This window comes from Salvia splendens, chromosome 12 (genome assembly GCF_004379255.2).
Source record: "Salvia splendens isolate huo1 chromosome 12, SspV2, whole genome shotgun sequence".
NCBI lineage: Eukaryota > Viridiplantae > Streptophyta > Magnoliopsida > Lamiales > Lamiaceae > Salvia > Salvia splendens.
In genome coordinates this window covers 33594970-33737580 of record NC_056043.1, presented here as the reverse complement: position 1 = coordinate 33737580, position 142611 = coordinate 33594970, and the positions used below count along the sequence as shown (strand labels likewise).

The following is a 142611-nucleotide window of genomic DNA, read 5'->3' as shown; positions in this document are numbered from 1 at the left end:
AACTTTTCATTTGATTTAATTATTTTATAATGATAAAGAGTTAGAATATTTTTAGTTAGGTGTTTCAATCCTAAAATGAGTATAAATAATGTAATTTAAAATATTCAATTGATTTAATTATTTTAAATAATTAATTTAATTAGGTATTTTGTTATTGATTTATATTATGAATGATGTATGTATAAAACACTAAAAAGAAAGAAGAAAAAGAAGAGAAAAGAAAAAAAGAAAGAAGAAAAAAGAGGAAACATAAACTAATGAGAAAAAAAGAAAGAAGAAAGGAAGATAAAATACTAAAAAGAAAGAAGAATAAACTAAAGAAGAAAAAAAGAAATAAGAAAGGAAGAAAAAAAATCACATATTTAGTTCTATTTAATTGAAATTTCTAAAAATATCCTTCATAACAAAAAAATCACATGTTTGGTACCTAGTATTATTTTTGTCATGGGATATCAAAAACGATATAAAATAAAGATCAGGTACCATTTATGTGCAAAAGTGAAAGATCAGGTACTATTTATGTAGTTCACTCTAAAGAAAAATGCAACATATTCATGCCAAGTCCAGACATATCCTTCCCTCCACAAAACCATTGCACTTTACAAACTCAATCCGTACTTATATATTAATCCCACAATCTCTTATACAAATCAAGTCATTTTATCCACCAAAAAAACAAACAAAAACATCCTTAAAAAGCCATGACCAAGTTACTGATGTTCCTTTCCTTTCTTGTTTTGCTTCTTGTTCCCCTTTCAAGTGCTGGCCAAGATCTCTCCGATACATTTGAGATTTTTGCCAAGCTCCACGACACGGACATGGGAGATGAAGAAGGACAAGACGACTCGTTGGAGGTCATAGATCTCCCATCTTGGCATAGTCACCATAGCAACAAAAATCTTATAAATGTGGAGGGATTTGGTGCTGTTGGAGATGGTGCAGCTGACGATACTCAGGTCTTATACATACAATCAAGTTTTAAGACAAAATATGGCTTCAAGTTCTTGATCGGTCTCATGTTGTTTCTGTCCATATTAGGCCTTCACCGATGCATGGAAACAAGCTTGTTCCACTCCAAAATCAGTTTTCTTGGTCCCTGAAGGGCATCGCTACTTGGTGAATGCAAAAAGATTCCGAGGGCCTTGTGTAGACAAGATTGTGATCCAGGTATAGTCTTTGTCTTGGATCAAAACCCGGTATTGGGAAGGTTAGTCTTTCAACGACTCGTGCTTGCAGATCGATGGGACCATCGTTGCACCAGATGATCCAAATAGCTGGGATCCCAAGAATCCAAGAACTTGGCTGGTTTTCAACAATCTAACCAAGGTTTATTTCCAAGGGAAAGGTGTCATAGATGGCTCAGGCACTAAATGGTGGGCAGCTTCTTGCAAGAAAAACAAGTCCAATGTAAAAAAAATTCCATCTTGATTCAAACAATCATGTCCTAATCCCAACCAACTTATTCACTTTGATCTACTAACCAACATTGATTTCTTGTTCTTATTTCTGACTCTATTATCTGTCCTCAGCCTTGCAAGAGTGCACCAACGGTGATGCTAACTCGCCCACTAAGCTCGCCTACTATGTATGATCATAGAATCGAATAATGACGTGGAATGTCTCAATTTTCAGGCCCTCACAATAGACTCAAGCTCAGCTGTGAGAGTGAAGGGAATCACAGTTCAGAATGGGCAGCAGATGAATTTTGTCATCGGACGTTCGGACTCTGTTCGTGTCATAGATGTCAAAGTATCTGCCCCAGAGGACAGCCCCAATACAGATGGGATACATATCACTGAATCAACAAATGTAGTTCTTCCAAACTGCAAAATTGGAACATGTTCTTGGATTTCCTCACTTTTTCAAGAAATTTACTTCTCCCATGAATCTTGAATTGTGTGTTTACTTCAAACATGTGTGGATTATAGGAGATGATTGCATATCAATTGTCAATGCTAGCTCCAACATCAAGATGAAGAACATCTTTTGTGGACCTGGCCATGGAATTAGGTAATATACTCTCCAAAATAGTTTAAATCCATTTTTCAATGGACTAGCTTACTAGAAACTGCACTGCGCCAGCATTGGAAGCCTTGGCAAGGACAACACCACCGGCATTGTTGAGAGCGTTGTCGTGGACAAGGCCTTCCTCCGAGGCACGACCAATGGCCTCAGAATCAAGACTTGGCAGGTAACTTATAATACTTCCTTTGACAACAAAATGCAGATCAGTTTAGTAAGACACTTTTCCCTTGAGCATCAAGCTGGGGAGAAATGGAGAACCATTATCAATCCTTCCTTACTGAAAAGACCTTATAATAATACTTTTTGCTATCCGAAGTGCCTATATATGCCCTGTTGCTGTTGCAGGGAGGCTCCGGCTATGTGCGTGCAGTGCGCTACCAAGACGTCAGAATGGAAGACGTTACCAACCCGATCATCATAGACCAATTCTACTGTGACTCGCCAAAAAGTTTCCAAAACCAGGTACACTTTCACCACTAGAACTGTCAATCCATCGGGCTTTTAAGGTAACAATGTACTGCCCCGATCTTTTGATACCTCTAACCAACACGTGCACACACACTATACGACCTAACAACCTCATTTCTTGTGTCATCAGACGTCAGCAGTCAACATAACCCAAATAATGTATCGAAATATAACCGGGACATCAACAAGCCAAAAGGCCATGAAGTTTGCTTGCAGTGACACAATCCCTTGCACTCACATCATCCTCAACAACATCAACTTGCAGAGGAGCGACGGCACGTCGAGACCTACTGCAATTCCGCAGCCGGAATTGGGTACGGCTCCATAAATCCCTCAGCAGAATGCCTCTCCTCTTCAGATAAGGATGCTAATATAGTTCAGCTTAATACACAACACACAGTTCATACAGAGCTTTGAATCAAATCAAATACATCTTAATTATTTTTTATACTATGTAGAACAATATAGTATGAGCAATGGTTTGGAATGTGCCATGATTCTTGGATTGTATAATGAAAATAGAGTGTGGTACATCTTAGAATAGATAGTAAGAAGCATATTTTCTAAGATCATCAAAGATTGTATACATGTAATGTTACAATGCATTACATTGTACTCCATTTTCATGACTCTACATTCTGCAATACAGGTGCAAAATCCTCAATTTTTCTACTTAAGAAAAAATCAGTAGGATTGAGAACAATCCACTTGAACCAATTAATATTTCAAGTCGGACAAAATGGAAATAGCATACTTGAGTCCTGACCACAAAATCTTGGACAAAAAGATATTACGAGTTGGATATTTCTTGATGCACTATTGTTTGTTACTCCCTCCGTCCCAAGGAAGATGACCCCTTCCTTGGTTGCACGGGATTTTATGCAACTTTATTTTGTGTGCTAAGTGGAGAGAATGAAGTAAGAGAGAGGGGTAAAGTAGCGATAAAAGGTGTTTCCATTTTTAGTAATGGATTGGTATGCCATGACCATTGAATATTTTCTCATTGATTGGGACAAACTAAAAAGGAAAGTAGGTCATCTCGGTGGGACGGAGGACTTATTAGTGGGAGTTAGATACAAATGGGTTTGTAGGTTTTTGACTAGATGATGTGGGTTGTTATTGAGGAATATATTGTAAAGGAAATTATCCTTGTGAGACAGATTGTATTTTCACTCGTGGAAATTCTTCTAGGGTGCATCAACTTGATGCACAAACCAGAAGTTAAAAATTAATCCAGAAGAATAGCTCCCGGGATAATTAAATCCAGCTCCCTATTAAAAATTGACTTAAATACACTTTGCAATATATGACTAGAGATAATTAAGACAAAATAAGGATCACTATTAAACAGTTAACTAAACATCAGCAAACTAACAACTCCACTAGCATTGTTCAGGAAATTCCCTCAAGATGTCAATTCAACACGAAACTCTATCACAATCGAAAATATAACAAAACGACTGAAAATGAGCTGCCTCCGAAATATACAGAAACCCTCAAATTAGATAGAGGGAAAATATAATACTCACGGAAAAAAAGGAGGCCGGAGACGGCGCCGGCGAGCGAGGAATAAACGAAACGACGGAAGCCTAAATCGAGGAAGGCATCCCATTTCGCAGGTATCTCCGCTTTCCTTTCGTCCGCCATTTCATATTATCGATCAGAAAATTCCCCGTAATTTCTCTTGTTCAATTAGTAAATCTCAAAGTCTAATCTATAGCTTGGCTATTATTATAAGTCGGCCCAGTACGTTTGCTCAGCCCATAATAATGGTCTAACTATATCTTTAAAATAAAGCCCAATAAGTTTTACTACTATATTAATTTCCCTTTTTACTGCAAATTAATAATTTAAATAGATAAATAGATGCTACAGTGGTCCAATCCCATTAACATATCATTATTATGCTACCATCATTAGGCCACCATTTTTCTACACCAAACTGACATTTGACCAAACGCTATGACTTTACTTTAACCTTTTGTTTTCAAAATAATTATTTCATTTATATAATCATGGTTATTACTTAAATAAATGAACAAAGATAGCTATAATGGCATTGTGAAACATTGAAGTCTAATGATTATACACAACTTTTGAGTTGTCCTATCTTTTACTAAGTGAGTTGTCCTATCTTTTACTTACTGTAAGTCTATGTGACATGTATATATTTTTCAGTTGCAATATTAATCTGCAAATTTAATGAATACCATATAGAATTGGTGTGAAATGCAAAAAATGTTACTCCCTCCGTCCCACATAATTTGGGACATTTTGATCGGGCACGGGTTTTAAGAAATATAATGAAAAGTGAGTTGAAAAAAGTTAGTGGAATGTGGGTCCTACTTTTATATATTAGTTTTATAATTAAATGTGAGTATGAATGAGTTAGTGGAATGTGGGGTCCACTACTAAAAATGGTAAAAGTGAAATGGGTCAAATTATGTGGGACGGCCCAAAATGGAAAATTGGGTCAAATTATGTGGGACGGAGGGAGTAGTTCATTTTATTGTCTTATTTCAAACAATATCACATTTATTTTTCCCGTACCTATTTTTTTAGTCCTTGTTCTTTAAATTTAATGTTTATATTTACTGTACCTAATTTATGTACTCCCTTCGTCCCATTTAAGATGGTCACATTCTTGAGTGACACAAGATTTTAGAAAGAGTTGTTGGGTGGAATAAAGTTATGAGGAAGAAGGTAGTTAAATATTTTAATAAGGAGAGAGGATATTATTTTCAAAATTAGAAAGTGATCATCTTTATTGGGAAAAGCAATAAAAGAAAAGTTGCTACAGAGGGAGTAATTATTTTTAAAAATTTAATGTTACACTTATGTGATCAAAATGTTTAGTGGAGTAGGATTCATATAGGGTATGTTATTTTTAAAATACTCTTTGTCTAAACCCTAGTACATTTTTTAATATTGTGATAAATATTACTTCATCTATTCCCGAAAAGTGTGAACTCTTTTCTTATTAGGCCGTCTCTAAATAGTATGGACTTTCTAATTGTGAAATAGTAGTTAAATTACACATACATATACACATCATTTTATTTACAACTTATATCATTACACTACATTACACTACACTATTAGTGATGTGTAGCTCATTCTCCACTAACACTATTTACACTACCATTTATCTCTCTCTTACTTAACCAATTATACACTAAAACTCGAGTAGAGTCAAATATTGTCTTATTTCCTTTTTCATCCGCTCACCATTAAATATCTCATTTCACTTTACCGGAGAGAGGGATTCATTTTCAGGAATAGACGAAGGAGTAGTATTAAAATTTACAATAACGAATATAGAGGGTTTAAAATTCACTTTATTTACAATAATGATTCATCTCCTTCAATCGCCGGCTTCTGTCAGTATATTCAAACAAGAGTGATGAAAGTACGCTACTCTTGGCTTAGTCCCATCAATTCCAATCCACTACAAAAAAAAGTGCATAAATCCACGGGTTAATCACCTCAGGTCAAAAAGTGCAAATCGCAGAGAGCGACTCCACCTCACATATCGCCATGGCAGAAAGCGAACCTCCACCGCCTCCCGCCGCCCACTACCCGCCGGAGCACTCAGAAAAGCCACCACCATTGGAAGACCCATCAGCTTCGTCGGCGGCGGAGGACAATAAAGGGGAAATCTTGAAAGAAACGGTTACTATAATTCAAAAAGAATCCCCTTTGGAAACTACTCTCTCTCAACCGCTATCAGCTGCTTTAGCATTGCCCCAAGCAACGGAAAAGGGGAAAGTCCCAGAATCTCTCGTTTCTTTCAAGGAAGAAAGCAACAAAATTTCGGATCTTTCTCTCGATGAGCGGAGAGCCCTCGACGAGTTCAAGCTTCTAGTTCAAGAATCTCTTAAACGTCGAGTCTTTTTGGAGGGTTTGGCTTCAGACAGCGAGAAATCAAGTGAGGAGGTATCAATATGGGGTGTGCCGTTGCTGAGAGATGAGAGGAGTGATGTTGTTCTGCTTAAATTTCTGCGAGCTCGTGATTTTGATGTGAGGGATGCTTATGTTATGTTGAGCAACACAATCAAATGGAGAAGGGACTTTAGAGTTGATCAACTGTTGAAGGAGGATTTGGGGGATGATCTTGAGAAAGTTGTTTATATGCACGGCCATGATAAGGAGGGGCACCCGGTTTGTTACAATGTTTATGGTGAGTTTCAGAATGAAGAACTTTACATGAAGATTTTTGCAGATGAGGAGAAGAGGTGGAGGTTTTTGAGATGGAGGATTCAGTTTCTTGAAGCAAGTATTAGGAAGTTGGATTTTAGTCCTGGTGGGATCAACACTATCTTTCAAGTTAGTGATCTCAAGAACTCGCCTGGCCTCGGGAAGACTGAGCTTCGGATTGCTACTAAACAGGCCTTGCAGATTCTTCAAGATAACTATCCTGAGTTTGTAGCAAAGCAGGTAGATTCTGGTTGTTGATTTATGTGTTATTGATGCATGTTTTTGGATAATTTGATATTGTGTGATATGCATGATTTGTGTAAACTAGAGCTGAAATGTCATTGCTTGAACAAGGATAAATCTTATGGTTATCTCCTTTAAGAAATCTTAGATCATTATGTAAATAGATATAGTGTTGGAGGAGATGTATCGATATCTATGTTTTTTATCATTGTATAGATACTTAGAAAAGTGACAAAATGTGATGGTAGTTTTTCCATGGTTGTAGGTTTTCATCAATGTTCCTTGGTGGTATCTTGCTTTCTACAGAATGATCAGTCCCTTCTTGACTCAGAGGACAAAGAGCAAATTCATATTTGCTGGCCAGACAAGGACTGCTCCTACTCTTTTCAAGTTTGTAAAATGATTATTTCACTATTGAGATAAAACGGTTGTGTTTGATAATGTTTTAATGATGAGGTTCTGCTGAAACAGGTACATTTTACCAGAGCAAATGCCAACTCAATACGGTGGGCTTAGTGTGGATCTCTGTGAATGCAACCCGGAATTCTCCATGGACGATCCAGTCACTGAGATCACTGTGAAACCGGCAACCAAGCAAATCGTGGAGATTATTGTGCATGAGGTCTGCTTGCAGTTGTGTTCCACATGTCAGAGATAACCTGGCATTGTTGAGTTTATGACTCAAAGATAATCATATATTGGGATTTATTTGATTTTGCAGAAATGCAGCCTTGTGTGGGAGATTCGTGTGGTGGGATGGGAAGTGAGTTACAGTGCTGAATTTGTACCACAGCGTGGTTACACGGTGCTGATACAAAAGAGCACGAAGATGGCTGCAAACGACGTGCCAGTTGTGCACGACAATTTCAATGTTTCTGAGCTTGGCAAGATATTGCTTACCATCGACAACCCAACTTCCAAGAAGAAGAAGCTGCTGTATCGATTCAAAGTTGCTCCCTACGTCCACCAATCTTGAAGAAAAGAGCAAATTCATTCTTGGATTCACTCTTTCTTGATGCATTTTTATCATATTCAAATTGCTTCCCCGTTTTGTTCTTTGATACAATGCTGGAAATTTGGTTTTCATTTTGGCGATTGTGCGCGCGGTTGAGGAGGAGGAGACGTAGATTTCATATAACTCCTATAAAAAGGTAAAAAGTTCAAATATGGAATGTTTTTATTTGTTTCATGTTGTATGTGAAACATGTATTCTTGACGCTTGTTATACATAGATTTGCGTGTCTTTTTAATTGCTGGTTTGGTAGTCATGTCTCTTTATCACTTTTTTATGAATTGCAATCAATAAAATTATTGTAATACTATGTGAAATAGACAACTAATCTCAGAGTTTTATGTCGTGCAAATACTGTTTATATGAGTAAAGTTATAGATATAGAATTTCGCTAAATAAATTAATGGCCTACATTGTAAAGGAAAAAAGTTGTGGACGTCTTGGGCTTTTTGGGCCACTCACACATCCAAGCCCATTGGGCTGTTGACTGATAACCGACGGAGGTGGTGGGCCGGTGGCATCATAAGAAATGTGTTGTGTTCAGTTAACCGGTTATCCAACCATTCGATCATTATAGCGGTAAATCGAAAAATTGATTGAGTAATCGATTTATCTCATAGCAAAAAGAATTTAGTATTAATAAAATTTAATTTGTAAAAAAGTTTAACAACATTCCACACATAAAATGAATCAAACTGTGATCTTCTTATATACAATCGAAAAAAAAATATTACCAAATTATATATATGGATATTGGTCCTTAAAGCTATAAACTTTGGTCAAAGTTTGATGTTTTCTACAAACATTAAAATTGGTCTAGAATATCACAAACTTTGCAGATTGTTTGGTATTTCTCACGACATGTCTATCATTATATTTGACTAACTTACGATGTTTTTTTTTATCATACTTAACCAAATTAAATCAATGTGGTTTTCTACGTAATTTTTTATCCTGTATGTTATGAACTTAAAAAGTGGTTTAAAATATCACAAAACATATCACGGTTGTCCACATAAAATAAGATTTTGATGAAAATGTCTTATTTGGGTCAGTTTGGAAAATACCCAACAAAATGCAAAGTTTGTGATATTATAAGCCAATTTTAAAGTTCGTAAGAAATATCAAATTTTGACCAAAGTTTATGATTTTAGAGACCAATATCCCTTATATACTAGTGGTATATTATTGTAAAGATATGTGTTAAATACTACTAGCCAATTCTAATAAAGTACTCCCTCCGTCCCAAAGTAGATGCCACACTTGGGGATTGATACAGGATTTTAGGAGATATTGTTATGTGTGTTAAGTGGAAAGAGAAAATAATATATTTACATTAATGTGAGAGAATTTTTTCAAAAAAAGAAATGTGACATCTTTTGTGGGATAAACTAAAAAGAAAAGTGTGACCTATATTATGAGAAGAGGAATAAATAATACTACTTGGTGTACCGTATATAATTAAGAAAATTAACGAATCGATACTTGGAAAAAATAAAATAAGAAATTAAACGTATAGAAAATGGAATTGTAGAGCGAATGACTCATCAACTTCTACTGAGAGCCAAAGTCACACTGGTGAGAGCCATAAACCCAGATTTGCTCTGCTTTTCTCCGCCACACTCGGAAAATCGCAGCTTCAATCAAATGGCGGCATAAACCGAGCTCTTTCTCACAAGACAATACGATCAATTGGTGAGATCTGACTCAATTTCCGTTGAAACCAGCTGAGAGATATACCCGAATCGCCCCATTTCTGTGATTTCCAGTCCGACGAGTTTTTCGATTCAGATCCGGCAAACCTTGTCGAAAAAGAATCGATGATGTCAGACGTCCGATCATTCTCCGCTCTCATCATCTTCCTTGCGTTCGTCGCCTCTCCTGTTTTCGGCAAGGTGAGGAATTTGTGATTTTATTCTGGTTTTGCTTCTGAATTGCTCGTCTTACGTGGATCTTGTTCACAGTCTTCTTATCCATGTTATAATTTGGTTTATGTTCGATGCGTGTGTTTGATTACTGGTTCCTGCTTTCTACTTGTCTGCTATTAGTGATTTAGATTGGGAGACGAGGGTTTTGTTTATCTTTGTTAGTTGAGGGTAATGAGAGGGAAGAAAAGCAGTTATATGGAGTAATTTTCTATATTCAAGTGAATACCAGCATTTTGGGTTTTTCTTTTCCCCCATGCTATAGTAATAAGTTTTCATCTTGCCTTTCAATTACCAAAAGTTCTTAAAAATTGAAGCCGCGAAATAAAGTTTTTAAATAATAAAGCATTACTCTGTAGTAGCAAAGAATATGATTGGCACTAAATGCACCAGTTTTATTTTCGTATATGCGCCAAATTGCTCAACCATTCATGGCTGTTCATTTAAGTATGTAGTAACATATCAATTAGTTTCTATGAAATTAAGATAATTTGGATAAGTTTTGTGTCTTGTGAGCACAAAGGATTGATGGCATTATGCATTTTATGGCTGACATGTTTTCAATTAATCTGTAGTACAAAGCTGATGATCCTGTCACCCTATGGGTGAACAAGGTTGGCCCATATAACAACCCCCAGGAGACCTATAACTATTATAGCCTCCCGTTTTGCCGCACGTCCAAAACTGCTGCACACAAGTGGGGTGGGCTTGGTGAGGTTCTTGGAGGGAATGAACTTATCGATAGCCAAATTGACATAAAGTTTAAGAGTAATAGCTCGTTTCTGATTTTGATTTCCCTACTCTTTTCATTTCCTACAACTTCGGGCGAAATATATAACCAATGTTTCTGCAGAGGATGTTGGCAAGACTGTAATTTGTGAAATTGAACTAGATGCTGCAAAAGTTAAACAGTTCAAGGATGCCATTGACAATTCTTATTGGTTTGAGTTTTTTATGGGTAAGTCCATCTTGTTCTTCCTTTCCAGTTTCCACCACTGCTTAATAAGCTTGATAGATATCTCTTAACTGGATTGTTGTTCCTTTTTAACTGGTGTTTTCTTGCATGCCTTTGGTGGTTTCGTATCATCAGATGATCTGCCGTTATGGGGTATGTTTTTTGTCTGTATACAGTAGTATAACTCTTGTGGAAATGTATATAACTTTAATGGAACTGCTAAATGTTTTGCGAAGGTTTTATTGGTGAGGTTCTTCCGGATAAAAATCGTGATAACAAGCATGTGCTCTTTACCCACAAAAGTCTTGTAATTAACTACAATGGAAATCAGGTTGGCCTAAAAGAGAGGTTTTTTACAATGTGATTATTCATTCAAACAAGATATGTTAGCTTGCTCAATCTGAACTGGAATTTGCACTGCTAGGTTATTCATGTCAACCTCACTCAAGAAAACCCTAAGTCACTTGAAGAGGGGAGAACACTGGATATGACTTACTCGGTCAAATGGACTCCAACTAACACCACATTTGCACGTCGTTTTGATGTATATCTGGATTACCCCTTTTTTGAGCACCAGGTACATGCTCGTATATCTATCAAGTTTTATGTGCCCCTGTTCTTGTATTTGGAACAATTCTTTATATATGCTGGAAAAGAGGAGTTACCTTTCAATAGTTGGCACAATATTAGTTGTGTGCTTATTTCTCAGTCAGCTCATCCATGCATTTTCACTTTGCAGATCCATTGGTTTTCTGTCTTCAATTCTTTCATGATGGTGATATTCCTCACTGGCTTGGTGTCTATGATACTAATGCGCACACTGCGCAATGATTATGCGAAATATGCTCGGGAAGACGATGATCTTGAGACTCTGGTAATGAACTCTGAATTTTATCTTTCTTTCCAAACCTTATTGCCTATTGTTGCTTGTATGTTGTGTATTGGGCTTTTGTGTGTTATGTTTCTTGGAGCTTGTATTTATAAAAAGTATGTTGAAGAGTTTTCCTAATAGAATGACTTCTGTGTTTTCAAGCTTGCTTATACCTTATAATTGAACTCTCTTTTTTGTTTAATTTTTTTTATTATAGGAACGGGATGTAAGTGAAGAATCCGGTTGGAAACTTGTCCATGGTGATGTGTTTCGGCCTCCCCAAAATTTGGCTCTACTCACTGCTGTTGTCGGCACTGGTGCTCAACTAGCAACGCTTGTTCTGCTTGTCATCATTTTAGCTATTGTTGGAATGTTGTACATAGGGTATGCTGGAGCCTCTTTAAGATGCCAATTTGGTTTCTACATTGAAAAAAAAGCTTGGAGTTATCCTTTTTTCCTATATTAAACTTTTGTGCATCCTTTTCCAAAGGAAATTTTACTCTTTCTGATCTTTGAAACTTCTGCTACAGCTACAGAAGCCTAATTTCCTATTACCATTTGTGTGCCTTCTTTCAGCATATTTTGTAACTCCACCCCTTGCATCTATTTCTACTACCAAGTGAAAGGTTTTCTCGTAGTTCTGATGTGCTGTGTTTATCTTCACGGTTTTTCAATCTTAATTGTTTGATACTTATACCTGATCTGATTTTATGACCCAGGAGAGGAGCTATTGTAACTACCTTTATTGTATGTTATGCTTTTACCTCATTTATAGCTGGTTATGTGAGCGGTGGCATGTATTCACGTCATGGGGGTAGGTGGCATTCTGCTCTATTTTAACAAAGCCTACAATGTCTTTTACTCGATTCTTTTCTGATTGTACAGTTTACACTAGTCATAAACACACTATATTGTATCATTGTATGCTTTACTGGTCTGCCTATTAGTTTTTTATTCTGTTAAATCTTGTTAGGTAAGAAGTGGATAACATCAATGATCCTCACAGCATCACTTTTCCCATTCCTGTGCTTTGGGATTGGCTTCATCTTAAACACAATTGCTATATTTTATGGGTCTCTAGCTGCCATTCCCTTTGGTACCATGGTGGTTGTTTTTGTCATATGGGCTTTTATTTCTTTCCCGTTGGCTCTGCTTGGCACTGTTGTTGGAAGAAACTGGAGTGGTGCGCCAAACAATCCTTGCCGAGTAAAAACCATTCCTCGTCCGATACCTGAGAAGAAATGGTATCTGACTCCAGCAGTTATCTCTCTCATGGGAGGTCTGCTCCCTTTCGGAAGCATTTTTATCGAAATGTATTTCGTCTTCACTTCCTTCTGGAATTACAAGGTACAGTTAATTTTAATTGAAATATGATGAGCTCGTCTCTTTTGTTTGAATATATATTTGGAAGCAAGTATGTGGCTGCCAGATGTTTTATTTGGTAGACTATGTTAATGACCTACATTGTATCTAGATGTGACGGGTTTCTTCTACAGGCTACTTAATTTATTAGCTTAACATGGTTATTTTCCCATCTGTCCAAATAGTCAGTGGTCTCATATTCATGTGGTTTTCTTGTTTACAGGTTTACTATGTATATGGTTTCATGCTTCTCGTCTTTGTAATTCTGATTATTGTCACCATTTGCGTGACAATCGTGGGTACATATTTCTTACTGAATGCTGAGAACTACCACTGGCAGTGGACTTCGTTCTTCTCTGCAGCTTCCACCGCTCTATATGTATACTCCTATTCTATATACTATTATCACGTCAAGACTAAGATGTCTGGCTTCTTCCAGACCAGCTTTTATTTTGGATACACTCTGATGTTCTGTCTCGGCTTGGGAATCCTCTGTGGTAAGTTTGCCCGTCTTTAGACTCGGCATAAATGAGAAAATGGACAAAAATAACACGATTTACTCGAATTTCAGGTGCCGTTGGATACCTGGGCTCCAACTTGTTTGTGAGGAGAATTTACAGGAATATCAAATGTGACTAATTCTAGACTATACAGAATTTGTTATTGATAAGTTAAAAGGCGAATGGGGAGAGATAATGGAATGGACAAGCTCTGCAGCATCCTTTTTGTAGTGATGAAATGAATTGATTTGGGATTTTGGACTGTTGATTACTAAACTCCATTTTGGTTTCTCCCATTACATCAACATCTTTGTAGCTTGTAAAAATCTTGCCTCTTAGGCATTTGTGACGTCTCTCTATTTTCATGCTATGTAGACATTTCACTCTGCCAAAATTAGTTATTTAGTGTTTGTAGGGATTTGGATTCAAGAGTCATTCACCATTATATAATCAAGATTTTGCAAACTTGACAATTCCCCTCTATCTTCCTTTATTACAAGAACTGTGCAGCAGATTTTGGATATAAAACGGCTGGACTGCAACAAACTGCACGAAATCAAACTTGAGGCAATGCCCTAAACTCGGCAACATAAATCACCTGATATCTTGCTACGATTCAAGCTCAATTCAGCTAAGATCGTAGCTCGATTCACAATCACTACACCACCAACACCACGACCAGCACAAATCACAGTAAAACACAGTAATGCAACGTGATAAACACCGAGAGTAGATTAATAACCAGATCTCATGAGCAATGCGATGAATTGAAATAACAAGGAATGAAAATGATCACGAGAAAGATAAATGCTATGGATCTCGGATCCCTTAGCCCAATGCTCAATCACACAACTAACATTTTGAAGGCGAGAGTGGTCCCCCTTTAAATACTTCCCACTCCTGCTGCTCTCACTCCAATTCCCTCCTCCTCCCTTCACATAACTCTCGTACTCCCTCTTCATGCACCAGTCCAGACGATACACGTGGCTTCTTATTTCCATCTGCCATGATTCTTATTATACTCTACGCCACGTTGCATGCAATGCATGAGTCATGCATGGGTGTGCATGCAACAATACTCCCCTCTTAAAGTTCCTTGTCCTCAAGGAACCAAGGGATGAGTTAGAGCCATGAAATGAGCATATTTGCTCAACCTATCAACCACCACGAATATCACGTTCTTCCCTTGGGACATGGGTAAAGCTTGCGCAAAGTCCATAATAATGTAACCGAACAGAGAAGCTTGTAGGGGCAATGGTTGGCGAAGACCAGCTGGGGGCGAATTCTCTACTTTAAATTGTTGACAAGTTACACACAACCTCACAAACTCTCGGACCTCCCTCATCATACCCGACCAATATATAAGTGATGATATCCTCTTGTAAGTTGCCATGGCCCCAGGGTGACCAGCTGATTCATGGAACAAGGATAGTATTTGTGCCTTCAACTGCAGATCATTTCCCACAATAAGCTTCCCACACCCCCTTAACTTCCCATTCTGCCAGCTAAATCTAGGATGATAAATCGGTTCTTGCTGCTTCTCAAGTTAATTTTCTGAACTTGTTGATCTTTCTCCCATGATGACTTGATTTTAGCAATGAGTTCCAAGGGAATAATGTATGATGTGAGAGCATGAATCATCACCTCAGGTGCTCTTGAAAGTGCATCAGCTACAGAATTCTTAGATCACATCCTATATTTGATCTCATAGTCAAAATGCATCAATTTGGACATCCAAGCTTGCAGTGTAGGTGTTGTCAGTTTTTGATCCATAAGATACTTCAGACTTTGATGATCAGTTTGATCACAACTTCTTGCATTTAGATAATGATACCATTTCTTGACAGCCAAAGATTGCCAATAACTCTATCTCATACACAAATAGAATCTGGTATTTTGGTATAGAACCTTGCCGATATAAGCAATAGGATTACTCTCCTGCATCAGTACTGCTCCTATGCCCACTCCTGAGGCATCAGTTTACACTACAAACTCCTTAGAAAAATCGGCTAAAGCTAGGACAGGAGTTGAGCTCATAACTATTTTTAACTTTTCAAATGCTATCTATGCTGCTTCTGTCCATTCAAACACAGGCTTTTTGATTATTTTTATGAGAGGTTTTGCTATAGCACCATACCCTTGCACAAATCTCCTATAATATCCAGTCAAACCCAAGAAACTTCTCACTTGCTTAATAGTTTTATGCTGCGGCTAAAGTCTATCTGCATCAATCTTGCCATTATCTGTAGCAACTCCCTTTTCAGATATAATGTGACCCAAGTATTCCACCTCTCTGCCTCCAAACAAACGTTAGGACCTCTTGGCCAACAATGAATGTTTTTAAATCAATTCCAGTACCACTCTCAAGTGCTCAAGATGATCCTCTTGGCTCTTGCCGTATACAATATATCATCAAAGAAACTAAGATGAATTTTCTCAAGTGATCTTTGAATACTGTATTCATCAAAGTTTGAAACGTAGCAGGGGCATTTGTCAAGCCAAAGGGCATGACTAAGAACTCATAATATCCCTTATGGCTCTTGAAGGCAGTCTTATGCACTTCTCCCGGTGCCATTCTTACTTGCCAGTAGCCTGACCTAAGGTCGATTTTAGTAAACCAACTAGTTGTTCCAATTTCATCCAGTAGCTCTTCTATAACCGGTATGTGGTATTTATCCTTCATAGTGATAGAATTGAGGGCCATATAATCCACACACATCCTCCAATTGTTATCTTTTTTCTTAACCAACACTATTGGGCTATCAAGAGCTCTTACTATTTCTAATAACTCCACTCTCCAGGATCTCTTTGATCATTGCTTCAATAGCGTCTTTTTGATGTGCTGCATATTAACAAGTTATGTCTTCTCCTTGAGAATAATTCTCATGGAGCTTCGATAGCAGCTAGGTCTAGAGGGAAGTTATGAGCATTACATTCATTCATACCTTCCATACCAAGGTTAGCATAAGTTTCCAAAAATTGAAGATACAGCTCATGAAATCGAATTTCAATTCTTTTTGGAAAGATATCAATTGGTAGAACCCTCAATAAAGGAAAGAAAACGGTGCCTCCGCTTGAGCCTCCAAAGATAAGGGTACATACCTTTCGTTCAACTTCCAGTTCCTATCCTATTGCTAATAGATTTACTCCAAAATAGCATACATAGATTATTTGCTTTTAGTAATAAATTGCTTTAAGTTTGGTCCTTCATGCTGATGACATCCATTGTAAATGTTTCTATCCTAGAATAGTAGTTCTCATTTTGGTTTCATTGCTGAAGAAACGAGAGAAGCCTAGGCAACTGCAAGGCTTAGGTGGATCATTGGATCTCGAGGTGGAGAATCTTTTGGAAGACTCAGTTATGTGTAGGTCACGAGCAAAACGTGGTTGTGCTACTCATCCTCGCAGCATTGCTGAAAGGGTACTCAAGTAATCCATTTTCTTATTTCCGTTCATATTATTTGTGGCACTGATTTGGTAATGCCTTTGGCCAACTAGTTCCCCTTTTAACTTTATAATCAGGAGAGAAGAACACTGCAAGAACTTGTCCCTAATATGGATAAGGTGAATATCATAAGCCTTTAACTTCATATACCCTTCTATTCTGATTGGTCATAACGTAAAAAGGGAAACATACGATATGCTGCATAAATGAGTCATGACTTTCCATCAGTTCGTGCCCAGGTATTTCCTCCCTTTTGTGTGTACTCAGATAGGTAATCACAAAAAATATTTATTTGATATCAGGTTTGAAATAAGCAAAACTAATTATGGCATTGTTGTGGAAATGAGATATACAAATCTTGTCAGGCGAAATTACAATGGAATAAAACAAGGAAATTACACGGAAAATAACTGAACAAAATTACATGGAAAACTCGTGGAAAGTGGTAAGCCGAGTCGAGAAGTCATCTTTTCGCAAGACGAGATACGTCCCGGTAGTGCTCTCGGTTTGACGTGTCGTCCCCAAAGATAAAACGGTTTCGTCTCTGAAGTAGTAGCACCGCTAGCAACAGAGCTCCGGCGAACGGGAGTAAGGCGGGGACAAAGCTTCGACGGGGAAGATTATGCAGAGAGGGAGAGAGCGTGTATGCAAGATGCTTATGTATATTCTATGTAGAATGCAATGGATGCATGCCTATTTATAGGCCAAGTCCACCCATTGGACATTGATGGAGTCAACAGTCATTATGTGTGCCATGATGCTTGACTGTAACCGCCGGGGGTTACTGACTGGTGCACTAGCCATTGGGAGCTGAAGAGACACGACGCACCTGGACACACTATGGACCGTCGGGGACCTTTTGTCTCCCGTTATGGGTCGGGGTCCAGCGGGGACCTTTTGTCTCCCGTTATGCGTCGGGAACATGACGTGGACCAGGACCACCATGAGTCGGGGTTCGTCGGGGATAGCGTGGAGTTTGGGGTTGTCTAAAAAGAACAAGCGCGGCTCGAACCACGCTCAACGACCAGCTCCAAAGAACAGCACAAGGCACAAGGCACCAGGTGTGCGGGCGGGCGGCGCGCGCGCGTGTGGGCTCTGTCACCCGTCTTATTCCACGATAATTATTACACATGATAATTCATCTGATTAAATACTTCATCAAAGAAGTTTATCATCCCCGATATGGGATAATTAACACCTTGTTAATTAATCCCTTAGTCTTTTCACATAGCTCATTTCTAGCTTTATTATGACCAACTTTAATATTATTATTCTCGCTTACCGGCGTCGGTTTGAGAAAATGAATATACTATGACGTCATCTAATTTGGAAAGTTTTTTGTCTTAGTTAATGAATTTACTATTAGTAATGAAATTAATTGTCTGTTTTTCATATTATTTTTTTGTAGTTTCTTTAGACACCGTATGCAGATTGTATCTTGCCCGAATTACTGCATTGATCGACCTGCATTCCTTCTGTGCCGACACTTATTTGTTCGACACCTGTGCTGGTCATTTGTCGAGGCACACGAGGCTGGGCGCGTTTGCCGACAATTAACCGATACCAGCGTATTCCTCATTATTGTGATAGGATGCTACATAATGCCGGACATCTATGTAAAAGTCACCGCCATGGAGGAATGGCGCCGATTGGGCTAATGTACATAAGTTCTTCATTGATGAATGAGACTTGCGCCACGACAGGTTCCAAGCAACTTTTGACCACGCAACGGCGACCCTGGATGGTCGCATTAATCCGGGCTATATGGCATGATACAATAGGATCACCGTGTCGATTCATATCTATTCTCATCGCATCACAGATCATTGCTACCAATTCAGAATAGGAAACACATGAATTTAATATGATGGAGCTCCTCGCACGAGGTGGTTCATAACCAATACCCATATGTGGTAGTTGAACTACTCTACCACCCCAATACAAACTCACAAATACTTGCATGATTTCTGCATCAAAAACATTTAAAACAACAACAATTATGAACATTTTTCCTACAAGCCCTAATTTTATAAATTGGGTAAAACTAACAAATGAAAGCAAAATAAACATGAATAATGATGAATGTAGCTAAATTGCTGAACAAATTACCGGATCTTGTAGAGATAACGTTGGAAATCGCCGGAAACCCGAGTGAGGAAATGAAAGTGTAGTCTGTGCTCTGGTTCTGCCTTCTGTGTGTTAAAAGCTGACTGAAAACGCATAAGGGTTATGCGTCATTCGGGTAAGACGCATAATTCTTATGCGTCTTTAAACGACGCATAACCCTTGTGCGTGATTAATGAAAGACGCATAAGGGTTGTGCGTTTCATTAATAACGACGCATAACTCTTATGCGTCACTCCTCCATTTGGAATAAATCTAATCTCCTTCATTAAAATGTAATTCCATTAGTAATCTAGAACAAAATAGAAAAGTCTCGGTTTCTAGTTCTAATTACAAGCTCATTTTTATATTACTAACATTCGTGACAAGTATATATAAATCACATTGAGCATAAACTATATTTAATCTTAAAATGCACATTTGTTCAAGCCCTATATAAACAGCAAGATCTCTATCTCTTTCTATACAGTTTGAACAAAGACCCTCCAAACTCTCTTACCCTTTCACAAATATATTCCCATATCCAACCAACAGTTTCATAATAGCATCTCCAATAGCAATAGGTCAGTCATAGCTTAGCCACAAACTCCTTCTGCCATATCATCAGCACTAAAAACTCATTCTGCCACATCATCAGGACAAGCAATAGGCTAGCCATAGGCTAGCCACAATAAACAAAATTATAAAAAATAAATAATTAACACTGACACAAAATATAGAATTAAATTTACGACACAAATACGGGAAAATTCAATATAATAGTTAATTAAAAAAAAACATTAATTAAAAAAATTACATAATTAAAAAAAAGGTAGATAAAAAAATTACATAATTAAAAAAAACTAAACCGTGCAGTCTCCAAGCCCACAACTCTTCAATTAAATCCTTTTGGAGTCGAATATGAGCATCCACTTGCCGCATGTCGGCATGTGCTTGGAGGCGGCCGGCTTCATCGTGAGGTACCCCGCTTCGTACGTTGGGGGCGGCCACGCCGTGACTTGGACCGGCTTCATTATCGTCGTTGGCCCAACTAGTCAGTTGTACACCTTCATCTTCGACAATCATGTTGTGCATGATAATACAGACGTACATTACATAAATTAAATAAAAGAAATGGGTTGGCCGATCGCTCGCCGATCGGGAGCCTGCAATGGCGGCCAGCCGACAAGCGAGCGGGCCGACAAGCGCCCGAAAATCGGCGTTTTGTGGATGCTCTAAACATGGAGACAGGAGTAGAAATTGAAGGTAAGAAAATTGCACCAAAAGGGCATTTTGTGGTGTATGTGGGCAACGAAATCTCAAGATTTGTTCTTCCCGTCTCTTTCTTGAAAAAACCATTGTTTAAAGAGCTTCTAGACAAGGCCGCCGAGGAATATGGATTTCATCACGCGGCTGGACTCACTCTTCCCTGCGACGAAACCTCATTCCGATCTCTAATCTGGGATTTGTCCATCTAGACGTATATGGAGCGTCTCATGATCATTTGAATACAGCACTCGAACAAGAGAGTATCTTTATCTAGTGTATAATTATTGACTCGCGCCGATGGGATTTTTTTTATAAAAATCTCACACGTGTATGTTCAGCTACTGATATTTAATAACTAATAAAGTCCACATGCCATAATGACCAACTTCCCTATGGTTTCTAGTCATTGAATGTGTCAATTACTCATTTATACAAATCTATGTTCAGGAAGTCAACAATTACTAAACACACCAGCAGCTAACAAGGTACTAGCATTAGTTCTTAATTAGATCAATCTATAGTACAGAAATTACAGCAGTTTCTAAGTTCTCAATAATGCAAATCAGCAACCTCAAGGCCCTTGAGGATTCTATATGGAGCTACTCATTTTCAGATTCAACTGTCAAAAATAAAGTGCTGAGCAGCACAAGAAATATAGACTTTAGCAAGAAGATTGGTATGCATATCAAGATGCAAACATCATGTATGAGGATAGAAGAAAAATGGCATTGTATTTGGGACAGATCCAAGAAATATTATTGCCACAAAGAAGTGAATCCCAGAAAGTGAGAAAGTGAAATGTTGATAGAAGGGAAATCAGCATTGTAGCATTGTAGTTGGAACAAATCAAAGCAAGTAGACGACATATAAAGACAGTGAATGCAAAAGACTGTTAAATTCTTTCAGTCAGTGTATCCTCGGTGTTTGCTTCTTCCTACACAAGGCTCAAATGTCAATTATTGCCACAAATGCAGATATCAACAAGAAAAATTACGCTGAGGAAGTCTTCTTTTGCTGAAAGACTACTGCATAAACTGGGACTACAACACCAATGCTAAATGCAGTGAAGACAGCAATGCTCATTTTCAGTGCCTGATGATTCATCCTGTCCAAGTTGTACATGTGCTTTGCATGTAGATAGAAAGGCTCATCATGGCCATGGCCTCCTCACATCTTCTTTACACTAGTTGAGTGAATGCCCCTGTTCCCTGTGAATAAACAACGAATTTTACTTTTTCATTAGTCACACCCAGAGAACAAATCTACAATATCCAATACTGAAATAATTATACTTAAACTAAATTTACAATTTACACATACAATATACTATTAACTAAGAAAAGATTAGCACAAAATGGAGACTAATTACCTAGTATTTTCTCAGTGCAAAATACAGCTTTATGACATTAGAGAAAAGATATAAAAACTTTAATGATCATTTCAATAATAAAATCTATTGTTTAAGCTCTTTTATAGATACAAAACATTAACATAATGAGAAAAAGATCTGATAAGACAAGAGAAACCAGAAGACATATATGATACAAAAGACTCCCAACCTCCAATAACTATGTTCCAAATTTCTATTCATTCATACATTCACTAAAAGTAAAATATAGTTAAGACGCATGCATTTTGTAAGTTGTATAGCCATTTTTTAGGATCAGTTCAAAGGAAAAAGACCCACATTCTTTAGATTATCCAGGATAACAGTAAAAAACATTGAACAGACCATACAAAGTTTATTAAAAGTCAAGTAATTTATAGCTAAGAGATTCTCTAATAAGGAACATCTGTCTGTTACTCAGCCAAGATTTCGATGAGAAAAACAAAGGTAACAAATATAACACAGATGCTCCAGGTAAATATTGAGAAAAGAAAGGCAGATACCTTTGGCAATCAGTAATGATACAAAATTCACAAAGGTACAGAATAATATGAGCAATGCAACAGAAAGTTCATCACCACTTCGACAAAACATTTTTGGTTGTGTCAATAAATGGATAAAACAAAGCCACGTCCCCTAACACGATAGTGTAATGTGTTGATGATATATGAAAAGCTAATATGTCAGAATGCACATTTTTGTTGATTTATGCACAAAGTAACTGACAATTTAGTCCCAGGTGAAGTAAATCAGTATACATTATAGCATTATCAACATAAGCTACTGAAAGAGCACATAAATAGTTACCATTACTATCACACAAAGAAGTATGTGCAGCTGAATCAGCACAGTTTTTTCATTTTTTATAGCTACGGAATAATCCAGAAAAATTAAAATAAATAACACAACTAGTTAAAAAGGTGTAAGCTCCAGTTTCTGACACCGAGATGAACGCGTCAATCAATAAAACGTAAAATCCAAACGGAACAAGATATAATTTAAAGATAACGAAAAAAAACGTAAAACGGATTCGCATAATCACCAAAACTACACACATTGTACCAGAAACAAAGAAAAAGATCTACGAAAAAGAGAATGATAGAAAGAAATGGTATACCTGATTTGGGCATAATTGCCGAATTCATAACCTTGGAAGCACAAGATCTCAATCCGCCGTTCATCGCCATTATCGAGCAATTCCGATTTCGTTGAGCTCAATTCGTATACAGGATTCTAGCAAAACGACGAATCTGGAACAAGGGTTTGTGATTTTAGAAGACTGATTTGTGATTTTAAGCGTTCGAATTGCACTTGTGGAAATTGTCGAGCTTCATTTCCTGGGCTTTTAAAAACTATTATGGGCTGAAGCTGAACCAATAGTTTTGGACAAATAAATCACAATGAAAATTAAATATGATTTCACTCATTTTCACTAATTTAAAAAGTTCACTTCTTTAATTTGAATTTGTTTTACTTAATCTACTGAAATAACGTTATTTAATGCGGAGAATGTGTGATGATAACTCTTATTTAACAATCTAGTGTCACTATGCAGTTGTTTGGCTCCCTTGGCACTTTTACAATGTTAATCTGTTAACAAACAAACTTATAATACTAGAATGTGCTGAGTACTATAGTGTCATATCACTGCATATAATAATACCATAGCATTGAACCAAACAATGAACTATTAAGAAAACATGAGTGAGACATGATAACACATTTTATGAATTAGTACTAATAATTTCAAAATTCGAAATACAGCTTATATAACCAAGGGTACGTACCACTTAACTAACGGAGAGAGCATCAAACTTCACCCCAAAAAAAGGAAGTGGGAACAAAGGATTGAGAGATACATTCTTCTCAAATTCCAAAAGTCAGCTTCCTAAAAAGAAAGCAACCTACAATCCACAAAATCACAACTCTCAACAATCTCTAGAGAGCTGTTAGCTAACAGGTTTACTAGACATCTATTCTTTTTACATGAGGATAAAACTAAAACAGTCACTTTCTACTTAGGCATAAACGACATAGCTTTCCTAAAATCAACAGCTGAGCCTGGGAAAGGCTGCTGTCCGCGCATCCAGAGATTTCCATTGTGGGGCAACAGCACCGAAGGTTGGTTGCTCGTTCGTGTGTCTTGTCCTATGACTGAATCGGAAACTTCTTTCTTTTTCTTGACAAACTCGAAGAACTCAGCAACTTGGCGAGCATATCTTTCAGATGAAAAATAATGTACATAATAAATTTTGAGGTTAACTCAAATGTGATCAGATAAAGAAATGCATCAGAGCTTGCTTTAGATTAGATTAATCTATTATACTAGAATCTTATTGAGATAGATAAAAACCATTGAGTGTTTGAATGAGATCAGCAATAAAAACTGTCTAGAAATGGGGGAAGTCCAAACTTAACATACTCATGCTTAGCTTCTATGTCTCTGCTGAAATCGATGTCTGGTTCACAGTCGAGAACCAAAGCAGGAACCTGCTTCGTAACAAAAGGCAAAACACAGATGGGAAAAAATGACGAAAAAAATAGCCTGGAATAATTTTGCAAGTGCAATGATGGGTGGTACCTTTTGGATGCTCGAATGCATATGATCACCGTGCAAATAAAAGACACGGTCTTTGATGTGGGGATGTAAAGACCAATCATCATTCTTGGGAAGTTGACTCACTGATAGAACTCCATGGTTGCCACTCTCAAAGGGGAAAAGCCAGCTTTCATGCTTCTCATGCAAATCCCTCAGGTAGTCCAGAGAGACTCCGCCTTCCTCTGCTCTCTTACGGAGCATCATGCGCTTGTGGCAAGTATCAGGGCTTGCTCTTAGGTAGATGAATCCATCAGGTATGAGTCCGGGCAAACTTGAAACGACAGGATCAAACCATGAATCGTAAATGCTAATTTCCATCTCATTCATCCACTTTGCCTCATGAACAGCTCTCACAAAGACCTAAATTAAGAAAATCGATCAAGAAGATATGCAAAGCTGATTCAATATTAGTGAACAACCAAAAGGTTTCTCAATATTAAGTTCACACATTAGACAAATATCTTGGTTTTCGCATAAGAATATGGATTGTTTAATAAAAGCACGATCAAACACAATATTTCTAAAAAAGCTCAGGAGATAGAGATCCCATGTTGTCATCATGCTAAAAAAGAGAGGAACTTATTCGTTTACCATTCTGTCACTGAAGACACTCCGTTCCATAAGCCTAAGGGCTATATAACACCGATACGCCACCCTGTTGCCGTATCACGTATCGGATACGTATCCGATACCGATACGCGACGGATACACCGTCGATACGTATCCTGGGCGTATCCGCGAGCTGGGCCGTATTGGGCCGGGAAACCTCAGATTCGATACGTATCCTTCGGCGTATCCGCGAGCTGGGCCGTATTGGGCCTTCATCCTCCTCTATCTGCAAAGATCTGAGGTTCTCCTCTTCGAAATCAACGTCCATCTCTGTCGAAGAACTTCGCAACTTTCAATTTACGAACTTCAATCCGATTTGGGAACAAAATTGACAGTTAATCGGATATGATGAAGAAGAAGAAGAAGAAGAAGAAGAAGAAGAAGAAGAAGAAGAAGAAGAAAGGGGAGGCGCCGCTATTGCCTCAACTAGGGATTGAAGAAAATTGGAAATGGGAGAATGAATTGGGCAAGAAGTAGTCACGATGGAAAAGGAGTATATTTGGGGCTCATTTTTTGGGCCAATTTATTACTCCATTAACTTTGTCTAATTTTGTAACTATAAATAAATATTTTGATCAATATTATTGGTAATATGGATAAGTATAACCAAAAAATCGATGTGGTGTAATCGACCATAAAAGAAATTGACTTTAGCTTTTAATATTTTGTAATTTTATTATTTTTATTTGTATAATAACATTAGAATATCTATTTTGTAATTTATTATGCACTATTATTATTTATTAAAAAAATAGTTAAAACGTATCCGCGTATCGGGTTGTTTGGGAAAGAGCCGTATCCGCGTATCCGTATCCTTCGGATACTGATACGCGTATCCGTATCCGTGCCGCATAGCCTAAGGGGCTTCATACCGCCACATGATTCTCTCTCTTGCATAACTCTTGTTACAAACACGTAGTTCTGGAAAGTATACGCATATCTCTCCGGTTCAGCATAAAAGGCATCTAATATGTTGAAGTGGTCGGGACCAACATTCTGCCACTTGTCAACTGGTTCGGGAACAATCTCCACAAGATCTCTAAGCTCAAGGGTTTCATTAGCTATTCTCTGCAAGAATGTAGTCTTTCCCACGCTGATATTTCCTTCAACACATAAGGTGATCCGATTCTTTTGACTAGGCTTAATACTTTCCTTGAGCTCTTCATCCACACTCTCCTTGATAAATATAGTTATGCTCTCAGCATGGTTCTTGTGTATGATCCCAACCGAACTCTGTAAGAACTCCACCATCTTCTCACTAGATTTACCAAAAAACTGCATCATAACAAGAGCATGTTATTTAGTATAACCAGCTACCTTACAAAAGTTCGATTTATACACCTCAGTTCAGCTATTCAAATATTTTGCCATACTCAAAACACACAATGAAAACACATACTAATAATCTAGCAAAGTAACACATTTTGCTACAATGGAGTGTTAAACTCTTTCTTAAATTTCAGCAACACACTGAACCAACCAAAATAAAACTTGAATTGAATAGTGACCTGATTAAGCCAAAAACAGAAATATACCTTATCTTTATATAGCTGTTTGAGCTGCGCTACACCCTCAAACCCTTTTTCCACAAGCTTCCTCGAATTCCTTGGACCGACTCCGGGAATAGTGAGCAAATCAGGGCTCCCAGGAACCACCGCGCCACTGCCCCCATTCTTCCTCCTTTGTAAGCGCTTCTCCTCCGAAAGCGCGAATTCGCCGCCCTTACTCGGATTCCCGGCTAGGGTTGCGAACCACGCTGCCCTGTGGGACCCGCCTCCCAATCCACTATGCCTACTGCTCTCCTTCAATACCACCCACGCCCTCAGCGGCGCCGCATTGGTGCTGCTGTTGTTGATGGCGCAGCTGCAGGGGCGCAATTTCGTCAATTTGAGGCCACGCACCGCTGCAGACGAAAACGGATTTGTCGGCTGGCCGAGACACGACATTTTCCTGGCGGCGCCGGTGAACCGTAGAGAGAGAAAGCTGGAGGCGGAGACGGGTAGAGAGATAGGAGTGTTGTTATTGCCGAATGAAATTGGGGCAGCAGCGGGCGTTCTGCGCAAAAGCTTCTGCATCACTCTTGTGCATCTCAGACTGAATCCAAATTGTGGATACGACGAGCTTTGTATGTATATCTCTTATTGAATGTAGAAGGTGTTATGAGTGTAGTGAGAAAGAGAGAGGGAGAGTGAAGAAATTTTGTGCTTTGGGTTTGGCTGTTGAAATGGTTTTGGCGGAGAAGAGAAATAGAGGTTGAGGGTTTAGGGTTGGGTACAGTCGTTTTTTGTGTAATCATTTAAATAAGGATTATTCTATTTGTCATAGTACATCTAAAATTCTCCATTTTGTCTAACACAATAACGATGAATATACGTTCGCGAGTGATCCATTGTTAATTAATTAACAATAGTAAATTAAGATCAAATTTTAGCTATTAGATTATAAGATCTAAGTAGTGAAATAAAGCCACTTGGATTATATTTTAAATTAAAAAATTTACTATTAAATAAAGTTAAACGGTATTTAATGTAAATTCTCTCTCATCAAAATCATCTTAAAACTTTAAATTTACGTAACTCTCTCGATTTGAATTATTTTTTCGCAAAAAATATATCAAATTAAAGATAATTTTATAAGGATTCCAACGAGATCTCAATTGCATATGTTCCGACGATGTTCGGGTGATGAAATTTGATAAATTATATTTCAATTTTCGTACGTGTTGATAATCAGATTTTATCAATAAATGCAAAAAAAAAACTCAATAAAACTGTGTTGATATTTTCTTGTACTTGTGTTGATATTCTCATGTCATATTGTTGTTATTTGTAATACACTATGTTGATATAAAAAAAACACTCACGAAAATTATCATATGATAACATAATGACGGTATTACCATTTTGTTGATATTTTATCTACTATTTGTTGAAACTTTTGAACTTTAATCTCATCCACTCATTTTAAAATTTAAGGGTGTAGATTTAGTCTTAGTCTTGAATTATGATGTTATAAGCATGGATTATGGTGTTATAAGCATTAGAAGATGACCCCAATATAGATAAAATAATATGGAAAACCGATATGATATGAAACTGGATCATTTATACAAACTTCAAATTTTTATATTAACATGAAATAATGATAGTAAAACATACTAAAGGATAAATGATGTAGTATAAAAAATTTCACCCTGCATAAATACATTTTGTGATGTATATTTAAACCCCAACGCCATTAACTTTTACCTAAAATGAGGAGTGCAAAATAGTAACTGGTGTAACTTTTTGTAGCAAAATGATTTTTTTGATAAAAAAGATAGGCTCAAATCATTCAAAATGATGTGCAAAAGAGTATAAAAGCTTGAATAAAAACAAAAGCTCCCCAAAAACAAAGAAATACTATAAAATTAACGAATCAAGCACAAATCTACCACTACCTCATAAAAGCAAGCCCAAGAAGAACACTCTGACAACCAAAAGACCACTAACAAAGGACCAACCATCCTCAACAAAGTTGAATAGCCACACTTCATTTGCGTCCCAACCATCTTCTAGCTTTAGGTAAGTCTTTGCATACTTACCCGGACGAGTAAGGAAAATTCGGATAACATCCTTTAATCCATAATCCAAGCCTCCAAAGAAGTAGTTTTTTCTCTACATCTCAATTTGGTTTCATCTTTTCAAATTGACCAAGTGATCACGTAGAAGAGAGAGCTCCAAATTTTCTTATCAAATCTCCTGAGTGTGTCCATCCATGTAATAAAACAAGATATTGGATCATTGGGCATGCAAAAGGTGAGATTCCAGCAACTGCATCCAAAATATCACGTGAGAAAATCTGTAATTATTTGTAGCAAAATATACTACTACTATTACAATAAAATTTTGTATCGAGATAGAAAAAAAAGTTGAAACTTTTATACCTCAAGATTGACGTTTTTAAAATATACTAATATGCAAAATATATTAAAATAAAATGTGAATGAAATCTTTTTTACTCCTAATATTTTTTACCAATATAAAATCATGATTGAATTATTTTGTATAGATAATATAGTATTCCAAAATGCAAAGGAAAGTTACGTAATTTGGATAAAAAACATTTGAAACCTTTTTTTTCATTCAGGTACACGTACTATTTACTTATTTAGCTAGATCTGTTTCTCAAATGGCCCAACTGAACAACGGCCCACAGACATTTGAATTTTAAACAATAACAAGATACTCATACTACTATACTAGTATGTTGCATTTGCATGGCTACATCTGGGCATGCACACGGTTCAGTAACCGCCGGTTCCGGTTCATAACCACCGGTTCACGGTTCATGATTCCCATGAACCGAAACCTGCCCGCCAAGGGTCCCGGCGGTTCCGGTTCAAAAAACCGCCGATTTACAGGGCGGTTCAAAAGCGTCGGTTTTCGGCCTGAACCGCCGGTTCCGGGCCGGTTCGGCGGTTCGGCCAAATTTTTTTTCATTTTTTTTATTTGTTTATGTATGAAATGTGCGTAAATAAAATTCAAAAAAACACGATGAAAGTTGCAATTTTATTGAGATTACACGTTACAACAATTACAAATCACAAAAAACCTTGAGGTCTTGAAGATTTAAACAAAAATTTAAATACAACGAGACTACTAGTCAACAACGAAGCTAATTATAAATTACAAAAAAGACTTAGAAGTTCTTATAAAAAAACTTATAAGTATATATACTCTTAGTCGGCGAAGGATATCTTTCTATATAACTAAATTGAGGACACCTTTAGCAATTCAACTTTAAATGTTGAGTTTAGTTTAACAATCAACAATTATAGTAGAATTATCAAAAGTTTCCCGGATTTAGCCTTATAGAGAAATCCACTTCATCGACTAGAGTATATACAAATATAATTATTTAATTGTATTTGCATATTTTTAAAGTAGGAACAAATGAAAAAAAAAAAAGAAATAAAGGAAAAAGGACTTGAGCTCAACTTAAATTTAAAATTTAAGTTGAGGTGCCTACGTATCCCCAATGCTCATTTGCATTAGGGAATCAAAGCCCACGTAGTTCTCTTACCTTACTTACCTATTTGGCTTGGCCGGCGGCGGTTGACGGTTGGCCTACGATTCATCTCCGGTGAATTCATCTTGTGATCCCTCCTGACGATCATCCCAATCATTTTCTTGTTCTCTGACGTCAGCTTTGGCCCAATCATCAAGTAACATCACGACTTCCATATTTTTCGCAGAGAGCTTACTTCTTGATTCATCCAACACACGCGAGCCAACACTAAAAGCAGACTCGACAGCGACAGTGGAAGCCGGAACAGAAAAAATCTCCTTGGCCATTGACGCAAGTATGAGAAAATCTTTCTCCTGGGATCCCCACCAATCGAGGATGTCGATTTGGGCGGGAGAAGTAGGACCTTCATCACCAAAGGAAAAGAGTGAATCGAAATATAAATCTAATTCACTTACCATACTTGAGGAGCTTTCACCGGTGCTGTGGCTGTATAGATCGACTAATTGGGATTGAGCGTCGGGGTCATCATAATCAGCTTGAAATGCGAAGCCATAGTTATATTGTGGAGGAGGGGGGTCTTCTGACTTGGTGGGTACTGTTATACTTGGTTTCATATTCGGTGTAGAGAGAACGCAAGTTAAACTCGAAGGTTTGTTGGATAATTGACCGGTCCGGGATGGTTATTTGAAATGTTTCTGAGAGGTCTACTCCAAATTCGTCACTGGTATCCGATTGCACCGCTTGAAGTGGACCAAGATCAATAGAACTCAAATTGTTATAATAAAAATCTAAATATAATAAAAATCTAAAATCCTGGAGGTACCGGCTAATTTCCATTTTGGATCCAAGATCTTTGCAATCAAAAACACCGTTGGAATATCACTGAAATACTTAAGCCATTTTTCAATCATATAATATAAAACACACATCAATTCAGGTGAAGAGGAAGCATTTTTCATTGCAGTTTTAAAACCAAGTGATATATACATGCAATGCTCTAAAACACGAACAACAGTGCAATAATAAACACCCGATAATTCAACAGTAGCATTTTTGAAATATTTGAACAATTTAAATAAAGCCACGCTATGTTCCCAATAACTATGCGAAAGATATAAATCATGAACGAGATAGGTTCTATAAAAATCACATAAAGAATCTTTATGCGTCAAAGTAGAATTCAGACAATCATATGTCGAATTCTACCTATGAAACATATCCATAGTAAAATTAGTATATCTTACATTCTTTTGATGACAATATTTCTTCCAAGCTTTGCCAATAGCTGGCTTTTGATGGATTAATCTAACTGCAGTTCTAATAGGACTAACATGCTTTTGCCATAATTCAAGCACATCTTGTACACATAAATTTAAAATGACATATGCATCTTTGATAAAAATACTTACCTCCAATTACCGGAGCACAAGCCGCAATCAAATCACTAATACTTGCGGTGTTAGCAGTTGCATTATCAAAACCAATAGAAAATATCTTATTGCATAATTGAAACTCATTCAAAACTTGAATAACTAAAGAAGCAATTTCGGGTGCAGTGTGTGGTGTCTCAAATTCTCTAAAACCAATTAAACGCTTGTTCAAAGTCCAACTATTGTCCACAAAGTAAACCGTAATGCCCATGTATGAATGCCGGTTAAAACAATCAGTCCATACATTTGAGCAAATGTTCACTTTGTGGCCCAAGTTAACTAAATAACGTGATACTTCAACCTTTTTCTCTAAACATTGTCTAACGGTAGATCGTTGAACGGTCATTCGACCTATTCTTTTGATAGCTACGTTAAACCACTTTCATAGTAACCTCAAATTTTTTGTCATCATAAACATTAAAAGGAAAATGCTTCATTGCAGCCAATCTAGTCATAACGTCAGAATTTTTTTATCATATCTAAAAAGAGGCGTACCTGACGAATCTGAGCCACCGGGTTGGAAGTTTAGTTGGGTTTGGGTAGAGGTAGTGCCACATTCTACCGGATGCTTTGTCACCAAATGACGATGGAGGGTGCCATATCCCCCACCACTCGCAAATTTGTACACTTTATCACAATAGTTACAATATGCATGAAACGCCGATGTCTCTTCTTGAGAGTGCGGATCATGAGGACTTGGAATCACCACCGGGACCTTCTTGTAGTGTTTAACAAAAATATCAGATTTCAAAGCTTTTGTAGTGTTAGTGGGTGGAGGGGGGGAGGCATCTCCTCATTTCCGCCGGTGTTAGACGGAATACGAGAATGAGATCTATCATCATTGTTGTCCGAGTCCGACGATATAGACACGTCGTACTCGTCATTTTGTTGGGAACCACCGCCCCCACCCCCACCTTGATGCATTTCAGCGAGTAGCATGGCCATCCTATGATCTTCTTCTATCTATAAATATAATATAAGTTGAAGTTTAATTAGGAACACAAAAAAAATTAAAAAAACTCAATCTTATGAAATTATGAATTGTAAAAATAATTTTATTTTTTAGAACTTACTTGCAGGCGTTCAGCCGCCACTCAGGAAACCTCTTCCATAACTTCTCGACGAGTAGGTAGCCTTGATTTTGAGGGACGACTACTTTGATCTTGGGCAATTCCTTTGCCCCGATCACCACGTCCCGGTCCACCACGAGAAGAAGACATAGTGATAAATGAAAGTAGTATGGATGGAATATGGAGTATGGAATAAATGGTAAATTACGAACACAACAACAAATATAGTAGTAAGTAGTAACTAGTAAACAACTTGAGCAATTAGAGAGAATGAGGAGAGAATAGAGAAAGGGAGATTGAGAATGAAATCCGTGTTAACACAAGAATGGGGTGAGTAAAAATGAGGGGAAAAGTGGGGTATTTATAGGAGTAAAATTGGAAGATTATTTTTTTTGAAATTTCAAATTCGGCCGGTTTACCGCCTGAACCGGCTGTTCGGACCAAAACCGGCGGTTCAGTCCACGGTTTCTGACCGAAACCACCGGTTTCTGACTGGTTTTCTGGCCTATATACTGCACCCTACGCTCTACCACCTGAAAAAGCATCGGAACCGTCGGAAGTCGTCGGTTTTTCTGCAACCCTCGCTTGCAACCCTACGCCCCTAGCCGGAATCTGCCCGTTGGGACCGTTGAACCGCCGGTTCACGGTTCAAGATTTTCGCAAACCTGGACCGGTCCGCTTGAACCGCGAAACCGCCGGTGCTGGTTCCGGTTCATGTACCGGCGGTTCGGAACCGCCGGGCCAATTCGGTTTGTGCATGTCTAGCTACAACCCATAAAAATTGATTGTAAATTTCAGTACTAATGATTAGCAATAAGGTACTACTACTACTATAACGTATACATATGGGATTGGATAATTAGTTTTGTGCACTTCATTGTAACGCGCATATGCATCAACTTTATTTATCAACTAAATTTGTGATCCAAATTAGGGATGAATAAATAGTTTTGGCTCGGTTAAACATTCCAAGTTTAAATTTTGTGATTCGGATGTACATAAAATAATACATTCAAATACTTTTTCTAATTCGATTACTTATTAAATATGATTTCAAAATCACGATATTTGATTCGGTATTTGATGGGGTACGTACTAAACAAGCCCAGCATCGGCCCAAAGCCCAAGGAAGAGTATCAGTTCGGCATTACCAAAGAGTTCGGCCCCAGCCTACAGCTCGGTAAAAGCCGACCAATCAAGCTCTACTCTCAGATCGGTAAAAGCTGCTCGGCAATAGTTCAGCAGTTCGGTCTCAGTATTCGACCGAACTGGGAGATAGTGGACTCATGCAGAACCTCCACGACCTCCACTACACGATCTATTTAGTGGTGTCAACTCATGCAGGATCTCATGCAGGATAGCGGACCAAACAAAGAGATAGTGGACCCATGCAGGATCTCATGACCTCCACGACATCCACGACCTAGTTAGTGGTGATGCAAGCCACGATCTTAGTTCAATGTATAAATAGAACTTAGATCAGATAGAACAGAGATCAGATGGATAAAAGGAGAAAGGAAAAGCTCTCTAGACATCAAATATCATATAGCAAGTCTGTATTTGTAAGCTGTAAACCAGATCAAGCAATACAATCTTGCCCTCCTTTCTTCCCGTGGACGTAGATTTACCTCAGTAAATCGAACCACGTAATTCCTTGTGTCGTGATCTATATATTTATTACCTGCATTTACTACCATCAAAAATTCGCCCAACCATCAGTATTCACAAAAATTCAATCATATCAGGGTACAAATTCATTATGGAGTGAAGATGAGATAATTGGCATGAGTTTTATGTTAATATTCTCATAAGTTACTTTATTTTAATTTGTTTTTTCTTATTGTCTCCAAGACAACAATTCATAATATTTAAATCGAGAAATCATCATTAAATCAATCATATCTATCTATTTAGAAAAAAATTAGAGTTTTCCCTCGATGTTTTAGAGAATAAATTATTAGGCCCATGGAAAATGGACTTTGAATAGGAGAATATTAAATAAATGTAAAAAAAGAGGAGGGTTTCTCTTATAGAAAAAATTAACAAAAATTAGATAGACTGGGAAAAATGTGACAAAAAAGCACATGGCTTGGGGATTAAGGTCACAACAAAGTAGATTGGTTTGGTGAAACCATGTGAGTTTGTGACTCTGGACTATACTTTTTATAGTAGTATTATTTATTTACCTATCTCCATCATTTGATCACGTATAAACTGTCTACAAATTAATTAATATTATACAGTTGTTGAAATAATTTTCTTGCTTTTCTTTATGTTCTACGACTAAACAAAAACTAAATAAAAGTTTATGTATATAAGGGATATATATTTGTAATAGACATTTATGTATGTGTATAAGTATATGATAGGAATAATCAATAGTTTGAATTATTTTGTGTGAGCATGGTTGTTACATGTCATTTGTACAAAATAAATTCTTTAGTTTTTGTTTCTTTGTTGCAGGATTTTACTTGACTAGCTAGAAGTGAATTAAGCAACGCCTTTGTCATTTCTGGAATTTCTAAAATAAAAGGAAATAATTAATAAAAATGTATCTTTTCGTGATTGATATTTATCCAACTCATTGTAGGTGACACATCTATAACATGAGTAGTATTATTTTTAGCTTGTTGTAAAAAAAGGTGTTCCCTTGGTGTGTAATAATGCTACAGATGTTTGGCTTAACCTTTCATTTGCATGCAAATTAAAAAAGTAGGACAATTAAAACGTTTAAATAATCGTTGAGGAAGAAAATCCAATCCTACTTCAAATAATCTAATTTCTACATCGTCGATCCATCAAAATTATTCACTTTCCTTCTTTTAGTAATTTCATCCATGAACAATGATAACTGCAACAAAAATACCATTAAGGATATCTTTTAATCCAGTTAAAGACGCTTATTTGTGTTTATAAATATACCACCAACGCTTCAAAAAACGTCCTTATTGTTGGTATACCAATTAAAATTAGAAGACACAAATAGAAGCGTCCTAAAAAGCAGAAGATTAAATGAATTTGTCCTTCATTTAGGAACGCTTTCTTTTGCGTCTTAAATTGTTGTTATATTTAAAAATTCCAACCCGAGTAATTGTGTATCAATTTTTGTGTCCTTAAAAATAATTTTTTTTGGTGGATAGTCGAGATTCGTTGTAAGCTAATATATAGTTTATACAGACTATTCTTTTTATTAAAAAAATGTTTCATCTTCCAGAAAGACTATTTGGTTGTAGACGAGAGAGTATTATTTGAATTATTCTTAAAAATAGTAGTAGTAATTAAGAACAAAAAGAAAAAAAGGAAGGCATTGTTTGGTTTGGCTGGCCTATAATTATTTGGTGAGTGCACATGACTCCACCGCTCGTCGTTGCGATCGACTCCACCACCTACTATCAACTATAACAAACAGATTATTTTAAATTTATCTTCTCGCCCCCCCCCCCTTAAAATTTAATGGTTTTATTTTTTTTTAAGAACAGGTTACCCACCATCCAGACAATTCACAAGCTGTTGTTTGGCCCCTGCATTTTCTAGTAGTACGTAATATTAGTATTATATTTTTATTCATTCAAACCTAGAAACATTTGACACGAAACGAGAGTGACTGATAATTAATTACGGAAATTGTCTCTTATAGTTTTTTTTTATTAGTTTCAAGGCAAATTATCTCTTATAGTTATAGCATCTTCAAACACCATTAATTAAGGATTTTTAAGTTGGTTAATTATTATAAGGGTAGTGATTTAGAGAGATAATGTCTCCATGCCATAACACCCTTTTTTTTGGCTAAGTATAATTTATATTGTGACTAATTTACCCTAATATTAAATATCCTTATCTAAATGTATATCATTAATTGGAGATAAACTTAAATCATGCATTATTAAAGTAACCGATTTCAAAAAATTATGAGTCCAATCTCTTGAATCAATTACCTAATTAAATCCAAAAATTATGAAAGTCAACATTTTTTGAATTCTTGAGTTGGGTCCATTTTGGACTGAAACTTTTAAGTGTGTAGTATTATATATTCATTCATGCATGCGTGATGATTGGAAAGCCATGTTTGATGTAACTCATATAGATTCGTTTACTCTGTCAAACAAAAGACTATTTCTAAACTCATATAGACACATCATTAGTAACTTACCCAGTATGAAATATGGACTATACATGCATGACCAAATACTTATTTATTACTCCACGCGATTATACCCGGTATGCAATTTGTTGTAACACATATTTATGTTGACTAAAGTCCCAAAATGGTCCTTAACATATTGCATTTTTTTGATTTTGGTCCAAAACATTATCTTTTGAATTATTCGGTCCCTACATTTGAAATCGGATCACATTTGGTCCATTTTGGACGGTTCCGTCAAATTGTTGACGGTTTTAATTACCGGGTCACAAATCCGTCACTAATCGGGAGAAAATGATCTGTCACTAATCCGTCAGGGTATCCACAGTGGTGATAGCCCAGTAATAGCTCAGCCATAGCCCAGCCACAAACTCCTCCTGCCACATCATCAATACTAAAAATCCTCCTGACACATCAGAAATAGCTCAGCTATAGCCTAGCCATATCATAAATAGCCCAGCCACATCAATAGCCACATCACTAATAACACAATATACGGAATTTAATTTACGAAACATATACGAGAAACATTAATAATACTATTTTAATTTTAAAAAAAGTACAATAAATTAAAAAGTACAATAAATTTAAAAAAGTACTAAAATTTTAAAAAAATACATTAATAATAAAAATTACATTAAAAAAAGTACATTTTACAAAATTACATAAATAAAAAAAACTAACTCCGAGCAGTCCTCCGCGCCCATTTCTCGGTGTTGATCTTGTATAGAAATTAAGATAGAGAGAGTACTCGTTAATACAAGTGGTGCGAATGAAAATGAAGTGCAAATCGCGTATATATAGTGTCTCGAAAATTAAAAAAAAAAAAAAAAAAAAAAACCGCTGGGCGATCCCGACGCTGCAATGGCGCCGAGCGGATCGCCCAGCGCCCGTCGACCGCCTAGCGCTAGGCGATTTTTAATTCCGAAAAACCGCTCGGCGGTTTTCGGAAGCCGCAATGGTTCGCCTAGCGACCGCCTAGCGCCGGCGCTCGGCTAGGCGGGGCGCTAGGCGCCATTGTGGATAGCCTCACAAATCCGTCACTTATTCTTTTAAATTGTTTTATCTCCTTATAAAATATTGTCTTTTGACAACATTTCATATGTAATTCTCATCATACTATATTTGTCTTAATTAGCCATTCCAATTGTTTATTTAAAATATCGTCTTTTACGTTTTAACTTATATGATTTCACTAAAGTAAATATTTATTTTGATGAAATAATATTGTTTTGAATATTGTCAAAAGACAATATTTTATAAGGAGATAAAACAATTTAAAAGAATTAGTTACGGATTTGTGATGGATTAGTGACGGATTTTGTGACGGATTAGTGACGGATCAGTTTCTCCCAATTAGTGACGGATTAGTGACGGATTTGTGACCCGGTAATTAAAACCGTCAAATATTTGACGGAACCGTCCAAAATGGACCAAATGTGATCCGATTTCAAATGTGAGGGGCCGAATAATTCAAAAGATAATGTTTTGGACCAAAATAAAAAAAACGCAATATGTTAAGGACCATTTTGGGACTTTAGTCTTTATGTTTTAAATATTTGTATTATATAAATTCTCCATTTAGTGGAGTATTATTTTCCCAACATAATTATTCATTCATGTTATGTGAAATTAAGTTTTTGAAAACAGTTACGGAACTAGAAAACTGGCTATTTTCTCACCTAATTTGGATTTATTATCATCCTCATAATTATTAGTACTACCTCCGTCCCACAATAGGAGTCATATTTAGTGTGGGCACGGGTTTTAAGAAATGTAAAGAATAGTAGGTTGAAAAAATTAATGGAATATGAAACCCACTTTTTTTATATGGTTTTATAATAAAATATGGTGAATTGAGTTAGTGGAATGTAAGACCTTAGGGTTTTGGAAGGGATCAAAGTTGGGAAATACCAAGTTCCAGTCACGCATCTTCAATTTGCTGATGATACCATCATCTTTGCCCCGGTTGATATTGGGATTTTGGATGCCTATAAGAAACTTCTTCGGTGTTTTGCTTTGCTTACGGGTTTGAGGATAAACTACCAGAAATCTGTCCTTATCCCGATGGAGTGTGAGCCATAGTAGGTTGTCAAAGCAACCACTTGTTTAGAGTGTAGAATTTCAAACTTGCCAGTTACCTATCTTGGAATTCCTTTGGGAGCTAACCCGAGAAATGTGAAAACCTGAAATCCAATCATTGAAAAGTTGAGAGGAGACTGGCATTGTGGAAAGCAAGGTGTCTATCGAGGGCAGGTAGATTGGTCTTGATTAAATCGGTTCTAATCAATCTTCCTCTGTATTACCTGAGCCTCTATCGGATGCCTAAGAAAGTAGCAGGACACATCATACAAATTCAGAGACGATTCTTTTGGGGCAAGAAGGAGGGAAAGAAGGGGGGAAACCTCTTTGCGTGGGATGTCATTCAATAACCAGTTGAGCATAGAGGCTTGGGGTCGGAGATTTATCAATTAGAAATGTTGCTTTGTTATTCAAATGGTGGTGGAGATTTGCCAATGATCAGAAACCACTATGGAAGAAGATAGTTAAATCTAATCATAATACAAGACACTAGTTTCAGAAAATGAAGGAAAGCACCCAATGGAGCATTTGGGGACAGATCACAAGTACTAAAGGGCTTAACAATGAAACTCAAGAGGTGATGAGGAAAGGGATCCATATGAGAGTGGGAAATGGGCCAAACGAGATTCTGGATGGACTGTTGGGTTGGGGATGAGTGTCTTCCAAGACTCTTTACCTTGTCCTCCCAAAAAGGACATTACATCCACGAAATGGAACCTGGATCAATCGAGAGTGGAATGGAGATTGTCTTGGAGAATGAAACTCTTTGCATGGGAAGATGATGTACTGAGGATATGCTACTAGCCGTGAATCACACTGTTCTGAGAGAAAACACAGAGAGATGTGAGGATCTGGTCACTTGACAAATCTTCATATTTTTCTGTCTCTAATTTTATTTCGCAGGTAAACCATCGACTTTATAGTGAGAGCTCTCAACACAATCAATGACGTCTTGCCTGGAGAAATCTTGCTCCACCCGAGCACAACTTGTTTGTGGGTTATTCTACAGGGCAGACTTAATACTAGAAATATTTTTTTTTGGATAAGGAACATATTACTCAATTTATTTCCGTACCACTCATGATCAATACCAAGGACAGACTTTCAAGAATTGGTGTGAGTGGAATTGGCGATGATCGGTGTGTTCATTGCAAGATGGAGACAAAAACTATGGAGCATGTTATGTTTAGTTGCAAGGTGTCGAGTATCTTGTAGTATCACCGTTGCAAGCGATGGAATATTGATACGAGTCTCCACAAAGAACCAGTTGTATGCTTCGAAGAATGGAAATGGTCACCATTCTGGAAGTTAGATAAGAAGTTTTGGATAACGATGTTCTATGTGATTACGTGGATTGTTTGGGACATAAGAAATAAAATCACTTTTCAAGAGTTTCAACCCAACTGGGAGCTCGAGAAGAAACGCTTATTCTGGAGACTTAGCATTTGGACTTGAGGTTGGTGCCCCGAATTCCCCTTCTCACAGAACGAATGAATGATGAGTGGAATGAAGTTAGTGATTGGAGTAGTTAGTACTATATTTTTATGTAGTAGTACAACCGACTATGCAATAATTACAAACATAAGCCGGAGGAATGGAGGAATATCTTTGAAAAGATGGAGGAATCAGGAAGGAATTGGATGTCGCGGAGGAATTTGAGAAGTAGATGGAGGAGCAACGTCCGAGCAGATGATAAGAATTGGGCATATTTGGTTGGTCATCGGGCGGGATGACATTCTGTCCATGTCCAGTCAGTTCCGCACACTCCGGCGACGGAGTTTTCGTTCCTCCGTTGAACATGTCTACGACGGTGCGGCCTATCTGAGGGTTATCCTTGGACAACACTCACAAAGCTAAGGCCCATAATCCCACATTATCCTGGGCCATTTTTTTGGAAAAGGATGGGAGCGTTGAGGAGAATAGCGAGATTCTTGGAAATCTGGGCAGTTTCAAAACGCCCCATATTCAAATTCAAACCGAAGGAAAAAGGCTGGATTGGAAAGATTGCATGCGGAAAATAGGGGAAGAATTATGCAAAGTCGTGGAGGCGCGGATCCTGAATTAATTTTGGGAGATATTCGTGAATTTGAAGAGGAGGTAACAGCTGCAAATCAATCCCATTCCTATTTTGGTGGCAGTGGTTTTAATGAGATTGCTGACTCTGATAATTTGGTGATGGCCGAGAATCTTGCAAACTTTAAGGACGTCAGTAATTTGTTTCATGCGGAGGAAAACACTCATTTGGACATGGTGGAGAATCGATCTCTGGTGGTGCAGCAAGTTGGAGAAGCTGCTGTAATTGGGCCTCCTTCGATGGGCCTAAATAATCCCATCCCCCAGCAGGTAAGTGTTCTATCTGGACAAGTCGTTTCCCCCAGCCCAACGCCTCTCTTAAAAATTCCATGCCTCCCGAAAATCCCCACCAGCCTATTAAACCCAATACACATCAGTCCAGACCCGATAACCAAAATAAAATACAGTCTCATCCTAAATTGCCCGACCCACCTGCCAACGTCAAAAAAAACCGCAGCCCAAACCAAAAATAAATCCCAACCACGTTCCCTTTTTAAACTTCCTGCCAAATCAGCCCAAAAGAAGAAAATATTCCAACCCAAGTCCATTCTCAAAAATAATGAAATAGCAGCGTCCTTGTTCTCTGGAGTTCGAACCAGGCAGCAGATTGCCCAACAAAAATTGCCCCAACGCTTTGAAACTGCTCCTCTAGTAGATGAAGAAATGGCAGAATTTCCTCCCTTGCAGTCAGCCGGAAATGGTCAGAAAAAGGCTGCCGGAGCCTCTGCTGTACAAACCAGTCCAGCAGCCATCTCAGTCCCAGCTCCTCATGCTGGACAACCCACCAAAACAGCCCCAACGAACCCAACAAATGTCACTAAAACCGGGCCAGAATCTATGGAAAAGGAAATGAACCGAGAGGGTGCTTCTAATTCTCACCATCATGATCAGCACGAAAACTCCAATGGAGGACAGCCTAACATCCATTTTGGCCGCTCCATGGCTGATGTTCTTCGGTCGGGGCAGCCGGCGGAGGGTCCCATATTGCTTGATCGTGAAAGAGCCGATAAGCGTGGCGAGGTCCGCATTGTCGAGGGTAAACCGTGCTTATTTTTTTCGGCTAATGAAACTTCTATTCTTGCAGGCCGTTTAGGACCTGCCATCGTCGGCAAATTTTCACACTCCATCCCCCCTGCCCACCAAATTCAAAAGGCCTTAGGTAATATCAAATTTGTGGGTGCAATGTCTTGGAATTTTTTGAATGCAAAACATATTTTTATACAATTGTCTGATATGCGTGACTATGTGAAATTGTTAAATGGTCCGAATAATTCTCCTGTGTGGTATGTTGAACATCACCCAATGCGTGTTTTTAAATGGACCCCTGATTTTGATCCTTTTTTGAGATACCTATTGTGGCAATTTGGTGTAACATTCTTGCGTTACCTGTGCACTTATTTGAGGAGTCCTCCTTAATTGCCATTGGTGAGATGCTAGGTAAGCCAGTACAAGTGGATCGTGCCACTATTTCTAGATCACGCGTGTCCTTTGCACGTATTTGTGTTGAGGTTGATTTGTCGAGGCCTATTCCAGAGGAGATAGATATTAACATTGCAGGGAAACACGTGACTTTGAAGGTGAAATGGGATAAGATTCCCCTATATTGTTCCGAGTGCAAGCACGTAGGCCACTCGGCGATGACTTGCTACGCTTCTGGGAAGCGCCCCATGCCTCCTAAGAGGGATTACACGTACGGGCCGCCCGCACAGAACAGACCGACTCCCAACAGAGAGAGCGAGTTGCGACGTGCAGAGCAGCCCCTTGCGGCGACCTCCACGGCTGGTAATCCTACACAGGTCCAGCGGCAGCAGCCTAGCGCGGGAAAGGCTACAGAGAGGCCTCCCCCAGAGGTTAGCCAGCCTCCGTGTCAAGTGAGACGCAGGCAGGAGTTGGCGGTCAGAGAGATGGCCCCCACCTCTGTCTCACACCCTGGGTCTTCTTCCGCAGCCGCAGAGGGTGCACAGGTTGCTAAGGACGACGGTTTCGTCGCCCCTAAGAAGAAGATGAACGCGAAGAATGTTGCTTGTCGACAGAGGTGGCGAGAGAAGCACCGGGCAGAGAGACGGGCAGCCTCTATCGCAGCAAGGACAGTGTCAGACGGCGAGGGAGAGCATGGCATCGAGGCGGATGAGTCCTCGTCAGAGAGTGAGCGGGGTTCTAGATCGCTCTCTCCTACACTTCGACTTGGGCTCGGGTTCGGCCCCCTAGCGATGGTGTTGCATGACAACAACATGTTCGGAGCCTTGGAGGATTTTCCCTCGGATGATGCTGAGGTTGAGGTAGACAGCGATGACCACCAGGATCATATGATTTGTGAGGGTACCGAAGACGAGGCTTGAACTCTCAGATCCGGTGATTCAGTACATAGGACCTCCTTCCCCTCCAGCAGAGGGTACATCGAAGAGGGCGAGGCTATCGGCCTCGGGAGCTCGCTGAGTTTCCAATGTCTAGCCATTTCATGATCTGGAATGCCCAGGGGATAGCGAACGCTACTACCCAAGGCAGTTTCAAGAATATGATCGATATGTATAGTGTGTTGTTTGCCGCAGTGCTTGAGCCTCAGACAGAACCCCAGCCTTCTTTCTTTAGTAGGCGCTTTGGGTTGCAATTTAGGTGCTCGAACACAAACGGCAAGATTTGGATCTTCTCTCACAGGGATTGGCAGGTCGATGTGATCGACGATTCCGAGCAAGTTCTTCATGTCCGAGTTACTGCTGCTTTATTTCCTACTCCAATCTTTCTCTCCGTAGTGTACGCTAAGTGCTCGAGGGAGGGGAGATACGATTTGTGGAATAAGCTCAGGGACATCTCCTTAGCGACTGACGGGGCACCCTGGCTTGTTGGAGGCGACTTCAACATCTTCTTGTTGGAGGAAGAGAGACGGGGCAGTACGACAGATAGGCACGGAGAGATGATGGACTTTGCTGACGCCGTTGCAGACTGCCAGCTCCTGGACCCAGGCTTTGATGGCCCACCTTTTACTTGGACGAGGAGTGGGCTCTGGGAGAGGTTGGACAGAGTCCTTCTAGGGGAGCATTGGACGACAGTCTTTGCAGCTACTAGGGTGACTCACTTGCCTAGGATCTCTTCAGATCATGCCCCTTTGCTCGTGCGATGCCAGCTCACTACCCAGATTCCGAGGCCATCCTTTAGGTTTCAGAACATGTGGGTACGGCATCATACTTTCAGGGATGAGATCACCAGAGTGTGGGCGGCGGAGACGGGCTTCTTCGGCATGCTCAATCTTCAGTTCAAACTCAGCAGAGTGAAGAATTTTCTCAAAGGATGGAACAGAGAGGTCTTTGGGAACATCTTCGAGAGGCTGAGGGAGGCAGAGGAGGCAGTTACTGTTGCGCAGGCGGCTTACGACGGGGATCCCACGGGAGCCCATAGGAGTGAGCTCAGCCGATGCACCGCTCTCTATGTACTCTGCACTAGGATGGAGGAGGATTTCTGGAAGCAGAAGGCTGCCATTCGGTGGGCGGCAGAAGGCGAAAGGAATTCCAAATTCTTCCATGGGTGGGTGCGACAGAAGCGGGTGAAGTCACGGATTCACGCCATTCAGGCAGGAGGACAGACTCTCACGTCAGAGGACGATATCAGACAGTCGGCGGTAGGTTTCTTTCAGCAGCTGCTCACGACAGACGTTGAGCAGTTGGGGCAGCCGGACCTTGATCTCTTGAGCAGCCTTCCAGACTCAGTGGACCGCGAGGGCCTCTGTGCAGTCCCGGACTCAGATGAGGTGAGAGCGGCGGTCTTTGGCATCAGTGGAGACAGCGCCTCTGGACCGGATGGTTTCTCGTCCCTGTTCTTCCAGCACTGTTGGGACATCGTTGGAGCAGAGGTGGTGGCAGCAGTGGAGGACTTCTTCTTGGGGGCCCCTATGCCCCGCAGCTTCACAGCCACGACCATCATACTCTTACCGAAGAAGGCAAGCCCGGCGACCTGGGCGGAGTACAGGCCGATTAGCCTTTGCAATGTGACCAACAAGATCATCACCAAGATCTTGACATCGCGTTTGGCGCCACTGCTTCCTCTAGTATTGGCGCCGAACCAGAGCGGTTTTGTCAAGGGTCGCTTGCTTAGTGATAATGTGCTCCTGGCTCAGGAATTGATTCATGATATCAGCAGGTCGCTCATTCAGAAGGCTAACTCCCCTAATCTGGCCCTCAAGCTAGATATGGCGAAGGCCTATGATCGAGTGCAGTGGCCTTTCCTCCTCATGGTGCTTGAGAGGATGGGATTCCCGCCGGGGTGGGTGAGTATGGTCAGGAGATGTATCTCTTCGTGCTGGTTCTCTGTGCTTGTGAACGGGGCTTCGGCAGGTTTCTTCCACTCTACGAGGGGACTTCGCCAGGGAGATCCGTTATCGCCGTCTTTGTTCGTGCTTGCTGCAGATTATCTGTCGAGGAGCTTGGACAGGCTTGTGGCTACACATCCTGATATGGAGTATAGATGTGCTCGACGCGCGCCGGCCATATCCCATCTGTCTTATGCCGACGACATTGTCATTTTTGTCAGGGCGCACAGACAGTCCGTGGAGAGGCTGGTACATTGTCTTGACCACTATTCTGCCGTGTCGGGCCAGATGGTGAACAAGGGAAAGAGTCACTTCTATCTCTTTCAGAAGTTCGATTCTTGGGCGGCCGAGGTGGCAGAGGTGAGTGGATTCCAGCAGGGATTCCTCCCTTTCACTTACCTGGGAGTGCCTATCTATAAGGGGGGGCTGAAGGCCGACTACCTTTTAGATATCCGACAGAAGATGGTGGACCGGATTCACAGCTGGTCCCACAGACATCTCTCTCTTGGAGGTCGCCTTGCTCTGATCAAGAGCACCCTTGTCACTATCCCTCTTCACATCTTCCAGGTTCTGAAGCCGTTTGAGTACTGGATGAGGGACTTGGAGCAGATCTTGGCCAGGTTCTTTTGGGGCACGGTTGGGGAGCAGAGGAAGATTCACTGGGTTAGCTGGAAGAAGAAGATTTGCTTGCCGTTGGATGAGGGAGGCCTTGGCATCCGTCGTTTTCGTGAGCTCGTCAAAGCTTTCAGCATCAAGCTCTGGTGGAGATTTCTCGCGCAGGATTCACTATGGGCGCAGTTCACCATGCGCAAGTATTGTTTCCATGCTGGTCGTGCCTTCATTTCTCCTTACTCTGTGCATGATAGTCCTATATGGCATCGTCTCACGGACATTAGGGGTCAGGTTCATGGTCTCATTAGGTGGTCCCTCGGCGAAGGGCGGATTAGTTTCTGGGATGACGTGTGGGTCGGGGATCTCCTCCTTAGGACCTATTGTCTGCCTGGGACTGATCTTCCTGCCGCTGAGGTCTCTAGGTTTTGGCGTGATCATACTTGGCATGTTGATAAACTACATGATTATTTGGCTTTGTATGGTGTGCCTTTGCATGTGTTGGATCTTATCAGGGCTGTTCCGATTGAGGTGGGCAGGCGGGATGTGATGCGATGGAGCCTCACTGGCGATGGCGAGTTCTCGACGGCCTCAGCTTGGGAGCTCGTCCGGACACGGTCCCCTAGACATTTCGGACTTCGCATGGTTTGGAATGCTGGGCTGACCCCGACCATTTCTATCTTCATCTGGCGCCTCCTCCTCCAGAGGGTCCCTGTTGAGTGCTATGTTCAGACCCGCGGTATCTCTCTCGCATCCAAGTGTCTGTGTTGTGTCTCTTCTTTTTCAGTCGAGTCTTTTCAGCATTTGTTTGTGTCGAGTCCGTTGGCGAGATCTGTTTGGGACTACTTCGATGGCTGGTTCCCTTATATTAGCACACACATTCACACGTGCACTGATATTGCACTTAGATTAGGTTTTTGGTGGAGGTCCTCTCACAGGGCTCCCACCTTGCACATCAGTTTTATCATTCCTTGCTTGGTATATTTGTTCATTTGGACGGAGAGGAATAGCTGCAAGCACCGCGGCGTTTCTTTTCGTTCTTCCCATGTTATTTGGCAGGTGATTCGGCATTTGCGGATTCTTGTGGCGGCGGGTGTGCTAGTCCCCCTTCATTGGCGCGGTTGCACCCCGACTGTCGACTTCATGCCTTCAGTTCCTCCTCGCCGGCGAGTTCTGAGGTCCTTGAGTGTGCTTTGGCATCCACCCGACGATCCTTGGGTGAAGCTGAACACAGATGGGGCCTTCTCTACCTCGACGGGACAGGCTGGTGGTGGGGGAGTGGTTCGTGGCTCAGACGGTTCTCTTTTGAGGGCCTTTTGCACGACCCTCGTAGCTGCGTCGGCCTTCGAGGCGGAGCTTCTAGCTCTCCTTCACGGGTTGACGATTGCTATGGAGTTCTCATCACAGGTTTGGGTCGAGATGGACGCAGCAACAGTGGTCGCAGTGTTCACTTCGGGACGCATGGGAGCGGCGGACGTGAGACATCACATGGCTCGCATTCGCATTTTGCTCTCACAGATGCAGGTTCGGTTCTCTCACATCCACCGAGAGGGTAACCGGGCAGCAGATTTTCTTGCAGGTAGGGGGGTCCAGACCCCTGCCATCACTTACTATGATTCAGATACAGCGCCTCGGTACTTGAAGTCGCTTGTGAGGATGGACCAGCTGGGCTATCCGAACTTCAGATTCAGATATCGAGATGGATGAGTTTTTATTTTTGTTATGGATTTTGATATGTATTTCTTGTATTTCCTTTGGGCTTGACCACTCCTTGGTCATCGCCCAAGTTATTATGTGCTTTATTAGTTCGTTTGCTAGATGGATAATACCCGGCTTGTGGGGATATCCTAGTAGCTTAGATAAGTTTTTTGATATGTATCTCTTTTTGTGGACCAAGTCACTTTTGGGCTTGGTCAATGTACGACACTTTATCGTTTGATTTGATATGGACAGGTTGGGGTCCGCCTAACCCCCCGCCGTAATGGTGTTTGAGAAAAAAAAAAAAAAAAAACCTAAACCCTAAACCCTAAACCAATCCAAGGATTCATGCCCTTGCATGCAAATCACACACACTAAAAACACACAATGCTCCCTAGCCATTCAAAATTCCCAAATAAGATTTCGTCATTTTTTAGTGTTTTTCGTTAAGTTTTTTTCCTTTCATCTTCTTCGTTTGAGTCTTAGCTACGTTTCTACCGTTTTTGTTTTTTATTTCGTACTGTTTTTGGCTGGATTTCGACCGTTTTAAGTTTCGGTCTCCGGAATCCATTTTCCGGTCGTCTTCTCCGGTCGTCTTTCCGGCAGTTTCTACCGTCAGTTGTAGGTTCTAGGTGAGTCTTCGCGTCTGCTGTGTTTACAGGTACGGTTCTGATTGGCTGCGCGTGTTTCTGGTGTGTTCGGGCAGTCGCCGTAAACTCGAAGTTCGCCGGCAATGGCGGATCCGCCGCAGCAACGTTTGCTGGCTTCTCGGCAGCGGCATGCTGCTGGTGCTGCTCGTGGTTTAGAGGAGGAGAACGAACTTGTTTGGAGTGAGGCGAGAAGTTCAGATTTGCCGATGGGGTCGGAGGCTGAGTCTGAGTTGCAGGCGGGGTCAGAGGCTGAGTTGGAGTCTGAATCGGGCGGATCCGACTACTCTATGTCGGCGGAGGACCTTGAGGATGATGACTTACTCGACTCTGAGGAAGAGGATCAGAAGTCGATGGAGAGGGGCCAAGCTACTGAGGAAAACGAGCTCAGTCTTCATTCGTTGTCGGAGATCGAAACGATGAAGCGCAATTTCATGAACAGAGTTCGTCGGGGGGTCCAGATGAAGTATGCTGCTGAATACCAGAAAGAGATGGAGGATGATCGACTTGCAGATAGAAAAAATGGCCACTTCGTCGACTACGAACAGCCAAGAGTGTTGCGAAGCCACAGCAAAAGCAAAAAAAATCTGGCGAAACGGTCGGCGACACCGTCGACGCAGGAGGCGGCGCATGTTTCACGATCCCTCACTAGGGTTTCGGCAAAAGTGGCATCGTACGAGGCTCGTTCAGCAGCTACGGTTGGTGGAGAGACAAGGGGGCACGTGGCAGTCAATGGTAGGGAAGGCAGTGAGAATGCAGACTTGGTATCACAACATGACAATTCGTATCAGCAGAGGAATCTTGCAATTAATCCAGTTTGTCTTATGGATGTCGAAAATGGGGGAGTGGCAGCTAGCAATTGTGGAGAGAGAGAGATATCCCATGCCATAAAAAAAGCAACGGTTTCTTTATCCCTTGGAAGTGGCAAAACTATTGGTACATGCATCATTAATAGCACACTAGCCGCCAACTCCTCACTGCCCAAAAAGGAGATGGATTCGGTTACTAATGCTACAAATCGAGATAAGCTCCAACTGTCAGCCGTAGTCAATGCTTTGTGCTTGGAAGGGATCAGTGGGTGTTGTTTGGCAAGTACCGAAAATGAGAGAGTAATTACTGCACAATGTGGAAAACAAAGTTTGTCTTACCCCAAAAATAGGCGTCTCGATGCAGCTGATTGTGGAGCATGTGATAATTTTGGAAAAAGCAACATTTATGGCTCATCTCCTTCCAACAATGACTGCCCCAATTTTGTGATGAATCAATATTTGAAGACAGCAATTCACGCCAACTCTCAACCGACTACCGAGGTCAAGGCCAGCTCATCGAAAGCAATTCCGAATAATGTGAACATGGGGAGTGAAGACAAACCTGCTTCATTAATTTGGAGTGATATGGAGCACGTCGATATCGTCAAAACACATGGGAAATCGACAAGTATCTCGACAGAAGAAACTCAGCAACTTGATCTGGCGGAGACTCGAACCCTCGTCGCTCAGCAGGTGAATTCGGGCCGAGTTTGCGGGCTGCCGTTTTTGCCAATTACTCCTGCCTCGGTCCAGGTAAGTTCCTCACTGGACCCTTCCTTTCATCCCTCTCTTTCTCCTTTAAATTCCAAGCCCATTTACATCCCAAATAACCCCCAGCCCACTTCACATTTTATTTATTCCCAGCCCAAAAAACAGCTTATTGCTACTCCCCCACAGCCCAAAATCAACAAACATGCAGCCCATTCTAAAAAAAATAGAACCCCTATGCATCGTCCTTCCCAGCCAGATTCTGACGCCGGAAAACAACTCGCCGTCGCGATTTTTGCCGGCCAAAAACACCCCAGCCAATCCAAACGCCGTCCACCCTCACATCCTCAACCCACCACTGTTCTTACCAGCCCAAACATGGAGGATTTTCCCCCGATCAGCAGCTCCAAGCTGACTCCAGCAGTTCCGACGTCTGCCGAAGCCAATCGGGCAGCCCCTCTTCATGTTGTTCTTCCTTCGGCTGTTCACAACTCACCCACGCCTTCTCTTCTGCTAAGATTGCTAATTCTCCACCTCTTTCTTGGGCTGATATGATGAATGAAGATGCTCATTTGGAGAAACAAATACATGGACAAAATTCAAAGGAACATCAGCCTCCATCGGCTGGAAAATTTGGAGACCAATCAAATATTTATTTTGGGACATCTATGGCTGATGTTTTAAAGAGAGGGCAGCCGGCAGAAGGTCCGATACTTTTGGATCGAGAAAAGGCGGATAAAAGAGGCGAAGTTCGCATTGTCGACGGTAAACCGTGTCTTTTCTTTTCGGCCAATGAAACTTCTATTCTTGCAGGCCGTATAGGACCTGCCATCGTCGGAAAATTCTCTCACTCCATCCCTCCTTCCCACCAAATTCAAAAGGCCCTAGGTAACCTCAAACTTGTGGGTTCTCTTTCTTGGAATTTCTTAAATGCAAAGCATATTTTTATTCAACTTTCCGACATGCGTGACTATGTGAAAATTTTGAATGGTCCTAATAACTCGCCTGTTTGGTATGTTGAGCATCACCCTATGCGTGTCTTTAAGTGGACCCCCGATTTTGACCCCTTTTTTGAAATCCCTATTGTGGCTATTTGGTGCAATATTCTTGCCTTACCTGTGCATTTATTTGAGGAGTCCTCGTTGATTGCTATTGGTGAGATGCTTGGTAAGCCTGTCCAAGTTGATCGGGCTACTATTACTAGATCTCGCGTCTCCTTTGCTCGGATTTGTGTCGAGGTTGATTTGTCGCGCCCTATTCCGGAGGAGATAGATATTGACATTGCAGGTAAACATGTGACACTTAAGGTGAAATGGGACAAGATCCCGTTGTATTGTAACGAGTGCAAGCATGTGGGGCACACGGCGATGTCATGCTACGCTTCGGGGAGGCGGCCTATGCCTCCCAAGAGGGACTACTCCCAAAGGCCGAACCCACAGAACCGGCCTCCTCCCAACAGAGAGGGAGAGTCGCATCTGGCAGGCCCTAGTAGACAGCCTCAGGGCCCGAGGTACCAGCCTTTTGCTAGCCAGCCTACAGAGAGGCCACCCCCGGAGGTTGGACAGCCACGGCGTCAGGAGAGGCGCAACCAGGGCGTGGTGATCAGAGAGCCGGCCCCTGGCCCCGTCTCACACCATGGGCCTTCTTCAGCAGCCGCAGAGGGTTCACAGGCTGCAGGGGACGACAGCTTCGTCATGCCTAAGAAGAAGAATAAGGGCAAGAAGAAGTATAAGGGCAACAAGAAACAGGCGAAAGCCACCTCGGCGCGGACAGTGTCGGACGGAGAGAGATATCAGGGTATGGAGGGGGATGATTCCTCGTCAGGGAGAGAGCATGTCTCTAGGTCCAGATCGCCATCTATTACACGCGGCTTCGGGTACGGACCTCTAGCTATGGTTTTGCACGGTGATAACATGTTCGGGGCCTTGGAGGATTTTCCCTCGGATGATGCTGAGGTTGAGGTAGATAGCGATGACCACCAGGATCATATGATTTGTGAGGTACCGAACACGAGGCTCGAACCCGACGATCCGGTGCTGCAGTACATTGGACCCACTTCCCCTCCCGCAGAGGGTTCATCGAAGAAGGCGAGGCTTTCGGCCTCGGGAGCCTACTGAGTTTCCCATGTCTTCTCACTTCATGATCTGGAATGCCCAAGGGATAGCGAACACTGCTACCCAGGGCACTTTCAAGAATATTATCGATATGTACAGTGTTTTGTTTGCCGCGGTGCTTGAGCCCCAGACAGATCCCCAGCCTTCTTTCTTTAGTAGGCGATTTGGGTTGCAGTTTAGGTGTTCGAACACAAACGGAAAGATTTGGATCTTCTCTCACAGGGACTGGCAGGTCGAGGTCATTGATGACTCTGAGCAGGTCCTTCACGTCCGAATTTCTGCTGCGATATTCCCTTTTTCAATCTATCTCTCCGTAGTGTATGCTAAGTGCTCGAGGGAGGGGAGATACGATCTGTGGAATAAGCTCAGGCACATCTCTCTAGCTACTGACGGGGCCCCCTGGCTTGTTGGTGGTGACTTCAACATCTTCTTGTTGGAGGAAGAGAGACAGGGCAGCACGACAGACAGGCACGGAGAAATGATGGACTTCGCCGACGCCGTAGCAGACTTCCAGCTACTGGACCCAGGCTTTGATGGCCCACCATTCACATGGACGAGGAGTGGGCTCTGGGAGAGATTGGACAGAGTTCTTCTCGGGGAGCACTGGACGACCGCCTTTGCGGCTACCAGGGTGACTCATTTGCCTAGGATCTCCTCAGATCATGCCCCTTTGCTAGTGCGGTGCCAGCTCACGGCTCAGATTCCGAGGCCTTCGTTTAGGTTTCAGAACATGTGGGTTCGGCATCACACTTTCAGGGATGAGATTGCCAGAGTGTGGACGGCGGAGACGGGCTTCTTCGGCATGCTTAATCTTCAGTTCAAACTCAGCAGAGTTAAGGGATTTCTCAAGGGATGGAACAGGGAGGTCTTTGGGAACATCTTTGAAAAGCTGAGGGAGGCAGAGGAGGCAGTTGCCGCTGCGCAGGCGGCTTACGACGGGGACCCCACGGGTGCCCACAGGAGTGAGCTTAGCCGTTGCACCGCCCTCTACGTACTCCGCACTAGGATGGAGGAGGATTTCTGGAAGCAGAAGGCTGCCATTCGGTGGGCGGCAGAAGGCGAAAGGAACTCCAAATTCTTCCACGGGTGGGTGCGACAGAAGCGGGTGAAGTCCCGGATTCACGCCATTCAGGCAGGAGGACAGACTCTCACGTCGGAGGAGGACATCAGACAGTCGGCAGTTGACTACTTCCAGCGGCTTCTCACGTCAGACGTTGAGCACTTGGAGCAGCCGGACCTTGATCTCTTGCGCGGTCTCCCAGACTCCATCGACCGCGAGGGCCTCTGTGCAGTTCCTGACTATGATGAGGTGAGGGCGGCGGTCTTTGGCATCAGTGGGGACAGCGCCTCGGGACCGGATGGCTTCTCGTCTCTTTTCTTCCAGCACTGTTGGGACATCGTAGGAGCAGAGGTGGTGGCAGCGGTGGCGGACTTCTTCTCAGGAGCTCCCATGCCCCGCAGCTTCACGGCCACGACCATCATTCTCTTGCCGAAGAAGGCAAGCCCGGCGACCTGGGCAGAGTACAGGCCGATCAGCCTTTGCAACGTGACCAACAAGATCATCTCCAAGATCTTGACATCGCGTTTGGCGCCGCTGCTTCCTCAGGTTGTGGCGCCGAACCAGAGCGGTTTTGTAAAGGGTCGCTTGCTTAGTGATAATGTGCTCTTGGCTCAGGAATTGATTCACGATATCGGCAGGTCGCTCATTCAGAAGGCAAAGTCGCCTAATCTGGCCCTCAAGCTAGATATGGCTAAGGCCTATGATCGAGTGCAGTGGCCTTTCCTCCTCCTGGTGCTTGAGATGATGGGATTCCCGCCGGGGTGGGTGAGTATGGTGGATCGATGCATCTCTTCTTGCTGGTTCTCAGTGCTCGTGAACGGGGCTCCGGCAGGTTTCTTTCAGTCTACGAGGGGACTTCGCCAGGGAGATCCGTTATCGCCGTCGCTGTTCGTGCTTGCTGCAGATTATCTTTCGAGGAGCTTGAACAGGCTTGTGGACACACATCCCGATATGGAGTATAGATGTGCTAGGCGCGCGCCGGCCATATCCCATTTGTCTTATGCCGATGACGTTATCATCTTTGTCAGGGCGCACAGACAGTCCGTGGAGAGGCTGGTTCATTGTCTCGAGCACTATTCTGCCGTGTCGGGTCAGATGGTGAACAGGGGAAAGAGTCATTTCTACCTCTTTGAGAAGTTCGACGCTTGGGCGGCTGAGGTGGCAGAGGCGAGTGGATACCAGCAGGGATTCCTCCCTTTCACCTACCTCGGTGTCCCTATCTATAAGGGGGGGCTGAAGGCCGGCTACCTTTTAGATATCCGACAGAAGATGGTGGACCGGATTCACAGCTGGTCTCACAGACATCTCTCTCTTGGAGGGCGCCTCGCTCTGATCAAGAGCACCCTTGTAACCATCCCTCTTCACATCTTCCAGGTCCTGAAGCCGTATCAGTATTGGATGAGGGAGTTGGAGCAGATCTTGGCCCGGTTCTTTTGGGGCACGGTTGGGGAGCAGAGGAAGATTCACTGGGTTAGCTGGAAGAAGAAGATTTGTCTGCCGTTGGATGAGGGAGGCCTCGGCATCCGTCGTTTCCGCGAGGTCGTCAAAGCTTTCAGCATCAAGCTCTGGTGGAGATTTCTCGCGCAGGATTCACTTTGGGCGCAGTTCACCATGCGCAAGTATTGTTTCCATGCTGGTCGTGCTTTCATTTCTCCTTACTCTGTGCATGATAGTCCTATTTGGCATCGTCTCACGGACATTAGAGGTCAGGTTCATGGTCTCATTAGGTGGTCCCTAGGCGAAGGGCGGATTAGTTTCTGGGACGACGTGTGGGTCGGGGATCTCCCCCTTAGGACCTATTGTCCGCCCGGGACTGATCTTCCTGCCGCTGAGGTCTCTAGATTTTGGCATGATCATACTTGGCATGTTGAAAAACTGCATGATTATCTGGCTTTGTATGGTGTGCCTTTGCATGTGTTGGATCTTATCAGGGCTGTTCCGATTGAGGTGGGCAGGCGGGATGTGATGCGATGGAGCCTCACTGGCCATGGCGAGTTCTCGACGGCCTCAGCTTGGGAGCCCGTCCGGACACGGTCCCCTAGACATTTCGGACTTCGCATGGTTTGGAATGCTGGGCTGACCCCTACCATCTCTGTCTTCATCTGGCGCCTCCTCCTCCAGAGGCTCCCTGTTGAGTGTTATGTTCAGGCCCGCGGTATCTCTCTCGCATCCAAGTGTCTCTGTTGTGTCTCTTCTATTTCAGTCGAGTCGTTTCAGCATTTGTTTGTGTCGAGTCCTCTGGCGAGATCGGTTTGGGATTACTTTGATGGCTGGTTCCCTTACATCAGCACACACATTCACACGTGCACTGACATTGCACTTAGATTAGGTTTTTTGTGGAGGTCCTCTCACAGGGCCACCGCCTTGCACATTAGTTTCATCATTCCCTGTTTGGTATACTGGTTTATCTGGACGGAGAGGAATAGCTGCAAGCATCGCGGCATTTCTTTTCGTTCTTCACATGTTATTTGGCAGGTTGTTCGGCACCTGCGGATCTTGGTGGCGGCGGGTGTGCTAGCCCCCCTTCATTGGCGCGGTTGCACCCCGACCGTTGACTTCATGCCTTTGGCTCCTCCTCGCCGGCGAGTTCTGAGGTCCCTGCAAGTGCTTTGGCATCCACCCGACGATCCTTGGGTGAAGCTGAACACCGACGGGGCCTTTACTAGCTCGACGGGACAGGCAGGCGGTGGGGGAGTGGTTCGGGGCTCAGACGGTTCTCTCTTGGGGGCCTTTTGTACGCCTCTCGTAGCTGGGTCGGCCTTCGAGGCGGAGCTTTTAGCTCTTCTTCACGGGCTGACACTGGCTATGCAGTTCTCCTCGCAGGTTTGGGTCGAGATGGATGCGGCAGCAGTGGTCGCGGTGTTCACTTCAGGACGCAGAGGAGCAGCGGATGTGAGACATCACATGGCTCGCATTCGTACTTTGCTCGCACAAATACAGTTTATGTTCTCTCACATCTTTCGAGAGGGCAACCGGCCAGCAGACTTTTTGGCAGGTAGGGGGTTCAGACCCCTGCCATCACCTTCTTTGATGAGGATTCAGCGCCTCGATATTTGAAGTCGCTCGTCAGGATGGACCAGTTGGGCTATCCGAACTTCAGATTCAGATATCGAGATGGATGACTACTTTACATGGTTCGAGGTTTTGATTTATGGTTTTTTGTTTTCCTTGGGATTTGGCCATCTTTTGGCCATCATCCTTGTTTTTATTTTGATGTATTGCTTTGTTATGTTTGTTTTCTCGGTAGTTAGATGGTTAGTACCCGGTCTGTGGGGATACCATAGTAGCTTTGTTAGCTCTTGTGATTTGTATCTCTCGTGCGGACCGAGTCACTTTTGGGCTCGTCTGATGTATGCTCTTTTGGTGATTTTTGATATATACAGGTTGGGGGTCCGCCTTAACCCCCCGCCTAAACCCCCCGCCATTTTTTCTTTTTTTCTATTTGGTAATAAATGTCTCATTTCACTTATACTATATTTAGTAAGTGGACCATTTATTCCACTAACTCATTTCACTCACATTTTATTATAAATCTAATACTTCATTCATCCCTAATAATTCATCACCATTTGATCTGGCACATGTTATTGAAAAAATTAGTGGTATGTGGGTCTTATCTTTATAAATTAGTTTTATAATAGAATAAGAGTGGGAATGAGTTAGTGGAATGTGGGATCCACTAGAAACAGACAAAATTGGAAATAAGTAACAAATTTTTAGGGATAGATGGAGTATATAAAAGTATGACTCATATATCACTAACTTTATCTATTCATTTTTCTTTACAAAGTCAAACAATTTCTTGAAGTCAGAGCTTGTCAAATATGAATCAGCTGATATATTTTGTTATGTCAACTAATATCAATGTATCTGCAAATTAATATAATTCTATATTCTGATTTTAAGGAAAATTATGTCACATTCCATTTTCTGATGACATATCACATCAGTAGCATAAAATAGAATAAATAAAACTTATATTCGCTAGACATGCCGAAAACCATGAAACCATACTCCTATTCCCAACACACATTAAAATTAATGAAAGAAAACAAATTTGGTAGCCTAGCAGAAGATTTATCAAATCATGTGGTATCATATAAATAATTGTTAGTTGAGTTTTTTATGCAAAAGTTTGGTTGAGCTTTGACTTGGTGGAACTAATTAAAAAAAGTTACAGCTGTAGAAGATGCTAACAGAAAATTTGTGAGCAATTATCCTCTCAAAAAAGGGAAAAAAAAAAAAAAAGTCATCACTGAATCTGTTCCACCCTCTGTGATTACATGCAATGGAGGTGGAAGAGGGAAAAGGTTAACCATGAAAGCAAGTTAATACTATAATTAATCAACATTAATATATTTTTAAACGAGTTGATTTATTAACCTAAACATCACCTAACATCTTGCCAACTCATTAAATAATCATTACCAAAATGACAGTGTTGAGAATGATATTATGTGTCTTGCACGACTAGAAACAAAATTAGATATCTTGTCCCATCAACCCCTCCTTATAAAGTCAATAAACACAAAAACTCAAAGTCTCTGTTATCTGAGCACAGAGAGGGATTGTAGAACAAAAACACAATGAAAGGCAAGCAACAGAACACTGTGAATGTGAAGATAATCTTGATCTGCTTTTTCTTCCTCTTCCTCTTCCTCTTCTTGGTGATAATGAGATCAACATTCCCATATCCCCATTCACTCACCTCATCACTCATCCCTAACTCCACCATCAATCAAGAACCACACTGTCCAAACAAATGCACCAAAATCCCATCTTCTCTCTCAAATGCATTAGTCCACTATGCAACCTCAAACACCACACCACAACAAACATTGCAAGAAATCTCAGTCTCCCTCAAAGTCCTCCAAAACAAATCACCCTGCAATTTCCTAGTCTTCGGATTAGGCCATGACAGCCTCATGTGGACCTCTCTCAACCACGATGGCCGCACCGTCTTCCTCGAGGAAGACGAGAGCTGGATTAGACATGTCAAGGAAGAGATCCCATCTCTTGAATCCTATCATGTTGTGTATGACACCAAAAGGCATCAAGCTGATCAACTCCATGAGACTGGGATGCAAGAGCACTGCAAAGAAGTGGGTGATCCAAGATTCTCCAAATGCCAGCTTGCTCTTAAGAGCTTGCCTAGTTTGATCTATGAGACACAGTGGGATTTGATAATGGTGGATGCACCCACAGGATATCATGATGGGGCACCGGGGAGGATGAGCGCCATCTACACGGCTGGATTGATGGCCAGGAACAGAGTAAATGGTGACACTGATGTGTTTGTGCATGATGTTGATAGAGGGGTGGAGGATAGATTTTCTAAGTCCTTCTTGTGTCAGGGTTATCTGGTTGAGCAGCAAGGGAGGATCAGGCATTTCAATGTCCCAACTCATAAATCAAGTTTAGGAACCCCATTTTGTCCCTCAGCTTGAATGTGGAATATCAATATATAGTTACTCTCTGGTTCATGAATGAATGGCTCTTCTTCTTCTTGTTTTTTTTGTTTACTTCATCTAATTCGTGAGAAAACATATTGCTCTGAATATCTATCTTGATTGTTAACATTTGATTTAACCGACGTAGATTCTTGATTCATTTAACAATGTGTCTGCTCTTACAAACTTGATTTCATACAGCTAAACCAAACAACAACAGCTAATACAAAGAAGAAAGTACATTAGAAGACTAGAGCAAGATCAAAAGTTAGCAAGTTGCTGTATGCTGAAGGGATAGGCAAAGTTACTGCTCCCATTGAAAGCCTTATGTCCAAACAAGACGTTAACGGCTTCTGTCGGGTGGAATGCATCCCAGAATATGTACTTGCTCCTATCAGGGCATGGTGTCTGGAAAGGAAGACAGGTGATCTGCCCACTGTTCTTCCCAATCCCACAGCAACCTTCGTTTAGAACACTAAATCCTGCAATATTAGAATGTAAGAAAATGACTTAAACCCCTTTAAATAAATGATTAGAAGTCAGAGAAGATGAGATGAAACAGATTTCGAGACCATATGATCCTGCATTGGAAATGAGATCTTGAAACATATTCCCAATGTCAATGTAAGTAAAAACAGATCCTGGTTTTGTAGTAATAAGATTGTTGACCATGGTCTTTGTGTTAAAGTTGAAGGGCTGAACAAGCTGGTTGACTTCATCTGAGCAGACTCCATTGCTGCTCTGTGCCAAAATGCTTGGAATGCATCCCATTAGTCCAATCCCTCCTATCACAAATTTCCTAGCTCCAAGATTGTACAGATTCTGCATTCAGCATCACCATCATTAGAAGAAGAATACCATAATATTATTATTGAATGTGTTTAAATGGTCCCTCTCTTACAGTGAGCTGCTGAGAGTATTGCTGCACCAAGAGATCTGCAAACTGCTGAGGATTGTAGTGATCTTTGGTATCGTAATTGGGCATGAGGTAGTTGTTGAGGTAGTCATTACTACCCATTCCAACAAAGAAGATGGACTTAGCCAGATCCTTGCTCACATCTTGTGCACCACTACTGCTTTTTATTTGTTCAAGACTGCTCTCAAAGTTCTTGATTTGCTGGTTGAATGGAATACGGCTCACCTGTTAAACGAAACAAACAGAGAAACTGACAATAAAGCCACTTTGTAGACACCAAAATAATATTGGAAACCATCAGTCAAATTTTAGGCCTCTTTTTGAACCATTAGTCAAACATGTGACAGAGAGAGATTTGCATAAATATATATACTTACAAAATTCCTGCCTGTATCATCAAGAATGCCAGCAGCAGCAGATGCATAATTGACTCCATATCTAATTTGATCACCAGAAGCTTGAGAGTAAGGAGGTATCAAGGGCAATCCCAGCAACTCAGCTGCATGCATATGATATGCCCATATCAGAAATATAAGTATCACCATTTTCCTCACTAAAAAAAAAAGAAAGAAAGAAAAGCAGCAGTACATACCTATTGTATCAACCATGGTATAGCCATTGGAGAATCTTCCAGTGGGGCCGCCATTGAAATCAATGCCATAAGGAAAATAGTTAGCTTTTGCAAAAGATGGCAAATCATTGTTGTTGCCATTGTCAATCAAGGAGTCACCAAAGATGAACAAGGCTGGAACCATTGCTCTCCTAGTTTCACCATCTTGACCCCTTGCAATGTTTGCACCAAACACCAAGAAAAACAGACAAACCCCACAAAACCTTGAAACCTTGCAAGCCATGGTGATGTCTTTCTGCTGCATGATGTGTGTGTATGTGTGTGGTTGGGGGGGGGGGGTTTAAAGAAGGTGGCGGTGGTTAGGGAGGAGTAAATGAGTTCACCTGTATGGTGTCTCAGTGGAGTAATTAGATTCAATAATATCAGATGCATGCTTAGTTTTTTTCACCACTTGTTTTGGTTTTTACCTCTTTAATGATCTTCATGATAGCTCAGCTTGGATTCACTCGGTTTATTCGTAATTTTTGCTTTCGTTTTCATTGATTCTACAATGTAAATATCTATTTTATTTTACAACCGTGTAAGTTTTTGCTTGAAAAGGTTAGCACACGCTTCCTCTTCCCAAAGAATATGCACTTTGGGCTTTGCACGGATTGTAATGTAAAATTGATAAAATAAGAGATAAATAGAAAGAAAAAATAATTAAAGTATTGTTAATGGAGAATGGGTTCACTTCATGAGAGACAAGAGACTTTTCAAAATTAGAAAGTGCATATTTTTATGGGACGGAAGGTACTGAGGGAGTACTATTAGTGGCCTGATGGCAAAATGCTAGAGAGAGAGTACAGAGGTTAAGGGTCTAAAACTTAAATAAACTACATGTCTGATAATTGATGCCCTGGAAAGCAAAGACTTAACAAACTAGATTTCATTAATTTGAAATATCTATCAAAAGATTACGATTCAAATGAGTATAATGACATATGCATGCAGAAACGCAAGTGTTAATTACTAGTTGGGAGGTGCAGGCGAGAGAGAAAAGAAAGAGAGAGTGATAGGGTGGCTATGGCGGCATCATTTATTCCGGCATCAAATATATCATTTCCAACACTAAATATAGTATTACACCTCCGTAGGAAACTCTCCCTCTCTCTCTCTATTTACGATTGCACTAACCTCAAGCATTGTCTGGGAGAGTTTAGAAGATGGTTACACAGCATTTATAACACTATAATATGGCAGGGAGTTTTGACTTTCCACAAATTCGGTATAAAAATAAATATAACATTGATAAACCTAATAGTGGAATGAGATTCTAATTATATAGGGAGTACTAATTAACTGGAAGTAGAAGCATTCACACTATAGTTCACATGATATTATACAAATGGATGAGGATGAAGATCATGCCATTTTGACAAAACATTGTGTACTCAGGGGCATGTATCAAATTAGTTCCAAATAAATTTATTTCATAACGATTACAAAACTTTATTGATTCCAACTTGGTATAATAGGAAAACATTTTTAAAAGGACAAAATTTTAATCTTAAATTAAAAAATAGTGTAAAAATAAATTATTGAAAACATAAAATTAAAAACATGAATGAATCTAATAAAAGAAATACGTATAAATGTGTAAAATTTGGATTAGAGAAATGAAATAGTGTAAAATTATTTGAGCAGTAAATGACTTATTTGAAACATTAATAGTCATACTATCTAAATTTACTAAAATGTCATTTTATGGCCCGCCATAATGTGACTGCATAGCATTTCCCTTTGACAAAAATCATTGTGTACTCAGGGGTATGTTGATAGAAATCTATGGATCAACAAGATTTAGCAAGGCTACGTAGATAGCTAACAAAAAATCATGTCTCATGTACACATTTTTGCAGAATCAAAGTGAAGAATAATCTAGAATTTAGATAGACAAACTTTTGGGAACCATAGGTGTCCAAACAGTATCTTCACTTGAAGCACTTGGCATCCAAGAGTGCTTCGCCTTGAAAAGGCTGCATCGGTGATATCTGCCTTGACCCAATCATACAGCTCCAACAGAAGCCAAAAGTCTCTCTTAATTCACACGTTTCCAACAGAAGGATCAGAAGATTGGAATATGGATCAGGTTGCACGAGCAACTGCACAGCCCAAACCGAATAAATCCCAAGCCCAAATTGAATTAGTCCATTTATCTCACATTACATACCAAAGTCTGAAAGTTATGCTTCATAATAAAATATATACAATTTAAACACAAAAAAACATTTGTACAACGCATCCAATTAAATTTTATACAATTAATCATCTCTACATAAAAGAGAGTTTTAATCAATCATTATCGCAAGTATCATTCATACGAAATGAAAGCCGGCTCAATAGGTTGTCTTCATATAATAACTTCAAGATAAAACTAATTGTATATGTGCCAATACTACAAAATAAAAAACGACAAATGAAATGGACAAGAAGTAAAATAGAGACAAAAAATCTGATATTCGTCCAGCTGGTTTTAAATTTTAGGCATTTCATAATCTAAGCCAAGTCCTAATTAAATTTGAATGGAATCAATCTCAACGTGAATTTAAACATTAATTATCACAAACCTATAGTATTTATTCAATCTTATAAATCTTGTCCATAAATCGAATAGGATCGTTAAAATTATTTTGGTAAAGAAACGTATTTTTCGAGAATTAATTGGTCAAATGTATTTATTTATGCATTCTGACTACTTTAAAATGCTTCCCTTTTTTGTATAAGATTACATTTTTAAAAAATAGAAAATAATTTAAAACATTCTTCAATATTTTTGTTATAGGTTTTATATGGTCTTTTAAATTGCAGGCGATAGTGAACTGCTTTAAAATCAAAATAATACCACAAGAAAAACTAAGGCAAATTAGTTAAGAAAAAAACAAAAACTGATGAGTAGAATCAAAAGCTTCAACTTCTTCATCATTTTCTTCGTTTCACTAGCTCGACTGGATTCAGGTATGCCTCTCTCTCATTTTTGGTATATAGAAATTATTTTATTATTTTGTTTATGTAATTGTCTAAGTAATTTCTGTACATTTCGTTCACCTTAATTATTCATGTATTGAAATACAATATATCAACTAAATGAATGATATTAACTTGATTTCGATACAAATTAAAAGAGATTAGTACAATGTTTGTCTTCATAGGTATGGCAAACAGTTTTTCATCTGATGATACGAGTGATGAAATGGATGTTGCGGCTAGAAAGTCGAAGATAACCTCGATCATTGTTGTGAGCCTCATACTGTGCCTTGTCCTTTTAGTTATTCTTTTAAGTGTTTTCCTATACAAGAGGTGGCAGCAAAAGAAAAAAGAGAATCATCATGCTCGTTTAATGAAGTTGTTTGGACCAGACGAAGAACTTGATGAGGAGCTATCTGGGAATAATATTGTCTAGCTCGATTGCATTTTGTTCAGTTTTGTTGAGTTTAAATGCATGTATTCACGTACGATACGTAATGATCTTTCACTTTTGCATTAAAAATGGTACTTGATCTTTGTTTTATTTCATTTTATTTGTTGGAAAATTTGAGATACAAACTTGCCAGGTGAAAAATTACACGGAAAATAGCGGAAAATTACATGGAAAATAACTGAACAAATTACACGGAAAACTTGTGGAAAGTGGTAAGCCGAGTCGAGGAGTCATCTTTCCACAAGACGAGATACGCCCCAGTAGTGCTCTCGGTTTGGCGTGTCGTCCCCAAAGATAAAACGGCTTCGTCTCTGAAGTAGCAGCACCGCTAGCAGCAGAGCTCCGGCAAACGGGAGTAAGGCGGGGCAGAGCTTCGACGGGAAGATTATGCAGAGAGATAGCGTGCATGCAAGAATGCTTGTGTATGTTCTGTGTAGAATGCAATGGATGCATGCATATTTATAGGCCAAGTCCACCCGCAGGGGCATTGATAGAGTCAACAACCATTATGTGTGCCATTATGTGTGCCATGATGGCTTGACTGTAACCACCGGGGGTTATTGACTGGTGCACTAGCCATTGGGAGCTGAGGAGACACGACGCACCTGGACATGCTACACGACGGGATACACCATGGACCGTCGGGACCTTTTGTCTCCCGTTATTCGTCGGGGTCCAGCAGGGACCTTTGTCTCCCGTTATGCGTCGGGGTCAAACGGGGACATTTTGTCTCCCGTTATGCGTCGGGGTCCAGCGGGAACATGACGTGGACCAGGACCCGTCGGGGATAGCGTTGAGTTTGGGGTGGTCTAAAAAGAATAAGTGGGGCTTGAACCACGCTCAACGATGTTGGAAATCGAGATCGGAGCAAAAACGAAATGGAACAACAAGAACACGAGGATATACGTGGTTCGGCGTAAGCCTACGTCCACGGGAGAATAACGAATCGATTTACTTCAATCACGATCAAGAACTACAATCATACAACAAGATCACACACTCAAGAACAAGCTACTCCCTCTTCGCATATGAACTCATATCACACCGAAGACTATACAAGCTAGTTCCTCACAAAGATAGTGTGTATCTCTCACTCTAGCTATTGATTGTTGTTATGATCTCTCAGCTGAGTTTTCTCTCTCGGTTCTTCTCAAATCTCTGATATGGAGCTGCAACTGCTCTTATAGGAATCAACTATGCAGTTGAAACTGCCGTGCAAGTGAACTCAAACTGCTCTTCTCTAATAGCCGTTGCATAACAGAATTTTGAACTCAAACTTCTTGATCACGTGTCGCACACTCCACGCTCGGTTCCGATGCACCCTCAATCCTACGGCTAGGATTAAAACTTGACTAACAAAACAGATCTAACGGCTGCCGGAAACGAGTTGTCATAACAGCCGAGCTGCCGAACTGCCGAGCTGCCGAGCTTGCCGAACTTGCCGAACTTGGTGCTTGTTATCATCACAAAACTCCTAACAATCCTCCACCTTTTGAGATGATACAACACTTCTTTCGATCACCTTGTTCTTTGTCAATCTCATGTCCGAGTAGCGCCAATCTTGACTTTTCTTGTCAGTATCCTGACTCCGAGAATCATCCCCAGATCCTCCTTTATCACTTCCTTGATCAGCCACAACGCCCCCACTGGACGATCGCCTCCACCGGACGATAAAACCTCCACCTAATCTGAATCTTCCCTGTTCAGAATTGGAGTTGCTGATCCCTAGAGATATCACACATCTCTCATAAGTGATAACCGAATTTCTGTCAAGATTATGCCATTTTCATCGCTTAGAATCGCTGCTTGGACCACTAACGAGCACGACGTCATCGACGTTGCTCTTACTCATCTTCGCATCTCTCATTGAGATCTCCAACAGACCGAGCTGCTCCTTGAGTAACTCGTCTTCAGACTTTGCATCATGCAGCAGATTTATTCTGAAGTATACTTCTCTGATTCACATGCTTGCTCAGATTCCCTTGATCAATTTTAAATCGCGCACAAAAACTTCGTCGGACAAATCTGAAAGGCCTTTCATCAAACAGCTTCTGAGCATCAAATTCAACAGCCCAACCTTCGGCCTACCTCCCGAAATAACCATTCCCTGGGATATCGCGTTCGCCTCCAGCGTCCTCCCGATGTCTCCGAGGCTAGCTATCAAACACGAATACGACGCCAAATTGGGGCGATAACCCAGCGTCTCCATCTGAGAGAGCAGAGCCATGGCGTCGTCGTCACGCCTCCGTCCTACTCGAGTTCCTTTTTGACGTGCCTTGCGATTATTATCATCCAAGCAATCACATTCCTCTCCGGCATTTCTTGACGACGGCCTATGCTGCAACCGCATTTTGTAACCGTTTCCACTTGGATGCACCGTTGGAACCTCAAGAAACCCTTCATTCGTCAATTTACTTCTCTTTCAGGCATTTCGTCGAACACCATCTTTGCACCATCCAAGATATCTCACCATCGTCGTCTGCCTCTGAAGCATCATCTCATCAAGGCTCTCATGGCCTTCAATATCCATCAACATCACCATAGGCTTTGGAAATGAGTTGCATATCGCCATACTCGATCCCATTATGGATCATCAGTATGAGCAACGATCATTGAGCGAGCTACACCAACGATCACCAAGAACTTCCCTCTTTCTTGATCGATGAACCTTCGAGCTCTCTCCACAATGAATCGCCAATGCAGAAAACTTCTCAACAATATCGCTCAAAGCTGCACGAACCAAAACTGACCACACCGTCGTCCCCTTCAACTGACGTGATCAAGAACTCAATCTCCTTCTCCAAGACCGCTGCATTCGAGACGCTACTTTCAGCATCTCCCTCCGTTCTTCATCTCCGACTTCTTCCAACGATTCTCCTCGTTCCCACAGACGGCGCCACTTGTTGGAAATCGAGATCGGAGCAAAAACGAAATGGAACAACAAGAACACGAGGATATACGTGGTTCGGCGTAAGCCTACGTCCACGGGAGAATAACGAATCGATTTACTTCAATCACGATCAAGAACTACAATCATACAACAAGATCACACACTCAAGAACAAGCTACTCCCTCTTCGCATATGAACTCATATCACACCGAAGACTATACAAGCTAGTTCCTCACAAAGATAGTGTGTATCTCTCACTCTAGCTATTGATTGTTGTTATGATCTCTCAGCTGAGTTTTCTCTCTCGGTTCTTCTCAAATCTCTGATATGGAGCTGCAACTGCTCTTATAGGAATCAACTATGCAGTTGAAACTGCCGTGCAAGTGAACTCAAACTGCTCTTCTCTAATAGCCGTTGCATAACAGAATTTTGAACTCAAACTTCTTGATCACGTGTCGCACACTCCACGCTCGGTTCCGATGCACCCTCAATCCTACGGCTAGGATTAAAACTTGACTAACAAAACAGATCTAACGGCTGCCGGAAACGAGTTGTCATAACAGCCGAGCTGCCGAGCTGCCGAGCTTGCCGAACTTGCCGAACTTGACGAACTTGCCGAGCTTGATGAACTTGCCGAACTCGACGAACTTGCCGAGCTTGGTGCTTGTTATCATCACAAAACTCCTAACAAACGACCAGCTCCAAAGAACAGCCCAAAGACCACCCAAAGACCAATTTCCAAGGCACACGGCACCCGACACCCTGCGCACGGCTCGCGGCTCGAGGGCGGGCGGCGGCGGCGCTTGTGGGCTCTCTCACCCGTCTTATTCCATGATAATTATTACACATAATAATTCATCTGATTAAATACTTCATCAAAGAAGTTTACCATCTCCGATGTGGGATAATTAACACTTAGTTAATTAATCCCTTAGTTTTTCCCATAGCTCATTTCTAGCTTTATTGTGACCAACTTTAATATATTTTTTCTCACTCACCGGGAATCGGATTTAAGAAAATGAATAATATACTACGGTCATCTACTCGGAACGTAGATCGACGCTAATGCATTTAATTTCACAAAATTAAATGTCTTGTAACATTTATTATTAGTCAAAATCATTTGACCAAGCACGATTCCAACAATCCCTCACATGGGTGAAAATTGCCAAATGCATATGTATGCAGACACAAGCTCAACCCTCAAGAGGTATGTAAGCATAAGGATAGGTAGTTTTTGGCTTTGAACCATCCATAGTCAACACCATCGGATACACAGGCGGACTAGTAGCGCGATGCTTTGAACTATTCCTCCACGGCGTGCATCGAGACAATGATGTTAACACTTAAACACCTCAACCTCATCTGTTCTCATGTTTTGTGTCCATTTAAGGCCTTGGACACCACTTTGGATTCATAAGTGTATTGTTTGAAGTGGCCCCACTTCACACTTACATAGGTGATTCCTTGTTAAGTATCTTGCCATACTTGGTCTCCTTGAGAACTTCATCACAACGAGATCCTTTAGGGATCATTAAAAGTCATAGACTTAACCTCACCACTAGGCAAGTTTTTCAACACTCTATTACTCTCTAGGGAATAGATGTAGATGAGTGTTCACACGAATTCTCACAGCTTAGTTTTCTCATTGAACCAAGTTCTTGGGATCTCCAGTCATCATGGTTGGGCTACCACTTGACAATTCTTTAGTTTGTGGATTTCAAACTCATTCCCTCTAGCAATTTATTCATTTGATCACGGTTTAACATTTTGATTAGTGGATCCGCTAGATTATCCAATGACTTCACGTAGTCAACTGTAATCACCCATGTTGTGATCAAATGTCTCACGGTATTATGTCGTCGACGGATGTGTCGAGACTTACCATTGTACAAGCCACTGTTTGCCCTCCCAATAGCGGCTTGGCTATCACAGTGAATTAACACTGGAGGCACGGGCTTTGACCTGTTGGGAAATAAACACAGGCAATCACGAATATGAAAGAGAATGAACACAAGAAGTTGTTTACCCAGTTCGATACAATGTGTATCTACGTCTGGGGGCGATGCCAAGCCAGGGATTTCACTATATAATTTCAGGATGATTTAACAATGAGGGAACACCTCTATTTATAAGTAACTAGAGAGCCCTAATTCTAGTCAAACTAGGAAACATATTCCATAAGTAAATATCTTTTAAGGAATAAATCTATCACAAGGAAATATACTTCAAGGAAACAAATCCTAAACATAGTAGGAGATATTTTAGGCTTCATAATTAACAATCTCCCACTTGGAGACTAACAACTCCTAAACAACCATTTCCTCGTGATCTCATCCCTTCATCCGCTTAGCATCGCCTAACCTTCTCTTCAAGTTCCAAGGCCAATTGAAGCTATGCATAGCTTCAATTTCTCTAAGGTCACCACCTTAGTAAACATGTCTGCAGGATTCTCACTTCCAAGTATCTTCACAAGTTACAGGATTTTCATCTCCACTAGGTGTCGGATGTAATGATATTTCAACTCCACATGCTTTGTCCTAGAATGAAACGCTGGATTCTTCGCCAAGAAAATAGCACTCTGACTATCACTGTAGAGTATGCTACTCTTGTTCTCCTTCCCAAGTTCATCTAAGAAACTCTGCAACCACACCATCTCCTTGCTTGCCTCTGTCGCAGCTACATATTCAGCCTCCGTAGTAGACAAAGCAACAGTCTTCTGCAACTTAGAAGTCCATGAAATAGCAGTACCACCATAAGTAAATACATACCCGGTTGTGCTTCTTCTCCCATCAAGATCATTGGACGCCAAGTCTGCATCCACATAACCTGCCAGCTCGACATTCTTGCCATTGAAACATAAGACGTTTTCTGTAGTACCTCTCAAGTATCGAAGGATCCATTTAACTGCTTCCCAATGTTGCTTGCCCGGATCACCCATGAACCGGCTCACTACTCCCACTGCTTGTGCAATATCAGGCCTCGTACACACCATTGCATACATAATACTGCCAATTGCTGAAGCATAAGGATTTTTCTTCATTTCAGCACGTTCTTCTTTTGTACTCGGCGACTCCTTCTTCGACAGCTTAAAGTGACTGCCCAAAGGCACACTTACTGGCTTCGAATTATCCATGTTGAATCTTTCCAAAACCTTACCAATGTAAGCAGCTTGCGAAAGATACAATTTTCCTGCCGCCTTGTCACGCTCGATTCTCATGCCCAAAATTTGATTAGCCTCTCCAAGATCTTTCATGGAGAATCGTTCAGACAATTGCCTTTTCAACTTATCCATCTCATTTTGATCACCTCCTGCGATCAACATATCATCAACATACAATAACAGAATAAGATAGCTCTTGTCAAACCTCTTGTAGTAACAACAATGGTCAGCGTAGCATCTTTTATAGCCAATCTCCATCATGAATCCATCAAACTTCTTGTACCACTGCTTTGGAGCTTGCTTTAAACCATACAAGCTCTTCTTCAACTTGCATACAAGGTTTTCCATTCCTTTTACTATGAATCCTTCAGGCTGTGTCATGTACAACTCATCCTCCAAATCACCATGAAGGAATGCCGTCTTTACATCCATCTGATGTAACAATAGATTTTCTGCAACTACCATACTCAACACTAAACGAATAGTAGTTAGTTTCACAACAGGAGTGAACACATCTGTATAATCAATACCGTATCGTTGCTCAAATCCCTTGACAACCAGCCTAGCCTTGTAGCACTTGCTACCATCAGCTTCACCTTTGATTCGATAGACCCACTTGCAATGCAATTCCTTTTTCCCTTTAGGAAGTTCCACAAGCTCCCATGTGCCATTTAGGAGAAGAGAGGCAAACTCGTCATCCATGGCAATTTTCCACCTTTGTTTATCAGGGCCTTCTCCTGCCTCTGCATAACACTCGGGCTCACCACCATCAGTAAGTAACAAATAGAAATTAGAGGGCGAGTACCTATCAGGTGCACGTCGCTCTCTAGTCGATTTAGGCAGTGGAATAGTCGGTGGTGGAGTGCTTGGTTCTTCTTCAAGCACCTCTTCAGCATTCTGACTCTCCTTGCTCCCACTCGAGTTTGAGATGTCTAGCTCGACCACTTGTGGCTCAGAACTGCTGGGACTTGACGCCTCCAATCTATCCTTGTACAATACCTGTTCATTGAAGATGACATCTCTACTGCGAATAACCTTACGGTTCTGCTCATCCCAGAGTCTATAACCGAACTCATCGCCTCTATGACCAATGAACGTACACTTAATAGATTTAGCATCCAACTTACTTCTCTCAACGGAACTAACATGAGCATAAGCAACACAACCAAAGATGCGTAGGAAAGATAGATTTACCTCTTTTCCTGTCCAAACCTCCCCGGGTATCCGAAACTCCAAGGGAACTGATGGACCTCTATTAATTAGGAATGCAGCTGTGTTGACTGCATCTGCCCAAAAACTCTTTGGCAATCCACTTTTCAACCTCATGCATCTTGCTCGCTCATTCAACGTTCTGTTCATGCGCTCTGCGATTCCATTCTGCTGTGGAGTTCCTTTCGCAGTTTTCTCCATGCGGATTCCATTCTCGGCGCAGAATTCCTTGAACTTTGCAAGTTCATATTCTCCTCCATTATCGGATCTTAGACACTTCACCTTCATCCCGGTTTCAGTTTCAACAAGGGCTTTCCATTTCCTGAAAGCGTCAAACGCATCGGATTTACTCTTCAGAAAATAAACCCATAGCTTTCGAGTAGAGTCGTCGATGAAAGTCATATAATATTCAGAGCCTCCTAGGGACTTCACAGGTGCTGGTCCCCATAGATCAGTGTGGACCATCTCCAACTTCTGTGTCTTCAATTTTCTATCTCCTCTTGAGAAACTCACCCTTTTCTGTTTCCCAAACACGCAATCCTCGCACAGGCCAACTTCAACAGTTTTCAAGCCATGTAGTAAACCACTTGAGCACATTATCTTCATCCCTTTCTCGCTCATGTGGCCAAGACAACAGTGCCACAAATCTGCATTATTTGCCTCACTTGCAATATCAATGCAATCTTTGGAGTTAGTTGTGGTATACAACGTACCCTCCTTCTTACCTCGAGCTACTATCATAGCTCCCTTGGTAATCTTCCAATTGTTGCAGCCAAACGTCACGGTGTACCCTTCTGCATCAAGCTGCCCAATCGAAATCAAACTTCTCTGCAATCCAGGAATGTGTCTGACTCAATTCAGTTTTATTACGGATCCATTGGACGTCACTACCTTCACGTTTCCCTTTCCCACGATATCGAAGGGCTCGTCATCAGCCAGATGTACCTTCCCAAAATCGCCTGAAACGTAGTCTTCCATTATCTCCACATTGCTGCAGGAGTGGAACGACGCTCCAAAATCCAATACCCACGATTCCATCGGAATACTGACACTCAAGACCAACGCCTCACCATCGTCATCAGACATGGTAGCGTTTGCTGTCTTCTTGTCCTTCTGATCCTTATTCTTATACTTCTTCGGTGCCTCACATTGATTTCTAAAATGCCCAAACTCATCACAATTCCAGCATTTAACTTTATCCAAATCCTTCTTGGATTGACTCCTTCCTCTGGAATTTGATCTTCCACGATTTTGCTTTCCCTTCGATCTGCCTCTCTGTTCTGTATTCAGTGTTGATCCCGAAGTAGAAGATCCTGATTCTCTCCGGCGAACATCCTCACCAATCATCAGTGTCGACTGCAACATTAGTTTGATATTGTCCGCTTTGGGTCAAGTCCGCACGGATTTATTTTTGGGTCACTCCCAAAAGGCCTCAAGCTAATTGGGGTTGGACAGGAATTACATACACCTTCCAACTTTCCTCACTCATCCGATGTGGGATAGGTTTGTAACCCAACAAACCTCCCCTCAAACCGAGACCACATCGGGAACGCAGTCGACACGAACATAGGCCGTTCCAGCCCTGGCCCCTGGGTCATCCTGGGCCCGACTCTAACCCGAGTCCTTCAGGGCCCGACCCTAACCGGGGCTCATCCAGGCACAACCCATAGCCACCTGGGCTCGGATACCACTCGTTAGGACTGTCGACTGCAACATTAGTTTGATATTGTCCGCTTTGGGTCAAGCCCGCACGGATTTATTTTTGGGTCACTCCCAAAAGGCCTCAAACTAATTGGGGTTGGACAGGAATTACATACACCTTCCAACTTTCCTCACTCATCCGATGTGGGATAGGTTTGTAACCCAACATGACCAACATGGAATATCTTCAAGGAAGTTTTTAAGCCATTCGGCTTCTTTCGCAGCTTTATCTAAAGCTATGAATTCAGATTGCATGGTGGATCGGGCTATACATGTCTGTTTCGTGGACTTCCACGAGACAGCACCACCCCCAATAGTAAAGACATATCCACTTGTTGAAAGTGAGTCTTTGTTATCGGATATCCAGTTTGCATCGCAGTACCCTTCAAGTACCGGGGGTATCTCGAAAAGTGTAGCCCATGATTTTGAGTATACTTTAGATACCTCAAAACTCTTACAAGAGCTTTCCAATGCTCTTTGCTTGGATTGCTCGTATAACGGCTCAACTTGTTCACGGGGCAAGCAATATCAGGTCGAGTGCAATTAGTAAGATACATAATGCATCCAATGACTCGTGCATAATCTTCTTGTGCAACGGGTTTACCCCTGTTCTTGCTCAAGTGAACATTGAGCTCTATAGGCGTCTTAGCCGGGATGCCATCATAGGCATTGAACCTTTTTAATACTTTCTCAACATAATGAGATTGTGTTAAGGTAATTCCTTCGGATGTTCTTAGAATTTTCATTCCAAGAATTACATCGGCTAGTCTCATACCCTTCATGTCGAAGTTTCTCTTTAACATGGTTTTCGTGTCGTTAATCACTTGGGTGTTACTACCCATGATTAACATATCATCAACATAGAGACACGCTATAACGTATCCATTATCAGTGTTCTTAATGTAGACACATTTGTCACATTCGTTGATTTTAAATCCATTTGATAACATCACGTTATCAAATTTCAAGTGCCACTGCAGCGGCGCTTATTTCAATCCATAGAGGGATTTAACCAGTTTGCATACATTTTTCTCTTGTCCAGGTACTACAAAACCTTCAGGTTGTTCCATATAGATTTCATCTTCAAGGTCACCATTTAAGAACGCAGTCTTAACATCCATTTGATAAATCTCAAGATTGTGTACAGCAGCAATCGCGAGAAGCACTCGAATTGATGTAATCCTCGTTACAGGTGAGTATGTATCGAATAAATCGTACCCTTCCTTTTGTTTAAAGCCTTTAACTACCAGTCGAGCTTTATACTTGTCCACTATTCCATCGGCCTTAAACTTTCTTTTAAGGACTCATTTGCATCCTAAAGGTTTAGCCCCTTCAGGTAGATCAACCAACACCCACGTGTGGTTTAGCAAAATTGAATCAATTTCACTTTGAACAACTTCTCTCCAATGCAACCCGTCTGGGCCAGCAAAGGCTACTTGTATCGATGTTGGTTCTTCATCCAACATAAATGCAATATAGTCAGGACTAAATGTCTTTGGTGTTCTGATCCTGCTACCACGTCTTGGTACCGCATCGTTTGGATCAGGCCTTGTTCGCTTGCGCGATACTGGCTCTTCATCCACTGATTTAGAACTAGTGGTTTCATCCTCAATTCTTGTCTCAGAATTGGGTGCAATATTTTCCTTGTCTTTGCGAGGAAATATATTTTTTAGAAATACAACATTTCTTGACTCGATTGTTGTTCCCACAGTCACAGTCGGTATTTCAGACTTATGGACAACAAATCGATATGCACTACTATTAAGTGCATACCCAATGAAGATACAGTCAACCGTTTTAGGACAGATTGTAACTTCTTTGGTCAGAGGAACCATAACCTTTGCCAAACACCCCCACACTTTGAGGTATTTGTAGGATGGTTTCCTTCCCTTCCACAACTCATAAGGGGTAACGTCCTTACCTTTGCGTGGGACTTTGTTTAGGATGTAGTTAGCTGTTAGAACAGCTTCCCCCCATATGTTCTGGGGCATCTCCGAACTAATCAGTAACGCATTCATCATCTCTTTGAGAGTTCGATTCTTGCGTTTTGCAACACCATTAGATTGTGGTGAATATGGTGCAGTCGTTTGAGGAATTATGCAATGAATTATACCACTTGCATTCATAATTCCTCAAATGGGGCTACGTATTCACCTCATCTATCACTTCGAATCATTTTGATTTTACATTCAAATTGATTCTCGACTTCGTTCTTATAATTTTTGAACGCTTCTATTGCTTCGTCTTTACTTCTTAAAAGATAGACATAACAATATCTTGTGCAATAATCTATGAATGTGATAAAGTATTTTTTACCACCTCTCGTTTGCGCCAATTTTAAATCACATACGTCCGTGGGAATTAATTCAAGAGATTCCGTGTTCCGTTCAACCGAATGAAACGGTAACTTAGTTATTTTTGCCTCAAGACAAGTTTCACATTTGTTTTGAGTTTTTACTTCATTTGCCTTTAGTAAATCTAAACTTACTAATCTTTTAATGGCATTTGGATTTACATGTCCCAATCTATTGTGCCACAAGTTAGAACACTCAGCCAAGTAAGAAGAAGTAGATGCGTTCTTATTATTAGCCAACGACTTAGGGGCATGACGTGTAGATACACTAAGCGCGCAGTATCTTTTTTCAGCAGATTAGGTAACTAATTCACTCCATCGCATAAATTGGGAAATTGGCAGTTGGATCCAGAATGAATATTTGATGAAATGAGCATTTAGTCGAAATAGTTGGTATCGTGTTATTGTTTTGTCGGCCTGAATATAATCTACTCCCTCCGTCCCATGTTACTTGCACTGTTGCTTTTCGGCTCGTCACAAACTTCTTACATTATTTATAATCTAAATTATAATTAATACATTTAATTAATATGTTAGTTTAAGTTAAGAGCTTTTTTATTAAGGGATGTCTCGTTACACTTAAAATTTTAATTTAATTACAACAAAAAAATCAATCACAAATTTACGGCCTAAAATGAAAAGTGCAATTAACATGGGATGGAGGGAGTCGTAGCTAAAAGGAGTAAACTTTGATATTAATTTGACAAAAAATCAATACAAACATAAAACAAAGTAAACTGCAAGTTCAAGAGTTAAGGTTGTCAAATTCAACTCCGTCTTCATTATTCTGAAGATTTTTATTTACAGCTTCCGATGTAGTATGACGCAAGTTTTTTCGCTAGCAATGGAGCAACGGAGGTGAATTAAATAAGCATGGAATTCTAGTTTGAAACATTGATTGGAAGACTGACATTTGGATTATTTAAAAGCACAGTGGAAATTATTTTGGACAAGCCCAAATGCCCAATTGCTTTAGAAAACGGAAAGATGAAACAAAATAATGAAAAGCCTAAACTATTCGCCGCGCTTGTTCTTCTTCCCCATTCTAGTTTCCATCTTCTTTTTCAATGAAAAAGAAAGCAAATTCACCTATCTAAGAGGATATAAAAGATACATATAAATGTGACTTGTTAAATTGCTAATTAGACATTGAATTATTAAATTAATACAAAATTATTCAGCCATGATTATCAATACAATGTAAAAATATGTTGTATTAATGTTGATTAACAAAAAAAATAGTTATAACTAGCTTTTTAAAAAATATCAAAAAGATAAATTATTATAACTATTTCAATTTAAATTATTTTTTCACACAATATATACTCCCTCCGTTCTTAAAGAATATATACTTTGGGATCGACATAGTTTTTAATGCAAAATTGGTAAATTAAGACAGAGGTAGAGAGAAAAGGTATTTAAAGTATTGTTATTGGAAAATAAGTCTATTATCTGTTCTCAGCCTTGCAAGAGTGCACCAACGGTGATGCTAACTCGCCCACTAAGCTCGCCTACTATGTATGATCATAGAATCGAATAATGACGTGGAATGTCTCAATTTTCAGGCCCTCACAATAGACTCAAGCTCAGCTGTGAGAGTGAAGGGAATCACAGTTCAGAATGGGCAGCAGATGAATTTTGTCATCGGGCGTTCGGACTCTGTTCGTGTCATAGATGTCAAAGTATCTGCCCCAGAGGACAGCCCCAATACAGATGGGATACATATCACTGAATCAATGTTGTCAAAGCAGTATAGCGGTTCATGGCGGTTCGCCCGAAAAATGCCACAGGGATATAGCTTATCGGTATGGCGGGATATAGCGGTCATTAATTAAATATATAAAATAATATTTATATATTCATATATAATTCAAAAAATTAGAAAATAATAAAAATATAACATTAAAAACTCTAAAAACATGTAATAAAGCATAAAATAGAAAACAATTATATAAAAGTCTAGCAATTAAAGTCTTTAGTTCAAGTGTTCAACAAAAAATAAAACCATGATAAGCTCAATAGACATCAATCATCAAGCTCAACATAGTCTTCTAGCTCATCATCATCACTATCATCGGCATCCATTTTATCTTCATCCTCCATTGCTTCATCCTCTTGATCTCCACTTACACTATCCTCAAATTCTTCCTCTTCCGAGGCACGACCAATGGCCTCAGAATCAAGACTTGGCAGGTAACTTATAATACTTCCTTTGACAACAAAATACAGATCAGTTTAGTAAGACACTTTTCCCTTGAGCATCAAGCTGGGGAGAAATGGAGAACCATTATCAATCCTTCCTTACTGAAAAGACCTTATAATAATACTTTTTGCTATCCGAAGTGGCTATATATGCCCTGTTGCTGTTGCAGGGAGGCTCCGGCTATGTGCGTGCAGTGCGCTACCAAGACGTCAGAATGGAAGACGTTACCAACCCGATCATCATAGACCAATTCTACTGTGACTCGCCAAAGAGTTTCCAAAACCAGGTACACTTTCACCACTAGAACTGTCAATCCATCGGGCTTTTAAGGTAACAATGTACTGCCCCGATCTTTTGATACCTCTAACCAACACGTGCACACACACTATACGACCTAACAACCTCATTTCTTGTGTCATCAGACGTCAGCAGTCAACATAACCCAAATAATGTATCGAAATATAACCGGGACATCAAGAAGCCAAAAGGCCATGAAGTTTGCTTGCAGTGACACAGTTCCTTGCACTCACATCATCCTTAACAACATCAACTTGCAGAGGAGCGACGGCACGTCGAGACCTACTGCAATTCCGCAGCCGGAATTGGGTACGGCTCCATAAATCCCTCAGCAGAATGCCTCTCCTCTTCAGATAAGGATGCTAATATAGTTCAGCTTAATACACAACACACAGTTCATACAGAGCTTTGAATCAAATCAAATACATCTTAATTATTTTTTATACTATGTAGAACAATATAGTATGAGCAATGGTTTGGAATGTGCCATGATTCTTGGATTGTATAATGAAAATAGAGTGTGATACATCTTAGAATAGATAGTAAGAAGCATATTTTCTAAGATCATCAAAGATTGTATACATGTAATGTTACAATGCATTACATTGTACTCCATTTTCATGACTCTACATTCTGCAATACAGGTGCAAAATCCTCAATTTTTCTACTTAAGAAAAAATCAGTAGGATTGAGAACAATCCACTTGAACCAATTAATATTTCAAGTCGGACAAAATGGAAATAGCATACTTGAGTCCTGACCACAAAATCTTGGACAAAAAGATATTGCGAGTTGGATATTTCTTGATGCACTATTGTTTGTTACTCCATCCGTCCCAAGGAAGATGACCCATTCCTTGGTTGCACGGGATTTTATGCAACTTTATTTTGTGTGCTAAGTGGAGAGAATGAAGTAAGAGAGAGGGGTAAAGTAGCGATAAAAGGTGTTTCCATTTTTAGTAATGGATTGGTATGTCATGACCATTAAATATTTTTTCATTGATTGGGACAAACTAAAAAGGAAAGTAGGTCATCTCGGTGGGACGGAGGACTTATTAGTGGGAGTTAGATACAAATGGGTTTGTAGGTTTTTGACCAGATGATGTGGGTTGTTATTGAGGAATATATTGTAAAGGAAATTATCCTTGTGAGACAGATTGTATTTTCACTCGTGGAAATTCTTCTAGGGTGCATCAAGTTGATGCACAAACCAGAAGTTAAAAATTAATCCAGAAGAATAGCTCCCGGGATAATTAAATCCAGCTCCCTATTAAAAATTGACTTAAATACACTTTGCAATATATGACTAGAGAATATTAAGACAAAATAAGGATCACTATTAAACAGTTAACTAAACATCAGCAAACTAACAACTCCACTAGCATTGTTCAGGAAATTCCCTCAAGATGTCAATTCAACACGAAACTCTATCACAATCGAAAATATAACAAAACGACTGAAAATGAGCTGCCTCCGAAATATACAGAAACCCTCAAATTAGATAGAGGGAAAATATCGTTAATACTCACGGAAAATAAAGACGCCGGAGACGGCGCCGGCGAGCGAGGAATAAACGAAACGACGGAAGCCTAAATCGAGGAAGGCATCCCATATCGCAGGTATCTCCGCTTTCCTTTCGTCCGCCATTTCATATTATCGATCAGAAAATTCCCCGTAATTTCTCTATCAATTAGTAAATCTCAAAGTCTAATCTATAGCTTGGCTATTATTATGGGTCGGCCCAGTACGTTTGGTCAGCCCATAATAATGGTCTAACTATATCTTTAAAATAAACCCAATAAGTTTTACTACTATATTAATTTCCTTTTTTACTGCAAAATTAATAATTTAAATAGATAAATAGATGCTACAGTGGTCCAATCCCATTAACATATCATTATTATGCTACCATCATTAGGCCACCATTTTTCTACACCAAACTGACATTTGACCAAACGCTATGACTTTACTTTAACCTTTTGTTTTCAAAATAATTATTTCATTTATATAATCATGGTTATTACTTAAATAAATGAACAAAGATAGCTATAATGGCATTGTGAAACATTGAAGTCTAATGATTATACACAACTTTTGAGTTGTCCTGTCTTTTACTAAGTGAGTTGTCCTATCTTTTACTTAGTGTAAGTCTATGTGACATGTATAGATTTTTCAGTTGCAATATTAATCTGCAAATTTAATGAATACCATATAAAATGGCCACATTCTTGAGTGACACAAGATTTTAGAAAGAGTTGTTCGGTGGAATAAAGTTAAGAGGAAGAAAATAGTTAAATATTTTAATAAGGATAGAGGATATTATTTTCAAAATTGGAAAGCGATCATCCCATTGGGAAAAGCAATAAAGAAAAAGTTGCTACAGAGGGAGTAATTATTTTTAAAAATTTAATGTTACATTTATGTGATCAAAATGTTTAGTGGAGTAGGATTCATATAGGGTATGTTATTTTTAAAATACTCTTTGTCTAAACCCTAGTACATTTTTTAATATTGTGATAAATATTACTTCACCTATTCCCGAAAAGTGTGAACTCTTTTCTTATTAGTCTGTCTCTAGATAGTATGGACTTTCTAATTGTGAAATAGTAGTTAAATTACACATTACCTATACACATCATTTTATTTACAACTTATATCATTACACTACATTACATTACATTACACTACTAGTTATGTGTAGCTCATTCTCCACTAACACTATTTACCCTACCATTTATCTCTCTCTTACTTAACCAATTATACATTAAATCTCGAGCTGAGTCAAATATTGTCTTATTTTCTTTTTCATCCGCTCGCCATTAAATATCTTATTTCACTTTTACCGGAGGAGGGAGGGATTCATTTTCATGAATAGACGAAGGAGTAGTACTAAAATTTACAATAACGAATATAGAGGGTTTAAAATTCACTTTATTTACAATTATGATTCATCTCCTTCTCTCGCCGGCTTCTGTCAGTATATTCAAACAAGAGTGATGAAAGTACGCTACTTTTGGCTTAGTCCCATCAATTCCAATCCACTACAAAAAAGTGCATAAATCCACGGGTTAATCACCTCAGGTCAAAAAGTGCAAATCGCAGAGAGCGACTCCACCTCACATATCGCCATGGCAGAAAGCGAACCTCCACCGCCTCCCGCCGCCCACTACCCGCCGGAGCACTCAGAAAAGCCACCACCATTGGAAGACCCATCAGCTTCGTCGGCGGCGGAGGACAATAAAGGAGAAATCTTGAAAGAAACGGTTACTATAATTCAAAAAGAATCCCCTTTGGAAACTACTCTCTCTCAACCGCTATCAGCTGCTTTAACATTGCCCCAAGCAACGGAAAAGGGGAAAGTCCCAGAATCTCTCGTTTCTTTCAAGGAAGAAAGCAACAAAATTTCGGATCTTTCTCTCGATGAGCGGAGAGCCCTCGACGAGTTCAAGCTTCTAGTTCAAGAATCTCTTAAAAGTCGAGTCTTTTTGGAGGGTTTGGCTTCAGACAGCGAGAAATCAAGTGAGGAGGTATCAATATGGGGCGTGCCGTTGCTGAGAGATGAGAGGAGTGATGTTGTTCTGCTTAAATTTCTGCGAGCTCGTGATTTTGATGTGAGGGATGCTTATGTTATGTTGAGCAACACAATCAAATGGAGAAGGGACTTTAGAGTTGATCAACTCTTGAAGGAGGATTTGGGGGATGATCTTGAGAAAGTTGTTTATATGCACGGCCATGATAAGGAGGGGCACCCGGTTTGTTACAATGTTTATGGTGAGTTTCAGAATGAAGAACTTTACATGAAGATTTTTGCAGATGAGGAGAAGAGGTGGAGGTTTTTGAGATGGAGGATTCAGTTTCTTGAAGCAAGTATTAGGAAGCTGGATTTTAGTCCTGGTGGGATCAACACTATCTTTCAAGTTAGTGATCTCAAGAACTCGCCTGGCCTCGGGAAGACTGAGCTTCGGATTGCTACTAAACAGGCCTTGCAGATTCTTCAAGATAACTATCCTGAGTTTGTAGCAAAGCAGGTAGATTCTGGTTGTTGATTTATGTGTTATTGATGCATGTTTTTGGATAATTTGAGATATTGTGTGATATGCATGATTTGTGTAAACTAGAGCTGAAATGTCATTGCTTGAACAAGGATAAATCTTATGGTTATCTCCTTTAAGAAATCTTAGATCATTATGTAAATAGATATAGTGTTGGAGGAGATGTATCGATATCTATGTTTTTTATCATTGTATAGATACTTAGAAAAGTGACAAAATGTGATGGTAGTTTTTCCATGGTTGTAGGTTTTCATCAATGTTCCTTGGTGGTATCTTGCTTTCTACAGAATGATCAGTCCCTTCTTGACTCAGAGGACAAAGAGCAAATTCATATTTGCTGGCCCGACAAGGACTGCTCCTACTCTTTTCAAGTTTGTAAAAAGATTATTTCACTATTGAGATAAAACGGTTGTGTTTGATACTGTTTTAATGATGAGGTTCTGCTGAAACAGGTACATTTTACCAGAGCAAATGCCAACTCAATACGGTGGGCTTAGTGTGGATCTCTGTGAATGCAACCCGGAATTCTCCATGGACGATCCAGTCACTGAGATCACTGTGAAACCGGCAACCAAGCAAATCATGGAGATTATTGTGCATGAGGTCTGCTTGCAGTTGTGTTCCACATGTCAGAGATAACCTGGCATTGTTGAGTTTATGACTCAAAGATAATCATATATTGGGATTTATTTGATTTTGCAGAAATGCAGCCTTGTGTGGGAGATTCGTGTGGTGGGATGGGAAGTGAGTTACAGTGCTGAATTTGTACCACAGCGTGGTTACACGGTGCTGATACAAAAGAGCATGAAGATGGCTGCAAACGACGTGCCAGTTGTGCACGACAATTTCAGTGTTTCTGAGCTTGGTAAGATATTGCTTACCATTGACAACCCAACTTCCAAGAAGAAGAAGCTGCTGTATCGATTCAAAGTTGCTCCCTACGTCCACCAATCTTGAAGAAAATAGCAAATTCATGCTTGGATTCACTCTTTCTTGATGCATTTTTATCATATTCAAATTGCTTCCCCGTTTTGTTCTTTGATACAATGCTGGAAATTTGGTTTTCATTTTGGCGATTGTGTGCGCGGTTGAGGAGGAGGAGACGTAGATTTCATATAACTCCTATAAAAAGGTAAAAAGTTCAAATATGGAATGTTTTTATTTGTTTCATGTTGTATGTGACACATGTATTCTTGACGCTTGTTATACATAGATTTGCGTGTCTTTTTAATTGCTGGTTTGGTAGTCATGTCTCTTTATCACTTTTTTATGAATTGCAATCAATAAAATTATTGTAATACTATGTGAAATAGACAACTAATCTCAGAGTTTTATGTCGTGCAAATACTGTTTATATGAGTAAAGTTATAGATATAGAATTTCGCTAAAAAAATTAATGGCCTACATTGTAAAGGAAAAAAGTTGTGGACGTCTTGGGCTTTTTGGGCCACTAACACAACCAAGCCCATTGGGCTGTTGACTGATAACCGACGGAGGTGGTGGGCCGGTGGCATCATAACAAATGTGTTGTGTTCAGTTAACCGGCTATCCAACCATTCGATCATTATAGCGGTAAATCGAAAAATTGATTGATTAATCGATTTATCTCATAGCAAAAAGAATTTAGTATTAATAAAATTTAATTTGTAAAAAAGTTTAACAACATTCCACACATAAAATGATCCAAACTGTGATCTTCTTATATACTCCCTCCGTCCCGGACTACTCGCACATTTCCTTTTCGACACGGAGATTAAAGAATGAGTGTATAGCAAAGTCAATAATTGCGGCTGTAGGTGATAATTTTTACTAAAAATGGAAAGAGTGCAAATAACTTGGGACGCCCAGAAAGGAAATAAGTGCAAGTAGTCCGGGATGGAGGGAGTACAATCGAAAAAAAATTATTACCAAATTATATATATGGATATTGGTCCTTAAAACTATAAACGTTGGTCAAAGTTTGATATTTTCTACAAACATTAAAATTGGTCTAGAATATCACAAATTTTGCAGATTGTTTGGTATTTCTCACGACATGTCTATCATCATATTTGACTAACTTACGATGGTTTTTTATCATACTTAATCAAATTAAATCAATGTGGTTTTCTACGTAACTTTTTATCCTGTATGTTATGAACTTAAAAAGTGGTTTAAAATATCACAAAATATATCACGGTTGTCCACATAAAATAAGATTTTGATGAAAATATCTTATTTGGGTCGGTTTGGAAATATCCAACAAAATGCAAAGTTTGTGATATTATAAGCCAATTTTAAAGTTAGTAGGAAATATCAAATTTTGACCAAAGTTTATGATTTTAAAGACCAATATCCCTTATATACTAGTGGTATATTATTGTAAAGATATGTGTTAAAAAATTATACTACTCGCCAATTCTAATAAAGTACTCCCTCCGTCCCAAAGTAGATGTCACACTTGGGGATTGGTACGGGATTTTAGGAGATGTTATGTGTGTTAAGTGGAAAGAGAAAATAATATATTTATATTAATGGGAGAGGGAATTTTTTCAAAAAAAAAATGACATCTTTTATAGGATAAACTAAAAAGAAAAGTGTGACATCTACTGTGAGACGGGGGGAGTAAATAATACTCCCTCCGTCCCGCACTACTCGCACGTTTCATTTTCGGCATGGAGATTAAGGAATGAGTGTATAGCAAAGTCAAATATTACGGCTGTAGGTGAAATTTTTTACTAAAAATGGAAATAGTGCAAATAACTTGGGACGCCTAGAAAGGAAATAAGTGCAAGTAGTCCGGGACGGAGGGAGTACTACTTGGTGTACCGTATATAATTAAGAAAATTAACGAATCGATACTTGGAAAAAATAAAATAAGAAATTAAACGTATAGAAAATGGAATTGTAGAGCGAATGACTCATCAACTTCTACTGAGAGCCAAAGTCACACTGGTGAGAGCCATAAACCCAGATTTGCTCTGCTTTTCTCCGCCACACTCGGAAAATCGCAGCTTCAATCAAATGGCGGCATAAACCGAGCTCTTTCTCACAAGACAATACGATCAATTTGTGAGATCCGACTCAATTTCCGTTGAAACCAGCTGAGAGATATACCCGAATCGCCCCATTTCTGTGATTTCCAGTCCGACGAGTTTTTCGATTCAGATCCGGCAAACCTTGTCGAAAAAGAATCGATGATGTCAGACGTCCGATCATTCTCCGCTCTCATCATCTTCCTTGCGTTCGTCGCCTCTCCTGTTTTCGGCAAGGTGAGGAATTTGTGATTTTATTCTGGTTTTGCTTCTGAATTGCTCGTCTTACGTGGATCTTGTTCACAGTCTTCTTATCCATGTTATAATTTGGTTTATGTTCGATGCGTGTGTTTGATTACTGGTTCCTGCTTTCTACTTGTCTGCTATTAGTGATTTAGATTGGGAGACGAGGGTTTTGTTTATCTTTGTTAGTTGAGGGTAATGAGAGGGAAGAAAAGCAGTTATATGGAGTAATTTTCTATATTCAAGTGAATACCAGCATTTTGGGTTTTTCTTTTCCCCCCATGCTATAGTAATAAGTTTTCATCTTGCCTTTCAATTACCAAAAGTTCTTAAAAATTGAAGCCGCGAAATAAAGTTTTTAAATAATAAAGCATTACTCTGTAGTAGCAAAGAATATGATTGGCACTAAATGCACCAGTTTTATTTTCGTATATGCGCCAAATTGCTCAACCATTCATGGCTGTTCATTTAAGTATGTAGTAACATATCAATTAGTTTCTATGAAATTAAGATAATTTGGATAAGTTTTGTGTCTTGTGAGCACAAAGGATTGATGGCATTATGCATTTTATGGCTGACATGTTTTCAATTAATCTGTAGTACAAAGCTGATGATCCTGTCACCCTATGGGTGAACAAGGTTGGCCCATATAACAACCCCCAGGAGACCTATAACTATTATAGCCTCCCGTTTTGCCGCACGTCCAAAACTGCTGCACACAAGTGGGGTGGGCTTGGTGAGGTTCTTGGAGGGAATGAACTTATCGATAGCCAAATTGACATAAAGTTTAAGAGTAATAGCTCGTTTCTGATTTTGATTTCCCTACTCTTTTCATTTCCTACAACTTCGGGCGAAATATATAACCAATGTTTCTGCAGAGGATGTTGGCAAGACTGTAATTTGTGAAATTGAACTAGATGCTGCAAAAGTTAAACAGTTCAAGGATGCCATTGACAATTCTTATTGGTTTGAGTTTTTTATGGGTAAGTCCATCTTGTTCTTCTTTTCCAGTTTCCACCACTGCTTAATAAGCTTGATAGATATCTCTTAACTGCATTGTTGTTCCTTTTTAACTGGTGTTTTCTTGCATGCCTTTGGTGGTTTCGTGTCATCAGATGATCTGCCGTTATGGGGTATGTTTTTTGTCTGTATATAGTAGTATAACTCTTGTGGAAATGTATATAACTTTAATGGAACTGCTAAATGTTTTGTGAAGGTTTTATTGGTGAGGTTCTTCCGGATAAAAATCGTGATAACAAGCATGTGCTCTTTACCCACAAAAGTCTTGTAATTAACTACAATGGAAATCAGGTTGGCCTAAAAGAGAGGTTTTTTACAATGTGATTATTCATTCAAACAAGATTTATGTTATTGCTCAATCTGAACTGGAATTTGCACTGCTAGGTTATTCATGTCAACCTCACTCAAGAAAACCCTAAGTCACTTGAAGAGGGGAGAACACTGGATATGACTTACTCGGTCAAATGGACTCCAACTAACACCACATTTGCACGTCGTTTTGATGTATATCTGGATTACCCCTTTTTTGAGCACCAGGTACATGCTCGTATATCTATCAAGTTTTATGTGCCCCTGTTCTTGTATTTGGAACAATTCTTTATATATGCTGGAAAAGAGGACTTACCTTTCAATAGTTGGCACAATATTAGTTGTGTGCTTATTTCTCAGTCAGCTCATCCATGCATTTTCACTTTGCAGATCCATTGGTTTTCTGTCTTCAATTCTTTCATGATGGTGATATTCCTCACTGGCTTGGTGTCTATGATACTAATGCGCACACTGCGCAATGATTATGCGAAATATGCTCGGGAAGACGATGATCTTGAGACTCTGGTAATGAACTCTGAATTTTATCTTTCTTTCCAAACCTTATTGCCTATTGCTGCTTGTATGTTGTGTATTGGGCTTTTGTGTGTTATGTTTCTTGGAGCTTGTATTTATAAAAAGTATGTTGAAGAGTTTTCCTAATAGAATGACTTCTGTGTTTTCAAGCTTGCTTATACCTTATAATTGAACTCTCTTTTTTGTTTAATTTTTTTTATTATAGGAACGGGATGTAAGTGAAGAATCCGGTTGGAAACTTGTCCATGGTGATGTGTTTCGGCCTCCCCAAAATTTGGCTCTACTCACTGCTGTTGTCGGCACTGGTGCTCAACTAGCAACGCTTGTTCTGCTTGTCATCATTTTAGCTATTGTTGGAATGTTGTACATAGGGTATGCTGGAGCCTCTTTAAGATGCCAATTTGGTTTCTACATTGAAAAAAAAGCTTGGAGTTATCCTTTTTTCCTATATTAAACTTTTGTGCATCCTTTTCCAAAGGAAATTTTGCTCTTTCTGATCTTTGAAACTTCTGCTACAGCTACAGAAGCCTAATTTCCTATTACCATTTGTGTGCCTTCTTTCAGCATATTTTGTAACTCCACCCCTTGCATCTATTTCTACTACCAAGTGAAAGGTTTTCTCGTAGTTCTGATGTGCTGTGTTTATCTTCACGGTTTTTCCATCTTAATTGTTTGATACTTATACCTGATCTGATTTTATGACCCAGGAGAGGAGCTATTGTAACTACCTTTATTGTATGTTATGCTTTTACCTCATTTATAGCTGGTTATGTGAGTGGTGGCATGTATTCACGTCATGGGGGTAGGTGGCATTCTGCTCTATTTTAACAAAGCCTACAATGTCTTTTACTCGATTCTTTTCTGATTGTACAGTTTACACTAGTCATAAACACACTATATTGTATCATTGTATGCTTTACTGGTCTGCCTATTAGTTTTTAATTCTGTTAAATCTTGTTAGGTAAGAAGTGGATAACATCAATGATCCTCACAGCATCACTTTTCCCATTCCTGTGTTTTGGGATTGGCTTCATCTTAAACACAATTGCTATATTTTATGGGTCTCTAGCTGCCATTCCCTTTGGTACCATGGTGGTTGTTTTTGTCATATGGGCTTTTATTTCTTTCCCGTTGGCTCTGCTTGGCACTGTTGTTGGAAGAAACTGGAGTGGTGCGCCAAACAATCCTTGCCGAGTAAAAACCATTCCTCGTCCGATACCTGAGAAGAAATGGTATCTGACTCCATCAGTTATCTCTCTCATGGGAGGTCTACTCCCTTTTGGAAGCATTTTTATTGAAATGTATTTCGTCTTCACTTCCTTCTGGAATTACAAGGTACAGTTAATTTTAATTGAAATATGATGAGCTCGTCTCTTTTGTTTGAATATATATTTGGAAGCAAGTATGTGGCTGCCAGATGTTTTATTTGGTAGACTATGTTAATGACCTACATTGTATCTAGATGTGACGGGTTTCTTCTACAGGCTACTTAATTTATTTGCTTAACATGGTTATTTTCCCATCTGTCCAAATAGTCAGTGGTCTCATATTCATGTGGTTTTCTTGTTTACAGGTTTACTATGTATATGGCTTCATGCTTCTCGTCTTTGTAATTCTGATCATTGTCACCATTTGCGTGACAATTGTGGGTACATATTTCTTACTGAATGCTGAGAACTATCACTGGCAATGGACTTCGTTCTTCTCTGCAGCTTCCACCGCTCTATATGTATACTCCTATTCTATATACTACTATCACGTCAAGACTAAGATGTCTGGCTTCTTCCAGACCAGCTTTTATTTTGGATACACTCTGATGTTTTGTCTCGGCTTGGGAATCCTCTGTGGTAAGTTTGCCCGTCTTTAGACTCAGCATAAATGAGAAAATGGACAAAAATAACACGATTTACTCGAATTTCAGGTGCCGTTGGATACCTGGGCTCCAACTTGTTTGTGAGGAGAATTTACAGGAATATCAAATGTGACTAATTCTAGACTATACAGAATTTGTTATTGATAAGTTAAAAGGCGAATGGGGAGAGATAATGGAATGGACAAGCTCTGCAGCATCCTTTTTGTAGTGATGAAATGAATTGATTTGGGATACTAAACTCCATTTTGGTTTCTCCCATTACATCAAAATCTTTGTAGCTTGTAAAAATCTTGCCTCTTAGGCATTTGTGACGTCTCTCTATTTTCATGCTATGTAGACATTTGACTCTGCCAAAATTAGTTATTTAGTGTTTGTAGGGATTTGGATTCAAGAGTCATTCACCATTATATAATTAAGATTTTGCAAACTTGAGAATTCCCCTCTATCTTCCTTTATTACAAGAACTGTGCAGCAGATTTTGGATATAAAACGGCTGGACTGCAACAAACTGCACGAAATCAAACTTGAGGCAATGCCCTAAACTCGGCAACATAAATCACCTGATATCTTGCTACGATTCAAGCTCAATTCAGCTAAGATCGTAGCTCGATTCACAATCACTACACCACCAACACCACGACCAGCACAAATCACAGTAAAACACAGTAATGCAACGTGATAAACACCGAGAGTAGATTAATAACCAGATCTCATGAGCAATGCGATGAATTGAAATAACAAGGAATGAAAATGATCACGAGAAAGATAAATGCTATGGATCTCGGATCCCTTAGCCCAATGCTCAATCACACAACTAACATTTTGAAGGCGAGAGTGGTCCCCCTTTAAATACTTCCCACTCCTGCTGCTCTCACTCCAATTCCCTCCTCCTCCCTTCACATAACTCTCGTACTCCCTCTTCATGCACCAGTCCAGACGATACACGTGGCTTCTTATTTCCATCTGCCATGATTCTTATTATTCTAAATACTCTACGCCACGTTGCATGCAATGCATGAGTCATGCATGGGTGTGCATGCAACAATACTCCCCTCTTAAAGTTCCTTGTCCTCAAGGAACCAAGGAAACCTTGCTTTAATTTCATCGGAATACTCCCAAGAAGCTTTCTCCGGTGACCGACCTTCCCAATGAATCAGCCACTGTGTGACAGCTTGATTGTGTCTTTTCACCATCTTATGCTCAAGTATGGCCTGGGGCACGACATCACTGATGTGGGAGACCGAAGGTATATCAGATATCGGCCCTGAAGGAAGAGCAGAAGGTCGTAGTAACGAAACATGGAACACATTATGGATGGTGGCCGACGCAGGAAGATTCAGCCTATAAGCCAAATTCCCGATCTTATCTAGAATCTGATATAGCCCATAGAATTTTGGTTCGATCTTGTGGTGAGTTCCTCTGATTGATTTCTGACGATAATTTTGTAACTGGAGCCACACCCAATCCCCAATTTCATAGTTCCTGTCCACAAATGTTTATTGGCTTGCTTCTGCATCCTATCAGCAGCCTTTTGTAGGTTCTTTTTTAGCAAAAGAATCATATCTTCTTTGTTCCTCAAGGTAATATCGACAGCCTCTACACTTGAATCTCCGGGTAAATAGGGTATGTTATAGGTGGAGCATACCCATATAAAGCTTCGAACGGTGTCATTTTAATACTCAAGTGATAGGTCGTATTGTACCAATATTCAGCAAGTCTCAACCATTGATGCCATGAATGGGGTTTCTCTCCAACCGTACATCTCAAGTAACACTGCAGGCAACAATTGACTACCTCTGACCATTGGTCTCTGGATGGTAGGCTGTCGAGTATAGTAGTTCCACGCCCAGCAAGAAGAAATCAACCCAGAAAGCACTCATAAATGTTGATCCTCGATCACTGACCACCTTGGCCGGCATGCCATGGAGTTTGAACACTGAATTCATAAAAACTTCAGCCACCTATGTAGATGTAAAGGGATGAGTTAGAGCCATGAAATGAGCATATTTGCTCAACCTATCAACCACCACGAATATCACGTTCTTCCCTTGGGACATGGGTAAAGCTTGCACAAAGTCCATAATAATGTCACCGAACAGAGAAGCTTGTAGGGGCAATGGTTGGCGAAGACCAGCTGGGGGCGAATTCTCTACTTTAAATTGTTGACAAGTTACACACAACCTCACAAACTCTCGGACCTCCCTCATCATACCCGACCAATATATAAGTGATGATATCCTCTTGTAAGTTGCCATGGCCCCAGGGTGACCAGCTGATTCATGGAACAAGGATAGTATTTGTGCCTTCAACTGCAGATCATTTCCCACAATAAGCTTCCCACACCCCCTTAACTTCCCATTCTGCCAGCTAAATCTAGGATGATAAATCGGTTCTTGCTGCTTCTCAAGTTAATTTTCTGAACTTGTTGATCTTTCTCCCATGATGACTTGATTTTAGCAATGAGTTCCAAGGGAATAATGTATGATGTGAGAGCATGAATCATCACCTCAGGTGCTCTTGAAAGTGCATCAGCTACAGAATTCTTAGATCACATCCTATATTTGATCTCATAGTCAAAATGCATCAATTTGGACATCCAAGCTTGCAGTGTAGGTGTTGTCAGTTTTTGATCCATAAGATACTTCAGACTTTGATGATCAGTTATGATCACAAACTTCTTGCATTGTAGATAATGATACCATTTCTTGACAGCCAACAAGATTGCCAATAACTCTATCTCATACACAAATAGAATCTGGTATTTTGGTATAGAACCTTGCCGATATAAGCAATAGGATTACTCTCCTGCATCAGTACTGCTCCTATGCCCACTCCTGAGGCATCAGTTTACACTACAAACTCCTTAGAAAAATCGGCTAAAGCTAGGACAGGAGTTGAGCTCATAACTATTTTTAACTTTTCAAATGCTATCTATGCTGCTTCTGTCCATTATTTTTATGAGAGGTTTTTTATTATTTTTATGAGAGGTTTTGCTATAGCACCATACCCTTGCACAAATCTCCTATAATATCCAGTCAAACCCAAGAAACTTCTCACTTGCTTAATAGTTTTATGCTGCGGCTAAAGTCTATCTGCATCAATCTTGCCATTATCTGTAGCAACTCCCTTTTCAGATATAATGTGACCCAAGTATTCCACCTCTCTGCCTCCAAACAAACGTTAGGACCTCTTGGCCAACAATGAATGTTTTTAAATCAATTCCAGTACCACTCTCAAGTGCTCAAGATGATCCTCTTGGCTCTTGCCGTATACCAATATATCATCAAAGAATACTAAGATGAATTTTCTCAAGTGATCTTTGAATACTGTATTCATCAAAGTTTGAAACGTAGCAGGGGCATTTGTCAAGCCAAAGGGCATGACTAAGAACTCATAATATCCCTTATGGCTCTTGAAGGCAGTCTTATGCACTTCTCCCGGTGCCATTCTTACTTGCCAGTAGCCTGACCTAAGGTCGATTTTAGTAAACCAACTAGTTGTTCCAATTTCATCCAGTAGCTCTTCTATAACCGGTATGTGGTATTTATCCTTCATAGTGATAGAATTGAGGGCCATATAATCCACACACATCCTCCAATTGTTATCTTTTTTCTTAACCAACACTATTGGGCTATCAAGAGCTCTTACTATTTCTAATAACTCCACTCTCCAGGATCTCTTTGATCATTGCTTCAATAGCGTCTTTTTGATGTGCTGCATATTAACAAGTTATGTCTTCTCCTTGAGAATAATTCTCATGGAGCTTCGATAGCAGCTAGGTCTAGAGGGAAGTTATGAGCATTACGTTCATGCATAACTTCCATACCAAGGTTAGCATAAGTTTCCAAAAATTGAAGATACAGCTCATGAAATCGAATTTCAATTCTTTTTGGAAAGATATCAATTGGTAGAACCCTCAATAAAGGAAAGTAAACGGGCCTCCGCTTGAGCCTCCAAAGATAAGGGTACATACCTTTCGTTCCACTTCCAGTTCCTATCCTATTGCTAATAGATTTACTCCAAAATAGCATACATAGATTATTTGCTTTTAGTAATAAATTGCTTTAAGTTTGGTCCTTCATGCTGATGACATCCATTGTAAATGTTTCTATCCTAGAATAGTAGTTCTCATTTTGGTTTCATTGCTGAAGAAACGAGAGAAGCCTAGGCAACTGCAAGGCTTAGGTGGATCATTGGATCTCGAGGTGGAGAATCTTTTGGAAGACTCAGTTATGTGTAGGTCACGAGCAAAACGTGGTTGTGCTACTCATCCTCGCAGCATTGCTGAAAGGGTACTCAAGTAATCCATTTTCTTATTTCCGTTCATATTATTTGTGGCACTGATTTGGTAATGCCTTTGGCCAACTAGTTCCCCTTTTAACTTTATAATCAGGAGAGAAGAACACTGCAAGAACTTGTCCCTAATATGGATAAGGTGAATATCACAAGCCTTTAACTTCATATACCCTTCTATTCTGATTGGTCATAACGTAAAAAGGGAAACATACGATATGCTGCATAAATGAGTCATGACTTTCCATCAGTTCCTGCCCAGGTATTTCCTCCCTTTTGTGTGTACTCAGATAGGTAATCACAAAAAATATTTATTTGATATCAGGTTTGAAATAAGCAAAACTAATTATGGCATTGTTGTGGAAATGAGATATACAAATCTTGCCGGCCGAAATTACAATGAAAAATAAAACAAGGAAATTACACGGAAAATAACTGAACAAAATTACATGGAAAACTTGTGGAAAGTCGTAAGCCGAGTCGAGAAGTCCTCTTTCCGCAAGACGAGATATGTCCCGGTAGTGCTCTCGGTTTGGCGTGTCGTCCCCAAAGATAAAACGGTTTCGTCTCTGAAGTAGTAGCACCGCTAGCAACAGAGCTCCGTCGAACGGGAGTAAGGCGGGGACAGAGCTTCGACGGGGAAGATTATGCAGAGAGGGAGAGAGCGTGTATGCAAGATGCTTATGTATATTCTATGTAGAATGCAATGGATGCATGCCTATTTATAGGCCAAGTCCACCCATTGGGCATTGATGGAGTCAACAGCCATTATGTGTGCCATGATGCTCGACTGTAACCTCCGGGGGTTACTGATTGGTGCACTAGCCATTGGGAGCTGAAGAGACACGACGCACCTAGACACACTATGGACCGTCGGGGACCTTTTGTCTCCCGTTATGCGTCGGGGTCCAGCGGGGACCTTTTGTCTCCCGTTATGCGTCGGGAACATGACGTGGACCATGACCACCATGAGTCAGGGTCCGTCGGGGATAGCGTGGAGTTTGGGGTGGTCTAAAAAGAACAAGCGGGGCTCGAACCACACTCAACGACCAGCTCCAAAGAACAGCACAAGGCACAAGGCACCCATGAGTCGGGGTCCGTCAGGGATAGAGTGGAGTTTGGGGTGGTCTAAAAAAAGAACAGCACAAGGCACCCGGTGCGCGGGCAGGCGGCGGTGCGCGTGTGCGCGCGTGTGGGCTCTGTCACCCGTCTTATTCCACGATAATTATTACACATGATAATTCATCTGATTAAATACTTCATCAAAGAAGTTTATCATCCCCGATATGGGATAATTAACACCTAGTTAATTAATCCATTAGTCTTTTCATATAGCTCATTTATAGTTTTATTGTGACCAATTTTAATATATTATTTCTCACTTACCGGGAATCGGATTTGAGAAAATGAATATACTGCAGTCATCTACTTGGAACGTAGATCAACATTATTACATTTAATTTCACAAAATTAAATGTCTTGTAACATTTATTATTAGTCAAAAATTATTTGACCAAGCACGATTCCAACAGGTATGGATGGGACTTTGATGCTATGCTAGTAGCCATACATATTTTGATGTGGGGACTTATGAAGTGAATTGATGCAGTCTTTTGATTTTCCTGCTTGCAGCAAACGAACACTGCAGACATGTTAGAAAAAGCTGTAGCTTATGTCAAGCATCTGCAGAAAGAGGTCCAGGTTGTTTATTTTCCCATTATTGATTAACCATATTGTCAACAATTCAGGATTTTATTCATCCCTACTTGATTTAGTTGTTTGTTCTACTACCTTGGTTTTGTGTTTTTTGTTTGGAGATTATCTGGAAACTTTTCCCTAGGCCACATCCTTTTACCGTTGTCCCTCTAGCTAGTGGATATCAGCCTGGAGAAGATCTGTATGGTTGAAAACTTTTCCATGTGTATATTCCCTAAGCACGCTTGCTGTTTAGAAATTGATTTCTTCTTCAGCTATTTTCGTCTTCCTTGGTGTCAGTTCATCCATTTCAGAATACTATTCTGTCTGTGGCAGGATCTAATGGAGCATCAAAAGAAATGCAGATGATCAATAAATGATTGAACAATTGGATTGGACATTTATGGTATGATTTCCAAAAACTCCACCTTCTGTAACTGTTGCTTTACATGATATTTCTAATTTGATGCCCGTGTGAACGTTGCTCGATGCTAGTTTCCACTATGTTTGTTCAGCTGTAACATATTGTAAAAAATGCTCGTAGAAATCTGTTGTGTAAAACCAGTAGCTGCTATCTCTCGTGAGTAATCACTACTGCCGCTGTTAGAGAATCTGTACATGACATGACAATATCTAAGAAAGTCTGTTATTTGTATTTATGAAGAGTTGTGGTGTAGCGTACTCGTTCCTGCTTTGTATGTAAACATATGGCATGTAGATTGCTTAAGGCCGACATGACATGAGAGCCGGTTTAAGGCTCTTCGTTGAATTCCATTGTCTGCGTCATTGAATTTCATCTTCTGTTTTGTCCCAACTTCGTCGATGACATCCTCTAGTGTCTCATCTAAAAATGGCATGAGGGAATACAGGGATTATGATTATGATTATGATTATTATCTAGTTTAATTAATGACAAGGATTACAGTTATTAGTATTATTATTTATTAAAAATATTTTACTGATAAATGTTAACTATGGCCGATTACGTTTTTCTATAAACTGTGGTCAAAATAAAAGTTGATAGCAATGGACAGAAAATATCAAAATAATAAAGTTGAGTGATATAGAATTATCTTTTTGATTATACAAAAATCGATGTGCAGAAAGTTCTTCATAATAATTTAACTGAACAATTATGAACCTGTGTTTATAACTTAATCAGATAAAAACTTTGAATCATTTGCACTATTTAGAAGTCTGTAAATGCATGGGCTTCGGCGCAATTATAAATGGGCTCAATATTTTCTTATTACAGCCCAACTACAAAATGGTATTAGGCCCAATGATTTCACCTTCTTTAGTTATGTGGCTCTTATCTGAACACCGCGCTTCAATTCATCAATTGCTCTACAAATTGTTGAACAAACTCCGCACAATAAACTTTGTTGTCCGTTTTCGATCGCATTTGGTTCATACTATAGTAGTTTTGCGCTTGGTTGTTTCAAGAGCATTTTTCGAGGTAACAAAATGGTACTATTTCCTATTTAGATTACCTAAGTTTGTATGCAAATTCCCCTTTTTCTGAATAATTGAGAAAGTAAAGAGCTTATATTATATTAATGGTTGAGTTTCTCATCATATGATCTCGTCGTTAACTGTATGATTGCGCTGTTGTTTCACTTTGTTTATGATGGAAGCTCGCTTCGAATTTTAAATGGTTGGTTGCTAAGGCTGCATTCAGCTTACGTCATAGAAAATCCCCAATCCAGTAACGATTTCACGTGTTTCTGAATTGACTTGTGAGGAATACTCAATATTTATATCTATTTATTGTTCGAATTGTGCGTCTGTGTATATTTTGTGGTTGTTGCTGATTCATATTTGGTTAATGGAGCAGATGGGTGCTGTCAATTCGGAATTAGAAGACCTATTTCAGGATAAAAAGCGAGTCAGGAATCCCCTTGTACCCATTGGTAAATCTGTCATTTTTTAGAATTCCGATTTTTCTTTTTTTCCTTTTTATGGTTGAATTCCCACTGTGTTTTGATCTCTGATACTAAATTTGGAACTTTCGCATTATACATTTGTTGGGCTCAGTCCAATGGTTGAATTATTCTTTTTGATGGAATTATGTGATCATTGTGTTTCCGTACTAACTAATGTCTGGGGGCAAGTGTTTTGGAATAGTGGTGAGTCGAGCTGTTTCACTAGTTACTTGGAATCAGTTTGTAGCTCGTAGAATAGCTCATGTTGAATTTGAGCTACTCGGGCAATTTGAGGTTCATCTCTATCTCTATCACAATCGCCTTGGCTTGAGAACCTTGGAGAAGTTAGTCTAACTTGTGAGCCAGTTGAGCTGTTGTAACTTGATTTGGAATCAATCATAAAATTTACACATCAAGAATTTGATTGACCTGAATCAACCTCAAACTTAGGATCACCTGTTATGTTATTTTCTAAGATTGGAGGGGGTGGGGACAACATACCAAAACTGACGATGGTGAAATAGGACAAGTTGGGTGTCGAGTAAAAACTCAGTTTTGCAGTTCCGTCCTCTTGAAATGGGTCAAACTCACAGCATCACCACATTTCAATTCAGAAACCTGCACTCTGTGTGTCATGTGTTGGTCTTGGGTTGTTTAGATGTGGGGGAGGTCAACTAGCTAGATATATCTGCACGAGGTATGAAACTCAAAAATTTTAGCTTGTTGAGCCCATAACCTCTATCTTCAAACAAGTATGGTTTACACTTTACCAACATGCTTATGTGATATCAATTTCAATCGCTTGCTCAAATTTTATATCGTTTTTCAACATTATGGATTGCTTTTATGTTTCAATGTTCTCACATGTTTGCGCGTCTCAGGTGCTTTCATGACGGCAGGGGTGCTGACGGCCGGTTTGATCAGTTTCAGGCAGGGAAACTCTCGTTTAGGTCAGAAGTTAATGAGGGCTCGCGTAGTTGTACAAGGTGCTACAGTTGCGCTCATGGTTGGCACAGCTTATTACTATGGTGAAAATTTTTGAGGATCCTATGCTGGTGCTGCTTCCTCTCGAGCTTCATCTCCGTGCCTTTTCTCCATTTCTTCATGAATAACATCTTCTCTTTAGTTTGCTTTCCCAAATTCGGTTGATGTTTTTAGAAAAAGAGCGTGATTCATAGCATCGTTGTGCTTTGTGAAACAAATAGAAACTGTATAAGTACTAGTTTAGAATCGGGCGTTAGTATCATTGTTTCTTGCAAGTGTTGATGGATGAATAGAATATAATTTCTTGAAACTGGTTCTCGGAGTTGTGTAGGAATCTCTATCTAAGTCTGGTATATTGTTTAACTAATCAAAAGCAAAGCAACACAATATTCGACGTACATTGTCATTAAAAAGGGAAATAAAAAGTTACAAACCTACCAAAATTGAAGTTTCAACACAGTTAAGTTCTTGCTCTCATCAATGGCCCCTTCCCCTGCTGCTCCTTCCACGGCTGCCACCACCCCTACTACGGGAGATGCAACCTCTACCACCCCTTCCACGACCTGAGCCATTGGGTAACTTCAATGGTTGCGCACCCCTCCTCTTTTCAGGACGTGCCTCCTCAATATCGTCATACTCCTTGTCATTCGCTGAGCTTCTGGCCTTGCCCGTATTTGACCACATCCTTTGAACCTCACTGTGGTTTGGTCCGAGCTGCCCTGTCACCCATAGGAAGGGATTCCTCATCTGCAAGGGACTCGTGATTCCAGAATGCTTGTGCATGCCGGTTCCTTCACTTCATAAAATCTGCGCAGCATGAAATGAAATTAAAAAAGGCGCTGCCATACATGCAGAATTATGTTCATCAAAACCAAGAATGGGGGATAAAACCATTTGTTCATTTATACATGCAAAGTGGAACCATTCTAATATACTTCTCATTAGTCATTGGTTGATATGTAAGTCTTCACAGTATTATTAAGATAACATGGATCGATGTATACCCAAATATAACCAAATTATTGAACACGACTTTGATGATAGTAGTACATAAGATGAAGATGAGGATGAGGTTCCCGAGGAGCCTAATGTAGAGATGCCACTGCGTGGTGACGATGGAGCCGGGACAAGCACTCATAGGACACGAAGCCAACGAGAGCGAGAAGAGGAGGACTACGGCTCGATAAATGAGAGGTTGACATGGATGGAGCTTCGGCAGGAGGAATATTGGGCCCAGAACGATGCACGGCTGACCCAGTATGAGACCCGGAATGAAGCACGGTGGGACCAGTTCGAGACCAACTGGACCCAATTCACTGAGTTCAACAATGCACAATGGGCCAACATCAATGCCCGATTTGATGAATTCCGTGGCCAGTGATAGCATCCGCCTCCTCCTCCACAGTGAAGGTCCATGGGAGATCCACTCTCTTTCAAACTTATCCTAGCTTTGCATGGAATAAGTTTGGGGGGTGTCTAGTGGATTCTCTCTCCCCTCTTTTATCTCTCTCTCATGCTCTTTATTTGATGATACCCCGGCCTGTACCCCTATTCTTTTGGCTATATTTGATGATGATATGTGGGCATGTAACCTTAACTTTGCCATGTTTCCTTGTTCCATGTAACCTTAACTTTGCCATGTTTCCTTGTTCCACTTGTTTTTGTGTTTATGTTTTCTTTTTAGGTTTGTTTTTCTTGTTTCCTTTTGTGTTGAATAATATCCATTGGGTAGGAAAATAGTAAAAAAAAAAGTTGAAGTTTGAACGAGTGTGAGAAATGTTGGAGGAGTTGCCAATGATGATTTTGCCAAAAAATTTAAAATTTTTGAAAACCTTGTTGATATGGCTAAGTAAATTGTATTTTCATTTCAAATTGCATAAAGTGAATTGCATGGTGCCTTGTCTTTTGCAAAAAAAAACACCTTGCGAGTATTGAGCCTATTTTGTTCTTAATTGTGTGCTTTATCTCAAGCATGTCATATGTTTCTAGAACTTGCTCGCAATCTCCTTGAGTCTACATAGTGGTTATAGAGATAAGGGAGGATGTTAGGCCATCCTTGTTAGCTAAATTTTACCCTTACCCATTATCATGTTAATAATCCTTGCTAGCCCACTTTGAGCCGATAAACCTTTTTCTTTGACAAACCAAGGGGTTGGGTTTCTTATGTGTTGCTTGTGAAAAATTAAAGGGAAATGAAAGTTTGGAAATAGTGTTAAAAAAACAAGGGTGTTGAGGTAGGAAAGAAAAAGAAAAAAAAAAGATTGTAAAAAAAATGAAAGTGAAAAATAGTGTATAATTAGCTTGTGGTGAAAAGGGTGTCTTGAAGGTTGGAAAAGAGGTGAAGAACAAAAGTGGAATGTTGATAGATGAGAAGAGTCTAGGCAAAGCCTAGAACTAGCTAAGATTGGGGAAGAAAGTTGGTGAAGTTGAACAAGTTATATTTTGGGGATTAAAGTCACTTTAGCCAAAAATTACCTCACCTAACCAAAGAGCCTACATTACAACCTATAGAAAAGACCTTTCGGATCTTAGATCTTTAATCACACCGAAGTAGATGAGAGTGTAGATTTCGGATCTTACATGACAAACTCATAGTTTAGGATGGTTTTGTGCGTAATTAGATGGTGATTTTGATGATTAAGGTGTTTAATATATGTTTTTCACCACACATACACTAATTAAAGAGTTAATGAGTTTTGTCGTAGTTTTGTGATGAAAACGGGTTGAAACGGATTGAAAAACAGATTGAACGAGCCGAGACAGATTTTGGGAAGTCCAGTAGGTTCACCCGGTCGGGTGTTTTTCATCGGCCATAACACCCGATCAGGTGTTTCGAAAAAGCAGTCGAGGTCCAGAGAGAAAACCCGACCGGGTGTTTTCTAATTTCCAAATCACCCGGTCGGGTGTTTTGTACGCCTTGCGGGATCCTGAGAGAACACCCGGTCGGGTGTTTTCCACTTGAAAATCACCCGGTCGGGCGATGCGTGCGGCGATGTTTTAATTGCTCCTATTTCCGCCCCGGGTATAAAAGGGACCGAGGGTTTTCGACTCCCGAGACATCACACACGCTCAGAAGCAGTTTTGAAGGTTTGAGAGCGGATTTGAGAGACAAGAGTCCCAATCCTCAACAAGGTTGAAGACGAAGACGATTTGCCTATTCAACCCACTCTTGGGAGTATCTTTATTAGTTTTCCTATGTTCAATTCGCTTTCTATGGATTTATATTGTGAATTTGCATTGAATATGAGTAGCTAAATTTTTTGTAGAGTTTTGGTGAAGACTACAATGAACGCTTTTGATTAATTCAAGGACTTTTGATTACCTATGCTCTTGTGATTCCTTTTGTTTCATTCTTGAGCTTTTTCAATTCAATTGCTTAGCTACCAATTGAGTTTGTTGACCTAGTTTTGAGTAATCGAGAGATACCTAATTAGGATTGATAAAAGAATGAACAACACCTAGATAATTTCATTCGAGAGAAGAAATTCTAGAGTGAGGGCTTGAGCCTTTTGTTTTAAGGAGTTAATTGTGAAGTATTAGAAGGAGACTTCAATATCAATGGTTAATCAACGGGTTGAGTGCACTCGAGAGAGGGCTTAGCCTAGACTAGCGGCTTTCCTAGTAATCCTAGAGACTTCAATTGGGTAATCGAAGTTGTTTAATTGTTCATATATTGTTCGTTGTAGTTGGATCCAAAGCTCTACCTCTTTCTCTTATTTGAAACATATCCTTTGTTGCGTGCTTTTAACTTGTTTATGTTTAATTGTTTTTCTAAGAATCAAACCCAACCTTTGCTTTGTCTAGATAGTAGTTAACATCGGTCTGTGGTACTTGAGTTTATACAATTTGTCTCTGTGGGATACGATACTCTTACTTGCTTTGTGCTACACTAGCCCCGTACACTTGCGGGAATTTTCTTGTACAAAAATAAGTTGAGTCAGCGCAGCGGTTCACTTAGGCAGCACAGTACGCTTGGTGGTCAAGTGATAAGAGATCAACCAGAGAGCACCAAGAAAGCACCACGGAAGCAGAGAACACAGAGTGAAAAAACAACACAGAGAAACCCTAAGTCTTGCCAAGACTGTCTATCAGCAACAAAGATCTCAATCCTATATTTGGCACGAAACAGAAACAGAAAACCAGAGAGTATCAGCCAATTTACCAGAGCGAACCCCCTCTCGAGGGAGGGTTCCACTTGCCCACCTCCTTTAAGCGACTCGGCGTGCCGGAGTAGTCCCCCCGTGGCTCTGATACCACTATAGAGATCAGACTACCCGGATTCACTAATTACCGAGAGCTCTTTGGTCTTGTACAAGATTGCTCAGTCAAACTATCAACCAAACGATTGATTTACAAAGAATCCTAGCTATTACAACAGTAGCTAGCTAAATATCTCGGCCATGCAATCTTCAATCGAAAGCATCTTAAATCCACCGAGAACCTGCACACTTGAACACTCAGTTAGTAACACAAGACAAGATCCTCTCGGATCTGAACAAGTAATACAGAAAACAAGAGAGAAATCAAAGAAATCGCATATATCTAGTAGTTATGGCTCAGCCACCCGCTAACAGTACAGATCTATTAACCAAAACCATGATCCAAGGGAGCAACGTTGAATCCAACTGTGAAACTCTTCACACACTTGATCTATTCACTCTCGGAATCACACTTCACAAGAAACCTCTCAACAAGAAACCCTAGTTTCTCCGAAACCCAAGCAACCGAACTAGTTGCTTCCCCCCCCCCACACACACGTTTTATCACTCAAACATTCATGAAAATTGTAGTGAATCAACCGGAGAATCATCGGAGAAGAAGAACACACAAGGGAAACTCAATCGCCAGAGAGCAGAGAGAGAGAAGTGAGAGAGACAGAATGTGAGGCGGTGAGGGGAGTGGGATGGGTGTATATCATCTGGGTAAACGGGCTAGGGCAAAACAGAAGCCCTAACAATCCGGGCCAAAATTAATTCCCAGGGCCAAATAATAGTCCACCATACAACAGCCCATATAATCAACATGTGGAATTCGAGGGGTAGCGCCAAAGAACTTCAACTAAGCACAAGGATCTCAACCCTTACTAGGATGAGAAGCTCGTCTTCAACATCAAGAATCCTAGAGATCTCGACAACAAGGCCATAGACGTCCTTGTCTACAATGATAACAAGCAGGGCCACAATAGTTTTCTTGGAAAAGTCAGAATATCGACAGGTTTGTGGCTCAATCTGAGCAGGAATCCATGGAGCATAGGTACCCTCTTGATAAAAGAGGCCCCTTTTCCCACGTCAAGGGCGATATCGCCTTGAAGATATACGCCGGTGATGGGTTTGAGGCGGTGGAGGAGGTTCTCAACTATCAGAAGCACAGGGGGAGAGAGAGTGCTCCGCCCCCATTGAAGGAGATCAAAACTGATGATGAGTTATTCTACAAGGAGAGCCATGAAAAGATCAAGAAGAAGAAAAGCAAGGAAAAGGAGGTGCGAACCTTCTACTCCATTGGCACCTCCGGTGGTGGAGGAGGAGGCGGACCTCCGCCGGCTGCCACCGTGATGCAAATGCAGTTCCCGGGGTAAAAACCAGAATACGGCGTGGTGGAGACTAGGCCGCCGTTGGCTGCAAGAATGGGGTATTGGGGCAAAGACAAAACCGCCAGTACCTATGATTTGGTGGAGCAGATGAATTTCCTATACATCAGTGTAGTGAAAGCAAAGGATCTACCTGTCATGGACATATCCGGCAGTCTTGATCCATATGTAGAAGTGAAGGTAGGTAACTATAAAGGTGTCGCAAAGCATCTAGTGAAGAATCAAAATCCGGTTTGGAATGCAGTCTTCGCATTCTCAAAGGAGAGACTGCAGAGCAATCTCATTGAAGTTACAGTCAAAGATAAGGACATTGGCAAGGAAGATTTCGCGGGGAAGGTTGCATTAGATGTTGCGGAAGTGCCTCAACGCGTGCCACCGGATAGTCCTTTGGCTCCGCAGTGGTACAAATTGGCAAACAAGAATGGCGAGAAGCGCCCTGATCATGGAGAGATCATGCTTGCAGTGTGGATGGGGACACAGACTGATGAAGCCTTCCCGAAGGCGTGGCACTCTGATGTTCATAGCTTAAGCCAGCAGAGTCTAGCTAGCACAAGATCCAAGGTGTATTTCTCACCGAGGTTGTACTACCTTAGAGTGTATGTCATTGTAGCTCAAGATCTCGTTCCATCGGATAGAGGGCGAATGCCTGATCCGTATGTCAAGGTGCAGCACGGCCATCAAATCCGTGCCTCTAGGCCTTCACCGATGAAGCATATCAACCCAGAGTAGAATGAGGAGCTTTTGTTTGTTGCATATGAGCCGTTTGATGAGTATATTTTCATTAGTGTGGAGGATTAGGTTGGGCCGGGGAAGGATGATAATATTGGGATGGTCCTGATACCTGTTAGGGAAGTTCCACACAGAATCGAGACTTCCAAGCTGCCTGAGCCACGCTGGTTAGCTCTGCAGAAGCCATCTAAGGTAGATGAGGACGGGGAGAAGAAGAAGGAGGTGAAGTTCGCCAGCAGAATCCTTCTTCGGATCTGCATTGATGCAGCCTACCATGTTCTTGATGAATCCACGCATTTCAGCAGTGATCTTCAGCTATCATCTAAGCATCTGAGGAAACCTAGTATCAGGACTCTTGAAGTTGGAATCTTGAGTGCTCGCAACTTGCTTCCGATGAAGGGGAAAGATAATAGACTGACAGATCCCTACTGTGTAGCGAAGTATGGGAACAAATGAGTTCGTACCAGAACACTTCTTGACACGCTGCATCCTCGTTGGAACGAGCAGTACACATGGGAAGTTCATGATCCTTGCAGTGTAATAACCATTGGTGTCTTTGACAATTGCCACATCAATGGGAAGGATGATGCAAGGGATCAGAGGATCGGGAAGGTGAGGATCAGGCTCTCAATGTTAGAGACGGACAAAATTTACACGCTTTCTTACCTGTTACTCGTGCTAGCTGATATGATCCTTTATATCATAGGATATCCAAATTATTTAGTTGCCTATTTGATTCACCATATCTTTCCAATTTATATTTAGATATTTGTTTCTTATTCAATAAGTTAGGGTAGTAGTATACTAGTATTATAAATAGGAGAGATTGTATCATTTTATCATTCAATCAATTATATCATATGTTTAGCCCATTGGCTTGAGTATTACGAAACTCTAATTATTTATCGTTGCAGACGAGATCGAATCTCGCGTTCAGCTCTTCTTCAGAAGATCACCGCCCACCCAAGCACTTGGGCGCCGGATTAATCAACGGATTTCTTGTTTCTATGCTCTACCCAGAGAACCGATTGTTTAAGAGGAAAACCCTCTTAACAACTGGTGCTTTCATCCAGCTCTCATCCAGTTCTGTTATCATGTCCTACAACTATCATCGCCAATTTGACCACAACCATGTGTCACGCAGCTATCCCGGAATTAGGCGTAGCGCACAATACCTCCTGGATCGGCAGCAGCTATCCCGACCACCTCACCAAATGGAGTCGGTCCAGACCTGCCACCCCACATATTAGGATCCTCCTAGTAACCGAAGACTCCTGGATTTCCAACCCTATGATCCACCACAGCCACCACATCTCCGAGAACCGCCTTCTTGACTCGAGATGCCACATCAGCACACCTACAGGCAGCCACCACACAGCACCAGAATGGAGCGTTATGAACAATTGATCGACCTATTGGATGCTGCTACCTCCAGGTTGGAATCACGTTGTGAAGAAATCGATCGACGTGTGACAAAATTGCAGGCATCAAGAGCAGCGTATAGACCTTCGCTCAGGCGTCGTCCAACCTGCTGGGATCCGCCATTTCGAACGCACGGTCGTCGTGTTGAAGAGATTCACGCTCCTCCGCTGTCGGAGCCACCACCACAATACACGCCTTTACTGTTTCAACAACCGCCGCTTGTGCAGACCCGCAAGCCTACTTGCTAGGACACTCCCGGCCAGCGCCAATCACGGGGAAGTGCGACCCATGATCAGCCCTACGGTGTACCCCCTTATGAACAACCGTCGCCAACACCGCGACAATATTCTTGTTGGGACCCATCAGGACAGCACACAACGGAAGCCGTTGATTCCCGACACCTCTTATATACTGTTGAGGCAGCTGGTTCTGGAGGAAAACGAACCACTTGGCCTGGTATTAGGCCATATTTGACGTCGTATGGGGAAACGGGTGTTAATAAGGAAGTGGATCACAAAAAGACCGCCCATCACATGCTCGAAGATTGATCACGCAGATGACAATGACATTATAGCAACAACAAAGGAGCAAGTAGATGAGGTGGGTAGAACTCTTTTCTTTGGGAAGACTCTTGGAGCTGAGCCCAAAGCAATCGGGTCGTTGGATTTAAACCATGCACCCAAGGACCAATTAAACGAGTTTCCAGGGCTACCACGTGCGAGACTCAAGATAGAAGACGAACCTTTCAATGAGGAGGAAAATTATGACCATCCTGCTGTCCCGCAGCAACCATCGTTGCCTGCTGCTATCTCATGCTCAATGACAAGGATTGTGGTGAGAATTGGGTTTGCCGTGGGAGGTGTATTGTTGAGAAAATTTTCCAAGGATTCACTTTGTGTTGATAAAAGGAAATTTACATGTGATTCGGTGTTTGATGACAAGTGTGGTAGTCTTCTTGATCCAACAAAATGGGAGTTGGAGATAAAGGATGAGGTAGGAAATGGATCCACATTTGCTTGACTACAGCGACCAGACACATTTGATCCGGGAGGTGATAAATCACCAAAGCTTCTTCTTTCAACTCTCTTTGTTGCTTCGTGGTTTCCACCTTGAGGACAAGTTGGATTTTAACCGTGGGGGAGTTGATACGATCCTTTAGTTGCCTATTCGATTCACCATATCTTTCCAATTTATATTTAGATATTTGTTTCTTATTCAATAAGTTAGGGTGGTAGTATGCTAGTATTATAAATAGGAGAGATCGTATCATTTTATCATTCAATCAATGAAATCATATGTTTAGCCCATTGGCTTAAGTATTACGAAACTCTAATTATTTATCGTTGCCGACGAGATCGAATCTCGTGTTCAGCTCTTCTTCCGGAGATCACCGCCGACTCAAGCACTTGGGCACCGGATTAATCAATGGATTTCTTGTTTCTGTGCTCTACCCAGAGAACCGATTGCTTAAGAGGAAAACCCTCTTAACACTAGCTCCCTCAGGATTGAAGAAGCACGGGGAGCTCAACTTAGCACTGCGATTCACCTGCACAGCTTGGATGAACATGATTACTCAATACAGAAGACCATTGCTGCCAAAGACGCACTATGTTCAACCAATCTCCATTGGCTGCACCACCAGGCTATGCAGATAGTGACTGCCCGACTGATCCGGGCCGAACCACCTCTTAGGAGGGAGGTGGTCGAGTATATGCTGGATGTGGATTATCATGTGTTCAGTTATAGGAGGAGCAAGGCCAACTTCTTCCGCATAATGTCACTCCTTTCTGGGATTTCACATGTCTGCAGGTGGTTTAATGGCATTTGTTATTGGAAGAATCTATTGACAACCATCCTCGTGCATGTGTTGATTCTGATACTAATCTGATACCCGGAGCTTATCCTCCCGACGATCTTCCTCTACCTGTTTGTCATCGGGTTGTGGAACTACAGGCTGAGGTCAAGGATTCCGCCACACATGGATGCTCGTGTCTCTCAGGCCGAGAACACCCATCCAGACGAGCTGGATGAGGAGTTCGACACATTCCCAACATCCCGGCCATCTGACCTAGTGAGGATGAGATATGATAGGTTAAGAAGCATAGCAGGCAGAGTGCAGTCCGTGATTGGAGACCTGGCGACGCAAGGGGAGAGGGCACTGTCGATACTGGGGTGGAGAGACCCAAGGGCAACAGCCATCTTCATCATCTTCTCTTTAATCTGGGCTGTGTTTCTGTATGTCACTCCATTTCAAGTTGTAGCAGTGCTCGTTGGCCTTTACATTCTTCGACACCCGCTGTTTCGGAGCAAGCTGCCATCAGTTCCTGTCAATTTCTTCAAGAGACTACCAGCAAGGTCAGACTCTCTAATATGAGATAAAGCTCAAGATCAGGATCAAGCATTCAAGTTAAAGCAGAGAATTTATTGAGTAAATAAGTTCCAATAAAGCCTTCTACATCAGCTGCGGCAAAAGCCAGGTTTAGTAACTCACCTTACTATAGCAGTATTTGTTCAATTATCTCCAACTTGTGTATGCTGTAACAATTTTCCCATTCATTGTTATTCAACATATTATATAAGGAAATTGAGAAAGGTGCAAGCATCAAGACTGGCTCCATTTACTCAAATCAGCACATCATTAAAAAAAAATTTGCAATTCAAATCTGTCAAATCTCCCAATCAGAAAACAGTTACAACCACTGAGTTTCTAGAACTCGTATCTCATATTTCTATACCCTAGATACAACATTACATAACTATAGTAGAAAACTCAATATAATCCCAAATGGAAGAGCTTTATCAATGAAAACCCACTCATACATTCCACCTCTCATTCTTTGCTTTTCATCTGATTCCAATGCATCATTCTCAATATTTCGTGGAGAATTATTCTTTCGCTTTCTCAGTGACCATCCGATGAGGTCTTGGCTTCTTGCCTCGCCTAGCTCTTTCTCATTTGGTGTGAATGGAACGGTTTTGACATCATCGGTATGTCCACAAGCAGATATTTCCGATTCCTTTGAACAGCATGTTTCATTCAAGTTGGAGCACGTTGAGATTTCTGCATCCTGTTTCACGCCTGAAGTAACATTTGTAGTTAGGATCTCAAGCACCTCTCCAAAACAGACCATCTTCCTACAGATGTTATCTTCACCATTGCTTAAGTCCCCAACATGCTTTCATATCCAAGCACCAGCACCTGAATATACCCCTTTGCATGACTGACCTGAAGCAAAATAGAAAATGAGAAATGAGATTTCATTTGCTCAAAGTGTTGAGATTTGGATTACACTCATCATATCAATCCCTAGCTTATGCAGGATGATCATACCAAGTGATTTCCATCCGTTGCAATGTTGGTAATCCATATCCTCTCTATTATGCCTCCCATTCCTATATATGGTGTAAATGACTCGAATACAGATAGTACATTCCTGACTTTGTCGCTTCACTATGTTAGTAATGTTACTGGGAACTTTTTTCATCCTTGCAGCAGGAACTCTTAGATCAGTGAACATTTTAAATGATTTTATATCTGCAGTGTAAAATTTTCCCAAACATGCATATATAGTACTACAAGTGAAGATGATCCAAGCATTCAAAAATCTGAGATTATATATTCTGCTGCAAAACTATCTACTGATTTCTACTGTAAAACCTGTATTGTGTAGCTACAAAACGACTAAATTATGTAGTTAAAATAGATTAATGGCATGTCTTACTAACAAACTGCAATAATCTATGAATTCCATCATCTTGCATAGAGTTGAATTTAAAGTCATGGTGAGTAAAGCCTCTATTTTCTAAGCATTTCACCAAACTGAAAATCTCATCCTTATTTGTTCATTTCTTTTACCTCAAATTTGTTGATTATTTGATTTTAGGTGTGCTATTATCACATTTTATTTGTCTTCACTGCTGTGAGTTGGCGTCGGAAGAAATGCGGTACAAGTTTTAGCTGGATTTATGTAGTTGGGTTGGAAGTTGGAACCAAATATTATTGGGTCATATCACAAGTTGGGCCTCGGTCCAATTATTATTGGGCTAGACCTTTATAAGCTGGGCTTGAAATATTAGTTATGTAAAAATAATCATATACTTTGTACATATTTTAATACTCCCTCCGTCAACCAATACAAAACCAAATTTGACCGGACATAAATTTTAAAAGATATACTAAAAAGTGAATGAAAGAAAATTAGAGGAATATGTGATCCATTACCAAAAGTAGTAAAAAAAACAAATGAAATATTTATTGGTACAGACAAAAATGGGACGGAGGGAGTAGTAATTTGTAATGAAGTCGTTTTCCTGTGAGTACGGGTTCAGGTAAACGGTAGGAGATGAGGTACCAACGATGGTAGAGCAATGGGGATTAGGCAAGCATAGAGGCTAGAGCTGACAAATCGTGCTAGTTGGGTTGTTGTCGAGTCAATACGATATCAACCCAACTTAATAAGGTCAAACTCTAACCCAACTTGGAACCATCGGGTTCATCTTGGGTCCCAACCCATTAACTTAGTGCATGTTCTTACCGGATTTTCGTGTCATGTTGAAAGTTGTTTGTTCTACTGTTAACGTTAGTACATTGTGATACAATTTAGTTTGACATGATACGATAATGACCTAACCATAATATTACATGATAAAATTACACTATAAAATCTAATATTGCACAGTTAAAATATGTTATAACATGATTAAAACTTTATCACGATTTTCATATAAATAATAAAATTAAACTATAACATTTTTTATATAATAAAAGTAACAATTTTATTTCTTAACTGGTAACTAAAATCTAACCCAAATCCAATCCAAAAGCATCAGATTGTAAAGCTTAACTCAAATCTATTAACTTCATGTGTATTTGTGTCCAGATTGTATCATGTGTCAAAAATGTTAGCCCTAAGCGATGGTACTCGAACATCAGTATTTGACTATTTGTCTATAATTATATTGTTTCAATTTCTATTATCAAATATTGATTGCACTGGATAATAATCTCTCTGTCCCATAAAAATAGGGCTTTGAAAACGTCTCGGGTTTTAATACGAAATTATTAAAGTAAGAGAGATATAAATAAAAAGTTATTGAGTGTAGAGAATGTCTATCATCTTACAAGAGAGAAAAGATTTGCCAAAAATAGAAATATACTATTTTGTGGGATGGAAAAGAAAAAGGAAAAAAGAATACTACTGTTTTTGTGGGGCGGAGAGAGTATTTAGTTTGGACAATATTATAAGCACAAGAGTATACAATCTTTTAAATTTTGAAAACTCTTTTATTTCTAATTAGGTGATACTCATTTTCCATTCACAATATTTTTAATTATTTTTTTTGTATCATTCTCCTACTTTACTAATTATACATTAAAACTCGTGTTCAATCAAAAGTGCATATTATTATAGGATGGATAAAGTACAGTTTTATTCAACCTTACATAACTAGTTGACCCTAGCAATTTATTGATTCTACTTTAATTTTCGTGCAATTGTATTCAATCAAAAGTGCATATTATTATAGGACGGATAAAGTACAGTTTTATTCAACCTTACATAACTAGTTGACCCTAGCAATTTATTGATTCTACTTTAATTTTCGTGCAATTGTATTCAATCAAAAGTGCATATTATTATAGGACGGATAAATTACAGTTTTATTCAACCTTACATAACTAGTTGACCCTAGCAATTTATTGATTCTACTTTAATTTTCGTGCAATTGTATTATATTCGTATGATTTCACTTTAGTTTTCGTGCAATTGTATTATATTCATATGATTTCACTTTAATTTTCATGCAATTGTATTATATTCATATAATTCATATATAAGTTTCCCTACTACTGTCTATACACCTACAATAATTTTCGTGCAATTGTATTCTATTCATATGATTTCACTTTAATTTTCATTCAATTGTATTATATTCATATAATTCATATATATGTTTCCCTACTACTGTCTATACACCTACAAATAAATACAGAATTAAACTGAAAAAGTAACTTGGGTATCGAAATTAAGCAAGTTGATTCACAAATAAATCTACATTGGTCCACAATATTTATTTAGGCAGAGGAAAAAGTCAATGTGACGAATTCCATATTTAAATAGTACCCATATATAACTCGTACTTATTAGTAGTAATTTTGATAGTAAAAGGAAAAAGGTCAAGAATACCCCAAAACACACTCAGGCCATCCACAATAGGAATAGCCCAGCCATAGCCCAGCCATAGCCCAGCCACTGCCACATCAGCAGCACTAAAAATCCTCCTGCCACATCATCAAAACAAGCAAATAGCCCAGCAATAGCCCAGCCATAGCCTAGCCACTAATATCCACATCACTATTAACAAATATATACAAAATGAAATAATTAACAATCACACAATATGCGAAATTTAATTTACGAGACATATACGGGAAAAGTTTAATAATACTATTAAAATTTAAAAAAGTACAATAATTTAAAAAGTACATTAATTAAAAAAAAATACAATAATAAAAAAAAGTACATAAATTTTAAAACAAGTGGTGCGAATGAAAATGACGAACAAAGCGCGTATATATAGTGTTTCGAAAAAAAAAATTTATTTTTTCGCGCTAGGCGGTGCGCTGGGCGATCCGGGCGCTGCAATAGCGCCGAACGGACCGCCCAGCGCCACGTGACCGCCCAGCGCTGCGCGGTTTCTCTCTCCAATCGCCCGCTGGGCGGCTGCAATAGATCGCCCAGCGAACCGCCCAGCGCCGGCTCTCGGCTGGGCGGTCGCTGGGCGCCTATTGTGGATGGCCTCACAAAAACACAGAGACGTGTATGTATACGTGGCAAATAATATTGATTTTTTATTAACAATTTTTAAATATAGAAAAAGAGGTTAGGAAAAAGAAAAAAAAAGCAATACATCGTTAAAGCGTACCTACTTTTTCACCAACTTGGTTGAGTTAAAATGCCTCCAAACTAATGGTAATCTCATATCTTTAAATATCCCCATCCTCTCTTCATCTTCAAGTCTCATCGTCACCCCACACCCTACTCCCAATATATATACATGATGGTTTGGCGAATTTTTGATGGTGATGAATGCTGGAAAATACAGATCACGACACAGAGATTTACGTGGTTCGATTTACTGAGGTAAATCTACGTCCACGGGAAGAAAAGAGGGCAGAGTTGTATTGCTCGATCTGTTTTCTACAGCTTACAATACAGACTTGCTATTTGATCTTTGATCTCTAGAGAACTTAACCCCTGTCTATCTGATCTAAGTTCTATTTATACATTGAACTAAGATCGTGGCTTGCATCACCACTAATGATGGTTGTGAATGTCGTGGAGGTCATGGAGATCCTGCATGGGTCCACTATCCTGCATGAGATCCTGCATGAGTCCACTATCTCTGTGCTTGGTCCACTATCCTGCATGTGATCCTGCATGAGTTGACTATCTTCCAGTTCGGTCGAATACTGAGACCGAACTGCTGAACTATTGCCGAGCAGCTTTTGCCGATCTGAGAGTAGAGCTTGATTGGTCGGCTTTTACCGAGCTGTAGGCTTCTACCGAGCTGTAGGCTGGGGCCGAACTCTTTGGTAATGCCGAACTGATACTCTTCCTTGGGCTTTGGGCACTGCTATTGGGCTTGTTTAGTATGTACTCCATCACTACCCCCCCGAAAAGCGAAGTGAATCATTTCGGCGAAGCGAGTCACTTCGGCATTCTGGATAAGTAAACTTCTTTGGTCGGGCTTAGTCTTCGGTTTTTATGAAGTAAACTTCTTTGACCGGACTCGGTTTGTGTCCTAATTTGGCGAGTTTTATCGCTGGGATCGAACTTTCCCTTTGTCCTAATTTGGGGATCGGACTTTCCCTTGTCCTAATTTGGGGATCGGACTTTCCCTTGTCCTAATTCGGCGAGTTTTATCGCGTGGATTGGACTTTCCCTTTGTCCTAATTTGGGGATCGGACTTTCCCTTGTCCTAATTCGGCGAGTTTTATCGCGTGGATTGGACTTTCCCTTTTTGCAGTTCGTTTCAGACGAACTGCTTGTTTCGTAAGCTGAATTGTGGTCTTGTATCCTCTTTAGAAGCTTGGACTCACAATCGTTAGCTTGCAGCTCGTTTCAGACGAACTGCTTGTTTCTTAAGCTGAATTGTGGTCTTGTATCCTCCTCAGAAGCTTGGACTCACAATCGTTAGCTTGCAGCTCGTTTCAGACGAACTGCTTGTTTCTTAAGCTGAATTGTGGTCTTGTATCCTCCTCAGAAGCTTGGACTCACAATCGTTAGCTTGCAGCTCGTTTCAGACGAACTGCTTGTTTCTTAAGCTGAATTGTGGTCTTGTATCCTCCTTAGAAGCTTGGACTCACAATCGTTAGCTTGCATATGTTCTAAAAAGGGGATCAGCCTTTGAAGAACAAGATACCTCAGTAACATTTGTAAGAGACGACACGCACATAGACAGACAAAACGCATATAGACAAATAAACGAACAAGCATAAAAAAAACAAGTAAAACACAAAGAAAGCACATACCCCTAGGACCGAACTAGACACAAGACTGACTGACCGGACTGTCTCTTACAAATGGAACTTCTTGAGGTTGGAAATGTGCCATGTTCGGGGTACTTGTTCTCCTGACTTGTGAGTCAATTTGTAAGACCCTTTGCCGAGGACTTCTGACACCCGATATGGACCTTCCCATGTGGGTTCGAGTTTGCCCAGCTTTTCTGCTCGGCTTACTTCGTTGTTTCTCAAGACGAGATCTCCCACTTGAAATTGCAGCTTTTTCACCCTTTGGTTATAATACCGGGCTACTTGCTCCTTGTACTTGGCTGCTTTTATGCAGGCCAATTCTCTTCTCTCTTCGGCCAGATCTAGTTCGGCTCTCAGTCCGTCATCATTCATTTCTGAGGAGAAATTTAGAGTTCGGGGACTGGGTATGCCGATCTCAACCGGAATCACGGCTTCAGTGCCGTACACCAGACTGTACGGAGTTTCACCGTTGGAGGCTTTGGGTGTAGTTCGGTAGGACCATAGGACTTGAGGGAGATTTTCTACCCATTGCCCTTTGGCTTGTTCTAACCGAGCTTTTAACCCTTTCACCAAGATACGGTTTGTTACCTCCGTTTGTCCGTTTGCTTGTGGGTGAGCGACCGAAGTGAACCGCTGTTGAATATTCAGCTCTTGGCACCAATTCTTGAACGTCTTGTCGGTGAACTGAGTTCCATTATCCGAAATGAGGATATGGGGTATGCCAAATCGGCACACTATGTTCTTCCAGACGAAATCCAATGCCTTCGAGCTCGTTATCGTAGCTAATGGTTCAGCTTCCACCCACTTCGTGAAGTAGTCCACGGCAACGATAAGGAATTTCATTTGCCGAGGAGCTTGTGGTAGTGGCCCTACTATGTCTATGCCCCATTGCATAAAAGGCCAAGGGCTTTGCATAGCGTATAGATCGGTCTGCGGCATCCTTGGGATATTTGCATGGATTTGGCACTTCGTACATGTTTTGACGAGCTGCACTGCTTCTTGTACCAAAGTTGGCCAATAATACCCCCATCTCAGAACTTTTGTAGCTAAAGCTCTAGCTCCGATGTGGCTACCGCAAGATCCTTCATGAACTTCTCTAAGGATGTAGTCCGTCTCTTCTGGCCCTACACATCGCAATAACGGTTGAAGGTAGGACTTTCTATATAGGACTCCTTCATGAAGTTCGTACCGAAGTGCTCGGCATGTGATTTTCCGTGCTTCTCTCTTATCCTCGGGCAATTGTCCTTGATCTAGATACTGCAAGATCGGCGTCATCCAGTTTGGCGAGCTGGCTACTGAATGTACCTCAGCTTCATCAATGCTTCGGTGCATCAATTCCTCCACCTTTGAGCTCGGATATGAGGCCAACTTACTTAAAGTATCTGCTCGGCTGTTTTCCGCTCTGGGAATGCGGATTATCCGAAAATAAGAGAAACTTCGGCTAATGCTTTGCGCTTTGTCCAAGTATTTCCTCATCCTCTCATCACGGGCTTCACTTGTACCCAACATGTGATTCACTATGACTTGTGAATCACAATGGATTTTGAGAGACGTGATAAATAGACTTTGCGCTAGCTGGAGTCCGGCAAGGAGAGCTTCGTATTCGGCTTCGTTATTAGTAGTTGGGAATAAGAACCGAAGTGAATAAGTTACCTCGTGTCCGTCGGGAGCGATAAGTAGAATACCAGCTCCACTTCCCGTTTTATTCGAAGCTCCATCTACGAATCCACTCCAGCAGTCCGGCGGCTCTACTTCGGATTCCAGGGGTTGTGCTAGTTCGGCATTGGCAGGATTTTTCTGTTCGGCAATAACAGGGATTGCTTGATCGAACTTGGCTTCTGCAAGAAAATCTGCCAAGGCTTGTCCCTTGATGGCTTTCCGAGGTAGATATTCTATTGAGTGTTCTCCCAGCTCTATGGCCCATTTGGCGATTCTGCCTGATGCTTCTGGCTTGGTCAAAACTTGCCGAAGTGGCAGATCGGTTAAGACGCATACCTTGTGAGCATAGAAATATGGCCGCAGTCTCCTTGCTGCATTTACTAACGCCAGAGCAATTTTTTCCAGAGGTTGATACCTTGTTTCTGGACCTCTTAATGCTCGGCTTGTAAAGTAGATGGGAAGCTGCTTTAGGCCTTCTTCTCGTACAAGCACCGCGCTAATGGTTTGATCTGATGCCGCTAAGTATAAGAATATCACTTCGGCATCTGTTGGAGCAGAGAGAATAGGAAGCTCGGCTAAATAACTTTTGAGCTCGTCAAAAGCTTTTTTCTGCTCGGCTCCCCACTCAAACTTTGGTGCCTTTTTCAACACTTTGAAGAACGGCAGTTGCTTTTCGGCTGCTTGGGAAAGGAATCTATTCAGTGCGGCTAGACATCCAGTTAGCCTTTGCACATCATGTATGGACTTCGGCATCGCCATGTTCTGAACAACTTGAACTTTTGAGGGATTTGCCTTGAGTCCGTCCTTCGAAACCCAACAACCCAGAAACTTTCCCGAATCTACCAAAAAGGTACATTTTTGGGGATTGAGTTTGAGGTTGGCTTTTTTGAGCACGTCGAGGGTGGATTTGAGGTTGTCTTCGTACTCCGAAGTGCTTCTGCTTTTGACGACTATGTCGTCAACATACACTTCAACCTCTTTTCCGATCAAATGCCGAAAAAGCTTATCTACCATCCTTTGATATGTGGCTCCGGCATTCTTTAAACCGAATGGCATCTTTTTATAAGCAAAGATGCCGAAGTCAGTAATGAAAGCCGTTTTTGAAGCATCATTCTCATCCATCAAAACTTGGTGGTAGCCTTTGTATAAATCAAGAAAACAGAAAATTTCGAAGCCGATCAAGGCTTCTACTTTTTTATCTATGTTCGGAAGGGGATAGCAATCTTTAGGACAGTGCTTGTTTAGATCGGTAAAATCTATGCACATCCGCCATCCTCCCTCTTTTTTCTTGATCATCACTGGATTGGCCACCCAAGAAGGATACTTCACCTCGAATAATACATCCGCTTTCAGTAATTGGCGGACTCCGTCATGGATGACTTGATTTCTTTCTGCCGCAAAGAGTCTTTGCTTCTGTTTTATAGGCCGGACTGAAGGATCAATATTTAACCGATGAGTGATTACCTCAGGGGGCACTCCGGTCATGTCCAACGGAGACCATGCAAAGACATCTTTGTACTCCTTGAGGAGCTGGATGGTCTTTTCCCGGAGTAGAGGTGTTCCTGCGAAACCGACCTTCACCGTTCTGGATGGATCATCTTCATATAACCGGACTTCCATCGAGTTCGGCTCCGGTGTGACTTCGGTCATTTCGCCTGCCTCTGATTCCGGCTGCTGTGATTGCTATGCTTGATGATGCCGATCTGATTGCTCGGCACTTTTAAGCGCAATCTGCAGACATTCTTTTGCTCTCTTTTGATCACCTCGGATGACCGCTATCCCACCTTTAGTGGGGATCTTGATGGTGAGGTGATAAGTAGAGCAAACGGCCCGAACTGCGTTGAGCCAGTCTCTTCCCAAGATGATGTTGTACGGGGACCGAGCTTTTACCACAAAAAACTCGATCATCGTACTGGAGCTTGTAGGCGCTTTTCCCACCGTGATCGGAAGGCTGATAATACCTTCAGGGCGGGTGTCTTCCTGGGCGAAACTTTTCAGAGGAAGTGGAGCCGGACTGAGCCGAGCTGGATCCACTTCCAGTTTATCGAAACATTCTTTAAAAAGAATGCTGACTGACGCTCCTGTATCCACGAACACTCTGTGGATCAGTTTGTTTGACACTCCGGCTTGAATGACAATGGCGTCTTGATGAGGAGAGATGGCCGGGACGGGATCGGCATCTGAAAATGTAATCACCTCGTCCCGTTTCAGCCTTTTATGCGTTGGCTCCTCTCGATTGAAGCCTCTGCGCTCTGACTTCAGGGACGATTTAGTCTTCCCGGCAGGGAGAGCATCAATAGTCAGGATTACTCCATCATATTGCGGCTCGTCATCGTCTTCGGGATCCTGTTGCCTTTTCAGATCCTGAGGAGCGCAGTTCGCACCTCTCTGCTTCTTGTTCTTTTTTGATTGCTTGCTTTGGTATCTTTTTAACGTCCCTGCTTTCACAAGAACATCAATACCTGCAGCCAAATGTCGGCACTCCTCGGTATCGTGACCGTGGTCTTGATGGAAGGAGCAATATTGATCCAGAGATCGACGCGCGGCCGATTTCGTCATCCGCTTTGGCTTTTCGAACATATCGGAATGTAGTTCGAAAATTTCCGCTCTCGACTTGTTCAATGGTACGAACTGAGCGGGCGGCTTCTCAGGATTGAGACGTGGTCCCAATCTGCCTTGTACCGGTGCCCTTTGAATTCTTTCAAAAGGAGTTCGGCGAGGAAGCCTCTGATCGCTATGATCGGGCTTCTTTTCGTCTCCTCTAGATGAGCTGTCTAAAGACCGTTTTCGACGGTCTGCCTCATCGGCACGGGAGAACTGGTCCGCAATGTCCCACATCTCTTGAGCTGTTTGCGGACTGCATTCCACGAGCTTTCTGTAGAGAGCTCCGGGCAGGATTCCATTTTGGAATGCCGAAATGACAAGTAGATCATTGAGATCATCTACTTGTAGGCATTCCTTGTGGAATCTCGTCAAAAAGTCGCTGATCTTTTCGTCGCGACCTTGACGTATAGAAAGCAGCTGAGCCGAAGTGATTCGGGCTTCCGCTTTCTGAAAAAACCTCCTGTGGAAAGCATCCATTAGATCTCGGTAAGATCTAATGCTGCCTTGGGGGAGGCTATCGAACCACCTTCTTGCGTTCCCGATAAGCAGCTCGGGAAACAGCTTGCACATATGGACCTCATTGAGACCCTGGTTCGCCATGTTATACTGATAGCGTCCCAGGAAGTCATGAGGATTCACTAACCCGTCATAAGTCAACGACGGAGTTCGGTAGTTCTGTGGCAAGGGAGTTCGGGTGATATCGTCTGAGAACGGAGTCTTCAATGCTCCGTACATGGCGAACCCGACATCTCTTCGGTATGGAGGAGATGGAGTTCTCCTGTGATTCCGGTACCGAGGAGGAACAGGAACATGTCGGGGTTGAGGATTCTTCTTCCTGGAAGACACGGCACTACTGCGGTAGTGACTTTCATGTCTGGATGAGGAAGGAGAATCCACCGCTTTCGTCTCCGGTTTTTGGCCTGTTTGCAGGAATGCTAAGAATTCATCCTGCTTCTCGGCCAAAAACAACTTGACAGCCTCGTTCAAATCGGGCTGCTGGGAAGACTCGGTGCGACGACTTCTGGAGTGGCTTGTTCCTTCATCGTGAAAACTGGAAGTAGATGTCTCCCGAGGCTGTTTTCCGGATCTGCGGGCTGGACTAGCTTCCTCATGGTTTTCACGAACGGTATTACGGGTAGTATGTGATCTGGTATGCATTTTTTTTGGGGTGGAAAAAGGGTCAAAAATTCGCTTTATCACAAATTTGGTTCTCTGTTTCCCACAGACGGCGCCAGTGATGGTTTGGCGAATTTTTGATGGTGATGAATGCTGGAAAATACAGATCACGACACAGAGATTTACGTGGTTCGATTTACTGAGGTAAATCTACGTCCACGGGAAGAAAAGAGGGCAGAGTTGTATTGCTCGATCTGTTTTCTACAGCTTACAATACAGACTTGCTATTTGATCTTTGATCTCTAGAGAACTTAACCCCTGTCTATCTGATCTAAGTTCTATTTATACATTGAACTAAGATCGTGGCTTGCATCACCACTAATGATGGTTGTGAATGTCGTGGAGGTCATGGAGATCCTGCATGGGTCCACTATCCTGCATGAGATCCTGCATGAGTCCACTATCTCTGTGCTTGGTCCACTATCCTGCATGTGATCCTGCATGAGTTGACTATCTTCCAGTTCGGTCGAATACTGAGACCGAACTGCTGAACTATTGCCGAGCAGCTTTTGCCGATCTGAGAGTAGAGCTTGATTGGTCGGCTTTTACCGAGCTGTAGGCTTCTACCGAGCTGTAGGCTGGGGCCGAACTCTTTGGTAATGCCGAACTGATACTCTTCCTTGAGCTTTGGGCACTGCTATTGGGCTTGTTTAGTATGTACTCCATCACTACCCCCCCGAAAAGCGAAGTGAATCATTTCGGCGAAGCGAGTCACTTCGGCATTCTGGATAAGTAAACTTCTTTGGTCGGGCTTAGTCTTCGGTTTTTATGAAGTAAACTTCTTTGACCGGACTCGGTTTGTGTCCTAATTTGGCGAGTTTTATCGCTGGGATCGAACTTTCCCTTTGTCCTAATTTGGGGATCGGACTTTCCCTTGTCCTAATTTGGGGATCGGACTTTCCCTTGTCCTAATTCGGCGAGTTTTATCGCGTGGATTGGACTTTCCCTTTGTCCTAATTTGGGGATCGGACTTTCCCTTGTCCTAATTCGGCGAGTTTTATCGCGTGGATTGGACTTTCCCTTTTTGCAGTTCGTTTCAGACGAACTGCTTGTTTCGTAAGCTGAATTGTGGTCTTGTATCCTCTTTAGAAGCTTGGACTCACAATCGTTAGCTTGCAGCTCGTTTCAGACGAACTGCTTGTTTCTTAAGCTGAATTGTGGTCTTGTATCCTCCTCAGAAGCTTGGACTCACAATCGTTAGCTTGCAGCTCGTTTCAGACGAACTGCTTGTTTCTTAAGCTGAATTGTGGTCTTGTATCCTCCTCAGAAGCTTGGACTCACAATCGTTAGCTTGCAGCTCGTTTCAGACGAACTGCTTGTTTCTTAAGCTGAATTGTGGTCTTGTATCCTCCTTAGAAGCTTGGACTCACAATCGTTAGCTTGCATATGTTCTAAAAAGGGGATCAGCCTTTGAAGAACAAGATACCTCAGTAACATTTGTAAGAGACGACACGCACATAGACAGACAAAACGCATATAGACAAATAAACGAACAAGCATAAAAAAAACAAGTAAAACACAAAGAAAGCACATACCCCTAGGACCGAACTAGACACAAGACTGACTGACCGGACTGTCTCTTACAAATGGAACTTCTTGAGGTTGGAAATGTGCCATGTTCGGGGTACTTGTTCTCCTGACTTGTGAGTCAATTTGTAAGACCCTTTGCCGAGGACTTCTGACACCCGATATGGACCTTCCCATGTGGGTTCGAGTTTGCCCAGCTTTTCTGCTCGGCTTACTTCGTTGTTTCTCAAGACGAGATCTCCCACTTGAAATTGCAGCTTTTTCACCCTTTGGTTATAATATCGGGCTACTTGCTCCTTGTACTTGGCTGCTTTTATGCAGGCCAATTCTCTTCTCTCTTCGGCCAGATCTAGTTCGGCTCTCAGTCCGTCATCATTCATTTCTGAGGAGAAATTTAGAGTTCGGGGACTGGGTATGCCGATCTCAACCGGAATCACGGCTTCAGTGCCGTACACCAGACTGTACGGAGTTTCACCGTTGGAGGCTTTGGGTGTAGTTCGGTAGGACCATAGGACTTGAGGGAGATTTTCTACCCATTGCCCTTTGGCTTGTTCTAACCGAGCTTTTAACCCTTTCACCAAGATACGGTTTGTTACCTCCGTTTGTCCGTTTGCTTGTGGGTGAGCGACCGAAGTGAACCGCTGTTGAATATTCAGCTCTTGGCACCAATTCTTGAACGTCTTGTCGGTGAACTGAGTTCCATTATCCGAAATGAGGATATGGGGTATGCCAAATCGGCACACTATGTTCTTCCAGACGAAATCCAATGCCTTCGAGCTCGTTATCGTAGCTAATGGTTCAGCTTCCACCCACTTCGTGAAGTAGTCCACGGCAACGATAAGGAATTTCATTTGCCGAGGAGCTTGTGGTAGTGGCCCTACTATGTCTATGCCCCATTGCATAAAAGGCCAAGGGCTTTGCATAGCGTATAGATCGGTCTGCGGCATCCTTGGGATATTTGCATGGATTTGGCACTTCGTACATGTTTTGACGAGCTGCACTGCTTCTTGTACCAAAGTTGGCCAATAATATCCCCATCTCAGAACTTTTGTAGCTAAAGCTCTGGCTCCGATGTGGCTACCGCACGATCCTTCATGAACTTCTCTGAGGATGTAGTCCGTCTCTTCTGGCCCTACACATCGCAATAACGGCTGAAGGTAGGACTTTCTGTATAGGACTCCTCCATGAAGTTCGTACCGAAGTGCTCGGCATGTGATTTTCCGAGCTTCTCTCTTATCCTCGGGCAGTTGTCCTTGATCTAGATACTGCAAGATCGGCGTCATCCAGTTTGGCGAGCTGGCTACTGAATGTACCTCAGCTTCATCAATGCTTCGGTGCATCAATTCCTCCACCTTTGAGCTCGGATATGAGGCCAACTTACTTAAAGTATCTGCTCGGCTGTTTTCCGCTCTGGGAATGCGGATTATCCGAAAATAAGAGAAACTTCGGCTAATGCTTTGCGCTTTGTCCAAGTATTTCCTCATCCTCTCATCACGGGCTTCACTTGTACCCAACATGTGATTCACTATGACTTGTGAATCACAATGGATTTTGAGAGACGTGATAAATAGACTTTGCGCTAGCTGGAGTCCGGCAAGGAGAGCTTCGTATTCGGCTTCGTTATTAGTAGTTGGGAATAAGAACCGAAGTGAATAAGTTACCTCGTGTCCGTCGGGAGCGATAAGTAGAATACCAGCTCCACTTCCCGTTTTATTCGAAGCTCCATCTACGAATCCACTCCAGCAGTCCGGCGGCTCTACTTCGGATTCCAGGGGTTGTGCTAGTTCGGCATTGGCAGGATTTTTCTGTTCGGCAATAACAGGGATTGCTTGATCGAACTTGGCTTCTGCAAGAAAATCTGCCAAGGCTTGTCCCTTGATGGCTTTCCGAGGTAGATATTCTATTGAGTGTTCTCCCAGCTCTATGGCCCATTTGGCGATTCTGCCTGATGCTTCTGGCTTGGTCAAAACTTGCCGAAGTGGCAGATCGGTTAAGACGCATACCTTGTGAGCATAGAAATATGGCCGCAGTCTCCTTGCTGCATTTACTAACGCCAGAGCAATTTTTTCCAGAGGTTGATACCTTGTTTCTGGACCTCTTAATGCTCGGCTTGTAAAGTAGATGGGAAGCTGCTTTAGGCCTTCTTCTCGTACAAGCACCGCGCTAATGGTTTGATCTGATGCCGCTAAGTATAAGAATATCACTTCGGCATCTGTTGGAGCAGAGAGAATAGGAAGCTCGGCTAAATAACTTTTGAGCTCGTCAAAAGCTTTTTTCTGCTCGGCTCCCCACTCAAACTTTGGTGCCTTTTTCAACACTTTGAAGAACGGCAGTTGCTTTTCGGCTGCTTGGGAAAGGAATCTATTCAGTGCGGCTAGACATCCAGTTAGCCTTTGCACATCATGTATGGACTTCGGCATCGCCATGTTCTGAACAACTTGAACTTTTGAGGGATTTGCCTTGAGTCCGTCCTTCGAAACCCAACAACCCAGAAACTTTCCCGAATCTACCAAAAAGGTACATTTTTGGGGATTGAGTTTGAGGTTGGCTTTTTTGAGCACGTCGAGGGTGGATTTGAGGTTGTCTTCGTACTCCGAAGTGCTTCTGCTTTTGACGACTATGTCGTCAACATACACTTCAACCTCTTTTCCGATCAAATGCCGAAAAAGCTTATCTACCATCCTTTGATAAGTGGCTCCGGCATTCTTTAAACCGAATGGCATCTTTTTATAAGCAAAGATGCCGAAGTCAGTAATGAAAGCCGTTTTTGGAGCGTCACTCTCATCCATCAAAACTTGGTGGTAGCCTTTGTATAAATCAAGAAAACAGAAAATTTCGAAGCCGATCAAGGCTTCTACTTTTTTATCTATGTTCGGAAGGGGATAGCAATCTTTAGGACAGTGCTTGTTTAGATCGGTAAAATCTATGCACATCCGCCATCCTCCCTCTTTTTTCTTGATCATCACTGGATTGGCCACCCAAGAAGGATACTTCACCTCGAATAATACATCCGCTTTCAGTAATTGGCGGACTCCGTCATGGATGACTTGATTTCTTTCTGCCGCAAAGAGTCTTTGCTTCTGTTTTATAGGCCGGACTGAAGGATCAATATTTAACCGATGAGTGATTACCTCAGGGGGCACTCCGGTCATGTCCAACGGAGACCATGCAAAGACATCTTTGTACTCCTTGAGGAGCTGGATGGTCTTTTCCCGGAGTAGAGGTGTTCCTGCGAAACCGACCTTCACCGTTCTGGATGGATCATCTTCATATAACCGGACTTCCATCGAGTTCGGCTCCGGTGTGACTTCGGTCATTTCGCCTGCCTCTGATTCCGGCTGCTGTGATTGCTATGCTTGATGATGCCGATCTGATTGCTCGGCACTTTTAAGTGCAATCTGCAGACACTCCTTTGCTCTCTTTTGATCACCTCGGATGACCGCTATCCCACCTTTAGTGGGGATCTTGATGGTGAGGTGATAAGTAGAGCAAACGGCCCGAACTGCGTTGAGCCAGTCTCTTCCCAAGATGATGTTGTACGGGGACCGAGCTTTTACCACAAAAAACTCGATCATCGTACTGGAGCTTGTAGGCGCTTTTCCCACCGTGATCGGAAGGCTGATAATACCTTCAGGGCGGGTGTCTTCCTGGGCGAAACTTTTCAGAGGAAGTGGAGCCGGACTGAGCCGAGCTGGATCCACTTCTAGTTTATCGAAACATTCTTTAAAAAGAATGCTGACTGACGCTCCTGTATCCACGAACACTCTGTGGATCAGTTTGTTTGACACTCCGGCTTGAATGACAATGGCGTCTTGATGAGGAGAGATGGCCGGGACGGGATCGGCATCTGAAAATGTAATCACCTCGTCCCGTTTCAGCCTTTTATGCGTTGGCTCCTCTCGATTGAAGCCTCTGCGCTCTGACTTCAGGGACGATTTAGTCTTCCCGGCAGGGAGAGCATCAATAGTCAGGATTACTCCATCATATTGCGGCTCGTCATCGTCTTCGGGATCCTGTTGCCTTTTCAGATCCTGAGGAGCGCAGTTCGCACCTCTCTGCTTCTTGTTCTTTTTTGATTGCTTGCTTTGGTATCTTTTTAACGTCCCTGCTTTCACAAGAACATCAATACCTGCAGCCAAATGTCGGCACTCCTCGGTATCGGCACTCCTGCAGTCCGCCAATTACTGAAAGCGGATGTATTATTCGAGGTGAAGTATCCTTCTTGGGTGGCCAATCCAGTGATGATCAAGAAAAAAGAGGGAGGATGGCGGATGTGCATAGATTTTACCGATCTAAACAAGCACTGTCCTAAAGATTGCTATCCCCTTCCGAACATAGATAAAAAAGTAGAAGCCTTGATCGGCTTCGAAATTTTCTGTTTTCTTGATTTATACAAAGGCTACCACCAAGTTTTGATGGATGAGAATGATGCTTCAAAAACGGCTTTCATTACTGACTTCGGCATCTTTGCTTATAAAAAGATGCCATTCGGTTTAAAGAATGCCGGAGCCACATATCAAAGGATGGCAGATAAGCTTTTTCGGCACCTGATCGGAAAAGAGGTTGAAGTATATGTTGACGACATAGTCGTCAAAAGCAGAAGCACTTCGGAGTACGAAAACAATCTCAAATCCACCCTCGACGTGCTCAAAAAAGCCAACCTCAAACTCAATCCCCAAAAATGTACCTTTTTGGTAGATTCGGGAAAGTTTCTGGGTTGTTGGGTTTCGAAGGACGGACTCAAGGCAAATCCCTCAAAAGTTCAAGTTGTTCAGAACATGGCGATGCCGAAGTCCATACATGATGTGCAAAGGCTAACTGGATGTCTAGCCGCACTGAATAGATTCCTTTCCCAAGCAGCCGAAAAGCAACTGCCGTTCTTCAAAGTGTTGAAAAAGGCACCAAAGTTTGAGTGGGGAGCCGAGCAGAAAAAAGCTTTTGACGAGCTCAAAAGTTATTTAGCCGAGCTTCCTATTCTCTCTGCTCCAACAGATGCCGAAGTGATATTCTTATACTTAGCGGCATCAGATCAAACCATTAGCGCGGTGCTTGTACGAGAAGAAGGCCTAAAGCAGCTTCCCATCTACTTTACAAGCCGAGCATTAAGAGGTCCAGAAACAAGGTATCAACCTCTGGAAAAAATTGCTCTGGCGTTAGTAAATGCAGCAAGGAGACTGCGGCCATATTTCTATGCTCACAAGGTATGCGTCTTAACCGATCTGCCACTTCGGCAAGTTTTGACCAAGCCAGAAGCATCAGGCAGAATCGCCAAATGGGCCATAGAGCTGGGAGAACACTCAATAGAATATCTACCTCGGAAAGCCATCAAGGGACAAGCCTTGGCAGATTTTCTTGCAGAAGCCAAGTTCGATCAAGCAATCCCTGTTATTGCCGAACAGAAAAATCCTGCCAATGACGAACTAGCACAGCCCCTGGAATCCGAAGTAGAGCCGCCGGACTGCTGGAGTGGATTCGTAGATGGAGCTTCGAATAAAACGGGAAGTGGAGCTGGTATTCTACTTATCGCTCCCGACGGACACGAGGTAACTTATTCACTTCGGTTCTTATTCCCAACTACTAATAACGAAGCCGAATACGAAGCTCTCCTTGCCGGACTCCAGCTAGCGCAAAGTCTATTTATCACGTCTCTCAAAATCCATTGTGATTCACAAGTCATAGTGAATCACATGTTGGGTACAAGTGAAGCCCGTGATGAGAGGATGAGGAAATACTTGGACAAAGCGCAAAGCATTAGCCGAAGTTTCTCTTATTTTCGGATAATCCGCATTCCCAGAGCGGAAAACAGCCGAGCAGATACTTTAAGTAAGTTGGCCTCATATCCTAGCTCAAAGGTGGAGGAATTGATGCACCGAAGCATTGATGAAGCTGAGGTACATTCAGTAGCCAGTTCGCCAAACTGGATGACGCCGATCTTGCAGTATCTAGATCAAGGACAACTGCCCGAGGATAAGAGAGAAGCTCGGAAAATCACATGCCGAGCACTTCGGTACGAACTTCATGGAGGAGTCCTATACAGAAAGTCCTACCTTCAGCCGTTATTGCGATGTGTAGGGCCAGAAGAGACGGACTACATCCTTAGAGAAGTTCATGAAGGATCTTGCGGTAGCCACATCGGAGCTAGAGCTTTAGCTACAAAAGTTCTGAGATGGGGGTATTATTGGCCAACCTTGGTACAAGAGGCAGTGCAGCTCGTCAAGACATGCCCGAAGTGCCAAATCCATACAAATATCCCAAGGATGCCGCAGACCGATCTATCCACTATGCAAAGCCCTTGGCCTTTTATGCAATGGGGCATAGACATAGTAGGGCCACTACCACAAGCTCCTCGGCAAATGAAATTCCTTATCGTTGCCGTGGACTACTTCACGAAGTGGGTGGAAGCTGAACCATTAGCTACGATAACGAGCTCGAAGGCATTGGATTTCGTCTGGAAGAACATAGTGTGCCGATTTGGCATACCCCATATCCTCATTTCGGATAATGGAACTCAGTTCACCGACAAGACGTTCAAGAATTGGTGCCAAGAGCTGAATATTCAACAGCGGTTCACGTCGGTCGCTCACCCACAAGCAAACGGACAAACGGAGGTAACAAACCGTATCTTGGTGAAAGGGTTAAAAGCTCGGTTAGAACAAGCCAAAGGGCAATGGGTAGAAAATCTCCCTCAAGTCCTATGGTCCTACCGAACTACACCCAAAGCCTCCAACGGTGAAACTCCGTACAGTCTGGTGTACGGCACTGAAGCCGTGATTCCGGTTGAGATCGGCATACCCAGTCCCCGAACTCTAAATTTCTCCTCAGAAATGAATGATGACGGACTGAGAGCCGAACTAGATCTGGCCGAAGAGAGAAGAGAATTGGCCTGCATAAAAGCAGCCAAGTACAAGGAGCAAGTAGCCCGGTATTATAACCAAAGGGTGAAAAAGCTGCAATTTCAAGTGGGAGATCTCGTCTTGAGAAACAACGAAGTAAGCCGAGCAGAAAAGCTGGGCAAACTCGAACCCACATGGGAAGGTCCATATCGGGTGTCAGAAGTCCTCGGCAAAGGGTCTTACAAATTGACTCACAAGTCAGGAGAACAAGTACCCCGAACATGGCACATTTCCAACCTCAAGAAGTTCCATTTGTAAGAGACAGTCCGGTCAGTCAGTCTTGTGTCTAGTTCGGTCCTAGGGGTATGTGCTTTCTTTGTGTTTTACTTGTTTTTTTTATGCTTGTTCGTTTATTTGTCTATATGCGTTTTGTCTGTCTATGTGCGTGTCGTCTCTTACAAATGTTACTGAGGTATCTTGTTCTTCAAAGGCTGATCCCCTTTTTAGAACATATGCAAGCTAACGATTGTGAGTCCAAGCTTCTAAGGAGGATACAAGACCACAATTCAGCTTAAGAAACAAGCAGTTCGTCTGAAACGAGCTGCAAGCTAACGATTGTGAGTCCAAGCTTCTGAGGAGGATACAAGACCACAATTCAGCTTAAGAAACAAGCAGTTCGTCTGAAACGAGCTGCAAGCTAACGATTGTGAGTCCAAGCTTCTGAGGAGGATACAAGACCACAATTCAGCTTAAGAAACAAGCAGTTCGTCTGAAACGAGCTGCAAGCTAACGATTGTGAGTCCAAGCTTCTAAAGAGGATACAAGACCACAATTCAGCTTACGAAACAAGCAGTTCGTCTGAAACGAACTGCAAAAAGGGAAAGTCCAATCCACGCGATAAAACTCGCCGAATTAGGACAAGGGAAAGTCCGATCCCCAAATTAGGACAAAGGGAAAGTCCAATCCACGCGATAAAACTCGCCGAATTAGGACAAGGGAAAGTCCGATCCCCAAATTAGGACAAGGGAAAGTCCGATCCCCAAATTAGGACAAAGGGAAAGTTCGATCCCAGCGATAAAACTCGCCAAATTAGGACACAAACCGAGTCCGGTCAAAGAAGTTTACTTCATAAAAACCGAAGACTAAGCCCGACCAAAGAAGTTTACTTATCCAGAATGCCGAAGTGACTCGCTTCGCCGAAATGATTCACTTCGCTTTTCGGGGGGGTAGTGATGGAGTACATACTAAACAAGCCCAATAGCAGTGCCCAAAGCCCAAGGAAGAGTATCAGTTCGGCATTACCAAAGAGTTCGGCCCCAGCCTACAGCTCGGTAGAAGCCTACAGCTCGGTAAAAGCCGACCAATCAAGCTCTACTCTCAGATCGGCAAAAGCTGCTCGGCAATAGTTCAGCAGTTCGGTCTCAGTATTCGACCGAACTGGAAGATAGTCAACTCATGCAGGATCACATGCAGGATAGTGGACCAAGCACAGAGATAGTGGACTCATGCAGGATCTCATGCAGGATAGTGGACCCATGCAGGATCTCCATGACCTCCACGACATTCACAACCATCATTAGTGGTGATGCAAGCCACGATCTTAGTTCAATGTATAAATAGAACTTAGATCAGATAGACAGAGGTTAAGTTCTCTAGAGATCAAAGATCAAATAGCAAGTCTGTATTGTAAGCTGTAGAAAACAGATCGAGCAATACAACTCTGCCCTCTTTTCTTCCCGTGGACGTAGATTTACCTCAGTAAATCGAACCACGTAAATCTCTGTGTCGTGATCTGTATTTTCCAGCATTCATCACCATCAAAAATTCGCCCAACCATCAGCTATCACTCTGTGATCATGAGAAAAAAGGGGGGGAAAATAGGAGATTGAATTTGTTAATTTTGTAGGATTGCTGAGGTGTGGAAAGAGCTGCAGGTTGAGATGGATTAATTACCTGAGGCCTGATTTGAAAAGGGGGAATTTCAGTGAAGAAGAAGATGAGATCATTATCAAACTCCATAGTTTGTTGGGAAATAGGTGTGCTGATTTCAAATTCTCTATTTTCGGATTTTTTTTAATCATCGATTTTTGTAGGTTAAAAAAAATTGTTAAATTTGTGGTGCAGATGGTCTCTTATAGCAGGGAGATTGCCGGGAAGAACAGATAATGAGATAAAAAATTATTGGAACACCCACATCAAACGCAAGCTTATTAGCAGCGGCGTCGATCCGCAAACGCACCGCCCTCTCTCGATAACTGAATTGGATTTCAGAAATTCAGCTCCTCCTCCGCCGTCGTCCAAGGACAACTTGTCGTCGGCGCACGACAGTACCACGACGGAGGAGTCTCAACCGCTGCGGGAGGAGGAGGACAGCTGCGCCGTAGCTGTGGATTTGGAGCTGACGATTGGGCTGCCTTCGCAGTCTAAGTATATGAAGAGTGCTTCTTCCTCCGCTGAGTCTAAGTCGATCCACGACTTCTTGTGGCCGCCCTCCATGTGGCCTTTGGGATTTTAGAAGGGGCAGATTGGTAATTGCCAATCTTGTAATGGATTATATTTAAGCTGCTGATTTATGATTGTTTATTGTAGAGTTTTTTTTTATGTAATTTAGATATTAATTAAGGTTTTATTATAAGTTTTGAATACAATTCAAGTTAAGCATTATTCTAGCCCTGAATTATGTTCAGGTTAATATTTAATAAATAAACAAGTAATCAATTCATTTTGTCTTCCTATATCATTTGACATTTATTTATTGAATAAAAGGCACATGGGGAAGATGTGGGACATCATATTTAAGGCTATAATAAAAGTTCAACTTTATTATCCATTTCATATTCTATGTAGGGCACATTAAATTATTATTTAGACTTATTAACCATTCAAGATGTATAATTGTTAAAAAACTAAATTTTCATATCATCAATATGATGTGGGCACTAATCCGAGTGTGACACATAGCACATTAAGATCAAAATCACAAGAGGATAATGAAATTAGTTCAATCCATATTATGATTATTTTGAAGAAAGTTAAATTTCAATCCAGTCTAATACTTATTTTCCATAAGACCCATTAAAGGTCTACATGTTTCATATGCGTATTTATTCTCATTTTTCATTTTGATTATGGGTATACTATAATTTATAGCCATCATCAGTGGCGGATCCAAGAATTTCATCTTGGGGTACGAAAAATAAATATATAGGTTTTCGATTAAAATTCAATCAATTTTTTTCAATTATCTTAATTTTTTTTTGTAGTGAGTCACTTCATTGTATATAAAAAAATTAATGTTATTACTTAGAAAATTTTAAATTATAAAAAATTGAGGTTCTTAAATATTTATATAACAAAAATTCATTTTAGTTTGAAGAAAATTTTAAATATTAAAATCAAACAATACACAAAAAATAAAGATTATATTCCACTGTATATGATTTATTGTGTATGAAACAAATGAGAGAACAAGCAATAAATAATTATATTTATTCAAACATTAGAAATCTGAACAAATAATAGCCAAAAAATGCGCTAGAACAAATAACAGCCAAAACAGCGCCTTGAGGGAATCGACCTGGGTTGTCACTATGAAATATGAGCATTTTACTACTAGGCCATTTACAGTTTTGGGGTTTTACTCTGTATCAGCCACTGGCCATCATTTTCTCAAGAATTCTTATCCTTAAAGGAATAACCCCATAACTTTTACTATTCACATTAAAACCGAAACGTCGAATTTAAAATTTTAATGAATATTCTGTTCTATAATTTTCCTTTGATATCGTATACAGAAAATACTTTGATCGTTACATTATTATTTTGTTATTATTATGTATATTGTGCCATGTTGCTTTGTTATTTTAAAGAGGGAATATGTTTTATGGTCCCCGAACTTTCTAACTATAATTTAGGTACGTGAACTTTGAAAATATCATTTGAGGTCCGTTAACTACAAATTAATGTTAATTGAAATATTTTTTACTATTTTAAAGGTTTTTCCGGATGAAAATACCCCCGATGACATGAAGGGAAATTTGGAAAACTTATACATTCAATACATTCACTCTAATTGTACTAAACTTATCATATACTATATTTTTTATTAATATCTTTACTATATATTTTTGACGAATTTTCTAAATACAATTTAACCTTCAATATTAACACTTAATTTTGTGACATGGAAGAAAAGTCACTTCTTCAATTTTTTATAATTAAATAATTTTAAAATATTTTTGAGATATGGATACTAAATAAAACTTAATGTCACAGTCAATAGACACTATTAAAATATATTAAAATACTTTATTTAATTTTTAAATACTATTAATAAATTGACGGAATTGCCTTTCGGGGCATTGATGGTGTTTTCACCAGGAAAAATTTGAAAATAGTAAAAAAGTACTTCGATATTAACTCGTAATTGATGAACCTCAAATGATATTTTTAAAGTTAAAAGACCTAAAATGATAGTTTGACAAAGTTGATAAACCATAAAAATATGTTCCCTCTAATTTAAATAGTGATTTCAAACATATATTTTTTTTAATTTCAAATTCCATTGAAGATAAAAGAAATATTAATATAATAAATACGGAGTATGTAAATAATTTTTCAATTCAAACGGAAAAATGGAAACTTGTGCTATACATCATTTTGTAAAACAATGTACGTATCCATATTTTAATGCAATTGGAGTATTATTTTGGCGAAACAAAATTGTGCACACTGCATGCTGTAAATTAATTTCAATATTTTTATATTAAGAACTTAAAATGAGACTAATCTGAAATAAAATAGACCAATAATTAATCTCAATACACGTGAGTTTGAAAATTTTAATCTATAACCACTCATTTGTAATATAATGAATAATTTTACTAATATTATCATTGGGTTAATTGACAACTTATTCATTTAATTATTGCTAGGAAATAAAAAAGACATGCGGGCTGACAACTCTTTTGAAATTGCAATTAGTCAAAATTATGTTAATACCAAATTAAGTACAATAGCTAAGTAACTAAATATTCCAATTCCCCTTCTGGTGAGAAGGGGAATTCGGGGCACCAACCTCAAGTCCAAATGCTAAGTCTCCAGAATAAGCGTTTCTTTTCGAGCTCCCAGTTGGGTTGAAACTCTTGAAGAGTGATTTTATTTCTTATGTCCCAAACAATCCACGTAATCACATAGAACATCGTTATCCAAAACTTCTTATCTAACTTCCAGAATGGTGACCCTTTCCATTCTTCGAAGCATACAACTGGTTCTTTGTGGAGACTCGTATCAATATTCCATCGCTTGCAACGGTGATACTACAAGATACTCGATACCTTGCAACTAAACATAACATGATCCATTGTTTTTGTCTCCATCTTGCAATGAACACACCGATCATCGCCAATTCCACTCACACCAATTCTTGAAAGTCTGTCCTTGGTATTGATCATGAGTGGTACGGAAATAAATTGAGTAATATGTTCCTTATCCAAAAAAAAATATTTCTAGTATTAAGTCTGCCCTGTAGAATAACCCACAAAACAAGTTGTGCTCGGGGTGGAGCAAGATTTCTCCAGGCAAGACGTCATTGATTGTGTTGAGAGCTCTCACTATAAAGTCGATGGTTTACCTGCGAAATAAAATTAGAGACAGAAAAATATGAAGATTTGTCAAGTGACCAGATCCTCACATCTCTCGTGTTTTCTCTCAGAACAGTGTGATTCACGGCTAGTAGCATATCCTCAAGTACATCATCTTCCCATGCAAAGAGTTTCATTCTCCAAGACAATCTCCAATTCCACTCTCGATTGATCCAGGTTCCATTTCGTGGATGTAATGTCCTTTTTGGGAGGACAAGGTAAAGAGTCTTGGAAGACACTCATCCCCAACCCAACAGTCCATCCAGAATCTCGTTTGGGCTCCATTTCCCACTCTCATATGGATCCCTTTCCTCATCACCTCTTGAGTTTCATTGTTAAGCCCTTTAGTACTTGTGATCTGTCCCCAAATGCTCCATTGGGTGCTTTCCTTCATTTTCTGAAACTAGTGTCTTGTATTATGATTAGATTTAACTATCTTCTTCCATAGTGGTTTCTGATCATTGGCAAATCTCCACCACCATTTGAATAACAAAGCAACATTTCTAATTGATAAATCTCCGACCCCCAAGCCTCTATGCTCAACTGGTTATTGAATGACATCCCACGCAAAGAGGTTTCCCCCCTTCTTTCCCTCCTTCTTGCCCCAAAAGAATCGTCTCTGAATTTGTATGATGTGTCCTGCTACTTTCTTAGGCATCCGATAGAGGCTCAGGTAATACATAGGAAGATTGATTAGAACCGATTTAATCAAGACCAATCTACCTGCCCTCGATAGACACCTTGCTTTCCACAATGCCAGTCTCCTCTCAACTTTTCAATGATTGGATTTCAGGTTTTCACATTTCTCGGGTTGGCTCCCAAAGGAATTCCAAGATAGGTAACTGGCAAGTTTGAAATTCCACACTCTAAACAAGTGGTTGCTTTGACAACCTACTATGGCTCACACTTCATCGGGATAAGGACAGATTTCTGGTAGTTTATCCTCAAACCCGTAAGCAAAACAAAACACCGAAGAAGTTTCTTATAGGCATCCAAAATCCCAATATCAACCGGGGCAAAGATGATGGTATCATCAGCAAATTGAAGATGCGTGACTGGAACTTGGTATTTCCCAACTTTGATCCCTTCCAAAACCCTAAGTTCTCACATTCTACTAACTCACTTCACCACATTTTATTATAAAACTAATATAAAAAAAGTGGGTTTCATATTCCATTAACTTTTTCAACCTACTATTCTTTACATTTCTTAAAATTCGTGCTCACACTAAATGTGACTCTTATTGTGGGACGGAGGTAGTACTAATAATTATGAGGATGATAATAAATCCAAATTAGGTGAGAAAATAGCCAGTTTTCTAGTTCCGTAACTGTTTTCAAAAACTTAATTTCACATGACATGAATGAATAATTATGTTGGGAAAATAATACTCCACTAAATGGAGAATTTATATAATACAAATATTTAAAACATAAAGATAAAAGTCCCAAAATGGTCCTTAACATATTGCGTTTTTTTTTTATTTTGGTCCAAAACATTATCTTTTGAATTATTCGGCCCCTCACATTTGAAATCAGATCACATTTGGTGCATTTTGGACGGTTCCGTCAAATATTTGACGGTTTTAATTACCGGGTCACAAATCCGTCACTAATCCATCACTAATTGGGAGAAACTGATCCGTCACTAATCCGTCACTAATCCATCACAAATCCGTCACTAATTCTTTTAAATTGTTTTATCTCCTTATAAAATATTGTCTTTTGACAATATTCAAAACAATATTATTTCATCAAAATAAATATTTACTTTAGTGAAATCATATAAGTTAAAACGTAAAGACGATATTTTAAATAAACAATTGGAATGGCTAATTAAGACGAATATAGTATGATGAGAATTACATATGAAATGTTGTCAAAAGACAATATTTTATAAGGAGATAAAACAATTTAAAAGAATTAGTGACGGATTAGTGACAGATCATTTTCTCCCGATTAGTGACGGATTTGTGACTCGGTAATTAAAACCGTCAAAAATTTGACGGAACCGTCCAAAACGGACCAAATGTGATTCGATTTCAAATGCAGGGACCGAATAATTCAAAAGATAATGTTTTGGACCAAAATCAAAAAAAGCAATATGTTAAGGATCATTTTGGGACTTTAGTTAAACATAAATATGTGTTACAACAAATTGCATACGGGGTATAATCGCGTGGAGTAATAATTAAGTATTTGGTCATGCATGTATAGTCCATATTTCATACTGGGTAAGTTACTAATGATGTGTCTATATGAGTTTAGAAATAGTCTTTTGTTTGACAGAGTAACGAATCTATATGAGTTACATCAAACATGGCTTTCCAATCATCACGCATGCATGAATGAATATATAATACTACACACTTAAAAGTTTCAGTCCAAAATGGACCCAACTCAAGAATTCAAAAAATGTTGACTTTCATAATTTTTGGATTTAATTAGGTAATTGATTCAAGAGATTGGACTCATAATTTTTTGAAATCGGTTACTTTAATAATGCATGATTTAAGTTTATCTCCAATTAATGATATACATTTAGATAAGGATATTTAATATTAGGGTAAATTAGTCACAATATAAATTATACTTAGCCAAAAAAAGAAGGGTGGTATGGAGACATTATGTCTCTAAATCACTACCCTTATAATAATTAACCAACTTAAAAATCCTTAATTAATGGTGTTTGATGATGCTATAACTATAAGAGATAATTTGCCTTGAAACTAATAAAAAAAAAACTATAAGAGACAATTTCCGTAATTAATTATCAGTCACTCTCGTTTCGTGTTAAATGTTTCTAGGTTTGAATGAATAAAAATATAATACTAATATTACGTACTACTAGAAAATGCAGGGGCCAAACAACAGCATGTGAATTGTTTGGATGGTGGGTAACCTGTTCTTTAAAAAAAATAAAACCATTAAATTTTAAGGGGGGAGAGAAGATAAAATTTAAAATAATCTGTTTGTTATAGTTGATAGTAGGTGGTGGAGTCGATCGCAACGACGAGCGGTGGAGTCATGTGCACTCACCAAATAATTATAGGCCAGCCAAACCAAACAATGCCTTCCTTTTTTTCTTTTTGTTCTTAATTACTACTACTATTTTTAAGAATAATTCAAATAATACTCTCTCGTCTACAACCAAATAGTCTTTTTGGAAGATGAAACATTTTTTTAATAAAAAGAAATTAGAGAAGAGAAAAAATAGTCTGTATAATCTATATATTAGCTTACAACGAATCTCGACTATCCACCAAAAAAAATTATTTTTAAGGACATAAAAATTGATACACAATTACTCGGGTTGGAATTTTTAAATATAACAACAATTTAAGACGCAAAAGAAAGCGTTCCTAAATGAAGGACAAATTCATTTAATCTTCTGCTTTTTAGGACGCTTCTATTTGTGTCTTCTAATTTTAGTTGGTATACCAACAATAAGGACGTTTTTTGAAGCGTTGGTGGTATATTTATAAACACAAATAAGTGTCTTTAACTGGATTAAAAGATATCCTTAATGGTATTTTTGTTGCAGTTATCATTGTTCATGGATGAAATTACTAAAAGAAGGAAAGTGAATAATTTTGATGGATCGACGATGTAGAAATTAGATTATTTGAAGTAGGATTGGATTTTCTTCCTCAACGATTATTTAAACGTTTTAATTGTCCTACTTTTCTAATTTGCATGCAAATGAAAGGTTAAGCCAAACATCTGTAGCATTATTACACACCAAGGGAACACCTTTTTTTTACAACAAGCTAAAAATAATACTACTCATGTTATAGATGTGTCACCTACAATGAGTTGGATAAATATCAATCACGAAAAGATACATTTTTATTAATTATTTCCTTTTATTTTAGAAATTCCAGAAATGACAAAGGCGTTGCTTAATTCACTTCTAGCTAGACAAGTAAAATCCTGCAACAAAGAAACAAAAACTAAAGAATTTATTTTGTTCAAATGACATGTAACAACCATGCTCACACAAAATAATTCAAACTATTGATTATTCCTATCATATACTTATACACATACATAAATGTCTATTACAAATATATATCCCTTATATACATAAACTTTTATTTAGTTTTTGTTTAGTCGTAGAACATAAAGAAAAGCAAGAAAATTATTTCAACAACTGTATAATATTAATTAATTTGTAGACAGTTTATACGTGATCAAATGATGGAGATAGGTAAATAAATAATACTACTATAAAAAGTATAGTCCAGAGTCACAAACTCACATGGTTTCACCAAACCAATCTACTTTGTTGTGACCTTAATCCCCAAGCCATGTGCTTTTTTGTCACATTTTTCCCAGTCTATCTAATTTTTGTGATTTTTTTCTATAAGAGAAACCCTCCTCTTTTTTTACATTTATTTAATATTCTCCTATTCAAAGACCATTTTCCATGGGCCTAATAATTTATTCTCTAAAACATCGAGGGAAAACTCTAATTTTTTTCTAAATAGATAGATATGATTGATTTAATGATGATTTCTCAATTTAAATATTATGAATTGCTGTCTTGGAGACAATAAGAAAAAACAAATTAAAATAAAGTAACTTATGAGAATATTAACATAAAACTCATGCCAATTATCTCATCTTCACTCCATAATTAATTTGTATCCTGATATGATTGAATTTTTGTGAATACCGAATCAAATATCGTGATTTTGAAATCGTATTTAATAAGTAATCGAATTAGAAAAAGTATTTGAATGTATTATTTTATGTACATCCGAATCACAAAATTTAAACTTGGAATGTTTAACCGAGCCAAAACTATTTATTCATCCCTAATTTGGATCACAAATTTAGTTGATAAATAAAGTTGATGCATATGCGCGTTACAATGAAGTGCACAAAACTAATTATCCAATCCCATATGTATACGTTAGAGTAGTAGTAGTACCTTATTGCTAATCATTAGTACTAAAATTTACAATCAATTTTTATGGGTTGTAGCTAGACATGCACAAACCGAACCGGCCCAGCGGTTCCGAACCGCCGGTACATGAACCGGAACCGGAACCGGCGGTTTGAACCGGCCGGCGGTTTCGCGGTTCAAGCGGGCCGGTTCAGGTTGGCGAAAATCATGAACCGTGAACCGGCGGTTCAACGGTCCCAACGGGCAGATTCCGGCTAGGGCGTAGGGTTGCAGGCGAGGGTTGCAGAAAAACCGGCGGTTTCTGACGGTTCCGATGCTTTTTCAGGTGGCAGAGCGTATGGTGCAGTATATAGGCCTGAAAACCGGTCAGAAACTGTGAACTGAACCGCCGGTTTTGGTCCGAACCGCCGGTTCAGGCGGTAAACCGGCCGAATTTGAAATTTCAAAAAAAAAAATCTTCCAATTTTACTCCTATAAATACCCCACTTTCCCCCTTATTTTTACTCACCCCATTCTTGTGTTAACACGGATTTCATTCCCAATCTCCCTTTCTCTATTCTCTCATCATTCTCTCTAATTGCTCAAGTTGTTTACTAGTTACTACTTACTACTATATTTGTTGTTGTGTTCGTAATTTACCATTTATTCCATACTCCATATTCCATCCATACTACTTTCATTTATCACTATGTCTTCTTCTCGTGGTGGACCGGGACGTGGTGATCGGGGCAAAGGAATTGCCCAAGATTAAAGTAGTCGTCCCTCAAAATCAAGGCGACCTACTCGTCGAGAAGTTATGGAAGAGGTTTCCCGAGTGGCGGCTGAACGCCTGCAAGTAAGTTCTAAAAAAATAAAATTATTTTTACAATTCATAATTTCATAAGATTGAGTTTTTTTAATTTTTTTTGTGTTCCTAATTAAACTTCAACTTATATTATATTTATAGATAGAAGACGATCATAGGATGGCCATGCTACTCGCTGAAATGCATCAAGGCGGGGGCGGTGGTTCCTAACAAAATGACGAGTACGACGTGTCTATATCGTCGGACTCGGACAACAATGATGATAGATCTCACTCTCGTATTCCGTCTAGCACCGACGGAAATGAGGGGATGCCTCCTCCCCCTCCACCCACTAATACTAAAAAAGCATTGAAATCTGATATTTTTGTTAAACACTACAAGAAGGTCCCGGTGGTGATTCCAAGTCCTCATGATCCGCACTCTCAAGAAGAGACATCGACGTTTCATGCATATTGTAACTATTGTGATAAAGTGTACAAATTTGCGAGTGGTGGGGGATATGGCACCCTCCATCGTCATTTGGTGATAAAGCATCTGGTAGAATGTGGCACTACCTCTACCCAAACCCAACTAAACTTCCAACCCGGTGGCTCAGATTCGTCACGTACGCCTCTTTTTAAATATGATAAAGAAAAAATTCTGACGTTATGACTAGATGGACTGCAATGAAGCATTTTCCTTTTAATGTTTAGGATGACAAAAAATTTGAGGTTACTATGAAAGTGGTTTAACGTAGCTATCAAAAGAATAGGTCGAATGACCGTTCAACGATCTACCGTTAGACAATGTTTAGAGAAAAAGGTTGAAGTATCACGTTATTTAGTTAACTTGGGCCACAAAGTGAACATTTGCTCAAATGTATGGACTGATTGTTTTAACCAGCATTCATACATGGGCATTACGGTTTCTTTGTGGATAATAGTTGGACTTTGAACAAGCGTTTAATTGGTTTTAGAGAATTTGAGAAACCACACACTGCACCCGAAATTGCTTCTTTAGTTATTCAAGTTTTGAATGAGTTTCAATTATGCAATAAGATATTTTCTATTGGTTTTGATAATGCAACTGCTAACACCGCAAGTATTAGTGATTTGATTGCGGCTTGTGCTCCGGTAATTGGAGGTAAGTATTTTCATCAAAGATGCATATGTCATATTTTAAATTTATATGTACAAGATGTGCTTGAATTATGGCATAAGCAAGTTAGTCCTATTAGAACTGCAGTTAGATTAATCCATCAAAAGCCAGTTATTGGCAAAGCTTGGAAGAAATATTGTCATCAAAAGAATGTAAGATATACTAATTTCACTATGGATATGTCTCATAGATAGAATTCGACACATGATTGTCTGAATTCTACTTTGACGCATAAAGATTCTTTATGTGATTTTTTTAGAACCTATCTCGTTCATGATTTATATCTTTCGCATAGTTGTTGGGAACATAGCGTGGCTTTATTTAAATTGTTCAAATATTTCAAAAATGCAACTGTTGAATTATCGGGTGTTTATTATTGCATTGTTGTTCGTATTTTAGAGCATTGCATGTATATATCACTTGGTTTTAAAACTGCAATGAAAAATGCTTCATCTTCACCTGAATTGATGTGTGTTTTATATTATATGATTGAAAATGGCTTAAGTATTTCAGCGAGATTCCAACGGTGTTTTTGATTGCAAAGGTCTTGGATCCAAAATGGAAATTAGCCGGTACCTCCAGGATTTTAGATTTTTATTATAACAATTTGAGTTCTATTGATTTTGGTCCACTTCAAGCGGTGCAATCGGATACCAGTGACGAATTTGGAGTAGACCTCTCAGAAACATTTCAAATAACCACCGGTCAATTATCCAACAAACCTTCGAGTTTAACTTGCGTGCTCTCTACACCGAATATGAAACCAAGTATAACAGTACCCACCAAGTCAGAAGACCCCCCTCCTCCACAATATAACTATGGCTTCACATTTCAAGCTGATTATGATGACCCCGACGCTCAATCTCAGTTAGCCGATCTATACAGCCACAGCACCGGCGAAAGCTCCTCAAGTATGGTAAGTGAATTAGATTTATATTTCGATTCACTCTTTTCCTTTAGTGATGAAGGTCCTACTTCTCCCGCCCAAATCGACGTCCTCGATTGGTGGGGATCCCAGGAGAAAGATTTTCCCATACTTGCGTCAATGGCCAAGGAGATTTTTTCTGTTCCGGCTTCCACTGTCGCTGTCGAGTCTGCTTTTAGTGTTGGCTCGCGTGTGTTGGATGAAACAAGAAGTAAGCTCTCCGCGAAAAATATGGAAGTCGTGATGTTACTTGATGATTGGGCTAAAGCTGACGTTAGAGAACAAGAAAATGATTGGGATGATCGTCAGGAGGGATCACAAGATGAATTCACCGGAGATGAATCGTAGGCCAACCGTCAACCGCCGCCGGCCAAGCCAAATAGGTAAGTAAGGTAAGAGAACTACGTGGGCTTTGATTCCCTAATGCAAATGAGCATTGGGGATACGTAGGCACCTCAACTTAAATTTTAAATTTAAGTTGAGCTCAAGTCCTTTTTTCCTTTACTTCTTTTTTTTCCATTTGTTCCTACTTTAAAAATATGCAAATACAGTTAAATAATTATATTTGTATATACTCTAGTCGATAAAGTAGATTTCTCTATAAGGCTAAATCTGGGAAACTTTTGACAATTCTACTATAATTGTTGATTGTTAAACTAAACTCAACATTTAAAGTTGAATTGCTAAAGATGTCCTCAATTTAGTTATGTAGAAAGATATCCTTCGCCGACTAAGAGTATATATACATATAAGTTTTTTTTATAAGAACTTCCAAGTCTTTTTTGTAATTTATAATTAGCTTCGTTGTTGACTAGTAGTCTCGTTGTATTTAAATTTTTGTTTAAATCTTCAAGACCTCAAGGTTTTTGTGATTTGTAATTGTTGTAACGTGTAATCTCAATAAAATTGCAACTTTCATCGTGTTTTTTTGAATTTTATTTACGCACATTTCATACATAAACAAATAAAAAAAAATTTGGCCGAACCGCCGAACCGGCCCGGAACCGGCGGTTCAGCCGAAAACCGACGCTTTTGAACCGCCCTGTAAACCGGCGGTTTTTTGAACCGGAACCTCCGGGACTCTTGGCGGGCAGGTTCCGGTTCATGGGAATATTAACCGTGAACCGGTGGTTCATGACTGGCGGTTCCTGAACCGTGTGCATGCCCAGATGCAGCCATGCAAATGCAACATACTAGTATAGTAGTATGAGTATCTTGTTATTGTTTAAAATTCAAATGTCTGGGCCGTTGTTCAATTGGGTTGGGCCATTTGAGAAACAGATCTAGCTAAATAAGTAAATAGTACGTGTACCTGAATGAAAAAAAAGGTTTCAAATGTTTTTTATCCAAATTACGTAACTTTCCTTTGCATTTTGGAATACTATATTATCTATACAAAATAATTCAATCATGATTTTATATTGGTACAAAATATTAGGAGTAAAAAAGATTTCATTCACATTTTATTTTAATATATTTTGCATATTAGTATATTTTAAAAACGTCAATCTTGAGGTATAAAAGTTTCAACTTTTTTTTTCTATCTCGATACAAAATTTTATTGTAATAGTAGTAGTATATTTTGCTACAAATAATTACAGATTTTCTCACGTGATATTTTGGATGCAGTTGCTGGAATCTCACCTTTTGCATGCCCAAGGATCCAATATCTTGTTTTATTACATGGATGGACACACTCAGGAGATTTGATAAGAAAATTTGGAGCTCTCTCTTCTACGTGATCACTTGGTCAATTTGAAAAGATGAAACCAAATTGAGATGTAGAGAAAAAACTACTTCTTTGGAGGCTTGGATTATGGATTAAAGGATGTTATCCGAATTTTCCTTACTCGTCCGGGTAAGTATGCAAAGACTTACCTAAAGCTAGAAGATGGTTGGGACGCAAATGAAGTGTGGCTATTCAACTTTGTTGAGGATGGTTGGTCCTTTGTTAGTGGTCTTTTGGTGTCAGAGTGTTCTTCTTGGGCTTGCTTTTATGAGGTAGTGGTAGATTTGTGTTTGATTCGTCAATTTTATAGTATTTCTTTGTTTTTTGGGGAGCTTTTGTTTTTGTTCAAGCTTTTATACTCTTTTGCACATCATTTTGAATGATTTGAGCCTATCTTTTTTATCAAAAAAAATCATTTTGCTACAAAAAGTTACACCAGTTACTATTTTGCACTCCTCATTTTAGGTAAAAGTTAATGGCGTTGGGGTTTAAATATACATCACAAAATGTATTTATG

General features: G+C 40.4%; 12 protein-coding genes, 2 long non-coding RNA genes and 2 pseudogenes across 17 annotated transcripts; 11 read left to right on the top strand and 5 right to left on the bottom strand.

Annotated features, from left to right (window-relative positions):
- Positions 1–491: 491 nt before the first annotated feature.
- Positions 492–4321, bottom strand: LOC121759304. Its single transcript, XR_006041643.1, has 2 exons — positions 4023–4321; positions 492–2845 (listed from the first exon to the last, which is right to left on the bottom strand). It is a non-coding gene; the product is annotated as an uncharacterized LOC121759304 (long non-coding RNA).
- Positions 4322–5823: 1502 nt separating this feature from the next.
- Positions 5824–8183, top strand: LOC121759303 (patellin-3-like). The gene is made up of 4 exons (XM_042154839.1): positions 5824–6930; positions 7199–7323; positions 7405–7555; positions 7655–8183. Exons 1-4 carry the CDS (start codon positions 6031–6033, stop codon positions 7907–7909), a joined length of 1431 nt encoding a protein of 476 aa, XP_042010773.1. The 5' UTR covers positions 5824–6030; the 3' UTR covers positions 7910–8183.
- A 1278-nt stretch (positions 8184–9461) lies between these two features.
- LOC121757166 (transmembrane 9 superfamily member 1-like) lies at positions 9462–13976 on the top strand. Its single transcript, XM_042152676.1, has 12 exons — positions 9462–9840; positions 10446–10638; positions 10724–10828; positions 10961–10978; positions 11062–11156; positions 11250–11402; positions 11565–11699; positions 11914–12080; positions 12416–12510; positions 12670–13043; positions 13282–13555; positions 13630–13976. Exons 1-12 carry the CDS (start codon positions 9766–9768, stop codon positions 13695–13697), a joined length of 1752 nt encoding a protein of 583 aa, XP_042008610.1. The 5' UTR covers positions 9462–9765; the 3' UTR covers positions 13698–13976.
- A 7337-nt stretch (positions 13977–21313) lies between these two features.
- Positions 21314–23120, bottom strand: LOC121758125 (annotated as a pseudogene).
- A 609-nt stretch (positions 23121–23729) lies between these two features.
- Positions 23730–27202, bottom strand: LOC121759640. 2 transcript variants are annotated; one of them, XM_042155298.1, is made up of 6 exons: positions 26506–27202; positions 25832–26245; positions 24953–24991; positions 24344–24721; positions 24185–24252; positions 23730–23981 (listed from the first exon to the last, which is right to left on the bottom strand). In XM_042155298.1, the coding sequence occupies exons 1-6, from the start codon at positions 27043–27045 to the stop codon at positions 23777–23779; spliced, it is 1644 nt and encodes a 547-aa protein (XP_042011232.1). In that variant the 5' UTR covers positions 27046–27202; the 3' UTR covers positions 23730–23776. The 2 variants fall into 2 exon arrangements, with proteins under 2 accessions (XP_042011232.1, XP_042011231.1); XM_042155297.1 differs by having other exon boundaries at positions 24953–24986; positions 25827–26245; positions 26506–27200.
- Positions 27203–43219: 16017 nt separating this feature from the next.
- On the top strand, positions 43220–47677 carry LOC121757936. Its single transcript, XM_042153383.1, has 6 exons — positions 43220–44200; positions 44342–44570; positions 45174–45436; positions 45644–45696; positions 47204–47264; positions 47639–47677. Exons 1-6 carry the CDS (start codon positions 43220–43222, stop codon positions 47675–47677), a joined length of 1626 nt encoding a protein of 541 aa, XP_042009317.1.
- Positions 47678–51671: 3994 nt separating this feature from the next.
- Positions 51672–52498, top strand: LOC121757935. Its single transcript, XM_042153382.1, has 2 exons — positions 51672–52397; positions 52493–52498. The coding sequence occupies exons 1-2, from the start codon at positions 51672–51674 to the stop codon at positions 52496–52498; spliced, it is 732 nt and encodes a 243-aa protein (XP_042009316.1).
- Positions 52499–57285: 4787 nt separating this feature from the next.
- Positions 57286–58310, top strand: LOC121757050 (glucuronoxylan 4-O-methyltransferase 2-like). The gene has a single exon (XM_042152522.1). It carries the CDS (start codon positions 57308–57310, stop codon positions 58166–58168), a length of 861 nt encoding a protein of 286 aa, XP_042008456.1. The 5' UTR covers positions 57286–57307; the 3' UTR covers positions 58169–58310.
- On the bottom strand, positions 58307–59947 carry LOC121757049 (GDSL esterase/lipase At1g71691-like). The gene is made up of 5 exons (XM_042152521.1): positions 59680–59947; positions 59465–59586; positions 59073–59312; positions 58744–58993; positions 58307–58653 (listed from the first exon to the last, which is right to left on the bottom strand). The coding sequence occupies exons 1-5, from the start codon at positions 59939–59941 to the stop codon at positions 58433–58435; spliced, it is 1095 nt and encodes a 364-aa protein (XP_042008455.1). The 5' UTR covers positions 59942–59947; the 3' UTR covers positions 58307–58432.
- Positions 59948–76331: 16384 nt separating this feature from the next.
- Positions 76332–78893, bottom strand: LOC121759653. Its single transcript, XR_006041698.1, has 2 exons — positions 78463–78893; positions 76332–77281 (listed from the first exon to the last, which is right to left on the bottom strand). It is a non-coding gene; the product is annotated as an uncharacterized LOC121759653 (long non-coding RNA).
- Positions 77278–82295, top strand: LOC121759652 (patellin-3-like). Of its 2 annotated transcripts, none has more exons than XM_042155312.1 (5): positions 77278–78552; positions 80015–80961; positions 81232–81356; positions 81438–81588; positions 81688–82295. In XM_042155312.1, exons 2-5 carry the CDS (start codon positions 80062–80064, stop codon positions 81940–81942), a joined length of 1431 nt encoding a protein of 476 aa, XP_042011246.1. In that variant the 5' UTR covers positions 77278–78552; positions 80015–80061; the 3' UTR covers positions 81943–82295. The 2 variants fall into 2 exon arrangements, with proteins under 2 accessions (XP_042011246.1, XP_042011245.1); XM_042155311.1 differs by having other exon boundaries at positions 79912–80961.
- Positions 82296–83856: 1561 nt separating this feature from the next.
- Positions 83857–88369, top strand: LOC121757174 (transmembrane 9 superfamily member 1-like). The gene is made up of 12 exons (XM_042152689.1): positions 83857–84236; positions 84843–85035; positions 85121–85225; positions 85358–85375; positions 85459–85553; positions 85647–85799; positions 85962–86096; positions 86311–86477; positions 86813–86907; positions 87067–87440; positions 87679–87952; positions 88027–88369. The coding sequence occupies exons 1-12, from the start codon at positions 84162–84164 to the stop codon at positions 88092–88094; spliced, it is 1752 nt and encodes a 583-aa protein (XP_042008623.1). The 5' UTR covers positions 83857–84161; the 3' UTR covers positions 88095–88369.
- A 3144-nt stretch (positions 88370–91513) lies between these two features.
- LOC121757933 (transcription factor bHLH80-like) lies at positions 91514–94178 on the top strand. Its single transcript, XM_042153381.1, has 6 exons — positions 91514–91518; positions 91904–91943; positions 92130–92270; positions 92372–92413; positions 93904–93972; positions 94089–94178. The coding sequence occupies exons 1-6, from the start codon at positions 91514–91516 to the stop codon at positions 94176–94178; spliced, it is 387 nt and encodes a 128-aa protein (XP_042009315.1).
- Positions 94179–95305: 1127 nt separating this feature from the next.
- LOC121757231 (RING-H2 finger protein ATL48-like) lies at positions 95306–97185 on the top strand. Of its 2 annotated transcripts, none has more exons than XM_042152746.1 (3): positions 95306–95425; positions 95804–95879; positions 96773–97185. In XM_042152746.1, the coding sequence occupies exons 2-3, from the start codon at positions 95804–95806 to the stop codon at positions 96931–96933; spliced, it is 237 nt and encodes a 78-aa protein (XP_042008680.1). In that variant the 5' UTR covers positions 95306–95425; the 3' UTR covers positions 96934–97185. The 2 variants fall into 2 exon arrangements, with proteins under 2 accessions (XP_042008680.1, XP_042008679.1); XM_042152745.1 differs by having other exon boundaries at positions 95306–95436.
- Positions 97186–101778: 4593 nt separating this feature from the next.
- Positions 101779–106987, top strand: LOC121757932 (annotated as a pseudogene).
- A 1367-nt stretch (positions 106988–108354) lies between these two features.
- On the top strand, positions 108355–129609 carry LOC121757931 (myb-related protein 330-like). The gene is made up of 3 exons (XM_042153380.1): positions 108355–108396; positions 128827–128981; positions 129070–129609. Exons 1-3 carry the CDS (start codon positions 108355–108357, stop codon positions 129458–129460), a joined length of 588 nt encoding a protein of 195 aa, XP_042009314.1. The 3' UTR covers positions 129461–129609.
- The last annotated feature ends 13002 nt before the right edge of the window (positions 129610–142611 follow it).

Bases quoted from the DNA above. Each gene is read 5' to 3' on its own strand.
- LOC121759303 (XM_042154839.1), top strand. From the start codon at position 6,031: ATGGCAGAAAGCGAACCTCCACCGCCTCCCGCCGCCCACTACCCGCCG. The intron at 6,931-7,198 runs GTAGATTCTGGT...CCATGGTTGTAG, and splicing joins CTGAGTTTGTAGCAAAGCAG to GTTTTCATCAATGTTCCTTG. The intron at 7,324-7,404 runs GTTTGTAAAATG...CTGCTGAAACAG, and splicing joins ACTGCTCCTACTCTTTTCAA to GTACATTTTACCAGAGCAAA.
- LOC121757166 (XM_042152676.1), top strand. From the start codon at position 9,766: ATGATGTCAGACGTCCGATCATTCTCCGCTCTCATCATCTTCCTTGCG. The intron at 10,639-10,723 runs GTAATAGCTCGT...ATGTTTCTGCAG, and splicing joins AATTGACATAAAGTTTAAGA to AGGATGTTGGCAAGACTGTA. The intron at 12,081-12,415 runs GTATGCTGGAGC...TTTATGACCCAG, and splicing joins GTTGGAATGTTGTACATAGG to GAGAGGAGCTATTGTAACTA.
- LOC121759640 (XM_042155298.1), bottom strand. From the start codon at position 27,045: ATGCAGAAGCTTTTGCGCAGAACGCCCGCTGCTGCCCCAATTTCATTC. The intron at 24,722-24,952 runs GTAAACGAATAA...TTCTTAATTTAG, and splicing joins GTGTCTTCAGTGACAGAATG to GTCTTTGTGAGAGCTGTTCA. The intron at 23,982-24,184 runs GTATGTTAAGTT...TTCATCTGAAAG, and splicing joins GACATAGAAGCTAAGCATGA to ATATGCTCGCCAAGTTGCTG.
- LOC121757936 (XM_042153383.1), top strand. From the start codon at position 43,220: ATGTCTAGCCATTTCATGATCTGGAATGCCCAGGGGATAGCGAACGCT. The intron at 44,571-45,173 runs GTTTCTCGTCCC...TGCTTGCTGCAG, and splicing joins CAGCGCCTCTGGACCGGATG to ATTATCTGTCGAGGAGCTTG. The intron at 45,437-45,643 runs GTGAGTGGATTC...CACATCTTCCAG, and splicing joins GGGCGGCCGAGGTGGCAGAG to GTTCTGAAGCCGTTTGAGTA.
- LOC121757935 (XM_042153382.1), top strand. From the start codon at position 51,672: ATGTCTTCTCACTTCATGATCTGGAATGCCCAAGGGATAGCGAACACT.
- LOC121757050 (XM_042152522.1), top strand. From the start codon at position 57,308: ATGAAAGGCAAGCAACAGAACACTGTGAATGTGAAGATAATCTTGATC.
- LOC121757049 (XM_042152521.1), bottom strand. From the start codon at position 59,941: ATGGCTTGCAAGGTTTCAAGGTTTTGTGGGGTTTGTCTGTTTTTCTTG. The intron at 59,313-59,464 runs GTAAGTATATAT...TTCGTTTAACAG, and splicing joins ATGATACAGGCAGGAATTTT to GTGAGCCGTATTCCATTCAA. The intron at 58,654-58,743 runs GTCTCGAAATCT...CTAATATTGCAG, and splicing joins TTCCAATGCAGGATCATATG to GATTTAGTGTTCTAAACGAA.
- LOC121759652 (XM_042155312.1), top strand. From the start codon at position 80,062: ATGGCAGAAAGCGAACCTCCACCGCCTCCCGCCGCCCACTACCCGCCG. The intron at 81,357-81,437 runs GTTTGTAAAAAG...CTGCTGAAACAG, and splicing joins ACTGCTCCTACTCTTTTCAA to GTACATTTTACCAGAGCAAA. The intron at 81,589-81,687 runs GTCTGCTTGCAG...TTGATTTTGCAG, and splicing joins TGGAGATTATTGTGCATGAG to AAATGCAGCCTTGTGTGGGA.
- LOC121757174 (XM_042152689.1), top strand. From the start codon at position 84,162: ATGATGTCAGACGTCCGATCATTCTCCGCTCTCATCATCTTCCTTGCG. The intron at 84,237-84,842 runs GTGAGGAATTTG...ATTAATCTGTAG, and splicing joins CCTCTCCTGTTTTCGGCAAG to TACAAAGCTGATGATCCTGT. The intron at 86,097-86,310 runs GTAATGAACTCT...TTTTTATTATAG, and splicing joins ACGATGATCTTGAGACTCTG to GAACGGGATGTAAGTGAAGA.
- LOC121757933 (XM_042153381.1), top strand. The intron at 92,414-93,903 runs GTGAATATCACA...TCCTGCTTGCAG, and splicing joins TTGTCCCTAATATGGATAAG to CAAACGAACACTGCAGACAT. The intron at 93,973-94,088 runs GTTGTTTATTTT...TTTTGTTTGGAG, and splicing joins ATCTGCAGAAAGAGGTCCAG to ATTATCTGGAAACTTTTCCC.
- LOC121757231 (XM_042152745.1), top strand. The intron at 95,880-96,772 runs GTAAATCTGTCA...TGCGCGTCTCAG, and splicing joins GAATCCCCTTGTACCCATTG to GTGCTTTCATGACGGCAGGG.
- LOC121757931 (XM_042153380.1), top strand. From the start codon at position 108,355: ATGAATTCCATCATCTTGCATAGAGTTGAATTTAAAGTCATG. The intron at 108,397-128,826 runs GTGAGTAAAGCC...GGGGGAAAATAG, and splicing joins GAGTTGAATTTAAAGTCATG to GAGATTGAATTTGTTAATTT. The intron at 128,982-129,069 runs GTGTGCTGATTT...TTTGTGGTGCAG, and splicing joins CATAGTTTGTTGGGAAATAG to ATGGTCTCTTATAGCAGGGA.